Source organism: Dicentrarchus labrax, unplaced genomic scaffold (assembly GCF_905237075.1).
Source record: "Dicentrarchus labrax unplaced genomic scaffold, dlabrax2021, whole genome shotgun sequence".
Lineage (NCBI taxonomy): Eukaryota > Metazoa > Chordata > Actinopteri > Moronidae > Dicentrarchus > Dicentrarchus labrax.
In genome coordinates, this window is record NW_026136704.1 from 21,029,730 (window position 1) to 21,173,908 (window position 144,179).

Consider the following 144,179-nt stretch of genomic DNA (forward strand, 5'->3'; position numbering starts at 1 on the left):
ACCAGTCTGGAGGGGGGCAAATAAACATGCCTGCCTGGCTGGCTGTGAGCACTGAAAGGGCCAACAGGGAGGTTCACTACAAACCACAGCAGGACTACTTCACTTGTGTGTTTATGACCAGGAAACTGCCTGACAACTCATACACACAACTCTTACAAACTCACTGCTAGATGGAAAGATCCACAATCATGTGCATGCACTTGTAAGACAAATAAAAACATCATGTTGGTACAAATAATCATAAATTGTGAAGTGGGGGGGATAAATAAACTCAAGCCAATAACATTTTTAGGCAGTAAGACAACAGAGCAGCCACAAGCAACAAACTATCAGCTCACTCTGGGAAGAGGATTAAAAGCACTAAGCTCACCGTTTTGGCAGGAGACCCTGAGATGGTGTGCTAAGTGGGTTAAAGCACACCCCAAGTCTCATAATCGCTCCCGTCTCCCCCTCATCCTCCCTCCTTCTCCCTCCGTCTGCCAACACCAGCCGAGGGGAGCAATTTCAAGTCCCACAGAATACTTGGAGATGTCGAGGTAGCAGGAGTTAGATTAAAATCGCAAAGACGTGCACCAGAACGTGAACATGCAACTTCATCTGGACACAACTGGAATCACATGGAGGACAATGACTGAGTCTTCCTTGCCCTTGGGGGGTGGGGGGGTGTGCATCTTCCTTTTACAAGGGTCTGCTGCTCTTCCTCTCACACCTACTGTAATGTGTGACCTAGTGTTTCTACCTCTCTTCCCCTTCCCCTTCTCTTTATGTGAGGACATATTTTTACTGTGTGTAGAGCTAAAATGTTAAATCTGTGTGACTCTTTATTGATCTGTGTGTGCACTCTGTGTTTAGCTCTTCCAAAAAACAAAAACCTGCATCTAGAGTCCATACTGAATCCCTAGCCAACATTTGTAGACACACACACACACACACACACACACACACACACACACACACACACACACACAAAAACAACACATACACCCCCACTTCACACAACGTCACTAACCAGACACTGTGGTAACACGAGTCTATGGTGAAACTGTAGTACTGTAGCTTGGCGGTCCTGGCTCCACTTTAGCACAGTCCCAGGCCCCAGAGAGACCAGGCACTGTTTGCCTGCGGGACTTTGACTAGTGAGAGCAAACAGAGTACAGTAGGTCCATTGAGACTGAGCTGAAACACAGAACTGCAGAAAGTACTGTACAAACTGGTGCTGTGAGAAAAGAGTAACAAAGAATGCAGCCAGCAAGCCAGGGAGTTTAAAACAAATAGCACCAGAAGTAATTCTCAAAGGTAACTGTATACTGTATATTTGTTAAAATGTACACACAGGTATGAGGGGCGCCTATGTGCTAGGTGCAAAACTGAAACAGGGTCCCTTATCTAAACCTTGCCCTCCACTCCGAGTACTGGGAAGGCATTTTCAAAACCCCATCAAAAGGTTTGAGATCCTTTTCAACCCACTCCCTCCGACAGCACTAGCTGCTGGAGAAACTAATCTTCCACAATACAAATTAAACACTACTTTTATGTCTCTGATTCCCAGAAGACTGATCCTTCTAAAGCAAAAGGATGAAACGCCACCCACCTATACTCATCGGATAAACGGATCTAACACAGGTTAGAATCACTCTGGCAGACTTTCATCGCACATGTTGAGAATTGCAAGTTGGATATTGCACTCCGCATATAGTCTTGTGTAGATGTGAACCTATATAGTTATCACTTTTCTGACATTGAATTTGTTTATTTATCCACTTATTCCCCATGTAGTTGTGGTCGTAGGTCTCCTAAAAATGTATGCATGCACATGTAAGGGCTGCTTCTTTTTACAAAATAAGAAGCAGGTGGTGAGCACAGGTGAACAACACTGTCTATTCAGAAGTTATTATAAAGAGGGGTTTGTCTCTACGGAAAAAGGATTACAGGATAAAGGTGTGGCTCTATTTAACTCATATAGGAGCATTGTGTGTGTGTGTGTGTGTGTGTGTGTGTGTGTGTGTGTGTGTGTGTCCTTCACTAGCCCATATGAACACCCCATTATGGAAAGTTAAAAGGAGACACAGGATCTGACTGAGGTTCTGTTAACACCTCCCCTTCAGAATCTGGAGACGTCAACCTTGACTTACTTTAAAACCAGCTTCCCTCTAAACCTGCACATGGTTCTAATGTTGAAGTGGTGATAATTTATGTATGCTTGTTGGTTTCAGGTCGCAGTATCAATCACACATGGGAGGTGAGGGGGAGTTTTACACACTAATGGAGATCTCAGCCCCTCAAAACTATTCCAGGCATCTGGACTGACAGCAGCATCTCCGAAGTGGAATTTGGCCAGCAATAATAACAGCCGACTGGAAGGTGTGTCTGTTCCAACCAGCTTCAAATGAAACTCCAACAGAGGGACTGTACCACCGTATATCCATCATCACTTTGCTCCTCATACTTGGCTGCGGCAACAGGAGCAGCGATGGCTTGAAGGTCTGCACGGCTGTCACTTTGCTCCTTCCTCACCCCGCAATTCAGTCAACACCATCCTGGCCTAAACTAGTGCAGAGCGCTGTCACAACAAGCTAAATCCCTCCAGAAGTCGCCTTTCTTTCTCTCTGTTTGGTTTAAAGCGTGGCGTGAGTCCAGGGTGTGGTTCTACAGCCATGCACTCACGCATGCATGTGCGCACACACTCAACTGCACATGTGCTCACAAAAGCATATACTGGCCTACTTGTTTTCCAGACAGCCGTGGTGTGGGGTGAAAACATTTGACTAATGACAAAAAGTTAAGAGAGAAGGAAGGAGAGAAAGGGGAGGAAAGGGAGAGGGGAAGAGAGGGGAGTTTAAAAAGGTGTCATTTGACATTTGAGGGAAATTCACACTTTTGCCAAGAGTTTGATGAGAAATCAATGCCACTCTGCATCTATGCATTAAATTTGGAGCTAGAGCCCAGAGTGGATTAGCTTAGCTAAGCATAAAGACTGGAAACAGGGGGAAACAGCTAGCCTGTCTTAAAAAAGTCAGTACGCCTGGAATAAAATAAAACACATATAACACCATAAAACCACAACTTGTCGTTTTTATACATTAAACAAACGAGAAACGCTTTAGAGGTTATGGCAGGTTGAATTTCTTAACTTTAGACAGACTCAGGCTAGCTGTTTCCCCCTGCTACCAGTCTTTGTGCTAAGCTAAGCTAAGCGCCTGCTGGCTCCAGGTTGATATTTAACAGAAAGACATGAGAGTGGTATCGATCCTCTAATCTAAACTGCTGGCAAGAGAACAAATAAGCAGATTTCTGAAAATGTTGAACTACTGCTTGATAAAAATGTGAAGGCAGAAAAAACCCCACAGCCTTCGAGGCTCCCCACTGGGCTGCCAACATTCCTGCCAAATTCAGACGTGGGAACCACTGGAAAAAAACACAGCCCTCTGCAGACAACTGTGCATGTGAGTGTGAACATGCACATCAAGGGTGAGGGGGAACGTCTGCAGTAGTTGTATGGCAGAAATGTGCTTAATGGACGCAGCCATGTGTGTGCTGAGGTGTTAGGGCTGAGAGCAGTGAGAAAAAGTTCATGTCTTGGAGAGAGGTTGCCTAAGTGCATGTCTGAGGGGGAGGTTGGGGGGTGTTGTGCGTGTTTGAGCGCCTTTGGGCAACAAAGTGGGTCAAGCAAGTTTCATCCAGGGACAGGGTGATAGCAGTGACCTTCAGACAAAATGTCCACTGTCTTCTTCCTCTCTTGTTCTTAACAGGTTTTTTTTTGTGTGTTGCATCTCTTCATCGTACTCATCACAGCGAGAGGAGATCCGCTCCACATACACACCCTCTCCAGAGACAACCACACAACAGACTCTGCATTTTCTCTGCAGATTCACACACTCGTTCCCTCTCCAAGGCTCTCTAGGGGAGATTGTATCACATTCACACCAGGCTTTTTTTTTTTATCGCCACTCACTTCCACTGTGTTTTGTTCTCATTCTTTGTCTTTTGATGATCGTTATTATTTCTCAGGTACAGCCTCGCCTGACACACTGAACCAGACAGTTATCTAATCAGAGCTGGGCTGCAGAGGTCATGGGGAAAACAGAGAAAGAAAAGAGAGGACGAAGCAAGGAGGTGAAAGAGGAGAAGGAAGTGCATGAGCTGGCTTTCTTCTTGCAACAGGCCTCCCTTTTAGCCGCTCCCGCTGTCTGTCCTCCTCTCCCTCTAAGTTATCAGCTCATCCGTCTCCTCCTCTCCCACGATGATAACAGGCTCAACTGTTGTGTGGAGAAACACCCAAAACTTCTGTCACTTCCTTCTCCCCTTCACTGCTTTCTGGACTACTCCAGTGGGACAGTTAATAAGGCTGTCACTGCTGCACACACATGCAGAGACACTCATAAGCCGGTGGGGAAGATAGTAGTCTGTATTACTGTCTTAGGCTACAACAAATAATTACAGTGATAACTGATGAGAGTATTTACCATAAACAAAGTGTCACCCATCGCTTACAGCAGTGCTGATCTGAAAGCAGCTGGGCAGCAGCCAAGTGTTTAGAGAGGAATTACCTCAAACTGAAGACTAAAAACTGTCAGAGACACTTATAATGCAAGTGTTTCAACGGGTGGCATCAGCAGAGCTAATTACAGTACTACTAATTTAATCTGGCACTTAAATAAACAGCACTGGAAGGCATACAAGTTCTCACACGTAGTAGCTCAGGAAACATCTGTGCTCAGACTCAGCAAAAAAGCTTTAAAAAAAAAAGATATATGTGTATTGTGCTGGATAACCAGAGCCTTCATTTGGGGGAAATTGAGCAGTAGGAACCACACTATAGTTTCCCTCTCAACACCACCTCTCAGACATTATCCTCGGATAACTGTACAAAGTATGTGAAAAGCTTTTGGACTGTTTGAAAGATGTGACCACAGTTATTTCCACTACAGATGTCTCTTCCTTATAACTGCTTAGTGTGACTAAATACTGGATTGATTCGAGATGGATTTTATACAAGTATAGTCGATGTAATTATAAACGTATTGTCTCGGTATGCGACGCTGAAGGTATTCAATATTATGACATTGATCTTACAAGCACCAGTTGGTGCTCTGAGATGCTAAAGAGATTTTATTTGACTTGATGTGAAGATGCTCTTTATGTACATATGCTGGTAAATGAAACAACCAGAGTACAACCAGAGGATACTGGAGTTCATTTACTATAGTTTTTGTTTTTGTTACCTATCATTATTATTGCTTTTCTTGAGATGTTCCCACAGTCTGCTACACTTTTAGTCTTACTTTTGAAAGCTTGCCGTTTACATCGGCCATATTTTATGACATAATATAACTGAAGATTAAGGCCATGTTCTGACAGACATTGGTACTGCAGCAATAGTAGGGTAAATACACACATATTAGGGTCCATGTAGGTGGAACACAGTCAGGGTGCTGTTGGCTCACTGGAAAGGATCTGCTACACTAAATGGAACAGAGCCTTAATTAGTGTCGGTGGTAGGGCCTGTGTTTAACCCTATTTCATGTCAAAATGTCTGCTGTGAAAAAAGGTCTATTAGTTTGAATTCTGTGACGTCACTTTACAATGCATTGCATTGGCTATTCAACTATGTGCAAGTGCCGATCAATGACTGCGATGGAGGAGTAAGTGAGTGTTGCCGTGATACCTTTTCCAGAGTTGTAAAATCCTTCCTCGCAGTATTATAAATCACTGTGCAGCGTTTTGGCGTTAAGCCTTCAAATTCATGGATCCATAACTCAAACCTGCTCTCCCGGATCATATTTCATCCTCACACTTTACCTTAAGCAACACACAACCGTTCCTTCTGTTTTTTCGCTCTGAACGCCCTCTAAGAGAGGCAGTGAACTTGGTTATCTGATGACAAATTGACCATAGGAAACACCGATCAATGAATGATTCAAAAGTGTTGACTCTACTGAATAATCTCATATAGGCATAGTGTACACACTCAGTGGATTATATACTCAGCAAGATCTTTTTTAAGCCCCCAAACAAAACAGCTGTATGCTGTATGTTTCTCAGAAATCCCCTTATGTCGCACTCATAGAGCAGACTTAACACATTATCTGCACTGCCCTGCCTCAGTGACAGCATAAACACATTAGCATACCATGCCCTCTCTGTGCAGACTAGACCAAATGAACTTGTGAGGAAATAGCCCGCTAAATAGCCTCCATCCCAGTATCAAATCTGATTTGGAAATGAGAAGGGGGAAAAAATGCACATTTTGATACAGTACCATAAAAACGGAGCCAAGAGGCATTCATGGAATGACCACATGCTATACTCAATTAGCATTAAAACAATGGCTCCACAGTCAGCAGTCATAGCCTGAGATCTGAGCTATGAAGAGGAAGAGGGCGGGACAGACCATATGTATGTATGCATGCCTCTGTGAATAGCTGCATGTATGTATGAATGCCTCTCTGCACACACACCACAAAACGAGGGAAAAGAAAAAGACACTGACTTTTGATGAGGTTTCAGAAAACATCTTACATCTTATGAGACAGAAGAGAAAAAAAAATAACAAAAAACATCTTAAACTCACCCTTTCCCACCCAGACCACACACGTACATGAGGAGGTCTGTGTTGTGTGTTTTAATAAGGACATGCAGGTCACTAAAAGCAAAACATCCTGAGTGACAGAGGAAGGGAAAACATGCAAATCTATCTACAAGTTTCCTGATGTTGTCTGGTGTTACACCCTTTTCTCCAAATGTTTTTTCCACCAGCATTTGGACGCAGTGTGGTTGTTCTCCAGTGACACGATGGGCCAATCCTAAACTATCCCAACAATGAATCGGCAAAGAGAAAGTCCAGGATATGAGCTGCATGCCAGAGACAAATTGTGTTAACATTTTTCTGAGCTCTGATGGAATGTTTTTACTCATGTCCTGTGAACTGGTCATTCGTCACAGTGACTGATCTCTGCAGTGTAAGGCCGCTTCTTTTCCCCAGTGCCTATTGTCTGATTCATAGTAACACTCATAGCCCTCGCACACACTCGCATCCTCCTCAGCGCATACTCACTTCCTGTCCGACAGCTTGACATCCAACAGGCAGCACTGAGAGCCAGAAGGAGCAAAGAGGGCCGGCAAACACCTCCAAATAAAATACAGATGGAATTTCACATGAGGTGTCTGGGGGCTACAAATACATGCTTTTATTGCTCTACACAAGGAAAGAAAAATGTGGCCATAGACACATCTTTCATGATGAATAACTGACTTATTGTTCAGATATAGTGGGATGGGTCATTACAAACTTTAGTTGATCCAGATTGAGGTCATTGATTGAGATGTAGGGTTTTTAAGCTTCCTCATTCACATTCTTGATGAAGAATTTTTACGGTTTCTGCTGGGTGTGTTTCTCCCATCAATCTTTATCTTTTAAAGGTTGTGTTACAGTATGTGTGATTTAATATTCTCTGGTGTGATTTACTGCTTAAATCATTAGTTGATTATTGGTCAGTAGAAAACGAACTATACTTATTATGAGTAAAGTAATCATTTAAGAACGAATATCTAATATTCAATTGGTTTGAGGATCTCAAATGTGAGCATTTGCTGCTTTTCATTGTTTTATATTGTTATAGTTTTTGACTGTTGCTGGGACAAAACAATGTGAAGATGCCAACTTGGGGTCTGTGATGGGTATTCTTCACAATTTCCTTTCATTTAATACACTAAATGAAATAACAACAATAAATTAACCTGACAATTGTAGTTGTTGTTGTTGTTTTAATTAATCGTTGTTGTAAAATGTCATTAAATGTTCTGTCCAACCAGCTAAAACCCAAAGATATTCAGTTTACAGTAATATTAGACAAAAAAAATGCAAATCCCCACATGTGAGAAGCTGACTTGACAGGTGTGTGATGGTCAAGCTCATGTGTACATGGGCACACAAGGTTAATTTACTCCTCCTCACTCCATAAAAACAGATGGGGACCCAATCAGCTGTTTCTCTCTCCCGTCATGCAGGATTTCCTCTTTCCAGAACATTTCTGCTATGTTGGTGCATGACAGAGCTCTTTGTGCGCTCACACACACACACACACACACACACACACACACACACACACACACACACACACACACACACACACACACACACACAACACACACACCACCTGTCAACTCTATGCGTGAAGCCTCAGTTAGAGACAGATATGAAGCAGGTGTAACAACACGCTCTTCCCCTTAAAGAAGCAGACAAACTCAACTCCCATGAAACAAGATGTAGGAAGAATAAAAGGAAATGAAGACATTGCAGAGTGAAAGGTGGCTGCTGCCTCTCTCAGCTGTATGACAATTCATATTAATGGTTGTGTCTCTGAATTCTTTCGAAGCCTCTACGAGAACAAGGCCTGTTCCCCAGAGATCGAATGCATGATTTGTGCTTCTATCATCAACAGTCTCTTACAGCACAGCACTGAAACACCATTTGACATCATCAGTCCCTTTTGAAAGAGGAATATAGGCTGGAGAGAAACATTATAAAAGGAGGGAGAGTAACAGATAAGAGCCCTTAATGTTATGGAAATGAGCACATTCAGTATTATTCAGGGACTAAGCAGGCCTACAGCCAGTTATCGCAGCCTATCCCTCGTGGCCTTGGATTTAGTGTGAGAATTGAGAAATAACCCAAACAGTCCGATCTGGTTTTCTTGCTTCTTCCAGTTCTCCTCTATCTCAATAAACACAGATCTAAGTATTCAAGCCCAGTACAGAGTCCTTCTGAAGTGGACATCCATTTGTAAATCAGTAGGGTGGCCTCCACTTTAAATTGCTAAATGGACAGCCATGTACAAGCCTGCGTAAATCACTCTTTATGTACAGCACTTTGTCAGGCTGTCTAAATGCTTTGTAGCAAATGTATACATCTCCTATAACACTCAAAAAAAAGCTGAGTGTTAAGTCCAATAGCCCTGTTTAAGTGTGTTGTGGTTGGATGGAAAGGCATTCCCTCTCACTCTTTTCCTCTGCTACCGCCGCTGACCAGGGGGAGGACGCAGGCCGACCTGTGGCAAGAAAGGCCTCCTCAACATCTGTGTTTATCCTCGAGCTAAAACCAACAGGCTATATTTACCCCAGTCAAACATAGCCAGCACAGAGAGGAGACAAGAGGAGAAAGATGTAGCCTGGGACAGAGCCTATGCTACGCCTGTGAGATCTATTGAGGTCTTATATCTGAACTGAGAAGACCCTTACCTCTGTAAAAGACACTGTCGTCGCTATCTGTCGAAGGCGAGCACATTTTAGACATTTACACGCAATGCTGTGATTCTCTGATTCATCTTCTTCCCTGAGAAGACACAGATTGGTAAACAACACCTTGAGGGAATTTGACCTCTGAGGGAGTGAGAAGAGGAAGAAACGAGGAGGCAGGCTTGATAGATCAACTGCCTACCTAGCAAATGTTTTATGGCTACACAGTAGGCCATAAAACAGAGACTCATTTCAAGAAACATGGTGTGCTCCTCTTTCTGTAAATCTCTGACCTCTTGACACTGTCATGCATGATGATTAATGGATAAGACCCTCAAGGGAGGCAAATATATCAAAGAGAGTGGACAGGGGGGGCCTGCAATACTGTTGGTGGTCTAATGCTATTTCATCTTAAACTGTTCACCTGCACTCTGACTAATACACGTGGATGACGTAGGTCTGCTGAACGCACGCTCAACCTCAGTTTGACCTACATGAGACTGCTGTCTGAGGTTAATCCCTTGAATGCAAGTTAAAATAAAACATGCACACTGTCTCAGTTACTGCTGGTATTTTTATTTATGATCTTTAAACAAGCATCACCACAAATCCTTACTGTATGTATTCAGCAATGGTGAGGAAATTATCCCAATCATTCACCCAACATCTGTGTGTATATATATATATATATATATATAGGGAAGAACAGATTAGGATCCACTGTAATGCTTGCTCATATAATGAAGATTGCTTAGACTGAAATAATATTAAAGCAATACATAAACCAGCAGTAAGACAGACAGTTTGGAGGAGCTCTGGTCAAGTTTTGAAGCCCTCTGACACATCTGTCACACAGTCAAGTGTGCAGATTTATTTTTTCTGTTCACTCTTCATACAGACTCAACTCTTCCACTGTAGTGCCATACATCGCAGCTAAACCACAGAATTACACAGAACTACACTACATTACGTAATTATCAAATAAAATTTCATTTTCAGCTTCACTCCGCATCCACTCTGCCTCTCGCCCACACAAAGCGCTCAGTTTCTGTACTGCTTTCTCTTTCTTGTTAGACAATTCAATAGTAAACTCTGTTCAAATATCTACATATAATCGACTTATGTGAATGTTATAATTTGTATATATACTGTACTGTTTTTTTAATTTTATTTTTGATGTGTTTTTAAATGTTGTTCTAATGAATTTCTTTGCCGTATGTAAAGAACTCTGAATTGCTAAAAAAAAAAAAGGTGCTATACAAATAATAAACTTACCTTGCTTTGTCTGTTTTGTTTCAGTCTGTGTGTGTTCAAAAGGTGCTGTATGAACTAAGTGACTTTGATTACTGTGTCAATGTTGAATTAAATATATTAAGTAAGGAGATCTTGTGATCAGGGGGCAGTTTTGATCTCCTTTGTTATAAATGATTTTTACCTGAATGAAAAAATTATTAAAAGGCAACCTTAACATAAGTTGTCCGCCCAAATGGAAACACCCAACTGCATTCAAGGTGTGATGGCGTGTGATGGCCCACGCAGACATAGGTTGAACCTGTGTCACAGTATGATTAAAACTTAAATTAAGTATACTTCAATAAGAAATGAATGTCATTAGTTGATAGCAGACTACAAACTCTATGACTAGCATCTAAGACTATGCTACATGTTCATCCCCTTCAAACACACACACACACACACACACACACACACACACACACACACACACACACACACACCTTCACTGTACACCCTGACATAGACCAGATGGCATAAAGTAGCCTAAGGTGGCGTCCTCCCTCTCTGTGACCTATCAGGGTACCCCCAATGATTGAGATGGATGTTGTTTGAGGTACTTGAGTGTCACGGTGTGTGTTCTTCCGCACACTGTGAGAGCACACAATTGTTCATTTCTATTAACCTTTATTTAACTAAGACGCCTCCGAGGATTAAATAGAAACCTGGCAAGAGGATTTTCATTCTAAAATTACAAACAGCAGGAGGGCTGCCAAGGTGTCGCGGTTGGGAAAGGAGAACTTTAACCACTGCTGGTGCCAAAACAAAATCTTTGCCGTCTTAAAAACATCACAAAAGACCCTCTTGGACAAACGTATTATTCACCCAACAGATGACTGTGACTGCATTCCCGTGTGTGTCACTTCTTTAAGATCCTTGTCAAGAATAAAGAAACAGGGGGGAAATCAACTACTGATGAGTCACCTCTGCCAAGATAGGACGTGGTGATTCAATGTAATGTTTACAGGCGAAATAACTCAGGTGGCCCACATTCAGCTCTCTTTGAAGACAGGATCCTTTGTTCCTGCAGCTGTTTGCAATGAAACACCAGAATAAGTAGCACAAAATATGAGATGTGCCTCAAGATCACAGACTGTAAGCAATTGTTATCTGGTACCCAGTGGAGCCAACTACAACCTGACTGCTGGAGGTGCTTTACAACTATGTGACGTGGGTCCAAAGTTATGAAATGAGTGTAGATTAGCACGGATAATGTGATACTGTTGTAAAAATACCAGAGCAATCATGCTTGTACAGATATTAGGGAGCTGGCAGGACTACGCTAATTGTGTAAAATTGGCAGGAAAACATATTCTGGACAAAATCCAAAAGTTATGAAATATATTTATGAACTTTAGAGCAACTCTTGCTCTACAGTTTTAATTGGAAAGGTGAGGTTTAACCAGAGAAATTGGAGATACTAGATCTTTAAGAAAGAGATATTTGAAGAAGAATGATAATAATATTAAAAACAAACTTTTCATGTCAATGGAAATTTTTATATTGTTATATTGTAAGGGCTTTGTTATTGTTGGCCCCTTTCCTTTGCATGCTGTGACAAGTAAAAAGGGCCTATTACACTATGCCTACAGCAGCATCACACACCCCACTGTATAAAAGCTCCACACAATAGTGGATTTAAGGAGTTAAACTGAAGTTTAATAACATAATCATTGTATTTGATGATTCTACCTGCAACAATGTACCACCACCGGAGTCTGAACTACTACTTTCTGTAGGATTGCGCCGTCTCTTTTACTTAACAAGCTCCTGTTGTTGACAATACATCCATCAAACGCAGCTTGCAGGGACATGCAGCTGCACTCACTGGTGCAATAAGGCATGCTGAACTACAAGTGTACTGCAAATATTATTTTTTTCAACAATCAATTAATGGGATTTTAGCTTTGTCAGACAGGTAGAGAGTTTTAAAAGATAGGAAACTAAGAAGGTTTCACAAGAGCAGTGTGTCTGATTCACTTAACAAGTGTAACATGATTTAGATTTTCAGCTAAAAAGATACAACACTGGACGGGCAGAGGCCATAAATAGTAACTCTGCTCAGTTTCACAAACATCCGCTTTAAAGATGTGAATTTCTCCATGAAAACTAGAAAAATAAGAAAATGTTTTATCTAAATTCTGCTGTCTGGTGCACAGCCTCAGATCAAAGGAAACTGGGTTTACAATATGAAGAACCATGTAATTCTTATTCAGCATAAACTTTACGTTTCAGACCTGTATTAACTGCACTCAAATCTGATCTCCTCTCTCTCAAACTGAAGATTAAATGCCTCCATCGCACAGCAAACAGAGGGGCAGTGCTGTGCTCAACACATGTGCAGTTACAGGCTGGGTAAGCGGTAGCATAACCAGCGTAAGGACACTTAAAACATCACTCTCAGATCTTCCCTGGTAATAATTATTCCATTAGTTCCAGATGGGAAGGGAACCAGAGTAAATGATGCCCAGAATATATGCAATGCTGCCATGCTCTGCTGCTCTTGCACGGCAGATCCATCATCCTGATACTCGACGTGTCATTTCCTGAGGGCTGGGGAATACAGCAGCAACACGGGGTGGGTGGGGGGGACCTCTATGAAAGGGAGACGAGCCACCGAGGGGATCATCACCTCCCCATTCAGTATACACACTTGACCGCACAAACACACATGCAGGTATATATATACACACACACACACGGCTACTACGCACTTGCACATCCTTCCCACTGTGCACACACACACACACACACACACACACACACACACACACACACACACACACACACGCACACACACACACACACACACACCTACTGACAGCTGAACAAGAGTCCGCCTGTTCAACCACCAAAGCACGAGCAATCCCCTAATTTTTATGACCACATTTAAAACATGTTGCACAAACCCAGTGCCACTGACAACTACTGCAGCACTCATAGAAATAAATAAATAAATAAATACGTGTGTGCAACCGTACAGCCCATATTTCCCCCCATGCAGCTCATTCTGAAACAAAACATCCAGCCGAGGGAACTTCCGATTTGCAGCACAACTACTCTAAATTCAAAGCTCGTCCGGGCTAACTAGCTGGCTAGCTCCGCTCCCAAACAAAGCTCCCATTGTCTGGAACTTGTAGTCTTACCGTTTTTCTCTTGGCCCTCACAACTGTGATTAACTCAGGTACGAAAAACTACAAATCCGAAGTCGGCACGGCGCTGCGAGCATGCGCAGTGGAACCTTACTGATCGGGAAGGTTGTAGAATATTTTGCTCTTTAATGGCATTTTTTTTTTTTGCGGCTGGCGGCACATTTGAGGGTATGTATGTACTCTGCTGAGTGGCCGGAGGTCGAAGTGAAGCAGCGAGCCGGTGTGAACGGTTCCCGGCAGCCCAGAGCCCAACGGCTGAGCCGTAGTAAGGAGCCTGCTCTCGGCACTCACTGAAGTTGGTCGGCTCGGTTGCCTCTCGGTGTTTGCGCTAACGTTTACTTCACTCGTCACTTTTCAGCGCTTTTGAATCGCCCGCACTGCTCAACTAAAAACTGTTCAGAGAGAGAAGCGAGAAGAGCCCGAAGCAGCTTACCTGGCGCCGCTCCGGTGTTTCCGCTCGGCTCCTGTTATCCGTTAAAATAATTCTCCAGACATTGTGGAAACAGCCGTTGGCCGACGGTTGGCTGCCTGTTCACCGAGCGAGACGTTGCCAAGAATGCTCAACCGAAACCACGGCGAAGCTGCGCCCGCGCTCACTGCGCATGCGCAGCTTTGGTTGGCGCAAGCTACTGATAGTAACACACAGGGGGCAGCAGACTACTACTGCTGGGGCTGTTTTATTGCCCATCTGGTAGATGTGACAAGAGTTTAACTGTGACTATTAAAGGCATTTGGAAACTACATCTGAGTTCAAACTCTTTTAGGAATAACACTAGAGAAGTATTCTGTGTGTTTATTGTGTTGTATGGTCGAGTTGTGTTAATGCATCGCACATAAATTAGTCAATAGCACAACCTTGTGGTTGGTAAACATAATCAGCCGTACAGTGTATGTCAGCAATGAGTTTAAAAACTAAATATAATCAACATGCATAACTCCTTTCTAAAACCCAGTGTTGATTTGTTTGTTTTGTTTTTTATTCAGTCAATATTATCTTTGTCACTTTGATCAATTGTCTAATACCTCCCAGAAAAGACTAGAAAACATCAACAGCAAGAGCAACCACAATTAATTAAAAGATAAAGACAACAAACTACAGTCTTCATTTTTTAAATGAAGAAACATTACATTTAAATATAAACATATATTGGGGTCAAACAGTCAATAGATTCATAAAAAAGAATAACTGACTCTATCAGATAAGTGACAGGTCTTATCATGTAGATGTAATCAGACCATCTTCAGGAACAAGTTCATTGGTGACCTGTCTGATTAAATTAAATAAATGAAATAAAAATACAGTTAGTTACGTATTGACAAAGTAATACAACGTCACATTTCTACCTTTTCCCTCTATAATGTGTAATTAAAGTATTAAAGAGACGTCTTGTAGACAGTATATGGACAGTATATTCAGGCTTTTGTGTATATAATGGATTTACATTGCAAAATACTATAAGCTTTATTTATGGACCCATCACTCAGTGTATTGTAAGATGTGTATTTCTCTGCAAACCAAAACTATATTTCCTGCAAATATCTGCTCTCTGGTCTTTAGGCAACAATGTAGCAGCCAGAAAGAAAGAAAGTTTTCTGATCAGCTTTAATAACAAAACCTACAACCTGTCCAATGTACTCATCCTGGTTTCAGCTGTCTCTGAACTAGAGGACAATGTTGACAATGAGGTGGCAGAACTGTCCCACAACAGAGAGGTCACAGCCTTATTGACTTCCACCTCGGCCCTCTGGAGGGATCGGAGAGTGGAAGAATACAGGAAATCCGGATAGTTTGAAGGAAGTGGTTTCTCCAAACAAACAAACAAACAAACAAACAAAATTACAGAAAAAAGGTGGACTTGAAAAGTTGAAGTTGGTCCTGTTTAATGAAGAAAACAAAGTATGACTCAAATGATACTGAGTGAAATTACACCGTAAAAAATATTATGTTACAAGTAAAGTAAAAAGTACAAAAGTACTTAAATTATCTTAAATAAAAGTATTCATCAGGCAGCAGAGTCACCCTGTGGTGCTACCATAAACTATATTATCTGATTATCATTAACATACTATTAATGTCAATGTGGAACTAACTTTACCAATACCAATATTTATATGTAACAATTAGAAACTCATTATAGGTTTTCTGTGTAAAAGCTGTAAAAAAAAAAAAAGTCTTAATTGTATTTAAGTACGGTACTTAAGTAAATGTACTTAATTAGTACTAATTTCTAACATTGCATATTTCTGAAAAAAGACACTGACCCGCTACTAAATACTTTGTGTTTCACCTATTAGGCACCAGGGGGCAGTGTAGCTTAATCAATTGATGGGTGTGAATACTACCACTGACTGTATATTGTCTGAATAACCCATTGATTATTATTATTATTCCATATTATTATTTTTAGATGGGCATTATTTATGTATTCTCAGTTTTAATTATACTCACTGTGATCCAACAACTTACTGTGTCTGTGCACAAGACCCTCAACCATGCAATCTTATGCAATGTCAATAACAGTTATGACATTATTTCCCTTCACTTTATGCTCTTCTTGCATTCAAAAAACACCCCACATGTTTGCTAGGCAATTATTTCATTAATCTAATCTTGGATTCACTGTTCTTAAACTATATGAGCCTCAAAGTCTCCTTGAGCAACACTCTCCCAACAAAGCCCCGACTATGTGACGAGGAAACTATTCTTTCCAGTGAGAGTAAAGTTAGTATTACTCTATCACTGTATCACATTATCACAATGCTAAATGTTAGTCTTAAGGCAACAGGGCAATGCACTGTAGCAGAGAACAAATTAGGCCTAACTACATCTTTAATCCCCCTTCCTTATGATTATAATATTGCCAGTTGCTATCTAGTTATATGAGCTGTCAGAATGATGTAGGTCAGCAGGAGATTCCTCAGAAACTACATTACCCACAATGCAACGGCCCTCCCTCACACTCCAGCAGAGCAGTCTCGTTTCCAACAGAGTAGTGTCCTCCCCTCCGCCCCGCACGGCCGAGCTGCACGCATGTGATGGGCATAAGTGCGCACACAGGCTGCGCACTTCAACCATCCCTGTGTGTTACAGATCAGCGACAGAGGGAGCGCTTGTCCGCGGCGTATGCGAACAGCACCCCGGTGTATTTGGATGCAAAGTCAGCCCACAGACTGACAGCTCGCTGCTCGAAATGTCACGTCTGGGTTGTTTTTTTTTGTGGAGAGGAGAGTTAAAGCCTGTTTGAGTACGATGGTGCTGCGGACAGCTGGCTGAGCAGAACCAACAAGGACTCCCCGGAGGCGTTTTTCATTTGTCGCCAAAATTGGGTTACTGACCTGGATGGTCCCTCTTCCTCGGATGCAACCACACGCCCATGCGACGATGTCGGTGGATGTTGCTGCCCTCAGTGTCCAGGTTAGGTTACAGTAAACGCGAATTGTTTACGTATTGAAATTGCGCTGTTAGGGGCGGAAGACGCAACCAGGGACTGGATACCAACAACATTTAGCACGCATAATAATACGCGTATTGTTATTATAATATCAGTAGTAATTACTATTATTATTAAGACAGTTTGTCTCTATTGATGAAGGAAACATGGAGCCGAGGGAGATCTATTCATTGCCTTATTTCATCTCGTCCACTCGGATCAGAGATTGTGTAAAGCTGCAATGGCTCAGTGCAAACCTCCGCTGACAATATTTTCCACCTTGTTGCCACCGTGTGATGGTTTCTGTCTTTCCTGAAGAAATCGTGGACATTATTACTACTTGATTGATGATCTGAAACTAAACATGCGTGCTCTCGAGGCAGCAGGATAATGATATATGCTGGCATCCCTTTACTGTCTCCAGTGAGGAAGAGTTTCTCTTCTAACCGAGGACTCGTCTCCATCACAAATGTAGCCCAGCAGAGGCGACTGAACCAGGCCGCTGCACAGAGACGGAGGCGGGTTTGTTGTGCTCAGACTTGGCTGGATGCTGATCACGGTGCCACTTTACAGCTCTGTATTGAATACCTGCCGATCAGCCGTCTGTTTGTTTCTGTAATGCCCCAGCTGTCTTAAAATGGATGTGGTCTTTTTGAACAAGGCTATTCAGGGACGTTGAACCGGCTCATGAGTGGACATGCATGTAGGATTTAGCCTGGACCGGCTTGTCTGGATGTAGGGCGCATATTCGCGGATATTTTCCAAACACGGTTTAGAGAGAGAAAGATAACAGCCCGTGTTCATGGAGATGGCAGGCGGGGGAGGTGCATCTACACTGGGCTGGATGAGAAATAATGAGGACCCCTGCACAGAGGATTTCACTCAGCTTAAACACAGACTGCGGTTTCTATCGGCAGCCTAAATAGTCCATACTAAAAATTAATCAGTTGTGGTTTTATTATTGCCTATGAGTGTCTCTGGAGCTCCCAGAGTCAAGACACTGTTATCAATGGGCTGATATTTACTACTGAAGAGGTTATGTATTTATTAGGCCAGAGGATTCAAAACTATAAAGGCGCAACGAGCCCAGAGTTTGAAGCCTGTTTACATTTAACAGTAATGTAGAAAATAGTTTTTAAAAGTATGTAACTATTCACTGCTGGCAGCAACTGAGAGACCTGTTAGAGAAATAAAGTCTGCAATTAATTTCATAATTCACTCACTGATCAGGAAGTCATCAGACTGAAGGAATCTGAAGGATTTGATCAAACCTGCAGCTGCTGATAAACACACATCTCCTGTGAGAGTCTGTGGCAGCTTTATAAGGGAGCACATTGTGGAAACGGTCAATTAGGTTTGGGGGGTGGGGAGGGGGGGCTTACACATGGATCTGCTCTGCTGAGTGTCATTGTTTGACCTGATGTACATTGTCCTCGAATGAACTTGCCTTTGGGAATACATGTTACTTACACACTGCGTAGCAACAGCACAGCAGCAACCGGTGACAGGGTTTGGCACAGTTTCAACAACGAGATGTGGTGATGGGGGAGAGCAGTTGCAGCTCTCTGATCCTCTGATCCCCTCTCCCCCCTACTGGTGGTCGAGGACACCTCGACTCTGTCAATGGGCCCTGTATGGATTTTGTGCCTGAGTTGACAAAGGGCAGACCTACAGCATCAAACAGCCGTCAGGCTGCCATGAACCCATACGGCAGAGCGAGCGGCACAGCAGCCCCCCTGTCCTGCACCAGCTGTGGGGGCTGCTGCTCCCCGCCTCCCCCTTGCCTAATCCCGCCAGGGCCTCCCTCCTCTACTACCTCCTCCTCCATGCCCCCGAATATGACCCCTCCGCCACCGATGTTTCCAGCGCCAGTCGTGCAGGTGGAGAATGGTAGCAGCTGGAACTCCTCCACCATCTCCTTCTCTGGCTCCCCAGACTCCCACCCTGGTCACCGCTGTGGGGCCAACAACCCCAACCCCTACTGGACGGCAGTGTTCGACTATGAGGCCACCGCAGACGAGGAGCTAACCCTGCGGCGCGGGGACCTTCTCGAGGTTCTCTCCAAAGACTCCAAGGTGTCTGGGGACGAGGGTTGGTGGACGGGCAAGATCCAGGACAAGGTGGGTATCTTTCCAAGCAACTACGTCACAAAGGGGGACCCTGCCAACTACCAGCAGCTGGCTGCAGGAGGGCTGGTGGCAGGTGGGGTGGGTGATTGCCCCTTGGAGATAGACTTCTCAGAGCTGCTCCTGGAGGAGGTGATTGGAGCTGGTGGGTTTGGTAAGGTGTACAAAGGAGTATGGCGGGCAGAAGTAGTAGCAGTAAAGGCCGCCAGGCAGGACCCCGATGAGGATATTAGTGTGACAGCAGAGAGCGTACGACAGGAGGCCAGGCTGTTCTGGATGCTCCGTCATCCCAACATAATCGCCCTCCGCGGGGTCTGCCTGCGGGAGCCCAACCTGTGCTTGGTGATGGAGTACGCCAGAGGGGGGGCACTGAACCGAGCACTTGCTGGAAAAAAGGTTCCTCCGAGGGTTCTGGTGAACTGGGCGGTCCAGATTGCGACGGGGATGGACTACCTGCACAACCAGGCGTTCGTACCCATCATCCACAGAGACCTCAAGTCCAGCAATAGTAAGTACTGCAAACAAGTGAGACTTAAACTCTGTGTAAATAAGCAAATTATATAATGTCTGATTCAAGACTGGTGATAATATTATGAGAACTGAAGAGTTGTTTTTATTAACACATAAGCTAAATGGCTCGAAGGAACAAGGAGAAAACACAGAAAGAACAGAAACTCTCAACTCTCTTTTAATTTGTGCTACTATTGAATTATATTACGTTCCAGTGAAAGCTGCGTCTAGTCTACACTCAAATAGACAAAATACAACAATAGAAGCATGAAATGTTGAAAACACCAGAATATTATATTATAATATATTATATTATGTATTATATTGGACTTTTTGGTAAGTGTACCTGATAAACTAGTAACTAAGTGTATTTTTTCTCCACACTTATGTTTATGAACAAATTAGGGTAACAACTGTATTTTGTTCGGTTGCATAGTAGATCAGACAAAAGTGTACTGATGCGAATCTGATTAGGCTATATATAGGCTGTTGCCTATAGTAACAGTGGTATCAGTGATTTTTTTTTATAAATTCAACTCAAACACAGCCTGAAGGAAATTACATTAGGAGAAATATGTTCATTCACTTCCTTGTCAAGCGTTAGATACGAAGATTGATTGCATTTTTATGTCTGTCTGGTAAATATGAAGCTATATCCAGGAGACAGTCTTTTAGCTTAGCACAAAGACTGGAACCAGGTGGAAACTGCTAGCCTGGCTCTGTCCAAGTGTAACAGCATCAGCCTACTATCACTTCGCTCTTTAATTGAGTGCTGCAGGGAGGACATCCTTTTGTAAGCCAACCCAGAAGTTAGCATCGTCCTGGTTCCTTCAACACAAAGCCAGTGGGATATTTCCATTGGATCTTGGATTATTTAATCTCAAAATCTGTGAAGCATGTGTTAACCACAGACCTTAGTTCAGGCCTCTAACCAAAAACCCTTTGACTTCGAGGCGAGGGTACCAGAAGTGCTAAAATGCAAACTCATCTCCAGGTTTTAGGACTCATTCCTGTGTAAATGACATTGGCTGATGTACTAGACGATTTCTTGGCCGCTGTTTCCCCCCCTGAGTCTTTGTGCTGAGCTATAAACTAACTACGTCCTGGCTATTGCTTCATATTATTAACTATTTCTTTAAAATTCATTATTTTATAAAACTTGAAAACAGACCAGAGAACTCAAATAAGAGTAATATTAGTAACAAATATAAATGATAAACCTTTGCAGAAGAGCATATTGTGATTCGTTGCTGCATTGATTAATTGTCCCACTTCTGATATCGACATGTTTGCGGTCTAGATGTCCCCTATGTGGTCACATCTATTATTTTCTCTGGCAAACACGAAATCCACTGGGACATTTACAAATCTACAAACATTCTACCTTCTCCTCATCATTTAATGACATCACAGAAATGTGATTATCAAGTGTTGCCATTGAATACCAACATACAGAGCGTTTTCTGGGAGCTGACACTGGATGAGAAACTTAAATTGAGCCCAGCAGGGAGGCCTAAGTCTTGGAGAGCTGGTCTCCTTCTGCCATCTTTTCCCTGTCATCTCTCTCTGCACCTCCTCCTGCTCTTCATCCTCCTCCTCTTTCCTCCCCTCTTCAAGGAGAGCAGTTCTGCTCTGCAACTCACTGTGCTATTTTTGGTCCTTTGTGCTACTTGCTGTTTAAAGACGCAGTTGCAGTTGTTGGTGCATCAAAGAAATAACGCACAACGACCATCTAAGTGCATCTGTGTGTGTGTGTGTGTGTGTGTGTGTGTGTGTGTGTGTGTGTGTGTGTGTGTGTGTGTGTGTGTGTGTGTGTGTGCAGGTCAGACTGTGTGTGTTTATCCCAAGAGTCATGAGTGATGGGGGGAGGGAGTGTACAAATATGGGTGGAGTGTGCAGGATGCTGACTAAAGGCCTTTAAAGAGGGAGACAGCAGAAGTAAGTGTAGCTGCTGATCTGCCGAAATGTCTCCTAATCTTCAATCCCTCACTTCTTATTATTTTTGAGTCTCTCACTTTTCTACCATGTCTTAAACATGCATACCCTTTTCCCATCTCTCCCTCCTCCCGGCGCGGCTCTTACAGTAACGATGGGGGATCAGATGCGTATTGGACAGCAGAGCCTTGGCAACAACACCATAACGCTGCCTTCTCCATGGTGACATGGGCACTGCTTCTGTGTCACTGAGTCATACAGCTGCTAGCCGCTGTCAGCTGCTGCGCAAAATGTCAGTCCCCCAATTTAGAGGATTGTCTGTGCGAAAATAGCAACTGAATAGATGCCGGAATGTCTCAGAAAGGGCTTGGGACCGGTTTTCTCTTCTTACTGAAAATGTGTGGGTGCTAATCTTTAAGTATGTGATTAGACTGTGACTCACACCCATACTGAGGGATGTTTGCATTAGCCTGGTGATGCCCAGAAGGGTGAGACAGAGGCAGACGAGAGAGGTAGTGAGTCCAAAGATTGGGAGAATACAGTATTCAGATCTTTTACTTAAGTAAAAGTATCGGTAATATAAGCGGACTATAAGCCCTGCATTCAAAATCTGACTTAAGTACAAAAGTATTAGCATCAAAATATACCAAAAAGTTTCACTGTACAGAATGGCATATATTACTGGATACTGGATTACTTTAAAGCAACGTTATGTAAGATTTGGTATTTGTTGCGATTTAGTGCCCCCAGTTGCGATACTGTCGTAAATATAGACAGCTGACAGCTAGACATCAAGAAAGTGCAACAACACAAGACTTTGTGTTTTCTTAGCTTCCTCCGTCAATGTCCTCTTCGGTCTCTTTTCCTCTGCCAAGTCCGCAGATGCTTCTGAGCCCAGTTACAGTGCCTGCTCACCCAGCTCTGGTTCTGGCACGACACCCGCGCTGCTCCCCATCAGCCTTCCCCACTGAGCTCTGAGCTCCGGGCAGCACGGAATAAGATAACTAACTTACTTTTATCAACTAGTAAAGTTTTCTGTTTATCAGGAAATCTATAAATGTGCAAGAGTTGAGTTGAGGCGGAGCAGCCGGAGGACATCAGAGGGAAAACCAGAAAACCTTATCTTTATAAAATATGATCCAGTTTCACCAAAATCAGTTACGCACTCAACCCAACCCGAAACCAAAATTTACATAATGCAAGAACAGGCATATGGGTGTAGTAGTAATGACAGAAGCTGTTATTTTAAGGTAGAAAAGTTACATATTGGGGCTTTAATGTTGCAGCTGGTAAACGTGGAGCTAATTTCATATACTGCTGGGTAGAATACACTAATACATAATGATTTATAAGTTTATATCTGTATTCATAATCTAAATCTGCATTATATTAGGAGTAAATGTAGCACAGTAAAAAGTACCATCTGAAATGTAGTGGAGTAGAAGTATAAAGTTGCATTAAATGAAAATATCCAAGTAGAAGTACTGGTAGTGAAGAGCGACAGGGTGGAATAGATCAAGTTGAGGAGAGAGAATAAGCTCGAGGACCAGAGTGAGAGAGGAGACTGATGGGAAAGAGCAAGAGAAGGAGAACGCGGGGGATAAACAGCGGTTCATCTCAGTTTAGGGTTACACCTCAGCTCATTGTCCAGGTGCGCTGGTCTCAGGTGTCCTCTTCAAACCGCCGACCACTTGGCATCACTGCGGTTACAGAGCAGCTCAGGCCCTCGAGCTTCTCGTCTGTCTTCCATCAGCCGGCTTCTGCGCTCAGTAAACAATCTTCCTTTTTCTCCCACAGAAGAAGAAATCATCAAAAGCAAAACGTGACACTGCTCACAGAGTCAACGCGCGTTTGAAGCTTCACTAACATTTTACAACTCAGGGATTTTATTTCTGGCTCACTCACATGCTTTTCATCTAATTTTATCTGAGCCAAGTTACAGTTTTTGGGGTTTTTTTGTAAGGCGTGTCCTTGCGTGCGTGTGTGAGAGTGCGTTCTGTGTTTTAACCTGCTGAGTGTTGCTGGCCCTCGGTGGTGAGTCAGTCTGTGTGACGTGGATAATCTGATTACCGTGACCTCCTTAGAGTGATGTCACAGCATGTTTGTGGGTTGGCAGGTCATCGCCCCCCGTGGTCACGCCTTACCTGTCGCTCTGATCCTGGATCAGCCTCCAGTTTCTTGAAGCATAGGGCTCTGGTCCTCCTCGATTGGCTCGACTGACACATGGGATTAAAGTGGAAACAATGGAAAGATTCACAGGGCTCTTGATCACTCTAAGCATTGTGTATTGATACACGATCGGTATTATAGTGTGACACAAGGCCTGAAACTTCATTGATTAATCTGTTGATGAATTTTTTTATTATTTGTCCAAAACCCAAAGATATTCAGTTTACTATCGCAGAGGATTATTAAATCAGTTCACATTTGAGAAGCTGGAACCAGTGAGTTTTTGGCATTTCTGATTATAAAAATTACGTTAACGATAAATTGATTTAAAAAGTTGTTAGCAGATTAAGTTAGTTGACTCATCAATTATTCGACTGAGTCTACATTTTATCACAATACGCTGATTTAACCTAAATACCTTTTTAGAAATAATTTTAAAGCTGCATGACAATTAATTAATATGTCATGAGTAAGAAATTAAACCTATAACTAATAATGATTTCTTTGAAGACTGCTGTGTGTAAATGTCCTCTAAGAAGCACCAGTAGTCATCGTTATAGTTAGTCATTTCAAGGCCCAAAAAAATTAAACTTGACCATGAAAACAGTCCACGTCACACAGTCCTAATTTAAGTCTACTTAAATTTACATTTAATTCAACGTTGAACAAACTTAATCCACTGATGAATGCTGTGTAATTGAATAAAAGCTCCAGAACAACTGAGTGAGTGTGCCTTTAGTTGAGATTGTTTTGTTTCTTCGCCACTGACAGGATGTGAGACTGAGTCATGGTCCCTTTATTGATGAACGTGTACGTCACGGAGAGTTACTGACACTTTATATAGAGCTCTATACAGAGGCTGTGAGTCAGGTAAGACAATACAGGTGAGCTGACCACCTGTTGCTACCTGCAGCAACACACAGCCTGTGTACAGTAAATGTCATATAGTTGGACTCTGTTTCACTGTGGACATTTATATACATACAACATATATCTAATATTTGTTTTTCCACACCATAAGATGCCTCCGCCTTAATTCAACACTTCTTGAAACAAATGTTAATATAAGTGGTCTTTTTATGGTCCCAGATGAAGCTTCTGTGAGATTTAACTCTGAGTGCAGAGGCTAATAGAGACACACAATAAAGACAGAGTAAAGTTGACATTACCTGCTGTTTTGACTGCTGTAGCTTCAAATGGAAGCCATGTTTACACAGTAAACAATCGTCTGAACAGCGCACTCGAAGCAGGCTTGTCGAGTATGCTGTTTGCTCATGGAGTATTTCAAGTATAAAGCAAGAAAAGGCGAATTAATTCAATATAAATGCTATTTCTTTGAGCTTTTCCTTTTGAATTTTGGTTGACGCGTTCAACAACCACGACATCAACAACAGCACTACAAATAAGTGAGGTAATAGCTAGTTAACCGATTAGCAAAATCGAGATATGGCAAATAGCCGCCGTCATTGAAAAGCCTGCGTCTGGCTCTGTGTGTGTGTGTGTGTGTGTGTGTGTGTGTGTGTGTGTGTGTGTATAAGAGTGAGTCTGTTGAGGAAAGGATTAGAGTGGTGGCCAGTGCCGGCTGTTAATCCCTCTCAGAGACAGAGCGGTGGAGGCCGAGACTGTGACTAACTGGAGTGTGAGCTAGCAATGCGACAAAATACAGAGGACGAGACTGCTAAAGCTAACGTTAGCTTGTTAAGACGTTTGACACATCTGGTCTGAATTTAAATCGCATTGCACAAAGAAAGGCCAATAATGGTATTAAAAATAAATATAATTTAATATTTTCCGCTCATTCTAAACGGCGTGAATACTACAAACTCGGAAACACATTTCTCCGTGTATGGATATATGAATAATGCCAAAACAAAGTCTAACTACGCTTACAAAGGATTAGATGTTGCCAAATATTTACAGACTAACAGAGTTAATGCTTATCAAAAAAACTTCTAACTACATTTGCTGGATCATAAAACAAACTGATGGTCAATTGCAGACAAAAAGATGCTCACACTTTACTGTTAGCTTCCGGCTTATTGTATTTAATAAGTAGTGTTTAAATCTAACTGAGATCTTCATCAGGCTTTGTTAAATGTTTTGCTAAATGTTTACACCCACTAACTGTTGGTGGAGCCAAATGAACTGACTGACAGCTTGCTAAAATAGTAGTTACGGATTTAGAGGAAAATAAATAATGAGATATAGTCAACACATCTGATCAAAAGAATGTACAGGTAGTGGTTTTAAAATTACATTTCACAAAAATACGTAATAACATTTGTAGGCCACCTCAGCTTAGCCGCCAGTACTTCCTCTAAGGATGGTTATTGGTTTAACCACTTGTGCTTCGGACACCTTTAACCCTGGCAAGATGGATTCTGCCTTGCAAGGTCAGTCTTTACTAGCTAGATGTTTAAGGTTTAATGGTGCAACCAGATTTAGTAAATCAACAGTTTAAAAGAAGTCACTTGTTGCTAACTAAAACTTCTGCAACCCAATCCTGATCATTACATACCTGCATATTTACAGTATCACTTTCCTGTCTTATCTTTTATTGTTGTTCAATTTATGAACATTTTAAAGAGAAAACTAGGATTTGGACAAGTGAAGGGAACATGTTCACCTCATCCCAAGTGTAAATTAGGCTGCAGAATGATTACCGGCTGGTTTTAATTTCTGTGTTTTATTGAGTGTCTGCAAGCTCGGTGCGTGTGCAGTTGAGTATGTAGGGCTGTGTGCGTATGGAGGTCGGGCAGCAGGACATGCTGGCGCTAGGGCAGAGACACACACGTGTACGCACTCTCACTCATGTACACACTGCAACAGGGCAACAATGACCCCATTCTCACACACCAGTCCAAGACAGAGCGAGAGCAGGGCTCACAATGGCAGGAGTCACTGCAGGGGGGGGTGGAGGCGAAGGATGGGAGATAGTGGCAGCGAGGGGCAACTGTAGGGCATGAATGACAGAGCAGAGAGATGGATGGAGGCAAGGCAGGATGGGTAGAGGAGCAGAGCAGGAATGCAGTAGCTGTAGAGAAACCCCTGGAGGCTCGGTTGGGAGAGGGAATGGGGAGATGGATGGGGGGAGGGAGAGATAAAGGCAGGAGTATGGAGAAGTATAAGGCCAGTTTGAGAGGAGGTCAAACCATTCTTCTTTCTCTCAGTGAGCTGGCTACAGATTAAGGCTAACAGTCTTGATGGACTGTTGGCTGCAGTTTCCCCACTGTCAGTGTCTGTCTGTACTGTAGGCCTCATTATACCAATACACTTCAAGTTCAAGTCAAATGCACAAATTATGGAACAACTGCAACCATATGAGCACCAGCATGTGCAGGGTTTGTAAAACTGTCCACAGAAACTAATTATTTATAATAAATACACAACGTTTCCAAATTGCCTTTACTGAACATAAAGTGGTGATAACCTAACTTTCATACCATTAGGTCAAAGTTTTAATCCGTCCAATACTTTGGTTTGGGACCAAATATCTGCTGTACTTTGTGTTTAGTGGTTACACACAAATGTTGGCATGTTTTCACCCTGACCTAAAGGAGCTCATTGGTGCGACAGATTCTAGTATCACCAACTTAAGTGAGTTTTGGTCAAAAAGTCAATTTGTCCGACATCAAAAGAGCGCTGCTTTGAATGCCGATTCTTTCGTAAAATACATGTTTTTTGTGTATTTTGACGGCAGGAAAGGATGAAGTCAGACATTCAAACATTTGTTGTCATGGTAACAGTAATAAAGATGTGGCTAATGTTGTGTAATGGTCGCAGCTTGGTTAGATTTAGGCGTCAAGACCACTCGATTTAGGAAAAGATGTTAAAATAAGTAGGTTAGTTACATCAGTTAAATAACTTACAGAGTGTGTATTTTTGGAACAACAGAGGATGGCACCAAACTAAGATCTGAACACAATTAATATTTTATCTACTAAACATCAGCATGTTAGCATAGTCATTGTGAGCATTAGCTTTTGGCCTAAAGCACCATGAGTGTGGCTGTAAAACAAGATATTCACCCACAACGCAGTCGCTCCCAGAATCACTGAGCAGTGATTGTTTATGCTTTTCTGGGAGTGATCTCTTGTTGTGTTTGTCTTATGATGACGATATCAACTCAGACCAGACATCTATTTTAATGTTGAGCTTCAGTCCACAATAGGGTTAATTTTTCATCATCTCAGACGTCAAATGTGGGTAAAAATGTGTGTCAGCTCATGATCACTGAGGCAGCTGCAACAGCAGGAAGAAAAACCCAGAGAGAGATTGAGTTCTCCGCTGACAGTAGCCTCATCAGACCAGAATGCAATGCCACCTCAAGACATGACACACGTTGTATAAGGGGTTTATTTTTATTGCAGTAGTGGTGGACTGAAGATGGAGGTTGAGGGGAAATTATTGCACTTGATACCAAACTAAAAGTCAGGCTGACGGCCCAGTGAAGAGTATGAATGTGTGGATTGTTAGAAGGACTTTGGACTGTTTTCAGTTCTCTGGCATCATGTGAACTCAGCCACACTGCTAACAGATGTTTGTATCTCCTCGCTGTCAGAAGGGAACACTGCTGAGTTTCAGTCTGTCTCAGTGAGTGAGAGACAGAGGGAGAGCCACAGTGACACAACTAAACCAAACACTGACACCAGTCAATGGCTGCATGATTACAAATGAGAATACACATGCACGCACACACACACACACACACACACACACACACACACACACACACACACACAACAATTCTTCTTCCACTGGTCAATAAAAAGTTGATTTGAAGCCAGTTAACAATGATGACTTCCCAGAAAGCTCTCTTTTACTGCATTGCAGCTCAGGCTCTCTGTGGACCTGCCAAACACACTGACACACATTTACACAGGCTGTGTACTGTGTAATGTTGTTGTACGTCACGAATTACAGAACGCAGCCGAGTAAGTGTCAAGCAACACACTGCATTGATGTGGATACAACTAATACTGTACATATACTGTGTTTTGATTAGCTGCTTGTAGTCGCTGTTCAAATGTTCATTAAGATTTTGTCACATTTGGGGTCTTGAAACTGTATCCATCCATATACAAGCACACAATTACATGCAAACATACAACACCAGTGGATTATATACTTGCTGTGTATTTGCATAAGCAGACAAAAGGCTGGGTTTCTCAGTCCCTGTCTGAAAAAACAAGCCCAAAGAGTATTTTACTGTACTCTGCGTTAGGAGGCAAACAGTAGTGCAGTTAAATGCCATCACTGCCTCACATTCACCTCCACTCTTCAGCCGCACAAAGAGGAGTGTCTGAGGAGCAACGGCACGAGAGGTCGTCTGAAATTAAAGTCTAGATAACAAAGAACTGGAGGGAAAACATTTAATACACAACACATTTGTGTTTCTCTTGTTTTATTTGAGCTATCAGTTAAGTTACTTAAAGGACCAGTTTGCGACATTTAGGAGGATTTATTGGCAGAAGTGGAATATATTATTCATAAGTATGTTTTCACTTGAGTCTAATCACCTGAATATATGAACTGTTGTGTTATTGTTACCATATAATGAGCCGTTTATAAGGAGGCTATCTGCAACGACACTGATAGATGCCACTAAATCCAACACACTGGTCCTTTAAGTCAGATTTGCCTGTGGAATAAAGCTGCTGAATATAAGCACAATATGACTTTGTGTGGCAGCGCAGTACATTTCAGTATTACAGACAGTAATGTCCCACACTCACACTTACATTGGCACCTCCTGGGCTGTTGTATGTTCGCTGGTGTTAGAGGGTCATTGTTGTTTGCCAGCAGCCTGGCACGGAGAGTGGGCAGTGGGCAGAGAAGGCGCTGGGTGTCCTTCACCCACTTTCATAGTGGAGTCAAGTAGAGGACACTTCAGTTACATAACAGACAGTTCACTATATGATTGGACTGTATAGACCTGAGAGTCACCAAGAGATTGTTTTATTCAGCATTTATGTTCACTACTGGAGAGATTTTTATTGTCATGTTGTATTATTGTACACTTGACTTGATTCCTGGAGCTCAGGTCCTCCATAACTCATGAATGTTACATCAATTAAAATGACATGCAATGTAATATATAAAATATAAAATAGAGTAAAATTAACAATATAATCAGTGATGATTTTCCATGTTGTGTTTCAGAAAAATGAAACAATATAACTGATAGACAAGACTGCTCAGTCAGTGCTGAGTCTTAAACATCTTAAAACAAGTGTAAACGTGCATCAGGTGAGATTACTCACTTCAAATTTAAATTAAACTGTTTTGTCTTGGTTGTGGGTGGATGTTTTGCATCATAATTAATGAGAAGAACAGAAAACCAAAATAGACGGGCAACGCTCTCATCTCATATCTCGATCATTCTGCTGATTTTTATTGACAGGTTTTGTTGTGATGTCTTCGTCTGTGCTCGCTCATCAGCATCATGTTCTGATGAATGCTTCATGACAACATGTCTGCAGTTTTGTCTGTTAGTTACAATTAAAAATCACCAAAGTCAGTACAAGAGAAGCGCTCCAGTTTTCAATTCAGCATCAAATCTGAAGAGTAGATAAAGGAGCCATGAAGTTTGAAATCTGTCATGAGTCTCTCTCTAAATTCCCACACTGTAAGTACTCCCCTTTTTTCGTACCACACACACTCCACGCAAAAAGAGAAAGCCACCTCATTTAATACCTCAATCTCTTGAGAGTGAGGCTGCCTGGTCACACGAATCTGGCAGCTGCGTTTGTGTGGAGACAAAGTGAATGGCTGCAGGGTGAAACTGTGCCACTGCGCGGCTCAGGATTAGAGCCCTGATGGCCTGTGGTGGTACAAGTGGAGCCAAGCCAGGGTATCAATGACATGGGAGCATACTCACTACAAACTCCATAACAAAGCACGGGGGAACGGGGGAAGAGACCCAGTGATTCGCTGCACATCTTGCTCTGGTGTACATCGGTCATTTTCGCCTTAATTGAGGGGTTGTTTGTGTGCTGAGAGGCTCTAAATGCAGCAGATGTGGCTGCTTAAAGCCCTTTATAGATCAACTTTTAGATATCTAACTGAATGGTTTTTATGGAGAAATAATTGTCTTTCATCTGTAAATCTACTGTATGTTTTTACATTTATTGTATTTGAACAGACATGGATTTTAAGTTATGGGGAGGAGGATTTGAAGTTTTTTTTATGTGAGAGATGTTTTATGTCTTCCTGTGCTCGAAATCTCTTGAGAGACGAGATGTGCAAACGCCAAAGGAAAATGGAGAGACCTATTGAGATACAAAGACATCTGGTATGTGCTGCCAGGAAAATGACAAAAGCTCTCCCTCCAGTCATCTCTCTTTACCTCTAGCAGCCCGCATCTTTTCATCCACTCATTATTACCCTCTTTCTCCCCCATCTCGCTCTCTGTTTCTTGCCTTCTCTCACTCCCCCTGCACTGGCTCTTCATCCCTTTTCAGCTGCTTCTTCCCAATATTTCATTCTCCCTCTCTTGCCCTCATTTCTGCAGCTTTTCCCTCTTGTCATTTTTGTCCCTTTCTTGCCTCCTTCCTCCTCTCATCCTCCCATCCCCCATTCCTCATCTTCAAACCTCCACCCAGCTTTGCCTCCTCATCTTCTTACCCCCCCACACTCCCCACTCCCACCACCTCCCACATTATGCACACACAATCTACCTCTCAGTTACTCTGTTTTTTGACTCCCTCCACTCTTTTGCTTTCCCTGCGTCTCTTCTTCCACGTCTTCTCCCCGGTGTGTTGTGATCGTAGCCAGGCTGGCGACAGCTGCAACGGCAGACAGTCAGGCAGTGGGCAGAGGGAGGGAGGGAAAGAAGGGATGACGATGGGGGGAGAAAAGAGGGGATGCGAAGATGAAGAGACAGTCATACGTTGGTTGGGTTAGAGGGGGTGGTTATTTTTTTTGATCTTTGCCGAAGCAGAAACAGAGACGGAGACGTCGGGTCTGCGGGGGCGAGGGGCTTGCTGCTCAGCATCCCATCTCGTCTGTGTTGATGCACCGTCGGCTTGCTGCCACATCAGTCAAGTTGCCGTTGTTTGTCTCCCATGACATGCTCAGACACACCAGCAGAACCAGATGACTGGGACCTGCACTGCGGCGGCGGTGTTGTGTCTAAACAGCCAGCAGCTCAGGGCATGAAGGGCGATGAGTTAGGTGGGAGAAGGTGTGAAGATGTTGTGAGGTGTGGAGAGTTAGAGGGAGGTATCGGAGACACTGTCGGGGGGTTTGTTGGAACTTCGGACCGGATTTGCTGACTTGGCGCCATAGGAACAGCTGTTCCACCCTGCAGGCCACACCTGTTTCTGCATGAGAGGAGGAGGAGGGTGGGAAAGAGACTGATGAGGGGAAAAAGAAGAAGAACAGGCTTAGAAAGAGAAAAGGGAAAAGATCATGGATCTGTTATTTTCTGTGTCCTGGTTTCTCAAATATTGAGCTTTAAAGATCTGACATACCAGCTGGTAGGACTGTAAGGGGTCTTCAGCCATATTAAATATTTAAACCCTGAAAGGTTCTTCCAAAAGAGTCAACACCAAAGTGCAGAAATACAGAAGGCATTGCACTTTCTATGTATGTTTCTTCTTGATTATTAGTCTTATTAAATATTTAACCCCACAAAACATTCAGAAATCAACGTTTACCAATATGTATATATGATATCTATGATAAAAAATAAACCTACAACCATGCTAGCGACTCTGTGAGGCTGTATTTAGACACAGCTGTGCTTCAAACTAAATAAATAGTAGGGTAAACACAGGTGTAAACAATGATACTAATTAAGGCTCTGTTCCATTTAGTGTATCCGAGCCTTTCTAGTGAGCCAACATGCACAACAGCAGCACCCTGACTCTGTTTAACCTGAATGGAAGTGAACCTTACTTAGTCTCATTGGTAACACCTGTGTTTAAAAGGTCTGATGAAGCAGATAACGGTGCTAGAGGAAAGGTTAAGGGAATCACCATGATAGTCAACCATCAAACTGTAAACACATACATTTTTTGTTTTAATTCAATGAAACAATCACAAAAACTAACCCTAACACATACGGAGGAGGTTGTGGGGGTGGAGGGAGCTGCAGGGTTATAATGATATATATATATATATAATGGCTGCTGTGTACACCTGCATGAGTATGATTGGATGTCACACAGCTGTGAATGAGTCAGTGTGGGAGTGAGACTTGGGTTCCTGAACCATCACTACGCTTCATTAGTTGTTGAATATTTTGTGTCTATAGATGAATTTAAAGGGGTATTCCAACTAATAAGTGCCAGATTATAAAGGAAAAATCAGCGGAATGCACCTTTTTAAATAGAAAACGAAGCAAAAGCAAGCATCGTTATAGGGGCATGAGGGTGTTCTCCTCTTCGCCTCTTCTTTCCCAGCATCGTAGTCTCGGCCTGTGACCTCTGCCCTTGTTACCATAACAACAAGTTAATGACACAGCAGACCGAACAGATCCTCAGCCAAGACAACACGAAACAAACAATATGAGTTAAACCGGTCGAGCCTTGTGTGTCTTTCACTGTTTATGTAACTCTTGTTGTTGAGTGACATTAGTGACATTCATACAGAGAAGATTTGTATTTGTGAAGCACTTTGTGACTGCGGCTCATAGAAAGAAAGCAGGATGTACAGCTCTTTCATTCTTTCTGCGTGGTTTGATCTCTAATTTACTGTTTTTGAATTAAATTTCTTCATCTGTGTCAAAAACTGCAAAAACCTGCATCAAATACTGACAGATCTCCAACCTGTATCATATCCCAGTTGTGTATCTTAGTCATAAGCTCCAGTTTCTTTTCACCTGACAGATAAAAAAAAACAAAGAAAGCCGCTTTAGTTCTGACAGGTTGAACCACCTGCAGTCAGCTGATCAGACCAGATCTCTCAGCTGACGGCTCAGATGACCACGCCCAAACCTCTGGTGGCTGATTGGTCGCTCTCACATCACATTAGTTTATTTAAGGCGAGGCAGCGCAGAGAGACAATAACAGTTTGGATTAACCAGCCAATGTTCAGATAAAGTGTTTTGTAATTATTTTGTAGTTTAATACAAATTTTAAAATAATCATAGAAAGCAACTACAAATTGTTTCATTCTTTTGTACATTTTTTTTCTTTTGTGGCTATAAACTAAATAAAATAACAACTATTAAAAATCATGTACAGAGGGTTTTTAAATAGATTCATATTATTTGTGCTATCTTGACCTTAAAACACAATTTTATTAGTTTAGTTCGTATTAATCATATAAGGTTTTGTTTTGATTGGATGAAAAATTAAATATTTAATCCTTTAATTGGTGCTTACATTGCAATCCCAATCAATTGTTTACTCTATTAACGGTCTAATCTTTTATTTTAAGTGCTGACTTAACGTTATCTTCTGTTCTCTGCTGAAACCGGCAGGGAGTTTCCAGATTAGAGCCGAACACGTCGCACTGCTTGTTTAAGGTGTTGTGAACTTCGCTGTAAGTGTCTCTGACAGAAATACCATCACTCCGGTTGCATTCTTCAGTGGTGAAATATCTGAGTGGGCTGGAGGCTAATATGTCACCTGCACTTACTAACCTGTCTGGAGATCATTAGTCAGGTTAGAGCCGGGCTGGTTACTCCTCCGACGGTGTTTGAACAGTGACTCAGTGGCATTTCTCAACACTTAGCCAGGGTTCAGGGTCCAAGGATGGAGGAGAGAACGGCAGCAGTTTAAAGGTTAAATCAACACAGTAAGAAAAGTGCCGCTGCTGCTCTCTGTGGGATGAAAATTTGACACTCTGGCCACTCCTCAATCAGCAGGTGTTTTTGACAGCTTTTCACTAATGCTCGGCTGTAATGGCGGTTTCTGGGTTGTGTCCAGATCTGCAGCATGCTATAAAGTTTCACACTGTGTGTCCCATCTCAGTCCTCCTCCAAGTCTGCAACTCAAACTACTGCACACCCATAGTGTGCCAGACCTTTATAGGTTTATTATACAATATTGTTGCTCCTTCACAACAGACCAGGAGCCTTTTATACCTTTTTCTATGGGTTATCATGAATTTTGAGACATTTATTCTCCCCACAGGATGATAATAATGATTATCTGATGCTTTCTTTAGCCCCACCATGAGATCAAAGTTCAGTTTGTCCTATACTTTGGCTCAGAAGTTTATTTGATTTATAGGGATCCTTTGAATATTGATTGACGATGAAGACTTTATTATCTTTAAAACTAAAAAACCCCACAGAGGATCGAAAACAAATCCCCAAATGGGGCGGTCAATTGCATCTAATGGAGGGTCCTTGAAAAAAGTTTGTGAACCCCTGAGCTAGGTGACCTTATTGAGTGGCTCTCTGTAGGTTATAACACAGGTCATTGATAAGATAAAGATTGATATCGGCTTTACACAGAAAAGGATCTCACTGGAGGACATAGAAAGAAATTAGAAAAAAAAAGACGAAGGAGAAACCATACTGGATCCAGTTCAAGCTCACATTTTCTATTATAACAGACTGATATTTCCTATAATGCAGGTTGCTATGGGAGCCTTTGTAGTGAGCAGGGAGCTCGACAGCAGCATTTCTTGCTTTCTTCTCATTCGTACTCTATTTTGAGATAACATTTCCAGCAGCGCAATGTTTGTGTAAAAGCCACATTATCCTTGAGGACTTTTTTTTCTCCGCTGTGATAAAATGTGCTGTGATGCTTCTGACGCCCTTGCGGGTGTTATCTGTGTGTTGCTGCACTTCAGGTTTCTGTGCTGCCAGCCGAGTACAAACATGTTGATCTTTGTGTTTGACGTATGGATGAAACGCCGGCGGTAGTGAAAACCTGTGGCCAAATGAATGAACATGCGCAGGAGGTGCTAGCAAAGCTGCACTGAGACGTTCTCGAGGTGTGAAAGTAACACGACGATGGTATAATTACATGAGGAGGAGAACGGGAGCAGGTGGAAGTGCTGCTTCGCTCACACGTTCAGTTTCCGTTAACGTGCCTCCATTCAGTTTCTATCTCTCTTTTTCTGTCCTCTCTGTTTCCACTCCACCCTGCAGGCCTCATGTCCTTTTCCCCCTGTATAGATGTGCTCTATATTCATGCACACAAAACAAACCAGGAAAGGTGGACTGTGCAGAGGTCACACCCATCTAAGCATGCAAACACATCCAGTCCTCTCAATCTTTTCTGAGTCTGTCTCAGAGCAAAGCTTTTGCTTTTCAGAGACACAGAGAGAGAGAGCACGGTAGCCTGAGGAGACAGCTGTCCCTCACAGAGACGACAGTATCAGAATAGAAAAGACGTCTGGGGACAATGTTTGAAACACTTCTTCCCTTTAGTATTCTCATTTCATGCTACTTTATATTAATACTTCACTGCATTTTAAAGGAAAATCTGCTTTTTATCCTGCTACATTTATCTGATTAGCTTATAAAACAGGGGACTCGACCTGGCTTGGGTCCGTGGCTGGTTTTGTCATCTCATAGGAGGGCCACTTCAGCATTCAATTACAACAATAAAGCCCAATAGTCTGAAATGTATACATATATATATACGTATATATATAATATTTCCATTATTGACATCATACTTAACCAAAAAATGCAAACAGCAGTTTCTGTTCATTTTATATAATCTGCTCTTTTCTTTATATATAAAGTTTATATTTTTCTGTATATATTGTATATGAAGGGCTTTAAATTCATATGAAACAACTACAAAATATAATTTAAAAAAGATCTTGCAGGACTGAATATATTGATATACTGATCATTTTCTCTATGAATCAATTAATTGTTTGGTTTGTTGTCTGTTGAGAAGTTGACAAAGCGGCTTTTTTGTCTGATATTTTTTTGTCTAAAATTCAGAGATTTTAATTTACTTTAATAGAAGAAAGAAGAAAACCAGCAAATATTCAACATTTTCACTCAGTTTTTTTTCTGTTGCTCCACTAATTATTTTGATTATTAATTAATCTGCAGATTAATTATTAATAATCAAACAATTATTTGAATGAAACCAGTATCTCTCATAGACATCTCCAAGCCAATTAAGTTGGAAACCACTGGTTTAATATTTAACAATGTGATTATCACATTGTTTTTTATGTAAAATCCTAATATGTTAAATAACTATCAGATAAAAGTAGTGGCTAAAAAGGAGCCTGAAATAAGAGCACAATTATAAAGAAAATAGAAATACAACAACATGCATCAGTAATAACGTCCCTTATAACACTGAAAGAGAGTAAAAGTTTCAACACACTACCTTTACTTAGTAATAGAATATTTTAACGGTGTAGTGTTGCTACTTTTACTCGAGTACAGAATGTGAATACTTCTTTCTGACTGTGGAAATATCTACAGACTGGCCTGAGATCAATTCTTTATCTCTGAAACTGGTCTCCTAGCGAGCTTGTGGACAGAGCGGCGCACAGAGAGGCACACCTTTATCACGTGAAACCCTGTGTGTGTGTGTGTGTGTGCATGTGTGTAAACAAAGACGCCGCTGTGTGTGTGTGTGTGTGTGTGTGTGTGTGTGTGTGTGTGTGTGTGTAGCCTCTCTCCACCACCCTTTGCATACGCCTGTAGATAAGTGAGAAAGGGAGAAAGCAACCCCCACCTGCCTCCCAGTGCCTGTGAACTGTGTACACTCCAAATATTTCCATAGCCAGCCCTCACACGGAAATGAAGGAGGAAGTCGTAGCAGGGAGACATAGAGACGGGGTTGAATTCTAACATTTATGAGGATACTGTTTAAATTAAAATGTCTGTCACTGTATGGACGATATATATACACACACACACTGCAGACTGCTGGACCAGAGAAACCTTGAACAGCACACTGGTCCGACCACACCTGTATTGTAAACATGAGCTTGTTTCTGAACACCTGTACACCTTTTACATTTAGTATTTTACCTTGTGACACAGTTTTACATCTCTGTGGTATTAAACTGGATCAGAAACTGGACTAAAACAATTTTAAAAAATACTTAAAATTGACTAAAATCAACAAGATTATGAAGTCACATTTTGATGATTTATCCGAGTGTCAATGAATTCTCTTATATTGTGTATATATTGGTTTATTTTATTTATGTTCTGTGTTATTTTATGAATTTAATTATCTTTTTTTATGTGTGCAGCATGAAGGAACTCCAAACTTTCATTTCGTTATACAACATTGTGTATTTACTTGATTCATTAAGTACTTTCTCTATAAATTGATACATTTTTTGGTTCATAAAATAGTGAAAAATCATCCATCACATTTACAAATAACCAAGCCGAGGTCTTCAAACTGCCTGTTTTGTTCGACTAACCAAAGAAATTCAGTTTATTATCATAAAGAACAAAGAAAACCAGCAACTATTCACATGTAAGAAAGTGAAAACCAGTAAATATTTCATACTTTAGTTAACTTAAAAGTGAGAATACTTCAGTTTTATTGTATAAAACTAGCCACACATTCACAGTCACAACAGGATTTTTACAGTAATAACTCCTGACCCGTTGAGCTCTCTCTGCTGTTTGACCTCTTGTCACAGAGCATTTACAGATCTGAACGTCACAGAAGCAGTTTTTTGTTTTGAATGTTGCTGTCTGATGAGCGCTGTGTGTACAGCACTGTCATCTTTTAACTCAAACTGTTGTGTGTATCTCTGTCCTCAGTCCTCATCCTGGAGCCGGTGGAGCGGGACGATTTGTGCGGGAAAGTCCTGAAGATCACAGACTTCGGTCTGGCCAGAGAGTGGCACCAGACCACCAAGATGAGTGCAGCGGGGACGTACGCCTGGATGGCCCCGGAGGTTATCAAGCTCTCGCTCTTCTCCAAGAGCAGCGACGTGTGGAGGTACTGCACTCGTCTCCGTGTTTCACCTCATTCCCCAGATTTATACAGTAACAGACTTCTTCAGAACAACTGGAGGTATAGGAAGAGGAATATCAGACAGTTTTGTGAAATTGCTTTGAGTGACCTTCAGTTTAACTGAGGGGTTTTAAAAAGAGATTCAAGAATAAATGCATTAAAGGTTGTACAACTTGATTTTATAGTCCAGTAAAGTCAGATTAAATCTTATTATTCTGTTATTAAAAGTGTTTCCACCGCCTTGTTTAATTGATTTCAAGGGGAACCCGACTGAATCTGACCACTGATTGTCTCCTGTGTTTATCTAGATCATATAGACGCATCAGTATTAAATTGAGTGTTTCATGACCAGTCACCAAAAACTCCTTGTAGTAACAAAATCAACAAAACTGCAATATAAATATACTCAAAAACATTTGAAATCAGATTATTCATTCACTGATGCACTAATGTGTAAGCAGCATTTTTTACTCCTGTAGTTCGTCAAGATGGAGCCAGTTTTGAGTCAAGTTAGGTAATTTATTCTGTAATATCATATTTCATAAGCTCCTCATATTTTTTGTTTATAAAACTTTAATATGTTAAGTAACTACAGTTGTTAGATAAATGTAGTGGAATAACAAGTACAACATTTCACCCAGATACAGAAGTATTAAATATAAATACTTAAGTAAACTAAAAGCACCACACACGTGTACTTAAGTACAATACTTGAGTAAACTTACATATTTATTCTCCACCGCTGGCGTGTACATTTTGTTGTTTATTTTAACTTTGTATCCTGAATATGTTGCATCACAGACAAATAATTCAGTTTTCAGTCAGTGGAGATTTCCAGGGCCTTCATCAGCATCTTCTGTCCTTCATCAGGAGGTAGACTGTGCTTGGTTGTCATGGAGATGCTGCCCTGGTGTCCTTGCTGCAGCAGTCATGGGTTCAAGTCCCCCCCCCCCCCTTATCTTCAGTTGTCGTATCTAATAAAGACAAAAACAAAACCGGTAACATTTTCCCTGTCTGTCCTCTCTCTGTGTTTCTCTCTCTGTGTGTCACAGTTTCGGTGTGTTACTGTGGGAGCTGCTGACCGGTGAGGTTCCCTACCGGGAGATAGACGCTCTGGCAGTGGCTTACGGTGTTGCCATGAACAAGCTAACACTTCCTGTCCCCTCAACGTGCCCTGAACCTTTCGCTCAGCTGCTGGCAGGTAAGCAGCCCGAACACCTGGACACTTTGAGTGGTTATTAAATCCAAGAATACAGATTTGTGATTTTCAAGGAAGAAAAAACGTCTCACTGTGAAAACAGTTTGACAGATGTTTGTTTTTTTCATCGTACGACTTCCTCCTACGTCTCTGTTGTTGTATTCATTCATGGTTGGCAGGTTTAGTTTTATGTCTTTGGGCTTTTTCTTTTAGGACTGTACATCAGTTATCAAATACAAACTTAAACATGTCACTGATTGAAACTCACTTGTGGTTACTTTAAATGTACAATATGTAAGCGTGGGATCATGGGAGTTGTCATTCTTTCAGTGTTCATTAGGTTTTTACCAGGAGCTGAATTATCCACAGAGGTCTCCTTCTCTCCAGAACAAACAGATGTGGTGGCAAAACCAGTAAAAACACCAAATACAGCAATTTAAAAAACTTAAAAAAAGAGTGTTTCTCCGACACTGTTCAGTACACAGAAGACCGCCTTGGAGACGAGCTGCTTCTAACGTCAGCTCATCTTGTTTCTCTGATAACTTAAATGACTAAAATCCTTCATCCAGTTAACCTATATATAGTTAGAAATGCAGAAAATCTAAAAAGTGTATCATAAAAATGTCAATTTATGACACACACAACACATGCACCATTGACAGGTGACCGATTAAAGCGCACCTTTACCTGAATAAAATGAGAGATTTCTCTGGGTTTGAACATTGTTGGAAACATTTGGGATAATTTAAGAACACAACACAACAACATTTATAATACAGGTTTAGTGTTTATAGTCATTTTAATGTTACATGTTATGGGTTTGAGATTACTGGAGGTTTTGAGGTCACAGATGAGTAGTTTTTTATTCTCAGATGAACACTAAAGAGTTAAAATGGTTGAAGTCTGAACAGTTTCATTAAGTTGCTTTTTATACATCCGCGTGCAGTCCTGCGCCTGAGCTCCCCTGGGCCGGATTTCTCCTTTTCACCTTGCAAATAATCCAGGCAGCGCTCTGTTAACAGTGGTAGAGTATTAACCGGCTCTTGTTTCACAGTTCAGGTCATCTCTGTTTGAACACACGCACCTGCCATATATCCAAATTGCTTTAATGTGCTTATTCCCCAAGCTCCTTTCTTCGTGGATGGGTGAGCTGCAGGTCAGGTTTTTTACATCTAGTTAAAAAAAAAGCAAGAGGTAGTTGTTTCTTAAAACTGCCAGCCAATTTCAGTCACCTCCCTCCACTTCCCTCCCACTCTGCTCCTAAAGCTCTTCCTCCTCATCCCTCCTCTCACTCCACTTCTTCTTATCCATGTTCATCCGTTAATCTCTCCTTTTTCATGCCTCGCTGCTCTCTACACTCTGTTTACTCCTGTCATCATCTCACTTTCATCTCCTCTCCCTCCAACTTCATCCACATTCTTTTCATGCCAATTTTAGGTTACCTAATAAACAAACTGTACCTGCTATAAACTGAGAAACAGCTCTCTGGTTGTGCTCGACAAAATGTACTTTAGCATGAATTGTATTCTTTTTAGTAGATGGTTGGTTTAATCATGTTGTGGAGATCGTGCTGATCAGTGTGTGGCTCAGCAGATTATTGTAGGTGTGCACCATGTTTCTGCAACACTGTCAGTCAGGGTTTGGCTCATGACGGTTGCCATATGCTGTCCCATCTTGCTCGCTTCCACTTTCTCATGTTGCCTTCTCTACTGCCAGAAATGGGAAAAAAAGAATATATCTAGACCAAAAATTCATGGTTCAGTCTAACTACACAACAAGATGTTTGTACGCTTTGACCTGTGTTTTAGGAATGAATGTCGATGAAAGGAAAAGTCTTCTGCTAACGAAGCCTGCCGCAGCTCTCTTGTGCTATAGAGCTCCATTGTTGTCCAAAAAATATTAGAAACACATCAATGAGCCACATTGTTCCACTGGGTGATGTTCCTTCATTACCACGTACACACACGCTGTAGTTTATTTACAGTCGATCCCACGTACACTGCCCCTGCTGCCCTAAATATTCACTAGAGCACCAAATGTGTATCCATCCACCACAGAAAATAGTCCCCAACAAATCCACTATTTACTCCTGATTGAGTAACATTTACTAAAAACTACAGTGCCCAGGTTTTTAAGGAAATTATTTAGCCTTTATTTTAAATGAAACTACATGTTTGAAATTATCTATCTATAGAGTCTGTCTAGCTATTCATCTGCTAAATGTATATAAAGTAATGTAATGACCTCCATCATATGAACTCACAACTACAATGATGTTTCACCTAGCATCTGATTAGGACTATAAAATACACTATAAACACTAACCTCAGTAATAACTCTTGTCCCTCAGAGTGCTGGAGCCCGAACCCCCGCAGCAGACCCTCCTTCAGCAGCATCCTGAGGCGATTGCTGACCATTGAGCAATCGGCCATGTTTCAGATGCCTCTGGAGTCCTTTCACTCCTTACAGGAAGACTGGAGGCTGGAGATCCAGCAGATGTTTGACGAGCTGCGGGCCAAAGAGAAGGTGAGAAATCTGAAAACACAGATCCAGTCAGGTCAGCTTGGAGTGGCTAGGGATATTCAATAATATTAGCAAGAAATACAGATTTAAAAACGGACTTTGAGCAGTCAAGATAACGTAGAGTAGTTAAAGATGAAGAGATCAAAGAAAGATAAAGATAAAAGTGATCTTAACTGAGAAGGTTTTATTTGAGCTTTTTAGCAGAAAAACAATCTGATTTCATATTGAGGCTGGCAGTAATTTCACTCTTTCACTCTCTGAGGTGTTTCTCCAAGTTAGAATTATCTCAGCAACAAGCCTGTTATCACAAGAGGTGCTGCTATGCTAATAACCTCTCATCCTCCTCTTCCTCTTCCTCTTTTTCTCTCATGTCCCTTTTTTCTTCTCCTTTCCCCTTCTTCTCACCCTACTCTCTCCTCTACCTCTTTTCATCTCCTTTCCTCCTCTTCCTGTCCTCTTCTCTCCTCCTCATCCTCTCATCTCCTCTCCTCTTTTGGTCATCCTCTCTTCTTCCTTTTTTCCTTTCCTGTCCCTCTTTTCATCTCCTCTCCTTTCCTCTCCTCTCCTCTCCTCTCCTGTCCTGTCCTCTCCTATCCTTTCCTCTTCCTCTTCCTCTCCTCTCCTCTCCTCTCCTACTTCACCTCTTCCTCTCCTCTCCTCTCCTCGCCTCTCCTCTCCTACTTCACCTCTTCCTCTCCTCTCCTCTCCTCTCCTCTCCTCTCCTCTCCTCATAATCTCCCCTCTGCCCAGGAGCTGAGATCTTGGGAGGAGGCGTTGGCTCGAGCAGCCGAGGAGCAGAGGGAGCAGGAGGAGCAGCTGCGGAGGAGAGAGCAGGAGCTGGCGGAGAGGGAGATCGACATCGTGGAGCGAGAGCTGAACATCATCATCCACCAGGTGTACCAGGAGAAACCCAGCGTAAAGAAGAGAAAGGGCCACTTCAAGAAGAGCAGACTGCTGAAGCTGGGCCGAGACAGCAACTGCATCAGTCTGCCCTCTGGTGGGTTCAGGGAGGAACTGCAGTCAGGTTTTAATCTGATGAATCAGCTGCACAAAACTGGCGTAGCTCCCAGTTTGATGCCATTTCCTGTTACTTGGGGATTTTTTTCCAGGCTGGAAATTTAGGACATAGACTACAACGTCACACTGCAAAGTCACTTCAGTCTCTTTATTATTCTGAAGAGAGGAAAACCACACAACAGTTCAATTCACTGTATCGTGATGAATGATCGCAGCCTAGTGTGCAGTCATAGTTTCTTCAGAATATGTTACTGCCATGAGCAGAATTACATTTATTCTCTTTTAAAAGACTTTAGTTGACCAGTTTAGAAAAACAAATATTTGTGAAGCTCTAATCATCCAATATTTGGTTGTTTTAGTTGACAAATAAATTTAAAAGAAATGATGAAAAAGACCTTCATTAATGGACTAATTGTTTCAGCATCTTAAAGGGGTTTGAGGCCTCGGTTGTATTTTTACGTTTATACTTTATGTGTCTATAGAAAAATAGCAACAATAACCAAATGATTGGCTGAGATACATGTGGCTATAAGGCTGCACTGTCCGTAATACTGTAACAGAGGACGACAGACAGATAGAATATATCACTTAATTCAGTTTCTTCACCTGTTTGCTTTTCAGGGTTGTAAATAGAAGTTTGATTCCACTTCCTCACCCATTGTCGTAATCCACAGACAGAAGGGAAATGAGAGGGATGTGAAGAGAGATGACAAGAGGGATTTATTTAAAAGTAAATCTGCATTTTGCAACAGTTACAAACTACAATACAATCTTTTAGAGTAAAAAGTAGCCTTCATAATCCCACACATTCATCCAAATCCTCCATTTTAACACAATACTGTAACAAATAATTCTAATTAATAAACAATCACTTCTCTCTCCAGTATCCATCTTTCATACTGTAATAAATTTGTTAGTTTGCTTGACACCTTTGAAAATATTTATTCTGATTAATAAATGTAGACCTAGTCTTTGATTCTTTTCTTGTCTTATGTTGTTTTTATTTAGCTTTTCTGAAACTATTGCAATATGTTTTATTTTCTGAAACAAATTGTCCCCTCACAATTTTTAGTCACGTCATCCCGGCGCCGAACCTGATCAGAACTGTATGTAGGAATAATAGTAGCAGTGTATGTTATGTTGATGATTCTAGGTTTAGTGGGAATAGTTCTCTAATATATTGTGTACTTTATAATTGTTGCATGGTATATTTAGGAAGACTTCTTTTTTAAATTCAGTTTTTGGGGAATTGTATGCCTTTATTAGAGCGACGCTGACAGAAAAGTCATCTGGGCACCTCTGTGTGGCTTTTAATTCAATTCTCATTTAAGCTCATAGTGTGCACATTGCTGTGTGTGTGCCCAAAGTTTAAAACTGTATGCGAATGAAAAATTATTTATGTAAAAAAAACTTCTTCTCTTCTTGCTCACCTGTAGGCTTTGAGCATAAGATCACAGTTCAGGCGTCTCCCAGTGTGGACAAGAGGAAGACTCAGGGGAGCGAGAGCACCACCCCGCCTGCCAGCCCGGGCGTCATACCCCGACTGAGAGCCATAAGACGTGAGTGCAAACACCCAAAATAATGAAAAAGCGTCCTGTGTGAGAGGAAGTGAATGTCAGGTAGGGATGCATTGTGCTTAATGTTTATACTGTTTGTCCGTCAGTGACACCGAGCGATGGCAGTAAGACGTGGGGCCGCAGCGCTGTGTGTAAGAAGGAAGATCTGTCGACCAGCAAGAAGAAAGGACGTACGTGGGGACCAAGCTCGACCCACCAGAAAGAGAGGGTCGGCGGGGAGGATAAGTACGTGCATGATGAGTCAATAAGACAAACATTTATAACTCTTCAACACAAAGTCATTTGTTATTATATGTTAAATCTGCAGTGGTGGAAGAAGTATTAAGATTTTACTTTACTGAGGTTAAAGTATTAATACCACACTGTAAAAACACTCCAAGTTAAAGCCCTGCATTTAAAATGTTACTTAAGTAAAAGTATGTAAGTATAATCAGGAAAAAGGTAAAAGGTATTAAAAGTTAAAAGTACTCGATGCAGAAAAGTGTCCCCTCTGTCTGTTATACTATTATATGTTATATCATTAGATCATTGGTGACTGCAACTAATGATTATTTTCATTATCGATCAATCTGCTGATTAATTTCTCCATAAAGATTGATACTGATTGACTAAGTCCAAACCTAAAAACAAAGTTATTAAAATAATTAAAATGAAAAGCAGCAAGTCTTCACATTTGTTTAGTTTGTGAAGTGAATTAATTGTCTTTCAATATCATTCAATAATAATTAACTGACCTGGTTTCAGCTGTACTTGTATAAACTGTTGGATTGTTTAATTTATAACAAAACATCATATTTTATAATCTCTTTGTATGTTTTGTATGTAAAAATATTTAATCTTTAAAGTCACTAAAGTTGTCACATCTCGGTGTGAATAGATTGTAATCAATCAATGAATAAATTGTAATCAATCTACCAACAGGACAGTGTTTTTCTGCAAGGAGGTTAAACACAATGTACCTAATGAAACTGCAGAAAACTGGATCATGAGGATCGTTTTCTGCTCGCCCACTGAGATAACAGTTATCACAGGCGAGATGAAATGACATTTTCTCATATTGTTGTGGACAGATTATTGCTCATAACACACAGAAACAAAACCTTTCAATCAATATCTCATTACAGTCGGTGGACCAACCAGAAACAAAGCAATTATCTCTGGAAATTGTTGGAAATCGTTGTGTATGACGGCTGCCCTCATATGACGTGAACCTTCTTGTTTCTTATTCCTTTCTGTCTGTTTTCAGACTGAAGTCTTTGGGTGAGGGATCCAAAGTTTGGTCGTCCAGTGCACCAAATCTGGGCAAGTCCCCCAAACATGCACCTATGACCGCTGGCTTCTCCAGCCTCAATGAAATGGGTGAGTTTTGTTTTTTCATTGTGAGTCGTTCATCACTAACCTACGAGAATCAGCTCATATTTATTTGTTGAACTTCTTCTCTCTCAAACAGAGGAGTGCTGTGAGTTTGAGGAGTCACCAGGGTCCCTGCTGCCCTCAGAGACCAGCAGTAATGGGGCTGTGGAGGACCAGGGGTCCCTGTGGGGCAGCCTGGGGCCCAACGCGGTGTCGGTTGTCGGCGGCTGTCAGGGGCCCGGAGGCCTGGGGACGGGGGCGAGCTACCAGGACTCGCTCCGTCGCTGCAGCCAGAGGAAGAAGAGTGACATGTTGCTGTTGGGTTGCGCCTCTCTGCTCGCGTCTGTCGGCCTCGGACAAGACCTGCTGCAGCTTGGAAAACTACAGGTGAGAACACAGAACGGAGAGAACGGAGAGAGAGAAACATCCTGTGATCAAATAGAGCCATCACTCAGGTGTAGATGCTGCAAAGTCAGGTGATCCAGTGCAACACACAAAGGAGTCAGTAGCATTCCTGTTCAAACAAATTCAACCCATTAAGTATCAAAATGGTTTATTTCCTATTTTTTAGACTTGAGTATGAAATATAAAGTACAAAAAATAAGCTGTATGTTGGATTCATAAAAAAATAACTGAATAACAAATCAAAAAGAACAAATGATTGGTCAGTTTTTTGGTTTTCTGGGAGTTAAATGGGTCCGATTTTCAAATGGGACCTATGCTGCTCACAAACTCTACTACTGCTGATAATAATAAAAATACACATCTAGAGTAAATAAGCAAACAAAACAACCAGTATCACCAAACATAAGCAAACCAAACCCTATTACAAAATGTACTATAACTGACATACAAAACAGCAGCAAATAATCTTCATGTTCTAATTAATACAATCATTTTTTTCTTACAACATATTTAAGTATTTAGTTGATGTTTTAGGTTATAAATGTTACATTTATACAATGTTCCTCCCGTTACTGACTATATCTAACTGGGAGCTGATGTTATTTACACTCAACTCTTATGGCTCTGGATCTGGTCGGTATGTGAGGTTTTATCGATTTTAATTTGTTTTTATTGGGTCTTTTTTTTTACAACCCTTGCTTGCAAACAAAATATCCCCCACAGGATGATAAATCTTTAAATTGTTGTGTAAGTATCTGTTCATTCATACATTCCTTCCACCAGCCGCCGTGTCACAGAGCATGCGTGGTCTCATGATTGCACCAGAAACGTACAGTAACAGCGACTCTAAATCACCTGCGCAGTCTCCAGACCTCAGACTAATAGATCGCCTTTGGGATGAGATGAAACAGGATGAGCACGCTGCCAAAGTATCAGCAGGAAATGTGCGATGCTGTCGAGTCAGCGTGGTCCGAGGTCTGCATGGATGGCTTCCAGCACCTTGGGGATTCTGTGATTTGAGGATTTTCCGTCTGTTGTTGAAGCAAATGAGGCTCTTACCTAAGTAGATGCCGAGCGTACAGAGAGAGGATCAATGAAATGATTTGGGTGTGATCTTATTGCTGTAGTTGCTTTGATAGGGAGAGGAAGAGATTATAAAGAGTAACACATCTTTAAAGGAAGAAGGTGAAATTACCCCGGCTGTTGTTTTTAAGCTGATTTTCTGTTTATAAGACTACTGCTCAGCTTGTTGATGTGTCCTGGTGTTGTTGTCAGGTGCTTCAGGACGAGCACGACCTCAGAGAGGAGCAGCGTAAGAAGAAGGAGGGTCTCTTCCAGCGGACGGGACGTTTCCGTCGCAGCACCTCTCCGCCCAGCCGAAACCTCTCCCTCTCCCTCTCCAGACATCACGACTCAACACTCCCCTGCATGGACCCTTCTCCCTCAGTTACACTCCTCTCTTTGTCCTCCCTGTCTGACTGCAACTCCACCAAGTCCCTTCTTCCCTCCGACCCCGACGAGTACCCCCTGACCCCGGGGGTTAAAACACCTGTGGCCCCACCGGCTCCTGCCCTCAACCCACTCCTGGACCTGCGGGCGGAGAGCTTCAAGAAGGAGCCCAACCAGTCGCTCACGCCCACCCACGTGTCTGCAGCCATGGCCCTGAACAGAGGACACAGACGGACCCCTTCAGACGGGGCGATACGACCCAGAGCTCAAACTCTGGGACACCACAGGACGCCGTCAGATGGAAGCATGCCCATGCCTCCTCCACCGGGAGCACCACACAGAACTATCAACAAAGGTAAGAGTCTTCAGGCCTTTCTCACTTCCCAGTTTGTACATCCTCGCCTCGCCTCGCCTCGCCTCGCCTCCTCGCCTCGCATTTTAGTCCCTCCCACCCGAGAGAGGAGTTAAGGCGTCAGGCATTTAACAAAATTCTTCTTCAGACACTTAAAAAAGCGCTACACAAACAGTGAGGAGCAGAAAGTTTTGATCATCTTAAATAACTAGTACAACTTATCAATACATTTGTGTTTCTGCAATGCTTTCTACATTCCAGCTGTGTGTCACACCTCTTTTATACGTCACTGGTGCCAAAAACCATAGAAAAGACTACAGCAAAGGAAGTACACAAACACATCACCATAGCTCCTCTCTCCTCCAGATGCATTTTAAGATGGCATGCTGAGATTGATTGATGATTCATTCTTTCTTTACTCAGGTACCCAGGACACCCTGGACATCCCCCGCCTCCCCGACCCCTCTGCCATCTTCCCAGTCCCCCAGCGGCGTAAAGCCCCCGCTCCACCGATCCCCGACCCGGATCCTCTCTGCCTCATCAACCCCCTGGAGAGACCCAAAACACTGGAGTTTGCCCCCCGGCCACGGCCCACCCCAGCCAGGATGAGAGCCGACCCCTGGAAGCTGGGCTCTCTCTCCCGGACTCTCAGCTCGTCGCCGGGCAGCAGCTGCGACAGCCCCCTCGGTTCAGGGGACAGCAGCGCCAGCACCGCGCCAGCGCCCCGCAACCTGATGGACATGGACGTGGAGGGCCAGAGTTCGGACCCCACCGTTCCTCTGTGTGGACAGCGGAAACCGGCCACGCTCTGCGGACAACAATACTCGTAATGAAAAACAGCAAGTGGACATTTCCTGCTTTTTTTGAACCCGTTCCCAGGACATAAGAGCTTGGGCTGGATAAGGAACGCCTACTGATGTCTGAGCCGAGCAAAGTGCACTCACTGAAAGTTTGCAAAAACATCTCGTCATGTTTTAGGCACTTCCTGAAAGCCGTTCCTCTCATGTGTCCTTTTAGTGTCCTAATAAGGTGTGAAACCCTTAGAGCAAGCCTTTCCCTGATAGTGCTCTCTAACCTGCACGACACTTGGGGATCCTAGAGGCCTTTTTAAAAAGCCTTGTAGTGTGCTCACCCACCTACCTTACCCAACACTTTTATCCCTCCCAGGAAGCCATCTCTACCCGCTTCTTAGCGCCCCACGACCAGGTCACGACTCACAACCTTCAAAAGCCATTCAAGTACTTAAAAAGCCACTTTTTTGACTTTACTAACTGTTCATTTTGACCCATCTGCTTGTGCTTTAGCGTGTCTGTGTAGCTGTTCACTTTCTGCTTGCATCTCTCACTACACAAAGACCACAAGAAAAAAAATCACATTTCACCTAAACATACATCGCTACAAAAAAGGAGCTGGACTGTGTCTTTGTTCTTGTTTTGCACACCGTTTGTTCTGCCGGTGCACAAATATCTCCCATAAACCCCTCCTGCGTCAGCTCTGCCTTCATCCTCACGTGTCATTTCTCTGCACTGGGGGGTCGTCGTCACCTCTTCCCTGCAAGACTGAGACAGGAAAAAAGCCTTTTTTTCTCTCTCACTGCACTGGTGGACTGGTGATATCCTCAGCCTTGTACAAAAAAAAAAAACAGAGTTTATTTTCTCAGTGCATCCCTTCCGCAACCTGTTAGCAAAAATGTTTTTCTATCGGTTTGGCAGGCCAGGTGTGTTTCTCTTTGTGTGAATGTGTATATATATTACTGTACATGTGTGGAAGAACAACTTTTGCGTGCTGGTGCTTTTTCAGTGCATGTTATTTTACGTTTGAATGGTGCAGCAGTTCTTCAAAATAAGACCACTGGTTGCTACACACTTTCTCATCTGTTTGTCTTTCACACGTTTTTCTTTGTTTCTGATATAAACATTCCTCACTAGCGGTCAGTAGCACTCTGTATGGATCCCGTTCACGCCACTGAAATGGACACAAACAAAAGGAAGGTTCATGTTCTCCTCTGACGTATTCAACATCGGTCTCTCTGTGGACTCACGGCTGACAACTTTTATCTGCGGAGTTGTTTTCGCACCGTGGACATTTCCTCTGCAGGTGGTTATTTACTTGACAGTGCAAATTTCTCTAAATGAGTGTGTGAGTGTGAATATGCGTGTGTGTGTGTGTGTGTGTGTGTGTGTGTGTGTGTGTGTGTGTGTGTGTGTGTGTGTGTGTGTGTGTGTGTGTGTGTGTGTTGTTATTTGTATGGGATGATGACAATCCCATCGGTAGAAGAGTGAGCCCAAACTCATTCTCCTCGTGTGGTTAAGAACACTGAGTATTTATTAAATTTATTGTTATTATTGGAAAGGATTAATTATTATTACGATGCTCTTCCTGGGATATCTGTATATATTTGTTAATATAACAGGAAAAACCAAGGAAAACCTAGGAAACTGCTTACTGAAACGTCCATGTTGTCTCTAGTCTCAACCTGTGACATTTCTGGGTTCAGTGAGGAATAAGTGTGAAATGTGACGAATGAGAGACGAATAAAAAACAAAGAAAGATGTTTCAGTGTCAGTGCTACATGTATTTATTCATTCCATCCATTATATCCTCATTAGATCTATAATATCTGAGCAGTGATGGAGGAAGCAGTCAGATCTCTTAGTCTTGTACCAATAAGAAAGATAAAGTAAAAGAATCAGAAATGTCCCCCAGTGACTTTTATATTATATATATATATATTAACTATATGACATTAATAGATGCTCCTTCATGAATGTTTTAGTATTTAACTGTAAAGAAGCTGGTTGAGCTACTTTTAACTACTTCAGGTAGTCTACTGATACCTGAGCTAGGGGTTGGGGCCCCTACAGAGGGTCATAAGATAAATCTGAGGGCTTGTAAAGCTGGAGGGGACTTATGACTTTCTCCTCTTTTACTGGGATTTACATGTGAACACACAAAGTATTTATTACAAGAAAGAGGTTTTGCCTTGTTTGTCATTAGTTTTATCTGCTTAAAGTTAAAACAATTTGTGTAAAATGTTGTTAATAACAATTAAATAGGCTATAAATGATCCTGGCCATTCAAATTAATGCGAAAACTATGAATGTCATGCATTTAGCATTAAATATGACGTCATTATACGGAGAGATTTGACTCTAACTTCCAGCATCCCTGGATTTCTGTTTTCTTTAATGATTAATAATATTTTTTTCTTTTGCTTTAAACATGTATTTGACTGAAACTACTCTCTCTCACAAATGTGTCCAAAAATGTTGGAAACAACTATTTTAATCTTTCACAATGTGTTTTATTTCATTATTTTATTGGATGTTTTTAATGTCAAATCTTAATCTGACAAATAAGGACCAACTACCATTGTTGTAGTGAGTAAAAAGTGCAATATTTCCCTTTGAAATGTAGCAGAGTAGAGGCATAAAATAGCACAAAAGCAACACACTCCAGTAAATTACCTCAGGGTTGCACAATAACTCCATAAATGTGGTCGTCCTGATGGTTGTTTCACACTGTTTGCTTGTTCCAGCAGAGACAAAGGGCGACTGCAGTGACAGACAAAATCCTCTAGGTGTCACCACCGCAGCCTATGATGTCATATTATCTCCAAGTGTGCTGTTTTTCTCCTTGTAATGAATTCCTGTGCAGTTACCATAAAAGGCACATAAAGGTGCGCTCATGCATTCAACGCAGCGAACAAAGATGTTAAGGATTAAATTTGAGATCTTAGAGAGAGTGGAAAATAAATCTTCAAACACAATGTGCTATTTTAAAGTGATGACCTTTGTAATGTAAAGACGGATGCACATGCAGTGTATACAGATGATACACACACACACACACACACACACACACACACACACACACACACACACACACTGTGTTGTGTCTGTCAGTGTGACCGCCAATCAAACACCCTTCCAGACGCCAGCCAGTTACCTAGCAACCCCTCTTCACTTCCATGGTGATGCTATTAAAAGCAACAACAAAGAAAAACAGGGGAAAAAGGGATGATGGGCCTGAAAAAGAAGTGAGCAAGAGAAAGAGAGAGAGACAGAGAGGGGTGTTAAAGAGCCAGCAGAAAGGATAGGCTGAGCTTCGCCTGGCTGGTTCACAGTTCACACACAAGTGTTTTGTCTGGTAGGAAGACGGTGTGTGTGCTGCTCTCCTCGTCTTTTTTTAATAAGATCTGCTCTTTGAGAAGACTCTCTCACTTTCCCTTCTCCGTGCTTTCCTCACCATATTAACTGCTATCTGTCATTCTATCTTTCCTTTTAATCCTTTGTGTCGGGGGGGGGAACATACATGGCAAATTCAGGTGGTGACAGCGTTGGTGGAGGGATGAAAGGAGGAGAGGTGGATAGAGAGGGAGAGATACAAGAAACAGTAACTAACCAGATTGCCTGCCAGTTGGTGTGTCTTCAGATCTGCATAAGGACTCTCTTTGTGTTTAACTAAATCTTTATCGCATCATTAAACCGTGACAGGGAGAGTAAGTCGAGCCCAGAAAATGGTGGTAAAGACACAGAATAATGAAATCAGATCCGAGATTAAACCACTTAGAAACTAAAAGATGTTTAAATGGGAGCAGAAGATAAGTATGTTATTGGTTGCATCCAGATCCAGCTTTTTTTTTTAAACTTAGGGGGGGCTGTTAGGGGCTAAATGTCTCTGATATTCTCAGCTGCATCAGTGTTTCTGACACTTTCTGGCTCTGTTGTTGTTTGTCTTCTCTGGTTGTCTCTTCTCTTTTGTTCCAGGCAGTCAGAAGGTGGAGCTGATGCAGCATCTGTGCTCAACGAGACCTGCAAAATAATCTCCCTCTCTGCTTCCCTGTTGTTCATCTTTTTGTTTTAACTCTCTCGCTCCTTTGTCAAAAAAACACTCTGTTGAGTCGGGTTGTGAGGTGTTGAGAGACGGGTCTATTCAATAGCTATTCTTCATAGCTTTCAGTCATATCACATGGTCTTCTTCAGCAGATTGAATTCACTTTGGAGGTCAGCTTTCAGCATGGACAACAAGTCCTTGAAGTGTTTGTATCATGTGACATGATCGATAGCTCCAGAACAGCTTCTAAAGAAACCACATCAACTGTTGTTTTTAAGGACAAGAATGAACTTTGAAGACCACTGCCCGACTTTAGAAAAGGTCCCAGGCAACAGAAGACATGACACAACTTATTCTTCTTCGTCATGTGTAAAAAATGTAGTAGTGTACCTTTAAAAGAGTTTGTGGAATGTAGCTTAAAATGTTAGCATGCAGCAGAGTTGAGGTTACGAGGTCGCCTTCTTTCTAGATTTTTAAAATTTTCACCCTTCCTCTGCCCCAACCAACTCTGACTCAAGTGACATCACTCGAGGCTTTATAACTTTGTTTAGTAAACAGACTTTTTTTTCTGACCACACAACAACAACATTCCTCTTTGTTTGAAACTTTATTCATAATCTTCATTTACCAATCGATAGTGCATTCCCGGGCTAGAAGTTCAGTAAAACCAGTGATGGACGCCTGTGATGTTTGGATGTTGAATGGGGGGGGAGGCCTCTTGGGAGCGAGGCGAGAGACAAAAAGGCAGTCATAGCCTCGACGCCACCCCTCCCCCCCCCAGCTTCATGTCCTTATTTTTATTTTTTTCTCTCCATCACTGCAGAAACAAACAGGATGGAGATCTGTGGCTGTGAGGAGCAGCTCTGCGCTCCGGTACGAGTCCCTCAGAGTTCTCCTCCACTGCTGCGTTAACTGGTCGTCTTACTGTGCACAAACAGACGAGTCGGATGAAATGTCACTCGGACAGAAGGGGGGAGAGGGGTCAAAGGGCGTTGCACACACTCTGAGCCGGTTCTGGATCCCTCGATGATGAAGAGGGACGTCAACAGAAATACCAACAAATACAGACACAGTCACAAAGCAGCTCTGTGGAGGAGCTATAGTAAAATTCTGTTTTCTATCTCTTGCTTTTCTTTTCCGTTTCATAAAGTTATTCAGTAAATTAAAGCTTTTCACGACCATAAAACTTTTCATTTTTGTAATTTTTTTTGTACATTTGTATCATATATTCACAAAAACTACTCTGACATTTGACAAACATTTACCTCAAATGACATCAAAGCAAAAGAGAAAGAAATAACACAGCCAGTAGTTTTAATTTTTCCGTCTCTTTTTTGTTGTGCTTTTTGTTGTTTCTTTTCGAAGCTACACTGACGCGGAGACCAAGAATCTCTTTTTGCACAGACAGCGTGTTGTCAGATTATGCTCACGATTACAGCCTCGGAGTCAGCACTGCCATTATATCAAGAACTGATACAGCCAGAAATGAACCTGCTTTATGTGCAGCTAGTTATCCCCAAGGCGGCCGTAGCACGTGTTGAGCTAGAATGACTTAGCACAGCGAGACAAAAACAAGATGGCGGACTGGTGCCATGGAGAGAGGACCACGGGAGGAGACCGATCCCCGAGGGGGCCGTGGGTGAGTAGACTCAGCCCAGGCAGCCATGGAGACCGAGCCTGCAGGTGTTATTCCTCACTGTTTTGTTGATTTATTTCCTCTGGGACACCAGGGGAAGAGGGGAGAAGAGAGTACAGAGGAACATCAGGAGTGACGAAGGTTTCTGGACCTGATGTTTTAACCCCAGAGCTGAGCGATGTTGACAAACTCGAATGTTTCTCACTCTGTTCTTGAGAATTTTCACATTATTTTGGGGTCTGATAATTAGTGATTTACACCAGAGATTTGTCAGCTATCGGTCAAACAAGTGGCGGGATCGAATTAATTTCACTAAGCAAGAAAAAGTAAGATATCTTAAAGGGAAAGTTCAACATTTGTGTTCACTTTCTTGCTGAGAGATGAGCAGTGAATTCAACTGGTTGCCTGGCAACGTAACCCGACTTCACCAGATGGTTTGTTACACACAAACAATCTGGGAAGTCTTTGCTGGAAACTGTTTGGAAAAGAGGAGGCACTTTCAGAAAAATACTTGGCAGGTGACTTCAACCAATCAGATCAATCAAGCGTATAACGTAGTCGAACCAGCAGCATCTATGTTAACCTCTGTAGCAGCTGCCATTGTTGTTTTTGGGCAAACTGTCACTTTTCACACACATCTAGCATTGGACCTCGCCCGTAACTCACGCTGTAGCTGCCAGAAGTTCCTCAAACGACGCTGATTGGTCTGTGATTATCTACCAACTGGTCCCGGCCATAAAAATGTCAAATCGTTGTTTTTAGACATCAGTTTTTGTAAAGATTAAACAAAATATAAAATGTTAATTTGTGATCTTTAGAGGTGCTGGAAGGTGGGCCAGGCTAGCTGTTTTCCCCTGTTTCCAGTCATTGTGCTAAGCTAAGCTAACCGACTGCAGCTTCATGAGACTGGCATCTATTTTAAAATCTGACTCTCAGTGAAAAAGTGAATAAGAAGAGTTCCCAAAATGTCAAACCTTTCCTCTAAGAAAACATGATCATGTTCTGTGTACACTATATAACGATGTGGACTGGATAGGAGCCGATCTCTGCAGATGGAAATCCCTCTCAGAACAGTGGAGATTGTGGCAGGTTAATGCCTGATCATATATTACGTTCAGCCATATGATGTATGGTGATAAATCTCCCAACACTAAACCTTTGTGTTTGTGTCGCTCGGAGCTGCAGCTGCTTTACTGGGGCTGATGGTGGCCTACTTCTCCCTCCAATGGAGCCCTCTCTGTATCATGCCGGTCTCCTCAACGCATGGTGCCGTCTCTCCAGAGTCCCATTGACACACTTAGGTCCCTATTTACCTCCTAGCAGGTCACTGGAAGAAAAGGGGAGGGGAAATCTTTTACAGCATCGTTCTTTTATTTCCTCTTCCACCCTTTTTAAAAAAATTCTTAAGCAGTGAAATTACCTCTTATCTCTCACCTTGGCTGAGGCAGAAGGTGACCCTGATTTATTAAAGGCCTCTTTCTTTTTTCTGTCCAGATTTATTTGATACTTATTCTACTGCTGTGATCACAGTCTGTCCCAACCTTCTGTGTTTATTTATAAAGGGCAGAATGGATAAAATAGAGGTATGAGCAAACAGTGTGGCAGCATGCCATGACAGAAAGCAATAGAGCAGATATAATCCCTATCCCATACATCTGAAGTTACTCTTTGGAGCCGCACGTTACATGCAGGAGTTGTGCTTGCACACGGGAAAGAGTTTCATGGCATCAGAGACGAGGGAAATTCAGGTCATGCTTTCACAAATCATCAATCCAACCTTCTGCAGAACAGGGCAGGCAGATTTAAGCCCGTGGTAAAGCTATCATAAAAGCAACATTTGCATTATCAATGATTCGGCTTTCACAAGTCACAAGAGAAGCAAATAATCTTTATGTATCTTCTGACAGCTATGGCCATAGATATCTGCAGACAGTATCAGCAGTAGTGTTGTCTAATGCTTAATCTGCCCTTACAACTCCATGTTTGGAACAATACTCAAACACAGATAAACTGGAAGAGGAAGAAATCTCAAATGGCACACTCTTGTTGTTGAAGTGCACTAAGTGCTCCAGGACAGATGTGTGTGATTGTTTTCCCTGCACTAACGCTGCCCAGAGTGTCCTCAGCGTGTTATCGATGTCTGGGAAGCTTCGGCATTACCGATAAAAGGTTGGACCTCCGTTTAAAAATTTGAAAAGTGTTTCTCGCTGTGAAACTTTTTAAGTGGATCCCCATCTAGCCAACGCCGGGTTGATGGAACTCCGATCCCATTGGCTATTTTCCGTTGTGACATCATTAACGGGAGAACAGAGAGGGAGGGAGGGAGGGAGGGAGGGGCTTTGACAGTCTCAACAACATCAACAATGACACACAACCCAGGAGGGACTTTGGACAACAGATTCAAGACACACCAGTTTCCACAATAGTACACCTGATAACAGCAAGAACCGAGAATGTTGTCTGTTTGCTGCGCACACAGATGCTATTAACAACCGATTAACTACTACTGAGTATGATGAACACCGAAAGCAAATTAAAAACCCTAGTAACGGATTACAAACACTTGGATTAGCCCTTGAATTGAAAAAACAGTCCAAAAACTGAGATACATGGCATCCAGGAAAGAAAAGTGAGACAGAAGAGCGATAGATTAAGCTTTTTCCTCTACTTAATGAAAGATTTCTCGTGCTAGTCTGTCCCGTAGTCTGGGTAAGGGTCTGAGGGAGCCCTGTTGGGGTTGGATGTACAATCAAATTAAGCTACGGTCTTGATATGTGTCACACACATCTCTCACTATCCCCTGCTTATGCTCTGAACTGCCTCAACGCACACGCACATCCCCACCCTCCTCTCGGTGTAGTCGAGCTCCCCAACCCACCCCCCCACCACTGATATTCTCCGTTCGAAATAAGACGGAGAGAGAGAAGGCAGAGAGAAAAAGAGAGAGCAAGAGAGCAGAAACAAAATGCATTTTATGTTTTTAAAACATTTACTAAATCACGCAAATGTCCATTATTCATATGTATGTTTTGAAGCTCCTTTTTCATTCCACCACATTGACTGTTTCGTATGAGTATAATACAGCATTTTCCTTGTTTTTTGTTGTTTTTTTTTCATGTTTGCTCGACTGTCTGCGTCTGGGGAGAGGAACCACAGCACCTGAGGGAGAAAAAGGGGGGAGAGGAAGAGGGAAGAGAAGGAAAAGGAGGTCAGGTTGCAGACAGCATTTGATATGTCTCCCGTTTGTATCCATCTCTGGCGGGTGATTGGGTCTGTCTCTTCCGTCTGTGGGCTGTGCTGCTGTCAGGAGTCGATAGAGGAGGTGGAGAGAGGGAGGGTCGATGTGGGGACTGCTCGTAGGGTCAAAGGTTGAGGGGTCAGGAGGGTGAAAAGGTCGAGGGTTAGCCCTGGGTCTCTTTGCCGCTCTCTCGTTCCCGCTGTCCACTCTTGCTCATCTTCATCTCTGTCAGCTGGATGTACCGCAGCACGTTGGTGTCTGTGAGGGAGAGAGGAAATGTAGCGTCCGTGAGGCAGAAAGGTTGAAATAAAAAAGGAGGAGTCACATCTTTACTTCAATCAGTGCGATCTTATTTTTCTATGCAGTTAAATTTAGGCTTCTTTCATGTCAGAACAATAGAGGCACAGCATTGACTTTGGTTATGACAGAGCACAAATGTGGCCCAGGTTTCAAGAAGTAAACATGTCATTCACTTTCTCCAATAACATTACAGGAGATCTCTAAAAGAGACAGAACGCGACCTTATAAAAGTGTATACCGGAGGCAAAAATAACTTTGGAAAAAAAGGGCAAAGGCACATGGCTGAATACTTAATATTGTTAATTTTAAATCCCACGAAGCTCATGCAGAGGAAATTACCTGCATGTAGAGACACACTCTGATATTAAAACAGAGCTTGCAGTAGTTGAACGGCTCTGCTTTGTTTATTTAAAGCTTGTTGACTCATGTAGCTCATCAGAGACCTTGCTACCTGATAGGCACTACAGTATTATCATTATTATCATTACTTCTCCACCATTGTGGCTAACAATGTCCTGCCAGTGGTACCGTGATATTCCACTGTTGCAACAAATGTAGCAAAGCCTCAACAAGGGCAAGGAGGAAGAAGAAGACTAAATATGGATCGGTGGCGGTTTCAAGTTATTCCAAAAATCGGCTCTGCAAATATTTTATGAGGAAAGCATCCCAAGGTCTTGAGGACACAAACAGTGCTTTCTAAATGTTGAAAGCAAACTCACCCCTCACCACCAAATTACTAATTTTACTTTTTATCTTTTATTTATTCAGTTAATAATTTTATTACACTTTTACTTTCCAACTGATAAATGGCGTTTTAAAACCTTCTCCGTACTGTTAGGAATAACATTTGTGTGTGTGTGTGTGTGTGTGTGTGTGTGTGTGTGTGGGAGGGAGACAGTGAAACTTGTAATTATGCTAATTTTCTTTCCCTAATAAGTTGTAGAATTGAGGAATAACAAGTTAAACTTCATTATTTTACAAATAAATAAATAGAAAATATCAAGGACATGACGTCATTGTCTTCAATGCAACATGTTCAAATGCTTCACAATCTTGTAGCTCAGGTATTGAAGTTTATACTATATATATATTATATATTATTATTATATAGTTTTATATAATAACCTTAAAACTAAAGAGCTCTGCTTCAACCTGCAGTAATCTGTCACTTGTTATGTGAGTGACACTGAATGCACTGTTCACCCTCACCTGAGGGTTCGCGGTTCTTGGCGTCACGCAGGTAACGTAGGGCACATTCGTAGTCACCCAGGTGATAGAAGGCGATGCCAGCTCGGTACATGGCCTTGAAGTGGTCTCTCTGGTGGCTCAGCACCTTCAGACAGTACTCCTTCACTCTCTCGTAGTTTACCAGCTCCGACTGCAACAGACACGCTGCAGGAAGGAAGGAAGAGAGGGAACAAGTTAAAAATGCTTTTATAAAAAAGAATTGTAATAATGATTTTGTTCATGCAAACACTTTGAGTCTCGTTTAGTGAAGTTTAAACGACAAGTACGTCCCATGAGTGTAAAACAAAGACGGGGATATTTTGCTGACATCTCACTCTGTGTCTTTTAATAGAGCCACGGTGAAATCTAGCCTCCACAGTACTTCCTCAGGATGGCAGTGAGCTGACTATAAATAGCTAATACTAATGTCTCACAGTGTGGAGACACAAAACGTCGTGCAAGCAGTTTGAGCCCCAGGGCAGGAGAGTTGTGTCTCTACGTGCTGCTTTTGAGCTCGACATGCAAAACAGAGAAATGGGAGAAAATTCAGCTTTAGAATGATGGATTGAATACTGAGAGGATGCTTATTCCTCTGACTTAGCAGCTGTGTTGTTACCAGCGGGGGCAGCAGGAGGGACTAGGAGAAGGAGGGCAAGGATGCAGAGATCAAGTGAGCGACAGATACCGCAGAAGTCCGTTGGGATGAGAGAGTGAGTGGCGAAGAACAGAACTGAGGTCAGGACGTGTAAACATGAACCAACTGTAAAAACACCATAAAGTGCAATTGTATGTAGCTGCAGCCTATTCTCAGCAGCTCTGAGATCAGCTGAGGTCGTAATAACTTCATTAGTAAAGACACACACACACACACACACACACACACACACACACACACACACACACACACACACACACAGCTTTTAGTCCACTAAAGCTTTTAAATGCCTGCTGATGGCTCAGATATCTGATCACTCAAACACAATTCCTCTAGTGATCACAAGCACTCGAGGCTTTTCTTTCTTTATACAACACTCCAGTGTCTCTTTATCTATCTGATGATATATCAGAAGTAATTTTCTTTTATCCCTTCTTGTACTTCCACTGTCATATCTCCTCCAGTACTCCAATCCCACCCTTCCCCTCCCTGCTCTGACTCCTTCCTCACCCTCCCACCCTCCCACCCTCCATCCTCCCTCACTCTCCCCTCTGAGTCTGCCCTTGACACACAGACAGCTCTGAGAATAACATGAGTCAGGCACTATTAGCTGGGAGGCAGGGTGAGTCAGGAGTGAGAGACAGAAAGAGGGGAGAAGCAGGGAATGAGGGGCATGGCTGCAGTAGGAGGAGGAAGAGTACGAGACCGGTGGGAGACCAGGGTGAGGAGAAGGGGGAGTGTGTTAAAAGCAGTTACTGGTCCTCTACCTGTCATCTCGCCCTGAACCTCAGAGACTGTCGAAGGTCTGGCCTTGACCGTCAACAACACAAGAGCAAAACACTAAATAATTCATCATGGACGTCAGGGGACGGGCTAATTCAATAACAATCAATGTGTTTTGGTATTTAGTGGTTGAAGTTGTGTCTGTGTGTGTTGTATGTGTCTTTGTGTGTATTGTGTCACTGCCTCAAGCATCACAGCTGTAGACATGAACTTTGCTTTATAACATGCAATTAAAATGGGGATTGAGGGTCTCTGGAGATGCCATTTTAATTTGATCACAATTATATTTATTTAAAAAACATCTGTCCCCTTTTTTGAGTTCAGCAGGAAATCTATTTTATTTTATCTTTTAAATACTTTATTATTTTTATCCATAACATCAGTCCAAGTCAGAGTTATTATGATTGTGTATTTTTCGTCTTTTTGTTTTCAGTTCAGTTTAGTTTTAGTTTAGTTTTTTTATTAGTTTCAGTGTTATAAGGGAGGTATCTGTCAGGGGCAAGATTTAAGAAGTTCAGAATAGCTATTACAATACAAACAGATATCTCTGTCTGCCTCAATAAACATATGCACCAACGCCTTCTCATGGTGTTTGTACACAATATTGTTTCATTTACTTTTTGTTTTCTTTCTAAAATCTAGTTTTTATTTTTATTTCAGTTAACTTAAATGTTTTTTCACAGCTAGTTTTTAGTTTTTAGTTTTAGTTAACTGTAATAACCTTTGTTGGTCCAAGTATTCACATTATTATTCTCAAGAAAAACCTTTTTATCCACCATTTCTCTTGGCTTTCTCCTCTAAAAGTACAATAAATACAGAATGACTGATGTATTTCTTCACTTCACTGGGAATAGGCCTTTTTCACAGCAGATATTTTTACTTGTCGTAGTAGAAAACCACAGTTATTAATGACATGTTTAGAAATAGGTAATTATTCAATTAATTTATTAAGTATTCAGGTTTAGTGTTGCTCAAGTAAATATTATATTCTGGTTTTGAGAAACATGCATATGTCACCTGATCCATCTGTAGTTAGTCAGCAAATCTAAAAATATGATGGTTAATAATGATAATGATCCTCATGGACTGTATTGTTGCTCTTGCTTTTCATTAATTCAGTCAGCCTAAAATCACATTCTGCTAATTATCAACCACTGAGGTAACTCAGTCGGTACAGAAAGAAGTCAGTGGTAAGATCCATCAGGTACTGTAATGATCATGTATACAGGATTAACCGTGTTTCTCAGGTCAAATGTACACACTATATATCCTGAATATGATACTAATGTGCAGGTAAACACAATGTGACAGCCAGCAATCGTTTATTTTATTATTTAAACCTTTTGCTTTTTCTACAGTGACATGTCAAAATGTTGTCAGTGATAACCGCTTTTTACTAAAGGACACAGATTGTTGCTGAACTGGTGCACTTAAATCTGTATCTTCTCTGCATATTATCTCCATAAATTAGACATGTTTTTATGTTTTAACTATTCAACTATTTAGTTTTACAGAATAACTAACTAATTTATTTGGTTGTTTCCTCTTGTCAACGCTTTAAGTTGCCTTTCTTGCATGAAAGTTGTTATAAGGTGAATGCAGACACACCCTAACACTAAAGAAAGCCCGACAATCCTCTTATTCTAAACTTATGACTCAGCCGAGAGGAGAGTACCAAGGTCGGGGCTGTTTCCCGTCTTCTGTGATCGTAAGTGTGTTCAGCCTGGTACAGTGGGAATCACCTCAGATGCCCTCTACCTCTCCTGCACACCTCTCTACACACTCCTCTATTTGTTTTTACAACCGTCCAGCAACGACATGACTACTCTCATCCCTCCACACGCCCATCCATCATCGCCCTCCAGCAGTGGACGAGAGCAGAGCTTTCAGAGGATTCAGTTACAGTCCATAATGGCCTAATGGCTGACGCAGTTAGAGAGTTCACTGGCACTCACACACAAACATATGAGATAATATACACACACACATACACACAGCTACAGTGCATACAGAAGATAGACAGTAACCAATGACATGGACAGAGGCACAAACACAAATTGAATGAGTGGGTGTAAACAAGGGCTGGATATGACATGACAGAATCACAAATGGACAACTTTAAATCCACCTTTTGATGCAAACAATAGTTAAAAAGATAGGTGACGTACAAATACACACACACACACACACACACACACACACAAAAAGCAGTGTGCACAAGTGATGACTGGCCGGCCGCACCCTACTGGCCCATTAGGCAGATGGATGGCATGCCAGAGGAAATGTAGAGTGTGGTGAGATGCATTAAGGGTGTGATAATGACGGGATCATCGGAGCAGGATGGGCAGGGACATAAAAACAGCAGAACAATATCACTGGAGCCAAGGCGTCCCAGTTGCTGATAGAAAGAGACACGTGAGTCTGAGGGTTTCTGTTTGTGCCCTGTATTATCTATAAAAATAGACTGATTCGGCAGCGGTTCCAAACCTGGATGTCTGGACCCCCCTCAAGTGACTGCAAGATAAATCAGAGGATGTGAAATGATAACAAGGGAGGAAGACAGAAACACACATTGCTTCCCTCTATTCTTTTTTCGTTATAGGCTAAATATGAATAGTATTTGGTTGAACTGGTCACAAGCAGTGGACAAGCCCACGTCCATGTTAGATGATTCTGAACCTCATAGTTTACGCCCAATGTCAATGTTCAGTGCCAGTGCAGGAAGTGGTGTGCCCCTTTAATGCATGAAGCCAGGCAGATTGTAAGGATCACCACATCCTTACAATCTGCCTGGCTTCACGGGGAGGTGGGTGGACAGATAGCACCCATGTCACAAACCTGAAGTAAGTTAGTGTTTTTGTTGTCTAATCCTGACTATAATTTATCTGCTGTGACCACAATCTTTTCCTCACTACAAGGCGTTATTAACTGGTTATGAAATAGTTTCAATTTAATACTGATGCCTCTATACATGAGCACACAAGAGCATCGGCGAGAAGATTGGCTATTTCTATAAAGTTATTCTTAATGCCTGCCACACCAGAAAAAATTTTAAGTTTATTGTTATAACAAGATCTTTTTCACACCATCACATCATATTTCCAAGTTATTGCAACAAATTTATCACATTATCACAAGAAACTTTTCTTGTGATAACAACAAACTTGTTATTGTATAACTTGATATTGATCCATAGGCAGATGTGGTTTCGACTGTCATCTTTTTGCAGAATTGTCTGATATTGACATTCTTCTCTGGTCCTAAGTACACATTGCTTTGCATTGTTTTAACAGGTACAGTAGTAGAGTAGAAATTATAAGTTTTGATTAGTTCATCAATAAATTAGTCAATCAAGAGAAAATGTATCTTTTCAGTAATTTTCCAAGCAAAAATGTTAAAAATGGTCTACTCAAATTTTTCAGATTGAGGATTTGTTGTTTTTATTCATATTCATATATGAAAGTAAACTGAGTATTTCTGGGTTTGGAACTGATGGTAGGATAAAACATGGACTCCTCATTATATAAGATGGTCATAATGGTATATTTCACTATTTTCTCCACATTTTTTTTGCAGATGTGGTCAGAAGCCAAAAAGGTTGTGAGCCTGTAATTAGGGGACACACCACAATGCATGCTCCTCAAGTGTCCGTGAGCAAGTCTGTGAAACCCTGCCAGCTCCAGGCTTTCCAGCTGACCCTGAACTTTGACCTCTCTATAAAAAGGCAATTACTCTTCTGACATCAACAACACATCAGATATGGCTTGCTGATTTTTGTTCTGATTAAAAATGCAGTGTTCCCACAGCTTTTTTATTATTAGTACATGTGAGATGAGAGAGGAGGAATAATGAGATGTGACTGCATGAAACGAAATTAGTGGTCCAGACAGGATAGATTTGTCTTAATAAGGGAGCTGATGTGAGGACAGGGACAGAGAATGAGTTGAGGCTGGGACACTGGCCTTGTATGTGCTGATTTAGTGTCACTATGTATGTGTATGTATCTCTTTCTTATTCTGAGGTCTTACTGCCAGAAATAGGAAGCAGAAAAAGATATCTGAATGCCCCCAGAAACCAAGAAAAAAACCCAACAGATGCAAAGCAGCTGTCAAGTGTGAGTGTGTGAATATGTGTCTCTGCCTGCCTTCATGTGCCTGTATGTGTGTGCGTGTGTGAGTGTGTGTGTGTGTGTGTGTGTGTGTGTGTGTGTGTGTGTGTGTGTGTTGCTTGAATGTCGAATGAGAGGTGTGGTGAGTGGGAGTGGTTAACACATGCTCAGGAACCCCACTGGTTTGCTTGAAGCATCATGTCTGAAAAAAACAGAGCTTGCACAGAGACTCGCTTTCATTTAGCTGACAGAGTGCCAAAGCCTGGGAGGAATAAAAGAAAAGAGACATTTGAGAGAGAGTGAAAAAAGGCAGGAAATAAGAGAGACAAGGGGTAAGGGAGGACAGAGATAGAGACAGAGTGACAAAACAAAATCCAGACACAGCCGAGGGAAAATAATGACTGAATTTCTGTATGAAAGGTACAGAGGACAAGAGAGATAGAACGAAGGGGAAAAAGCAGATAGCAAGCCCTTTTCTCCTCCTCTGCTCTCCTACGATACACGTTCTAACTCCTCTTTCTCTCACCTCATCTTCCCTCTGGATCCCATGTTCCCCCCTCTCTCCTCCCTCCTCTCCTGTCCCTCTCCATCACACCACGATCCGGCTAATTTAAAGCCACTCGTGACCCTGGTGATTAGTCTGCTGTCCATCACCTTGTAATTAGTTCTGCGGGAAGATAATGGCAGATGGAGAGACCCATCACTCTCACTGATGCTCTCACACAGACACACAGCCCTCATTTCCTCACACATCCCTCCATCTTTGACCCTCGTCCTTCACCGCTCCTTCTCCTTCCCGGGTATGTGCCCGTCCCTGCCCTCCTCTCACCTTTCACTGCCTCTCCTTTACAAATGTCGTGGTCCTGCAACAGATTTATTTACAGAGACAAATGAACCGTGCGTGTTCATCATCATGAAAGTGCCTCACACATACGCTCTCTGAGCAAAATCCGATCCAACACGCTGACGTCACAGCTCTCGGACAGTGTAGCCGGTCTCTCCAGGCCCACTAAGAATAGCTCCACCCAAAGCGATTTGCGAATGCCTTTCTGTGTTATTGAGAGGGACAGGGCTACGGTTCCCAGCTCGCTTTATCACAAGGGCTTGTCTGCGCTGACATGACACAGCATTTACTGCACCTTCACCAGCCACCACCTGCATTATCATCTTGTTCTTGTGTCTCGATTTCTGAGAAGTTGCTGCTTTTCATCTTGTGTTTCTCTTCTTTTTTTTTTCTTTCACTCCCACAACGCAGCAGATGTTTGTTTTATTATCGCTCATATCACTCAAAACTTGACATAAGGAATATAAAGTAGGCTCTTTCCCTTAGAGGAAATATACATAATGACTGCTGTGATGTATCATTATAAAAGCTAATCTTCTCATCAAGTACATTTCACTTAAAACAAGCAGTGCAGATGATCTCTTTGATTGTGTGTCACTGTAGCGGAAGACTAATGCAGCTCCATATGGTGTCAAAAAAACCCTCATAATTACTCTCTGTTATTAGTCTTGTTTGACTGTGTGCGTCTCACAGGCCTCCGCAGGCTCCTCTGGGGTAGTCGGAAATGTAGAGAGCCGGGAACAGCCTTACAAATGAGTCAGTGACTATTTTCAATGAGCATGATATTCTGAGGAGGACAGGGTGAAAGCATATAGGGTGAGTATAGTAAAGGTTGAGAAGGGGATTTAGAAGATAAGGACTTGAAATCACCAGCATAAATACATAACTGTGTATATTTACAGATACACTGTGAATAATGCATGACTTCGGTTAAAGGAATAGTTCAACATGTTTGAAAATGTTCTTATTGGCTTTCTTGTCAATAGTTAGATGATCACTTTCATATATATCTGTTCAATAAAAGGCATTTCATCAGACCTTAAAGATCTCTTCCAGACACATATTAAGACAAATACAAATAATCTGCTTGGAACAATAACTTTTCAAACTATTTGTGATGTTACAAATCGTACTTGTAGGAACCAATTTGAATTAGCACTTTCCACTTTCAGCAGCATGAATGTGAAAACATCCTTCTAGTGTCAAGCTCTGCACATACATCAATCTGCACAGTGAAGATCAAACATCCAACGGTAGGAACAATATGAAGTTTGTATCTTTGAGTGCTACATGTTTAATTATGGGAAACTCAGTCAGAAAACATGTCCTGATATGTCACACTAACTGAAAATACGAAGCTAAATAGATTCAACTAATCAAATAGGAGCAATACACTGTAAAAAAACATGTCACACAAATTAACAGTTTATATCTCTTTTGTTTAATGTGTACAAAAACTGAAGTGTAAGAACAACTTGTGTTTTATGGTGGTGGTAAGTGTGCTTTAGAGGTGCTAGTATCCATATTTTGTTGCCTTTGGACAGAGCCAGGCTAGCTGCTCCCAGTCTTTATGCTAAGCTAAGCTTACTAGTGGCAAGATGTAACTTCATATTTAGTTAACAGTCCTCTCATCTAACTCTCAACAAGAAAGCAAATAAGCATAATGTCAAAAAATGTCAAAATATTCCTTTTATAAACTCAATCTGTCTCTCATTTATCCTCACATTTGCAATGCTAACCTCACAGCATTTGTCCTACCCCCCCCTCTCTTCCAAAAACCCCACGTTGGCATGTCGATTCCCTCATAACACTGACACTGCCTGTCATGCTTGGAAACTGCTGGTACATCAAACATATTTGCATGGATTACCCACAGTGCAACATTGATCCTGGGAGTGAATTATCAGATTATTCTGTTAGATCTTACAGAGAGCAAAGGGGCAGAGGGAGGCTTTTCTCAACTAGTCCACCTCCCTTGCTGTTTATTGTTTGCTGTATAGTCTGGCCCAGTAGGAGAACATATTGGTCCAGAGAGAGAGAGAGAGAGAGAGAGAGAGAGAGAGAAGAGAGAGAGAGAGAGAGAGAGAGAGAGAGAGAGAGAGAGAGGAGATTTCAATCTGTAAGGAGATTACCCACTTTACTTGTCTACTTGCTACACTTTTACCCCACATCTTCACAAAGAGCCTGGCTACTTTACTCTATCATTTGCACTCTCATACATGGCTCTGCTCTCCTTAAATAGTCGCTGACTCAGAATTAATGAACATCTACTTAAATATTTATACCAGTGAGGAGGCTATCTTCCCTATGACTTCACCAAAGATGAAATCATTTAATGCTCTCCACTGCAAACCACAGTTTCCAGGACATAAACCGTGCCGTAAGACCATGGTACTCACTGTGAGGTTCTTTAAGGCCTCTAAATAAGATGAAGAGCAGTTCATGTAGTTTGAGTTTTATTTAACTCATTACAACTGCTCTTATTTTATATCCTTACATGTCCAAGGGCCAAAGGAGGATCCAGGACTTGCTATATTACTTTTACTCTCATAAGTAAAAACAGGCATTCAAATAGTAGATAAGTGGAGTTTAATAAAGCATAAAAGAGAGTTTTATTGAGGTTATATCTTTATTCCCTGACAGAGACATAATTTTGTTTGGCCCTTAGCTAGCCCATTATCTGATGGCTGATGTCATCTGTGGACACTGGGCAGACCAGATCTTTTGCTACTGTCTTCTGTCAAACACACTGCTTCTACCAAGTCCAACCAGGCACCCTCAAGTCAAACATAAAAAAGTAAAAGTAAAGCTGTGTTTGCTAATATTGATCCACTTCCTGTATTTTTTCAGGCTTGCTTGGATAATCTATGCACATTAGCTAGTGAGAAACATGCTCTGTCCATTACACTGGCTACAAGATAGATGAAATCGTCTCTGGAAAGGTCAACTGAGAAAACTGCCAAATGGTTTGGCTCCGAATGTGATGGAGTCAGCCTCAATCTGTGAGGTAATAAAGCTTTCACACTAAGTACCTGATGTAAATAAATGGCTAATGCATGAGCTTTCATAATTTCCAAAAGTGATGCAGCCACGTGTTGGCAGTCTGTTGTGTTTAGAAAGCCGTCACAAAACACACAGTATGGCTAAATAGTACCAGTGTTAGAGAATTTGGATCACAGCTAACAACCTGTATCATCCTGGACCGAGCAGCCAAAAACATCAACCAAACAGCACGTAGACTTTACAACCTTTCGGTAACTTTGGCCACCTGGGGGTAGCTGGACAGCAAGCTGTAAACACAACAATGACTATCAATATAAACTGTTTACTTTTTTTTTACCTATTTACACATCCAGCAGACGATGGGTAAAATTAAGATTCATTTGGAGTTGTCCCTTCAGCTCTGTTTTTGGAGTTGATAAGGCTCTTTAGTCGCTAAATGCGCTGTGTTTACCACAGTCGGTAACTGTGTCTGTCTGCCGTTTGATGCTGTGCAGGTAGTGCACGCTTAGTTTTTTCCGGTTTTTAGTTTTTACTGAAATGGCTGCCTGCTGCAGCTGAAACCTACACCAACAAGAGCAGTGGGAGTGAACCAAAACAATAAAGATGTGGGCCATAAAACCAAAACAATAAGTGCTTTTCCATCCACCTGTTTTTGCAGTGCAGTACAGCAAAAAAGTCATGGTTTCTAACCCACCAGCCGGCTGGGGTCTTTATATGGCCGGGGGGTTTGTTCTCCCCGTGTCTAAGCAGGTTTCCTCTGGATGCTTCGGCTCCTTCCCACAGTTCAAATGCAGGTTTTTGGCGAATAAAATATGAGCGTGAAAGTTGTTTGTGATGAACTGGCGACCTGCCTCTAACCCAATGTCAGCAGACAAGGAGTTATAGATAATGGATGGAGGGATGTTTTTATCCACTATGGAAATGTGAAAATAAATTATTATGTTTGGCTGAGGTGGTAAATGTGATGTATCTACAAAATGCAACAAAGAGGAATCAAAACATCATGATGTACATGAAGCATGTGAACTAAACATCACACGTCACTGAGACGTCAAAGAGACAGAAAATGGCAACAGACAAAAACATCCAACCTGTACGGCGTGATGAAGAGACTGTAACGTTTATAATGTATTCCGCCAACCGTTCGATGGCCTCAGCTCCAATTACAACAGTATTGGATGGAAACTTTCTGGAAATTTACACTGGATGTAACCTGTATTATGCTGAATGTGTTATAAGGAGTTCGGTCTAGACCTGCTCTATTTGAAAAGTGTCCTTAGATAACTTCTGTTATGAATTGGCGCTATACAAATAAAATTGAATTGAATTGAATTGAATTGAATTGAATTGAAAGATGCTCTGAAGCTGAGGTGATAATTATCATCAATACAAGCAGCCCCTTTCACACACAAGTAGTCATTTGATCCATTTATGTTGATTATAGCAGCTTTAAACTTCATATTCTGACTCTATAATTGACCTTTTTTTAACGTTTGACCGCACTGGTGTGAAACTGCTGGTAAACCTGCTCTGCTGTGGATCACCCTCGGTGCTGGATCAGCAAAACGGACTCAACACAACCTTTACATTTCACTGCCACTGACAGGTTTTCAATGTCAACCCCCAGCAGTGCATGTAATGAAGCATTCAGTGTCAGGCCGGACCAGACCGTGTAGGGAAAGCTCAGATAGCGACCAACATGGCTTTTTATCAGCACGGAGCTCAGAGGATAAATATAAACAGCCAAATGGTTTATTCTGTACTGTCCACTGGAGCAGGGGGTGTTAGATATGCGCAAATAGGTTCAGCAAATTCCCATTACTGATGGCTTACAGAGGATGAATATTCTGCATTTCTACATCTATCTTCCTTTTGCACTTGCTCTCTCTCTCTCTCTCTCTCTCTCTCTCTCTCTCTCTCTCTCTCTCTCTGAGGGTGTCAGAACAGGGCATCTGTTTCAGTTTCCTCTCAGCTGATGCCATGACTTTCAACTATGGACTAAAAAAAGCTTTGACAGACAATTTCAGTTTATTCATTACTTCACAAAACTGTCAGTTGAAAAATGATCCAACAGACAAATCACACACAACGCATATCACAAACATACACGAACACACGGGCACAGGAAAAGCATTATAATAAATCCCTGAGGTGTCAGCACAATGAGATAAACTTAATATTGCTGAAGGTACTTCTTTAATTCACGTTCCTAGCTGGTTAACTACTGGGAGGACATTTTATTTTTTGTTATGCACAGGGATGCACTGATTGATAAATTATGGGTTGATACCGTTATTTAAAATAAGAATTTAGCTGATAGCCGATACCAATACCAATATTCTGTTGTTTTTATTTATTCACTCTTTTGTGAGACACAGAGCTCAACAGCCGCCCACTGTCCGTGCTAGTACATGGAGCACATACAGTACAAGTATTTGCATGCAATCTGTGCCAATGCTGGAACAAGGACGTGATTATTTCTCCAATATCTGAGCTGGAAATAACTACCAAAACATGTAGCAAAATTTATGTGACGCAACAGATAAACAGCGGCCATTGACATTGGTGAATGCCATATTATCTGCAGACGGGCCAATGTGAGTCAACAAGGCCAATACTGGCCGATACCGATGTTAAGCACATCACTGTAGTGCAACCAGACGCCACGCTGATCATTTTTGGCACATCAGAGACACTAACCACATTAAATGTGCCTTAAAGACTGTTAATTGCTCACAGCCTTCTTCTACTACAACACTGGAAAACAACTGAACCATACAGCATTGGCTAATTGATTTGTCAGAAAGAATCTCTGACATCTTTAAGTTTTTTTGTGAACAGAAGAGAGTGTACAGTACAGACGATCAATACTGCTGAGGAAGAATAACTCTGGTGATTATCTGATTTTTCCTTTAGTGAAATGTCTCAAATGTCTTGCTGATTCCATAACATTTGTACGTAGCATCATCAGGTCAGAATGTAGTTTATTTATTTCTCTATTAAAATATCTGTCTGCTTGTTGTTTTTTGTTCTTCCCAGTGTTAACTATCCTCACTATCTATTCTGTTTACTATTGAACTGGCTTTGTTTTGTGTGAAAGAATTTAAGTATTAAACTGTACCAACGTAGTGAACACTTAGAGAGCTTTAGTTAAAAATAGATTTTAAGAAAAAAAGCACAATACAAATATTGGCTTGTTGCCTTCATGTCCTCCTATTCTGTCTCCCTCTCCATCTCTCCCACTGAGCCCTTGCCTGTTCCCTCTCTTTCCTTTTCTTCCTGACAGATGACTGAATCTTATTTACTCTTTTGACAGGACTCATCTGGGCCTGTCAGGGCTCTGATATAAATCAGTTTGGTCTGGATTGAATTTCTCCGCGTCGTCTTCCTCACAATAAAAAAAACCTAAACAAATGCGTCTCTAAAAACCCTCCTTCACTACTTAGAGGTCATAGAGGCAAGCATTTTCCTCCTCTCTTTCCCTACTTGTCACTCTCCTTTACAGTCCTACCCTCCCTCCTCTGTCGTATAATCCCATCATATTTAAGAGTTCTGTCCAGTTTTCTCCCGCTCCCTTGGTTTTACTCCCTCCCCCATTTCAGCCTCTGCATCTTTTCTACTGATTCACCCCTTCCCCCATCCTCCAAATCTCTCTCTCTCTCTCTCTCTCGATCTCTCCTTGCGGTGAGGTAATAGAGTGGGCACTGTATAGTAAGAGAACGGTACAGTGTGAGTAGAGGGAGTGCCAGTCGTACCCCTGACAGCAATGCCACGCCATCTGCAGCCCTGGCACACGACGCTGCCACGGCTCTTGTTCTGCTCTGTCCACCCCTTCAATGGCAGACGTACACGCACGGAGGGAGGAAAAACACCAACCAAACCTCCCCCCATCCCCCTTCTCACCCTTGCATGGCATCTCTTTCCCTCCTCCATCCTCCTACGAGCACATTGTTGCTTACTTCTCTCCAAAGCAGCGGACATGGCCTTTTCCTCTCCCAACTGCTTATACAACCCGTCGTAACCTTAATCTCACATTTCTTCTTCCAATCTCCTTTCGTCCTCACTCTCTTCTTATGCCTTTATCTCGTGCACTCCACCAGGTCCCTCGGTGACAGAGTTGGCAGGAGATGAAAGGGAGGAGTTTTCTTTTCTGTTCTGCTTTTCTAAGCAAGCTTTGAGTGTTCACTAGCTGCTTGTTAGAGTGGACTAGTGAAATCAACCCGTCTGTGGTGTTATTCATCACTGACATTATTCTAATACAGCCCCCACCTGAAGCAAGACTGGGCTTAGAGGCTCTGATGTGGTAAGTCTTCAAGGTTGTTGAGGAAATGCAGCGATAGCACTAAAGCTCTGTGTCTTAGGATTGATGATCAAGGCAGCGTTTTTTTTTATCTTTGGTCCAGCAAGGAACAGATGTTGATGCCACCAACAGCCTCATTAAATCTTTAGTACAAGGCCTGTAATTGCATGTCATGGTTTAAAAGTTCATGGATGGCCTCAAGAAATGTCCCTCAGGCTCTGAAAGAGTGTGTTCTGGCTGAGCGATCCCAGTGCGTTTACACCTGGCTTTAACATGTGTTTTTCCTTATCCAGATAATGTATCTAGATACAGATCATATTTTAATGGGGTCACACATTCAGAAAAAGATGACTGTGGCACTTGTTCTAACCAGAAATAGATGTTCCTGGTTGGCTGCTCTAATCCATATTCTTATATTAACAATGGATCAAATGATGTCAAACCCTTAATAATCACCTGACTCTGCAGTCCCTTCATCTGTAAGGAGCATTTTAGGGGTTTTAAGGTAATTGTTTTGGTTTTCAAGCCCTCAACTTAACAGTTACTGTAATGACTTTAACTGCTCTCATGGTATTGTTTCTATCAAAAAATTAGCTCTAAAAGGTTTGCATGAGAGAGTGTTTTCATGAGTCATACCGTCACTTTGTGGTTATACCGTACTAATCACAGCTTGTGGCTGTATTAAACATATTTTATTTCCTTGTAAACAGAAAATTAAACTGAGTTTTTTGTAGATAAGGCAGCATGAGATGCGTATTATAAACTACAACAGCACAGTGACAGCACCAGTGTTTACTGTCAGTAAATGCCTCATTCAGGTTAAATTATCCAACTCCATAGCTGCTCCATAACAACATCATCAACTGGTTAATGTAAAATCTGAAAACCATGTTTGCTTCTTTCCCTGCAGAAAAAAATGTTTGTGTATTTATTTTCATTCCTCTAACTTTTTTTCTTTTAAATGTCGACGAGTGGGTGGACATTGCTGGATCATCATCATGGCAAGCAGTTGAATAAAAAGGTGGCTGGTGTTACAAAACAAACGATTTCACTCATCCCTTCCTGCTGCGCCTCTCCTAAGACTGTGACTTATGACTCATTCACAGATTGAGCCAGTCAGGAGGAACAAAGGGAGATTTCAGGGAGAGATGAGAGCGGGCAGGAGTTAATGAAAAGTCAGATTGATCGCTCTCACAACAGGATCACACCATAATGCTCCCTGTTTTATTCTCCGTTCTAATGTGCATTTCAGCCGATTAAAACTTACTATAGCCTCTGAACTGGTTGATACAAGTCTGTCTGCGCACTGTTTATGTAAACTCGAAGTAGCTGCTGTTGAAAGTGCTTCTTCGTGATCAATATTGGGAAAAAGAGCAAACAAACCTCAGTCACATCTGTTATTTCTGTATGTGCCTCCCAGTGTGTTTGTGGTGGGTGGATGGATGACTGAGGCGGGCAGGCAGGCAGTCTGCCTCTGGCCAACATGTTGGACCACTGTGAACTGCGACAGACACAGACGGTGGTGGTGGTGTAACCCATTTAGATACAGCCCTAGAGGGACACAGACTCAGGGTGTCTCCTTAACAAGGAGAATAGGACTTCATCATCCATCATCTTTCTGTTTGACAGAATCAGGTGACATGTTGTTGGTGTATTTATCTGTTTCTCTTCTCTTTAACCACATTCACTCCCCTATATATTGTTAGAAACTCATATTTTCTATCTATTTTCTAGCCAGCATCGGAATTTAACAATCTCCTGCATTCCTGAATTATTTCAGTTTTCTGAAAACCCTTTTACTTCCCATCTTGTGCTGAACTGGCAGCAGAGCCCCTCAGCATTCAGTAATAACGTCTCACTCATCAACATTTTAAAAAGATGCTGTGATTGACAAAGAAACCAATGGGAAGAAGTAAAAGTAGCAAAATCGCAGTGTAAAAACACAGGTACAGGTCTTGCACTGAAAATGTTAGGCTACTTGAGTATAAGTATGTCAATATTAACTAAGAACTATTGTTTAGATTATTTTCTTGATTAATTATTTGTCCAACAGAACGGAAAGCAACAAATCATTAATACTGAGATCTCTAAAATCAGAGAATACGTTTTCATTTAAATTTTTCATTAAAGAATTTATCCAAAGAATGATGCTTGGTTATCAAAATAGATTTTCTGCTAGTCAACTAATATATAAAAGACCAATTTTTTCATCTCTCTAAAAAGTAAAAGATGCAAAACATTATATTACTTTAATATAAATGTGTAAGTAGTATTTCACTGTTGTAGTTTAACTATCAACTAACATAAGATCATCATATGTCATAAATTGTAAATCTTAATTTATAAAGTAACTAGTGATTATAGTTATAGATTATAGTACAGATTATAATGTGGAGAAGTAGAAGTATAAAGCTGCCAAAAATGGAAACACTCCAATAAAGTACAATTACCTCAAAATTGTAGTTAAGTACAGCTCTTGAGTAAATGCACTGTGGTTACTTTTCACCAATGCGATGAGAGAAAAACCTGCCCTCATCACAACAAAGTCAAGAAGACGAGTAAAACACACACACACATCAACTCACAAACACACACGCACACCAATACACTTAAACAAAATCAGCAATGTCAGCAATGGAAAGAACGGCAGGACGAGCAGAGCTGAGAGCAACCCCTGCTTCACTCCTACCACACACACACACACACACACACACACACACACACTGCACATTCCCTTAGCTGCTGTTCCTCAGGCCTGTGAATGCTGACACAAACAAACAAACAAACAAACACAAGACTGTCCACACACATACAGTCACTCTCACATGTGTGACGGCTGCTTCTGTTGCTCTCCTATCATGCGTCAGAGCCAAAGACAGCCGCCCAATCAAATGGCAGCTGCTCGCTCATAACCACGGTGACCACCGTCTGCCCAGCAGCACTCTGGGTAACCAGGTGGAGCTGCACAACAAAGACCTGCAGCTGGATTACTACAGTATGCACCCAGTGAGTCACTGTTTAATTGGAGTTAGACTGAGAGACTACCTGTCATCTGTCTTACTGAATTAACTTCCATTTTGTTTTACACATAATCACAGACGAAGGCCAATAAGGACAAAAGATAGTTTATTATATTGTTTTCTAACATTCCTGAGGAACCTCATGATTGAAAGTATAACTGTGATATTCAGAGTTCGGTAAGAGCTGATCACAATATTATCTCTAAGTAACAGTATTCATCACAAATGACCATGTTCATCCCAAAGAGTCAAATGTTTTTTGCAGTTTGCAACTAACTGAATGCCGCTGACGACCTGGTAATGAGAGCTGTGAAGTCTGTAGAAGAAACTAGAGTGGCCGGGAAACTCTACCCCTGGCCCTACCTATAGACAGTGTTTGGTTTGTCCGTTCTGGGCTACTGTAGAAACATGACGGACTCCATGGAAGGTGACCCGCGCCATGCATGGATATAAAACCTCTCATTTTAAGGTAACAAAAAAACACAATGATTCATATATTCAGGTGATCATAAACTAATGAAAACACAGTTATGAATAATATATTCCATTTCTGTCAGTAAATCCTCCTAAATGTTACACACTGAACCTTTAAAGTAGATCAAACCAACCGGTATATATTGTGTTGTGATGCTGTATTGATTCATATCAGTTTTTGTGTTTAAACAACCGCTGACAGCAGTGTTGTAATCTATGATGTTGGATGTTACAGAAACTGTGATAAAGACAAATGCAGATCCTACTGTAAATCTAATTTTAAACTCACCTTTTATGAATATGATGGTATGTTCTTTATACTATTACTAGATTCAAAGATTGTAATATATATTGCTTTTGTTACAGGATCCCAATATATTGCAGCCATAACATTATGAGCACTGACAGGTGAAGTGAATACCACTGATTATCTGGTTATCATGGCTCCTGTCAGTGGGTGGGATACGTTAGGCAGCAAGTGAACATTTTGTCCTTAAAGTTGACGTGTCAGAAGCAGGAAAAATGGGCAGCGTGAGGATTAGAGCGAATTTGACAAGGAGCCACATTGTGATAGCTAGACGACTGGGTCAGAGCATCTCCAAACCTGCAGCTCAGTCTGCAGTGGTCAGTACCGATCAAAAGTGGTCCAAGGACGGAAAAGAACCGGAGACAGGTTCATGGCTCATTGACGCACGTGGGGAGTGAAGGCTGGCCCGTGTGGTCCGATCCAACAGACGAGCTACTGTAGCTCAAACTGCTGAAACAGTTAATGCTGGTTCTAATAGAAAGGTATCAGAACTCACAGTTTGTTGTGTATGGAGCTGTGTGAAGTGTTCAAAGTTAAGGTGCCTTATTAAAAGGTGAGGCTGGAATGTTCTCATAGTCAACAAACCAAACAATTAATTGATCCTACTAACAAGTATTTCCTCTGTATAGACTTATTTATCTGATTCCTCTGTGCCTTACAGCTTCGTGTTGTACAGAAACTATTAAATACAAAGTCCTGCAAAGGAAATACCCACTAGAGCACCAAATGTGCATTAATCCACGGCTTAAAATAGTCCAGAATAAATGCACTATTTCCTCTTGTTTAAGTAATGTTTGCTAAAATCCCAGAGCCCATCTGTTGGGCATATTAACTATATGTAAATCTGCAGTAGAAACAAATGGGCTGGGTTGTGAGACAGATAAGTTGGAAAGTACTGAGAGACAGACTAACACATTGTTGTTTTTAGTCTTACGAGGGATTTGTTGACAATAGCTCATGTAGTATTTAAGATAGCCACAAACATAAGCCATAACGTGACAGAGAGATAGTGGGGGTTCAAAGGACCAGTGTGCAGGATGAAACGATGAAAAAAAAAAAAGACCCAGTGTTTGGTTTGTCCATTTTGGGCTACTGTAGAAACATGGTGGTCTGTACATTAAAAACGTCTCATTCTAAGGTAACAAAAAGGTAATATTTCTTATTTTCAAGTGATTATACACTAATAAAAACATAATTATGCATATTATATTCCATTTCTGCCAATAGTGCCTCTTAAATGTTAGACACTGGACCTTTAAAGGAGTTTTCTGATGTGAAATAATGTGGAGCAGACATCTTCTGTCATACAAATGGCTCTATCAGCAGGAATATGAATGTAAAGATCCAATATATAAACATCTTAATCCATGTTAACACAATCATTGATGGCAAAGCAAGTGGAGCGAGGTTTCTTTGTGTGTGTGTGTGAGTGCGCATGTGCACTGTTTGAGGCAGCAGTGAGGGGAGGGCATGAGCCGTATTAATACAACAACAGGGGAAAGGCCCAGCGATGGTTGCCATGGTAAATATGGCCCCCTGTCGCGTGCTAGCAGTCCCTTCCTCCCCCTCGTCTCCCCTTTCTGTACCACTGCTCACTACTATTCCTCTCCACGCCTGTTCTTCCTCTTACTGACATCCCTTTAATCTCCTTCTGTCTCTTCCACCATATCTTCTGCTCCATCCTTCCCCAATTCTACCTTTTTTTTTAACTTCCTTATTACACTCTCTTTCTCTCTTCCTCGCTTCCTTCCCTCCCCCATCTTTCCTTCACGCCACACTGGTCTCCCTACTGGCTCCAGACAGGCCCTGAACGCTGCGCAGAACAAGGCGACCTTCAATGCATCATAGCAGGCTGACTGGGCAGCGCCTGGGACGGCCAACGAGACACAACATCATGCCACAACTTGTGACCCAAGATCACAACGTCGACATACATATGTAGCGATGTGATATTACTGCTGTAGTGAGCACCATTCATCATCTCCTCCTGGGTGTCAACATACGTCATGATATATTGAGCACATACTGTAGTCATAATTACATTATTTTCACAAAGGTGGCAATATATTCATGATTATAGCAGTTCTTATATTGCTGTAACCATATTGTGGGTATTTATTGATGCAGTAAATTGCGATACACTAGTTTGTTTTTAAATGAACACTAAACACTCTGAAAATCTAGCTTTAGTGCCGTATAAAACTGTATTAAATGTTAAATTCTGACAACAATGTTCAGTGTATTTCACAAAAAAATGATGAAAATAGAGACGAAAGGTGTAGTTGATTAATTTATTAGTGGATCAGCAGAAAATGAGTCCATTTTGATAATCGATAGCCACAAAAGCCTCAAACATTTCATAGATAAAGTTTATGAAATGTAAGTATTTGCAGATTTTCTTCTGCTTTATATCATTTTAAAGTGACTGTTGGTTGGACAAATCAAGAAATTAGAAGACGTCACTTCATAAACTACATTTTATAGACCAAATGATTCAGTGAGAGAATAATCGCTGATTGCAGCTATAGTTTAACGAGTTTACTGTAGCACACTCATATAACTTTATTAAAAGTTTGGTGCAGTTACTACAGCAATGAGTTGATCTTGTCTGTGCTCATTTAACCCTGCACAGTCACTGCATTAGACACCAGCCTTACATCACCCATTGGACGGTTCAGGGGAGGTCTTCTCACCTCAGACCCCCCCCCTCTTGTGAAATGTTACAACACAAACAGTGCGGAGCAACTTGTACTCATACATACATAATGAAAACATTATGTCCTTTGTTTATGTACTTGTCTTTTATTTGAACGCAGCAGGAATAATGTGCAGAAAGAAAATGGTTCACAAACAAAAGAGAAAAATTAGCAATGACAGTGTGTGTCCATTTAATTGTGACACTAAAGCACTAATTTGGTCGGACAGTGTTATAAATCCATTAAATCCACTAAAGCGGCACCATGTGGGCTACTATTGGTCAAATCAGTGTGCATCTGCTGTTTCACCTGCCTCTGCGCCAGAGAAAGACAGCACCTTGCAGAAATAACCACCGACTACCACCTTGTGTAAACCCGGTGAACCGGGACGAACAATGGTGTCAGCAGTGCTTACTTCAGGCGGGGGGTTGCGGGGTTGTGTGTGTGTGTGGGGGTGGGTGGGGAGTACCGGCTCACCTGTCAGGCTGTCGTAGCACTCGATCTCGGTGCTCTCCACGGCTCTCCGCTGCTCCTCGGTGAGCTTGGCCGCGGCTTGGTTGAGCAGGTTGACCTCGGAGCCCGTCGTCCCGTCGACCACATGCACCCCTTTGAGTTGCAGCAGCGCCCGGTGGTACTTGCCAATCGCTTCCCGAAATTTCTTCTCCTTGTAGCAGCGGTGACCCTCCACCTTGAAGTCGATGGCTTTCTGGATCTTCGACTCCATCTCCATTTCGGCGGAGCCGGCTCGGTACCCGCCGCCGTCGACTCCGGCGGCCGCTGCCAGGCTCCGGCCACCGGTCTCCGGGTAGCTTTTTAGGCTCTTTATCGGGTGTTGTTTGGCTTCCATGTCTCTCAGTGAAAGCGCCGGGAGCGGGCCATGGTGCTCGGACACGAATGTGTGTTTAGTTGGGGAGGACCGGAGCAGCGTGCTGTGCATAAAGGATGTGGGACGGAGCGGCAGAGGCGGCTGGGCAGGCGGCGGCACCGGAGAGACGACGAGCCTCGAAAAAACAACAGAAAACGGCTTCAGAAACCGGATCGTGAGCTTGTGCTTGAAGAATAAACGTAAAAACGTAAAATAGAAATGTAATAAATTAAATGTTTTGCGGCCACAAGCGGATAAACGAGGCTTGAACAACTGACAGGGACATCCTGGATTTTCTTCCCACCGTCGGAAAGGAAAAAACCTCCTACTGACTCCTCTCGCGGAAGGATGCTCGTGTGGATTTCTATGGTTGCAGCCTCCGAGGCACGCGCAGCTTCAGCACCACAAACAGCGCGCACACACTTTACACAGCCCCTTTACCGCACAGCATTGTGGGAAGGGAGAAAGAAAAGAGTAGAGTCGTGAGGCGTTGCTGCAGTCAAGATTTTAAATGACAGAAAAATAATAAAAAGGAAAAAACGTGCAGAAATATTCAGAAATGATCGATTAATTTAAAAACGATACTGTAGTTTGGTAAAATAAATCTATTAATGATAAAATAATTCTTATATCTGTTTATAAATAATAACTTATTTGCATATTTATTGGACTGTTAGGCAATGGGTACGCCCTGTTTACACTATCCACAGCCATAGTCCTCCCATATTTACAATATTTAAATTATTATTATTTAATAGCCTCATTAAAGATGGCAGATTACGTCACTCCCATAGTTTGGACGTGAGCAGGTGTCACAATGAAAACAGGCTGATGCATGCTAATTCAGCTTTTACTTTAGTGGCATCTCCCCTTTAGATTATAGTGAAACTGAGGATGACTTCAGTTGATAAGGTTTTTTTTTAAGGAGAAGGACAGCAGGAGGCTGCAGGGAGCAGAGGAGGAGGTGGAGGAGGAGGGAGACAGCGACCTCAAGGGGACATTGTGTCAATTACACTCCTTCTTTGACGTGATGTGTGGTTGAACCTGCAGCCCACCAGCCAATCATATCACACTCACACACACATATGTTACATTCTTCTCTTCAAGGTTGTGACCTAATTTCCATCAGATTTTTAAGCAACCTCGTATGTGTGAAGGTTGTGATTCATCTGGTTTATGAGCAGCAGAGGAAAGTCTCACATGAGGTTACCTCAGTCCAGGAGCAGGCCATCCTCTCAGTGTGACATGTAAACATCTGTAGTTTCACATCTGTATGGTGTATCAGCCCCTCCGGGTCATCTAGACTTCAATCAGCATAAAAATAAACACTCATGAATAATTGATTAACATACAGCATTCATACAGGTGTAAGAGTGCAATTAAACACTGGTATTGTCTCAGTGTTGTCATGAATAGAGATGAAAGTTGTGTCCATATAAAGGGTCGAAACAGCTACAGTGTCACATCAAAGTAACACCAATTACTGGCATCTGCATGGTGTAGATTAGAGGGATCACTGCCAACTATTTGTAGGACCTATGAGTTTTTAAAGTGCCATAAAGGAGGTGTTTATTTTAGTTTTCCTGCTTGACACCTTTTCTTTAATCTTTAATCACACTGCACTAAATAATGTCATCCAATCTTTCTCAAGTGGCATTAAAAACATACTGTTCAACTTCTGAAGCCAACAGGAAGTTATCTTTTATGGTGGTTTAACCCTAAATCCCTAAAACTGGAATTCAGCTTTAACGACACGAGATGGCTTTGACGGTATTTTTTTATGCTCTGTTTCATATATTTCAACACAGACTGCACCAGATGAGCACTTTGAAATGTTCCATATAAACATATAATACATTGTATATAACACACTATATAGTAGTTGGATAAAAACATGCTAAATGTTTATTAATGTACAGTATTTCTCTGTCTCTCTGTTTAGAATAAATTGTTACTTTTAGTATTTATAAGCACTATTTATTATTATATTATTTATTAAATGTTTATTACATATTATAATGTAGTTATAAGCACATATAATAACATTTTAAGTGTGCAGAATTTGTCAATAATTATAACTTCTCCTCCATACAACTTCAGGATATTGTCATTTTTGATCTTTTATTAACCAGCATCCACTTATACTGTGGCTGCCGAAAGTTATAGTTGTTGATTAACTAATAAACTCTTAAAACAGTTTACAACTAAATGATGCTGTGTTTTAAACAATTTAACTAAAGTGCTTATAATTGCTTAATGGGTGGTTAAAGTGTTGTCATATCAAGCTATTATGTTGTTCCTTATTATCATTTCAAGCACTGCATGATAAAAAAAACTAGCATACATTTCTGCTTAACTTTAAGTAGAGCTGCAATGATTAGTCAATAAATTGATTCGTTTTTGACTATTAAATTAATCAGCAAATATTTTGATAAATGGTTAGAGACATTCTCAAATGTGAATATTTCTTGGTTTCTTTAGGCCTTTATGACAGTAAACTGAATGTATTTTGGTTGTGGACGAAACATCTTGAGCTTTGGGAAACAGTGATTAACATTTTTCACCATTTTATGGACCAAACAACTAATTGATAATGAAAATAATGAAAATAATTGTTAATTGCAGCCCTAAAGTGCAAGTACTCTCAGATAAGTCTTAAATTAGGTGTTCAGTATCACACCAGTGAACAAATATGATGTTTGGGGATCACCGGAGTTCCTTTATACCTACAGTACCAACAGATAGTGTAAAAGAGGCGTAAGTAGTACCTCAAGATCATCATATCAGTAAAAAGAGGACATTTTCCTTTTCATTTAAAGGGAACATGATGTCTGATGCAGAACTACATCGGCCTCTACTTATCTGTAAACTATGTGGATGTAAATGTTTAAATAATCATAAAAATATGGATAAGATCTGGATGCCAGTTGTGTTTCCCCGGCTGCAGCTGTATAAAGACGCATCCTCTGATGAAACATCATTAACATAACTGACATTATGCAGCAGCAACCTCACTGAGAGAGGAGTGGGAGTTTAACAGGTTTATTGACAAATGATGAACTAAATGTTCCCAGGGGAATGTAAATATCGACTTTGCTGTCACGCCGATACTTAAAAGAGTTGGAAAGCACAGTTTGTTACAATGACATGCGATGTAAATGCCTGCTTCAAAGAGAAAAAAAAGAACAGCAAGTCGTTTGAACCCTTTTTCTCTTTTAATCAGTTTCCAAGCAGACTTTTTCTCCCTCAACATCATAAAAAAAATCATGACAGTTCGTGGTGTGTTTTTCTCTTCTTTGTTCTTTAAAATAAAATAAAAATAAAAATTCCGTAATGTGATTTTAAACATTTCAAATATTTACAGTGTAACAAAGTTCTGGTGTGAAGTCTGACAGACCAAAAAAGTACGTGGGTTGGTTAATGACCCATACTGGGTAAAAAGTGGACCTCCTACTGACACAGACAGTGGCCCCCCGACATCAGGTCTGATGGCATCTCTGAATTTCTTTACATGGATACATGATACAAGAATGCCCACATAGAAAAATATGCAGCAGAACAGATTCTGTGCTGTCTGAAATCAAGTCTAACAAATCTATACATTGCATTTCAAAATAAACAATATTCTACTGCTCCGGCCTTCAAGTAGGTGGTTTATAGAAAATGTTCAGTCCTATGGTAGAAAAGCTGACATGTTCATAGGTGAGAAATTCTACTCCACAAAGCCCAGAAGAAGAAGAAGAGGAGGAGGAGGAGGTGCGGTGCTTTTCCTTTATTCAAGTGTTCATAGAGGTCGTTCTGTGTAACCATATGAATTTACTTTTTCACTCACTGAAATTAAAAAGCCTTTCGTCGACACTTTTATGATAGAGGAGGTAATTTTAAGATGAAGGTAACAAGAAATAGAAAGACTTTACTATCGCTTCAAAGCTAGTCTCAAGTCCGACGGCTGTCTTGTGTTCTTTACTTCAAGAAATAACTTGAATTGCCTGAGGTGTGAAAACAAGCTTCTATCTGTACCTTTTCATCAGATCTTCTTTGAAAGAAATTATTCTTTTTTAGGCAAATATCAACAAAGTTACCACATACTTAATCCTGGAGGAACATTTTCAACTACTCGACTGCATCCATTGAGGAGGAATATCTAAAAAGGGAGTTTGGGCAGCAGCATCCTTATAAGTGGAGTTACAGGGTGAAATTAAAACCACCATTATGGCAGCCTGGTTGACGTCATGCTCATGCCTTAAGCTCACAAATACAGTTAAATATATATATTTTAAAAAAAATTATAAATGGCAGATATGACTGACACATGATAAATAGCTTTCTGGTTGCGCAAATAACACACAGAGAACTTTGAGTCCTCAAATTAAAAGCTTGGACACTAAACAAAGGTGATTTTCCAATGGCAGCTTGACTAATGTGTAAAAAAAAAAAAATCAATCATCTATTTCTATCTAAGAGTAACCCTAAAGCCAAAATGCAGCATTAAAATCGTCCATAAACGCAGGCCAGGGTGCAAAATTAACTCCCCGCCAAATGGCTAGTGAATGTTCAAATTTTACCAGCCACTCAATCGTTGATGCCATTTTTTTTGGCTGGGGACTGATGTGTATTGTATGTGTATTATACCAGCATGTGGCTGGTGGCTGGTGCTAATTTTGTGCCCTGACTCAGGCTGAACACAAAAAAACCCACTTTAATCTGCAGTCCTGCATGTTGCCAGGATAAATGCAAAGAGGTGGTGATACAAATTCTACAAAGGACATATAGAAAGAGTCTGAATAACTTTTTAGGGATTTACAGTGTGCGTTAGGTTTTCTTGTTGCCCAGTCTCTTAAAAACACTAATAGCCCTAACGTCCATCTGAGCACCCAGAGACTCTCCTCCTCCTGCGGCAGCCCCGGTGCTGCTGCTGACCTTGGGGCCTTCTACGGTCAGTCTCTCCTGAGCTCTGGGCCTGGTGCTGGTGGTCACCCTGTTGTCCTGTGTGTCAGCAGGTGTGGGCGTCACAGCCGTACCCTGGTGTGCTGCAGGGAGCTTGCCCAGTCTCTGAAGCACACTAATCTTGGCAGGGGGGAGGCCATTAGGAGTAGAGGAGGAGGTTGGAGTGTCAGAGGGAGGTAGTTTGAATTTGCCTCCCAGGCGCCGCAGGGTAGTCGGGGCTGGTTTTGTGGCTGGCTCTTTTTTCTGGGAGGGAGGCAGTCTCTTGAGGACACCAGCGTACTGGAGGACGGAGCCTTCTCCGTCACTGTCGTCTTCGTCGTCTACATCGTCTACATCCATGTTTGCAGCCATTTTGCCTGGCCTCAGCCTCTGATCCTCTTCCGCCCCTCTGTCCAGACGACTGAACACACCGGTGGGCTGCCAAACATGAGCGTTATGAGCACACTACTCATCTTTATGCCTGCATCCAATACAATACAATACAATACAATACAGACAGAGCTATCACAATATACTGGCTTGTCTCACCTTGTTATTGCTTGTTGTTGTGTCTGCCTTGGATTCAGCCCCAAGTCTCGCAAACACAGAGGTGCGTTTCAAACCTATTTAAGGAGAAGAGCAATATGCAATCAGAAAGATTTATTAGAAATGATTGTGACAGCTTGACTGTGAAAGGTTTGGTTCATGTTTTGATAACTCATTAGCTATAAAATAAAACAACGAAAATGCAAATGCTCTTGATGGAAACTGAAGAAAATCATATTACTTCTGTTGTGCAACCCATTGCATTTTAAGACAAAACCTAAACTGTTGCAATTAAAATGGGTTCTAAATCTATCTGCAACAGTTACCAGCTTAAATCATAAAAACCTAAACCTGTATCATTTATTGTACCAAACCTTTAGTTTTACAGCTTTTTGAATGATTATGTAGTAGCCATGTAATAAAATGTTTGTAGAGGGTCGTGGAACATATCAGACACCTGTAATTTATTATTATAAATACTCTATTCTTTATATTCAATACTGACATTGCACTATGTTGAAGCTTTTCCACAAGCAACTTCCACCCAGACGTCCTAGTTGTAACTCTGGCTGTCTGTGATCCAGGTCAGGAATACAAATGATTGTGTTTTCAGTTTCTGTTAGGAATAAACTTGAGATTTTCTAATGAAAGAAAATACTGACAGAAGCCAAAACCGTGACAGAGAGCAAGTTAAGTCTCAAAAATAAACATGAGCTGTTCTTTTCAGAGACAGAACCCACCGGAGAATTCATGCCATGGGAAAGAAAAAAGGCAAAGATTTCCAGGTGAAATGTAGATGGTGTGAGACAAAAGAAGAAACAAGTTTTGACAGAGGGATTAATTATTGGTGCAATGGAAAGTATTAGTAACGGGATTAAAATAATGACAGAAATGAATGAAGGTCAAACAGGCTCCGTTCATCAGCCCTGAGTCACCTGATTGAGTTTTAGTATGAAAGAAGTCCATAACAACGTTTAGTATTGATTAGCTTTGTGTTCGAGCGTGTTGTCGGCGAGGCCACTGGGTCAGGCCTACCTTTCTTGGCCTGCTGGGCCAGGATGCGGCGTGTACGAGGCGTGGTGCCTTTGGGCATGTTGATGATGTACTTGCCTTCCATCTCAGCTGTCACGCGTCGGCGCTTCACTGCTGGCAAACCGTTCCCCTCATCGGCTGGCTGACTCACAACTGACAAACAAAGTGGTGGGTACACGAGCATTAAACAGAGGTAAGAAAAATATATGACTCATGGCTCCAGGGGGACAGGAAATGCAGGATTGATGGGGTAAGAGGAATTTTCCATGATATCTACCTGCTTTGCCACTCTTATTTGCTTGCACATTGGACACTGTGACGGACAGGCGGTTGTCAGGTCGACGGGCTGGAGTGGCTGGCGGAGAGTCATTGCTCAAAGCGTTGGCAATCATACGAGTGGCAGCTGAGAAGAAGAAAAAAAAAAGAGAGAAAAGTAGTTGTGATTTAGCTTGTTTCAGGAACTCTTCATGTTCTGTCCCCAAGACGAGATCAGAGGACAGCTGGGCTTCACAGTTGTCTTCTGAAATGTGTGAGGCCTTTCTAGACACGCCAAAATTAAAAGCGTGTAACAGGAACACGCCGTGAAGGACTGAAGAAGGTCTTGTATAACCTGGCACTGAGGCCAACAAACTAAGAGATGCAGTTTGTTCTGTTAACATTAGACTAAGCTGATTTATTTTTATCTCCTAATGGAGACAATTACCCTTTATTATGCCCTATTACCTGACATAACTGTGACAAATACAGCCTTTGTACAGCTCTAGCCCCTTTTATGCTATCCTTCAAAATAAAATCAGGACAGAAAATCTCTCATGAGTCTTTCTAACAATAAAGCAGCAATAAAAGATAGCCTTTGCTTTATTGTTGGTTCAGAAACAAGCAACAGAACTTATAAAGTTTAAATGAAAGAAAATGCATAATTTACCACTGATCACTCTGTTATGACCCTGAACTTCAATTTGAAATGAAATCCCTCTAATGAAAATCTGTTTTAATGATGGTCAACGTAGGAAAGTAAAATGTAGATACTTACGAGTATTAGCAGTTCTTCTGAGCTCAGCTTTAACACTGGTCTGTCCTGAGGAGATGGCGTCTGTGGCCATTTTGCACATGTCCTGAAGAGGGAGTGCATAATACAGAGGTTATATAAACTCAGTCTACTGTGATTCACTGACCAGACAGCAGTGACTTTCAAAGACATCCATTCCCCATGACTGAATTCACAGTGGAGACATTGCAGCAGTATTTTGGTTGCTAATGCCTGCACCAATGACAACGCAACATCCGTTTTCAACATTTAAATTTAATCAAAACATGAAACTCTGATCTCACCTGCCTATAGACCTGCTTGGCATGTTTAAGAATGGCAATGATGTCGCCAATGACTGTAATGCCGAGGTCCATCATGATGTCTTTACTCAGGTCCATCAGCATGTTCTTGTGAATTCTGCATTGACATGAAAATTAAAATATTGTATGTACTCATGTTCCTTTGGTCTGGATCAAAGAAAAACAACACATGGACAGGTAAATTGACAGCTGTGATAGCTGCTATAATTACCAAATGAATCAAACAAGCTGATTTAGCTTTTGAATTTATACAATCTCACATTATCAAAAAACAACACATAAAACATGGTTAACTAAACCAGAGCTTACTTGGAAGCAGACTGAGACACGCCTTGTTAAATGGTCTCTGTGTGGTTGTCTGGAGTTTGACTGATGGATACAGGACTTAATGTATGTTTACACATTTTATTTGTTGGTAAAAAGTCAGTCAGAATTGTAGATGAACTACAATAAACAATAAACAAACATTTTCTCTTTAGTATCACCATAGTAAAAGAGAACACAGTTAAATTTACAGAAAATAACATATTTAAATAGCAGCTTTAACATTGGTTGTGTTATTTTCCTTAAACTGTTCATCCATAGTTATTTTGGCCATTATGGATGAATGCACTTTGATTTGTGGCTTCATAGACAACACTACGCTGCCTACTGGATTTAGTTTCTGCATCTCAGAGGAGGGATAATAATCCAAACTCATCCACCATGTTTCTGGTGTCATGTTTTCACTTGTAGGTCATGATTATGTTGTTTATCATCACATATTGTATCTTTATGATCGACTGAAACCAATTAGTTGAACCAGTGAGTTGATTACAATGACACTGCTTGGTTAATGAAAGAGACTGTCCTCTGCTCCTTAGCAGGACAATAAACTGAGTTTCAGCTACAGTCTGATGTGAGGGTGCAAAGGAAAATTCATGTGATCACAACAAAATACAGTGTGGCTAACGTTTGCAATACAAAGCTTATTTAAAAGAGGCAATAGATTACCTGTTGTCCACGAAGGAGACCGCGTAAGTGACTGCGAGGCCGGCTGGGATCCCAGCATCCTTAAAAAACTGAATCCACTCTGAGGTGGCTTAATAAATAAAAATAAAGAGACTGTTAGCAAACATACAGAAACAAACACGTTTACAATTAATTTAATTAATTACAAAACCTCTCAATTTATTAGATGGATCTTTCCTTGCTGAGTGAATACAGTGTCTAAACATGCCCATAGCAATCCCCAAAACCCAGTTACATCTTCAATGTACTTGTTTAGTCTGACCCACAGTCCTAACACCAAAAGTATTTAATTTATATATATATATATATATATATATATATATATATATATATAAACGGAAAATCCACACAGGTAAGAAGCTACGACCAGTTTATACTTTTCAGTTTTAGTCCTGACACTGAGCAATGATCAGAACTGTTTAATCATTTTCTGATGGCAGTCTAATTAATGAATGGATTACTTTAGCAGTCATTTGGCCGGTTCAAAGTAAATCAAACATATACTGTTGTGACTGTAAATCAAACATATACTGTTGTGGCTGTAAATCAAACATATACTGTTGTGACTGTAAATCAAACATATACTGTTGTGACTGTAAATCAAACATATACTGTTGTGACTGTAAATCAAACATATACTGTTGTGGCTGTAAATCAAACATATACTGTTGTGACTGTAAATCAAACATATACTGTTGTGGCTGTAAATCAAACATATACTGTTGTGGCTGTAAATCAAACATATACCCTTGTGGCTGTAAATCAAACATATACTGTTGTGGCTGTATGTGACTGTAGACTACAGTAAGAGCGAGGCATGGCAAAGAAACCCCCAGTGGGAGACGTAAACCTGAGGAGACAGCAGCATGCAGAGGTCCAACACATGCTGACCAGGGCCAGCTGGAGGTTATTTATAACACCAATTATGAGACGTGTAGTGGTTGGAGTTATAGATACAGAGTGATGGGTGCACAACAGCTGCTACAACAATGGCTCTGTTTAACAAGCAGCGACTGATAGTGATGAACTCACAGACACACTGAGACCAAACTCACACTGTGTCTACAATCTCATTTAGCACTTTGGCGCCTGAACAAGGCAGAACCACAAATTACATACGTGTTAAAATAAAAAGGTATTGTAAGATAATAAAGCTAGATTAAAGGGGAAATATACTAAATTAGGTGTGAAACTGAATTTATAATCTGGTGTAGATTCAGAGCCGGTTAGCTCATGTTAGCTCAAGTTAGCACCTGGTCGATGTAGACAACTCAAACATTAAAACAAGCAACCACTCAGTTCACAGTTCTTCCTTTTACGTGTGTTTGAATCAGTGAAAGTGGAATCACATAAATCCCAGAGCGGCTCATATTAGCATCCAGCATTAGCATTGTGTTAGCGGCCCTCAGCGACATCCACTCGGAACAAACCCGGTTCTAACCCGGTTCTAACCCGGTTCTAACCTGGTTCTAACCCGGTGTGCAGTGCCGAACGTCTAACATACACCGAAATACAGAAATATTTCAACTGTTGCTCAGCGCTAACGCCGGCTAACCGGGCCTTTGTGCTCTCACCTGTTGTCACGGACGCCATGTTTACAACAAATGTGTGGTGACGTCAACGACATCCGGACAGCTCGCGCTGGTCCTGTGACGCAACTTCCGCCAAGAAGCGTTAAAAAAAAAAAAAAAAAAAAAAAAAGTCTCGTTGAATTTGAGCTGAGCTGTGGACGCTAGAGAGCAACAGAGACTGCAAACTCACACACACACTACAGCAGACGGTCAGTAGCACTTGTATAGGTGGTTTTCAGTGTCTGTAGTTCATTAAAATACGACAGTTACACATTTTAAACCTGATATTTATCATTTAACAGTCGTCTGTTTACACATCCGGCAGATACAGAGACACATTCATTCATCTGGAGGGAGGTTTCTGACCACCTGGGGAATGTAAGTCCACTATTCACTCTCCTTTTAACCCCACCAACCCCTCAGGGAAATATCTGGTTGGTTAGCCGCTAAATGCTCCAGTATGTCAGTATGATAGTTAGCTGGAAACATCTGCTTAGGCCGAAAACGACATTATGGGAGCAGTTTGAGTGACTCAGACCAGTAGTGGGCCTGTAAAACCAACACAATGAGGCTATAAAAACTCTGTAGGGCCAAGGGGAAGGATAGAGTGAAGCCATAAATATCTGTAATTTCATCCATGTGAAATACAAGCAGTGATAAAAGCATTTGTTAAAATAGAAAATATTGATTATAGTCATTTTATAATATAAATTATGTGTTATTATAAGGGTGCTGCTAATAATATAACATTATTTTGAATTGAACAATGAAATGAGAATTGTGATGGGCATTTTCACTTCCATGCTCATTGTCACAGTCTCAATTCGTGTAACAAAGATGGTAACTGACTTTATAAAAGAAAATACATGCAGGGTTGAGCTGTAAGTCATTACTAGTAATAATATTAAAGTAAAAGACTACTTTCCCCAGTTTCTATTAATGTTACTAATATATTTCAGTAATCAGAAATAATACTACAGTTGATTTTAACAAACAATACTGGATTGTAATCGTCATAAGTCAGAATTTTGGGCAGACACAATTACCAAACAGAAAAGTAATATAACTAGTAGTTAACTAATTACTGATGACAGGGAGTAATAAGTAAAGTAGAAATACTACTTCTGACAAGTAACAAGTCATAAATCATTTTTTTTGAGTAACTAGCCCAACACTCAAGACACATACAAGAAAAATTTAATCAATGAAGGTCAAACATTTAAAAGTTAAAGTTATAATATGTTGTTTATTTATGTAATTTCTTCACAAATTGGAAATGAATGGCATTTGGTCAAACCATCATTAAAGGAGACAGCTCACCCAGCTTTTGCAGTCTAGAAACCGAGAAAAAAGCTTTTTTATCATGTAAACCTTGAAAGGATAACGAAAGGGGCCAGAAGCTGAAATATGGACACAGACATGGGGTTGCAAAAGTGGCAAATTTGTCGTACACTTTGGTCCTCTTCATGAGTCAAAGCAAATAAAAGTTATAAAAATGAGTAAACAATACATTCTATCAATGTGCAGAAAACTAGTTATCTTAAATTATAATCACAGAAATAAACAGATAATTTGATATCAGAGCACCTTCATGAGTTAGTTATGTAATTATCCATGTGCTCTAAGTGACATCTGTCTGACATTGTCACATCTAGCACAAAGTTTCTTTGGGCCTTTCACTGCTGTAACCTCAAAATGTATCAAATCATCTGTTTTTAAATGTGACAAAATTGCAACCTTTGCTCCCAGAAAAAATAAATACAGAGTAACATGTTACAAAAAGTGATAAAACATTGATAAACATCATGGATTAGAAAATAAGCAATGACTTATTGAAGTGGAGGAACCTTCAACAAATGAAAAAGAGATTTTTTTAGATATTGTTTCACAATTTCTTCATGAAGATTGTCTCAAAATTAAATGTTATGATAATTATTTAGGATAACTTTTAATATTGTAAGAAAAAAAATGATGATTAAAGCAATACATCATCACACTTGACATATAGTAGCAGTCAGTTTGAGCACTGTGTGATTTGCTACATTATGTGTATCCAAGAGGATAATAAGTATTGCATTTCATACCAGGGAAAATATGATATCAGAGTGTATATGAGACTTGTGGAAAAATAGAAATACATAGCAACATTCATCTCATAGAAAAATAGGAAAGCTCTTGTTCAGTTCACGATAACGTAGCCACTGTACAGTATAGGTGGGTGCAGACAGCTTGTCTGTCTCATAGCTGGTAGCTAAATAGTTCTCCTTTTTCCTTCCGTGTCACCTATTCCAATTCATTAGCAAACCATTTATGATTGCAAAAACAAAATATTTAAAGTTAATTCAGACAGCTCCAATTAAATCCAAGGCGAAGAAATTAGATGAAAGAATGAGTCTGTTATGTTGTGTGGTGATCAGGGGCGTACGTGTGGAGTGCAGGTACAGTACGAGGACCCTCTGAGATCTGTTTATCACACTTAAAGATGTATCAGGCAATTGATATTAAATCATGATGTAATCATAGAGTGATTACTGGGCTCTCAGAGCTTCAGCTGCTGGGAATTCACTGTTATTGGCTGCCACTCTAAACGTGTGTTCATTTGTCTGGAGCCTCAGCAACAGCAATGTAAAACCTTCCACCATACAATGTGAAACTGCCACGTCATTATAGTACACTAGAAGTAGCACCACAAAAACCTATATACATGAGAACTCGTGAATATGTTTTATGCTTAATCTCACACCAGAACATATTCTCATCACATTTGCATTTGGAGAAAAATCAAAAGGCATCTCCAACATCTGTACAAACACAGTCCTTATTCAACATTTAAAAAATGAGGTCTGCCCATTTTCTGACCACCGAGAGCCACGTTTGAGCAAAACATTCTATCATTAATCTAGCCATTGTTTTGAATAAACATGTTTTATTTATTGAAAATAAAGCTTCTTATCCAGCAAATACAATCGCAAGATGTTTTTTTATGTCAGTTAGACAACATATTTGCTTGACTACAAGAACGGGTAAACTTTAACATGATAATGTTCATAACAAGGCTAAAACTGTGGTTATCCTTCAAACACACATTGCAGTTAGGAAATAACAATGTTATTGAGTGATATGTTTATACTGGACATAAAGGCATACTACGTATGAAATACTTTGTCCTTAAATGAATCAGTTTAGTCATTATGTTGTAGTCTGAACACTTTTAATATGTGTATTGACATTCAATCACACTAGTTTTTTTTTCCTCATTTTGCGTCTGCTAAGGATCAAGTGGCATTAAGGTGTCAGTAGCATTGGGACAGACCTCACAGAGAAAAAACAAACAAACAAAACAAAGGCCTTACCACAACCTTCTAACATCATAATTATAAACATACATTGAATGTAACTTGGATAGTGCTTTATATTGTTTATAAAACATAAATACACATTGATAGAGGCAGTGACATCGTGCTTCATGTTTAGGGACAGGGCAGTACTTTAAATTTATTATAGTTTTTTTTTTGTTCCTTTAGAAAAATATTCATTTTAAAACTAAACCTCAGTAACATTTTATCTTGTTCTTCATTGACAAAAATATCCCATTTAGATCTGCAGACATTCATACTTTACAATCATGGTACATACACTTATATATACATGTTACCTGTATATATGTATATGCATAAAGACTTATAATTAGATTTTTTTTGTAGTGCACAACATGCCTCCAAAGTTGCCAAATGAAAATACAATAAAATAATGAAACAATTGTTACAATGCAATAATAATAGTAACAGTTATAAGGAAATCTCCCCATTAAAAATAAAAAACAAAACAAACAAAACCAAGAAACGGCAACAGTACAAATGAAAGCAGAGGTCAATGCAAAACAATCAAACACACAAACAAACATAGACATTAAAATATATAACAATTCTCACTCAAACTTACAGGAAAAACAAATTGTACAAATTCACAGGCAAAGAAGGGACGCTGACTCCACAACATCAGCCCACATGTTCTCCCCTTTTGTTTCCAGGTCTTGCTTTGTGCTCACTCGCCACGTCAACCTCAATAAAGAAAGAAATAAACGGGCCAGGTGCCTCAGAGTGGACGCACTCACAATAAACGCACCCCCGCCTTGTCTCCGCTGAGAGAACAGGGGAGGTACAGAGACCACTGAGCCCAACGTTTAGAGGTTGTCTGAATCACTACAAAAAAAGGAAACGTCTCTCCTCTAAATAAAGGCATCGGTTCACATCTGATTGATTCTGAGCAAAACACGGAGCTGCTGCGCTGCAACAATACGTCTGTATCTTCAGTTCAGAGACTTCAAAGCAATGGTGTGGATGTGCGCATGTAGGCCCAGGGTGATGAGGCTCTGTGGTATGGAGGTGTTTTTACTGAGGTCACCCTTCCACACAGTTGGCAAGAGTAGGATTTTTCTTTCTTTCGCTCTTTTTGCTTTATACTTTGTTTTTAATATTTAGCTCTTTCTTTGTTTTCAACTTTTGGTTCCAAGAATTGACGGCCAGGATGGGAGTCATCCTTTTTATCCATCGTCTCTCCATCTGAGTCTGTCAAGCTCGGTTGCACTTCCTTCCTCCCTTCCTGCTTAAAATCTCTCTCCATCCTCACTTTTAACCGGCCTCACAATATAAGGTGTGTTTAATCGTTGTGTGAACATTGAAAAATGGCTCAGCAGAAGACAGTGGCATCCGTCTTGCATTTTGCGTTCATCAATTATGCGTCTATGTGCGTGTATATAAGTATTTAGCTGCTGTTCACTGTAAGGCTCCTCTTTGAGCAATGAGCTCCAAGAAAAAGGTTCTTCTGTATTTGGGAGGGGGAAGGGGAGGGGGGGTTGCATCCATGTCCTTGTATGAGAGGGTGCAAAAGGGCGTGTTAGTTGGGCCGTCATTCACTCAAGGTCCCAGGGGCTCTCGGGGGTCTTCGGGCTCTCGGGGGTCGAAGACTTCAGAGGGAGAAACACAGAGACAGAAGAGGAGAAAAAGAGATGGGCAGAGATGGGTCGCATGGCAGGTAGACGGCAGAAGAATTTTTGTTTTTAAAACGAGAGAAGACAAGCACAAGATTTAGTGGAGGCTGTGTTACTCAGATCCCCAACTTGTCAAGTCCGAGAAGCAAATGAGGAAGCAGAGGGAAGTCGAGCAGATGAAGGGTTAGAGGTGAGTGAGAAATCAGCTGTCTGTCTCCCACAAGAAAAGACCCTGAACAAAGCGTCCTTCGTCCCTATTTCAGACTTGCACAAATACATTCAGCGAGAGGAAGAAGGGAGAAAAGGATGGAAAAGGATGAGAGCAAGAGCACTGGAAAAGGGGCAACCGCCAGAGGGAACAAGGTGGGGGCACTGGTGCTTGTCGGAGTGTAAAGTGAGCTTGTGGTATCTCACTCAATGTACTGTACATGTTGAATATCTTCGATCAAGATCAAGATTGGCAACTTGGACTTTTTTTTTTGTTGTTTTGTGACTCAAGTTTCTATTCACTTGCGTTGTCCAGTTGCAGATATTCCAATAATACAAAACAAGAAATGATTTATTATGTTAAAGGTTAGATCTAATGTAATTCATGTGCAACTATTTATATGGCTCTTAATTGGAATGCATTTCAGAATGTGTAAACTTTAAGCCAATCCGAAACAAATGATTGGTCGTTGGTTTGTTTTTTGTTTTTTTCCTCAAACTGTGAGACTGATAGGTACTGTGCATGTACTTGCTTCAGCCTCTACTTCCAGCGAGCATATTGTGTGTGTGTGTTGATATGTGTGCACGTGTGTCTGTCGGTCAGTCAGAGTGCCAGCAGCGAAGGCGAGTTCAGGGAATCAGATGACTGCTCGCTACTGCTGTTCCGCTGGTTGGCACTGACCCCGCAGGCTCCCTCTGGGTAGGTGAACACAAATGAAGATGTGTATGAGGTGTTGTAGCTGCCAATGGCCGCATCGTCATGGTTACCACCACCACCACCACTGTCGCTGGCCATAAGGCATGGCCCGCCTGGTGCTGGCTCGCTTGAGCCATAGAAAGAACTAGAAAACTCTACCTCCTGCATTATCCCTGGCTGAGGCTGCTGGACTTGCTGCTGCTGAACCGGAGGCTGGGACTGTGTGGAGGCTGGATGGGCTGTGTAGGCAGGAGGCAGATAGAAAGAGTCCTCCTTCACAGCCAAGCCCACAATGGAGACAGGAGGTTGTAAGGTCTGGGGAGGGAGCTGGGACTGGACTGGAGGGAGCTGCGATGAGCCCTGCTGCGGTTGGTCCTGGTATGGGATCTTACAGTTCGGCTGGTGGGCCACCAGGACAAACTCCAGGCGCTCCTTCTCCTTCTGCAGCTCAGAGATCTCAGCTTCCAGCTCTGCCTTCTCCTCCTCCAGTATGTCCGTCTCCTGCAGGAAGGTACAGAGAATGAAAGAAACAAGGGAGCAAGACAAAGGTGGGTGAGATGGGTAGAGGAGGAAAGAAGATGAGCAGCGAGAGAGAGAGAGAGAGAGAGAGAGTGTTAGCAACATCAAACCTCTGCTTCAGTGTTTGTGGAGGTGGATGAATCCATCCCAGCAGAAATACTTCCTCACCTGCAGTTGGATACGTAATCTGGCTTATATGAGAGTCCATTAATTGGGCTATAAATGCTGTAGGTACAATAGTCTGTCTTGAGGGCTATAATTGTGTTCACTAAATACCCCATTACCATAATCTTCTCTGACATGCACACATTTATTAACACACTCCTCAATGCTATGGGAGGTAACATAAAGTATGTAATTATGATCATTACTCATTCCGGCAACTATAACAGGGCCACGCTCACCGACTGCAGTCTGTCTGTGAGTTCTCGTCTGCGGTTTCTGCACTTGGCGGCAGCCATCTTGTTTCTCTCTCGTCGAATACGCCTCTTCTCCTCCTCCTCGGGTGTTAGCTGGGATGAAGAAGAAAAAACAATTTAACAGATTAGGATAAAGGTTTTGTCCTTGTTTATGAAATAGTGTGATTGTGTTGTTCAGACAGCAGTGGTGGGCACTGGATGGGCAGTCAGATGTGTTGTGTTGAGTCTTTCTAGGTAATGTTTTCTTTATGTTGGTGGTATCTTAGATCTTGTTTATGCCCTCCTCCCACACAGTGCTGAGCTGCCCCCATTTCCTTTAGTAGGTCTGTGTAAATGGAAAGGTCCTACAGTAGAGAGAGGTGCCCTTTTTTGTTGATTACCCACAACCCTGAATGTGTTTTTGCACACCAGTGCACAAGAGCACAGTACATAGGAGTTGGATCTTGTTCTTTTGACGCCCATGTAAACAATATACCTACACTGCATATGTAACATGCGAGGGTCAACAAACAAACCGTTCAAGCACACACACTTACTAACACACTAACATCTCCATCTTCACTCACAGACTCTTCTCTTGCACGGCGGCTACGGGTTCTGGACTGGCGCATAGGGCCCGGTGCTGGGCCCGGAGTTTCTGAACTTGGAGGAGTAAATGCAGCCCCCGAGGAATAACTGGGGCCTGGCATATCATATGGGTCAACCAGTGACACTGGCTGGGTCATGGTTGTGGTGCCAGTGGACCCACTCTGTCCAGAGGCCTGGGAAGAGATGAGGGTCGGCTGTACCATCCACTGCAGGTCCTGACTAGTGGTGATGGCGGTAACGGTTGGCACAAATGAACCGGGCATCTCCCCTATGACACTAGCCCCTGGCCCGCTGTCCACAATGCTCAAGCCAGCTCCCGCTGACACACACTCCTGAGAAGGGCACAAGAACAAGGTTTACACACCATGTAAAGCCACGACAGGGTAGTATACACATTTTAGGCAAACAGATGCAGAAATACAGGCAGCAACAAGCTTGTTTATATCGCATATTTAATAAGAATTATTAAATTAAAGTGCTGTCATTGAGGATCCATTATTAAAAATTCACCGTATTGAATTGTATTAAATGGTTAAATATTTCAAATTCTAGTAAAGATACATGGCATTATATAATTAATATGTAAAAGTGTTTTTATAAACTATGAACAACAGCATTTCAATATAGTTAGTAATGTACAGCTATAGAAATGGTATTTTAACTCAAGTTAAGTGCTGGATATAAAATGTGATTTCAAACAGTGTGGATGTATCTACCATCTAACACCAGGAAAACATTAGAAACATAACAATTAGAGGTTTAAGAGCAAAGGGAAAAAAATCAACAGTTGTTAATCTCTGTTGCTATCCCAACTTTTTCTTTGCATCAGTTTAAGTTTAAAATACCCACAGAAATCTCAAGTCTGTCGCTTGTCTTTTTTTTGTTTTGTTGTTGTTTTATTTTAGACCGGAGGAGGACAGAATCGACTGCCATTAATATTCATTTAAAAGCGTGTAAAGACATTGGGACAGGCGGTTTTGAAAGCGGCCGCCTCGACCAATCGCTGCTCTCGTAGAGCGTCTCCCCCCCCCTTCTTTCTTCCTCCTCCCCCGTCACACCCCCGGTGTTCCCCTTGGCAACGCGACGTAGCGCTCCAAAATAGAACCAGCATTTACGTCACGGCGAGGCCTGTGAGAGGAGAGCGGAGCGCGTGGAAGGAGAGAAGCGGGCGGCGGGGCGGGGCCACCGCGCTTACGTAGAGAGAGTTCCAGGACTCTGTCATCCGTTCTGCGGCGTGCTGTAAACGGAGCACGCTGTCCTGAAAGACCGGTGGGTCTACCGCAAGGGCTACAGATAGAGGGAGGGAGGGGGGGGGACGGACATCTGTGTTGAGTTGTTGATTTACTTTGGGAGACTGTTTTTAGTGTGCGACTGCAGGAACGAAGTGCTACAAAGTCAGCGGATTCCGCCATTACGGATCAGTCTCCGATAAAACAATAAAAGCTAAGAAGCACCGTTAAAAAAGTCTATAAGAGTCTGAGTCTTATATATATATATTGTACAATGTATAGATTACACGTTTAAATGCTTTGTTATTTTATGTTATATGATTATAGCTTATTTCGCGCAGACGTAAAGGATGGCCCACTAATTATCCTAATATGATGGCACATCCTATAGGCCTATATATAACCTATATATTAGCTGTTTTTTCCTATTGGATACGACATAGGCTATCACATGCTAAACTACCACATACAAAACATATAGTGTCAAAATGTGCCATATATAGGCTAATCTATGTAATAATTGCCTATGAAACTGAATATTTAAAAATAAAGGAACTATATTAGGCAAAGTATAGACTAGCTATATATTGCTAATTTGACAACATGCAGTTTATTTATCCGGAAACATGTTTGCAAAATCACATATTTAACCTATAGATATACAGTAAGCACAGGTCTATAGGCCCATGTGTAGTATATAGGACCATGCATCAGACCTGTTGCATTTATATACAAAAACAGCTGTAACATTTGCAGATTTTGTTTTTTAAACTTCATCTTAATTCAGAATATGATCCCCATAGGCTTTTGTAGTCTATAATAACTCACCTGCGGAGCGCTGGTGGTCGGCGGGCTCCCGAAGGAGTCCACGGAGGAAAGGTATTGGGACTCTATGGATGGAGACGAGCTTCCACGGGATCCGTTGTCTGGGTCGCCGGGGAACCCTTGGTACATTTCCCCGGAGGGACCGAGAGAGAACGAGACACCTGCAGTTACCGGAGAGAGCGCGATGTCACCTGCAGCGACAGGGCAGCGGCACGCACAAGAAGATTACTAAAGAAGAGGTAGCCTACTGTAAAGAGAGAACGACTGATGTTATAGACAGTGCAGATGACCAGGAGTTATCGCTTTTTAAAAGAATATTAGCTGATACAAGTTGGATAAACCCCGCCGCAAGCGAGGCTGATCACTTTAGTTTGCATAAATCATTGATCACTTAAGGAAAAACTACTGTAACAATGTTTTACACACTCGTTATTCACGAGAAAGCATTATAAACAGAGACATGTATCTTAAGGGATATTAAGCAGAGTTGACAAGCAGCGGTGAGCCGATGTTTCCGACCCACTCTAAAGCGCTGATCTCTATAAACACTATAAACCATCCACATAAAGTCAATACTGGCTCACCGTTGCTGATCTTTTTGTAATTCCCCGGTGAGATGCTCCTGGTTTCTTTCCAAAAAAGTTGCATGAAGAAGCTTAATCCAGTTCCCCGCGTTTAGGGGGAAAAGTGTCCCAATTCAATCGGTTAAGAGGTCCTCTCGTTCAGCTTTAAATCCTCGGAGCGCTCTCCTTTATCCGCTCGTCAAAACGTGCGATTATAAATCCATAAAGTCCGTCCGCGGTACGCCGGAGGACGTTGTCTTGTATTACGGTGCACAGTAGCAGATCTGGTCTTATGAATGAATCCATCCTGATCGACTACAACCAAGGCATTTCTACCGTACAAGTCCCGCCTCTGTCGGAGTTCCGCTGACGTACATGCCCATATTTGTGCCGCGTGTTGTGTGTTTGGTCTCCTTGGTGACGTTTAGGGATTCCCTCTGCCACTGAAATGGACCAGAAGCTCACCTCGCCGACGGATAATAATAGATGTTTTTTTTTTATACTATCACAGGCACGAGATATTTCTCACCGTCTGACAATTTCTGAGAGGAAATTTTAAGAAACTTGAGTGATAAATATGGAAAGTATCTATTTAGGACTACCTATGCGTCTATCTGGATTGGAACATTTCTTTGGTTCATCATGGCTACGTCAAGAGAAGACATTGTATAATATTCCTTTAATGTCTGTGATATTTATAAGCATTTCTGGAGCGTTGTTGCGTCCATTTCTATGAAATCAGCGGCACATATATATGGACATCATGATTTTTAGTTATGATAAAGATAAGACATTATATTCTATACACACTCTGGGGAGTTTAAATACCGTGTAAGGCTTGAGTTTAACCTAGGGAAACATCAGAAACCACACAATGGCCCTTATTTATGCAACACCCGAGGTGTAGCCTAGCTGTGTCACTACAGGACGGAATCCCGCCCGGCATGCAAGGGAAATCCTGCTGTAAAGTTTCTCAGGACACGCCCTCGGGAGTCCTCTGAGCTCAAGAGCTTAATGTCTAATGGGAGGAAAGACTCCTTTTCATCTGTGTCTGAGCACTCCCTTAAAACCTGAAGTCAGCCACGGTGCCATTTGTGGATTTACTGCAGGTTGAGAAATACCCTCCAACTGTGTACAATACATTGCCAATTAGATTTATTCATAAAAGCAGCAGCCTGTTGAATTTAATAAAGGTACATCTTATCTTATCTTATCTTATCTCATCTCATTCAGCCCAATAATGACATTAAAAAAACAACATAAATTGATAAACAGCAGTGTAATTCTGTCCTGGACAGTGGGCAGCAGTGACGGAAATCAGCGCCTGTCATTGCAAACATCACCCGGATGAGCACAAAGTGATTCATTATTATAGCCTACATGAGGACACCAGTGGGAATGTGGCAGGTGGGAGGCTGGCTTTTGGCTTGGGGGGGTTGCTCCACGGGCTAAATGCGGGAAAGACGGGGTGGCAAATCATGAATGAAAGTCTAAAATACAAGGCCTACGTTGTTTGGCTGTGATGTCAGACAATGTCACTGGGGCAGGCATGCTGCTGTGTAAGGGCCGATGTGTGAAAAGGCGTGAGCAAGAGAGAAAAGAAAAAAAGAAGAGTTGGGGATAACAAGTTATTAGTCAGCGCTACAAAAACGTCAGAGACGAGGATTCACGGAGGACGCTGTGTCCCATCCGGGCTGCCGGTACCGGTGCTGTGCAGATGAACCGGGATGACTAACTCCTTCGATGTAAGTTGTTCATGATGGGGAATTATTGAGGTGAATGGCTGATAACGCAGGCGAGCAGCCCACACTCACGGGGAAATAAACGATAATGGCAGGACTTGACTTGGCGAGGGTAAAGACATCGCGGAGATGTCTGCTGACTAACACTGCCATTTTATCTACGTGTGCTGATAAACACACAGCAGTGACAGCACAGGACTGATTGTTTTCCGTCTGAACAATGTAGAAAGTACCACAAATAGTCGACTTAACCACGTAAAAAGAACATATATAGGCTTAAAACAAGCGGCCGGGGCCATGTGCTATCCACGGGTCTGCTGCATGTGTGTAGCGTTCTGTCGCCATGGATACGCCGTTGCCTCTGACGCAAGGACGTATAAATTTGGTCTTTTTTGTTATGCCGCCTAGCAACGGGTTTCCGTGGTAACCGGCTCCGGGTGACAGTCAGCACAGCAGCACACAATATGGCTTCCGGATTCTTTCTGTGCAGGGAACAGCGGCGAATCTGTGCACACTGCAGCGATCTTTGTTGTTGTTATTGTTGTTGTTGTTGTTGTTGTTGTTTTAGCACCGTTTTAACCGCCGGTTGTTGTTGTTTTTCACTCGCCGTACCGTGTGGCAGTTACAGGGGAAGGTTGAGTTGACGTTGTTTGTGTAGGCTGTTTGTTAGCTTTGTATCCGTGTTCCAGTCGCAGGCTGTAAAATGCAAACGGGAAACACGCACAGTACACACATTCATGCATCTGGTTGTTTATCATTGTATTGTGAGCGTGTTGGTAAGAAGCGGATCACCAGATCAACACAATGCGGCTGTTTTAAGTTTAATGTAACAGACTCAGCGTCTAAATGAGTCACTAAAAAAAAGAATAGGCAATTGCTCACAGCAGCTTATATCATGTGGATAAGGTGGGCAGTAAAGATCTTTTATTGGGGTAGTTCTGCACACTTCTTTAGCCACCTTCTGTTGCATTTAATTGACTTCCATTAAAGTGACTTTATATCATAAGGATTATCCACTCAGCATCTTACTGCTTTCAGGGGATCATCAATACACATAGTTAATATAACAACAAACAAACAGTGACACTGTATCAAAGAGTAGTTGGTTTCAGTTTTATATCTGCAAGCTTGTAAAGTTTTGGTTGAGGGTATCACAACATCATACAGTTCCCAGAGAGACAGATGTGTCTTTATAGGCTGTGTATGCCTAAGTCACTGCAGTAGTCATGGCTACTATTAGAGCGAGGAGTTAATTATGTAGTTTAACTGAGACTGCAGTATGCTAAACTATTTAGTTCCTTGAGAGTTTGTTTGTTTACAACTTGTGGTGGTCTAGACTCCAGGCTAGCCAGGTAAAAAATAGACGCAGTGTTGTCTAACGCTCCTGATGTGCTTTGTTTTGCTTGCCCCTGTCTCTTAGCGTATTTTCGGGAAGCCACTAGCTTGTGCTGTGCTCAGAGGCCAGCCCCTATTTCCTTTTGGAAGGCGGGCCGTGTTTGCCTTGTCTTCCTGCCCAAAATATTTGTTACCAGGCAACGGCCTGTCCCAGTTCAGAGTGGTATTGTTTACACCCCTTCTGGCTCCATATCCCAACAACATTACATAACTCTCACAGGCTTTCCCCACCTCACTGAGAGAAATATGATCGGTCTTTTCTCTTCAGCCAACCAAAATGTCTCATACTCTCATACCACAGCTTTTCTCTCAGCCACTCGACTATTTCCTTTGGTTTTCGTCTGCTGTAAATAATCACCCAGAGCTGTTCTCATTCACCTAGCTGTATTCAAAGCTACAAAACTGAAACTGAGGCTCAGATTGTTTATGAAAAAGCTGTGCTTGACTTGACTTTCAGCTCAGCCTTTGGCTTAAAATCCCTGAAGCTTATTATTACAAGATCTGTCAGGTGGGGGTTCGGGTCTGCTCCTGTAACCGTTTAATAACACATCTATTCTCGTCTAAATCCAGTAATTCTTTCTTGGCTAAGTTGAAGACCTTCGTGCAAGCCTGTGTAAACATGACTTGTGTGTTCTGCATTTAACTGAAGTTCTTGAGTTGGAGACCTGCATTTATTAATTTTTTATTTCAGATTAAATTATAAACTTTTGAACTTGGGACATTTCCATTTTTTATTTCTGCAAAGCTGAAACTTCAATATTATTAGATATTGTCATTATTGCGATTCAATTTGAATTACAAGTCAAACCTGCCTATATATATGCTAAATATATGCTAAATATATACATCAGGGTAACATCCCCTTTATAATGAACTACAACAGCTCTGCAGTTTGAGAATATTCACTTTTTTTGGCGTTACCTCAACTAGAATATTTAAGTTTGAAGCCACATTGAATTGTATCATATTGTAAGGTGCTCATGTTATTTCCCCACCAGTGTATTTGGCTCATGTTCTTACCTGTACAGTCTACAGACAGATGGCAGGAAAAGAAAAATACATGTTTCAGCTGCCCTCAGTCTCCTTCTTCCTATGAGCGATAAATGAAAACCTTTCATTAGAGGCAGAGTGCAGTTTCTCCAATTTTCTGTCTTACAGCTAGTTGTGCCACAGAGCAGGAGGGGAGCTGAGAATCTGTCTTCCTTATCTTTTCTTTTTGTGTGTGTGAGAGAGCCAAATAACAAGCCTGGATACTAACCTCCACCTTCTCCCGATTCCCTGCAGTGTTCATAGTGCTGTTCAGACAGAATACTGTCTGATTTGTGCTACTTTCAGGGTAAAGTAGTTTCAGTTAAAATTTCCCTTTATGTCATTGGAAATTATAAGACATGAAATGTCTCTTAGCTGGGAGGACTCTGGTGCCTATCCGACTACATTGAGCCTTTTTCACAGCGACCATTTTGACATGGAATAGTAGACTAATTACGGTTCTGTTCCATTCAGGTCAGTCGGACTCAGGGAGCTGCTGTCGGCTCACTGGAGAGGCTCTGCTACACTAAATGGAACGTAACCTTAATTAGTATCATTGGTAACACCTGAGTTTAATATCTGAGGTTAAAGGGACATTGTGTAGGAATTTCTCCCATCTAGCGGTGAAACTGTATTTTGCATTCAAACGAATAGTGCTCTCTAGTGCCTCGCGTTTTCAAATGCGTATTGCAACTACGGTAGCCGTCATGTACCAAAAAGCCTACCTGTGGAGGAGAAAGCAGGCAACTTCAGCGTCCCTTTGAAAGTCTTTCTCCTTCATTAGCTCTTTCCACCTGGGAAAAGCTACCCTGATGTTTACCCTCGTTTTTTGAATTCTCCGGTCACGTTGCCTTTTTAATTCCCTTTTTCCCTTTTTTGGCGACGAGGATTCCTTCTCCTGTCGCTCGGCATAAGTATGATCCTCCATTATGAACTAAAGTGCAGTGCAGACTTTCAAATGTGCCGGGGCAGTGGCATTGATTTTAGCTTATAAAATACTTAAAACACTACACAATGTCCCTTTAAGTAGATTTCTTTCATGACATAGTTACAAGATTTAAATGAAAGAAGGTAGTGTGGAAGCTTTAACAAGAGCTTGCATCCACCACTGCCCAAAACATGTGACCATAAGTTAGCAGTGAAACACATAAATTGGTAAATCAAGTCTCATCTTTAGCCCTGGCTTCCTTTTCTCCATGACGGTCCAGTACAACATCTGCTTTACTCAGGCTGCTACAGGGAGCTTCTTCTTGTCGAGATAGCCGAACTCCCTCACATAGGCAGCAACTTAAAAGCCTGACTTTCTGCTGAGGATGCAGAGACAGCTTTTGCTTCGGTTATACAAGGATTAGATGCGCTGGAGCAACAGCCCTGGCACCACATACTCCCACAGACTCTACAGGACCTCAATGGACGGTCGAGACCACATTGATAGAAAAACTCTGACTGAAAGGGAAAATTCCCATGACCCTCTCTGTATCTGTGTGAAGAGCCGGTTTCATTATTTACACTTGTGACTTTCCAGTTTTTCCCGTTCCCTGCTTCAGCACACGGCTCCCTCGCCGCTCACTTTTGTCCTGTTTATGTTAATGTACTTGTGTTTATACGGTGTAATCCTTGTGGCTTTCCAGTTAAATAACGAGCTTGTGTGTTTACAGGATCCCACACAGCACACACGCACAGCGATAATTTATAGTGATCTGTAGAGAAGGTAAAACATTCAATTGTGCATGCGTCACAGCCTCGGCTGTGGGCTCTTATGAGGCAAAAATGTTCTCACGTCATCTTAGTTCACCCTGCAAAGAGTAGCATCGGGCCTCTTGCACTCATTTCCATCAGTGTTAACCAGGTGAGTGACCGTGGCATGCCTGACCTACTGTAAAAAGGCTCTTGACAGTACTTGATGATGAAGCACAAATTAAAAACGATGCTTGACCGCTTTGCGTGAGAGAGATGTTATCATACAATGGCAGAAAATTAAGATGATGTACTTCATTTTTTTTGCATTTCACCCCTCATTATTCACCTCATTTGGTATCATCCTAAACCCACTGGCGTGGCACCACAAGTAGGATGATCAAATTTGAGTTTGTGCTGTAATACAGTATGTGGTAAATGAGATCATTACTTAATCTGTCTCTAAATAACCATCTTTACAATTGTTCACAGCGTCAGAACAATTGGCGTCGCTTTTTTTTCCTTATTTTTTTCTGCTTTAAATGCAGCCATAAACGTCAGCATCGAGGTGCAGAAAGCAGAGCGGATGGCTCTATTGTATCATGCTCTGCATGGGAGTCGGATGCCTAAAGTTAAATGCAATCAGTGGGTTTCAGTATTCCACAGCTCTCTGTGACTCAGACACAAGCAGCGCGTCAATCCTAGCCTACTTTCAACAGGCTGGCTGCCAGTCAGAGAGGCAAAGTGCCAAAGAGAGGGAGGGACAAGAGCAAGAGGGTGAGCGAGAATGAGGATGAGATCAGAGGGGAGAGTAACTCAGAATATTTGGTCAAATACTTTCGTTAAATACAGTGATGAGGCATTGATTTAAGAGTTTTTTCATTTCAAGGATTTACACATGAAACTTCCTACGTTTTGAACATATGCGTCCACTTCCTTTTTCACAGCAGTGTTGAAGAAACGGATGTTAATGATCACAGTAATGATGGATCTGTTCTATTAGGTTGTGACACGATACTCTCAAACTGAAGCAGCTAAACTGAATTCAGCCACTGAATTTTATTATTTACACCTCTACCACCTTTCATGTTACAGCTGATTCTGATTTTTACATGTAAATGTTATATTAGGACCATTTTTGTTTTGGCTCTTTACTCCAACACATTCAATTTGAAATGAAACAATAGTAATGAGCTGACTGCTTTGATTTGATGTATAGAAATTGTTCTCCTTTTACATAATAACCCTGAACAGTAAAAAACGCCTACATTTCCTCCACTTCCCACTGAATACAGATGCACTAAAGGAAGTATTTAGATTTTTGTACTTAAATAAAAGTGGAAATACTGAAATAATAAAACACTTCTGCATTGAACATTTAATTTAATTAAAAGTATGTACGTATTATTGGCATAATCTAAAGCAACAGTACTCATAAATATACTGTGAGTGTTATACTGTTGGATTGCTATTACTTATGCCTTAATATTAATGTAGGATTTTATTGTTGTTGGTTGAGATAGAGACAATTTTACTATTTTACATAGTTAAATCTACAATAGTGCATTAAATAAAAAGAGCTGCTTTGTATCTAACTGCAAAGTAACCATAGCTGTAAAATGTATGTAGTGGAATAAAAAGTACACCATTTCCCTTCAGATGTAGAGGTAGAAGTATAAAGTACCATGACATGGAAATGCTCAGGTAAAAAACAAGTATAACTCAAAATTGTACTTGAGCGCAATAAAGTACTCCATTACTTTCCAACACTGGCAGTCTTTATGTATTAGGTTTTGTTTTCATGCCATATTCCTCTCCTGCACATAAGATTTGACATTAAACAGTGACTGTGAGGTTAAAGTGATGACTGGTTTTTATAATTAAACCTGATGTAGAACATTTTTGCACATACCCCCCAAGGGTAAAAGAGCTACAGTGTGTACTATAAACCCTACATGATTGCAAATATCTGAAACACCCTTAAAGTCTGCATTTAAACATCATAGTCACTGTTTTTAATCTCAAGTGCAGATATTGTTGTTCTAATACATTACAGCCTGCACAATAAGCTGATAAAATACAGTGCATTGGTGTAATTTCAACAACGAAAACCGTTGGAGGTAATTAGACCTGACAGTACCTGGACCACAATACTAATTCACTGCTTAGAAATGAATAATTTAACACTCTAACAGGGAATTGGTACTTTTTTACCGTACCATTTTGAAAGCAGGATATACTTGTTTTTGCAGTGTTTTTCACAATGCAGAGAATAACACTGCATAATTTATTTAAGACTTTTTCTACCTGGATGTGGAGAGTGGATGCCAACTTCATTATTCCCCCCACTCATCCTCTCTTTGCTTGTCTCTATCCAGGAGGCTTTGTTTCAACCTTCTTTTCCTCATCGCACAGCCCCCCCTCCCCACTTCTTCTCTCTTCCTTACATAAGGACTGCCCTATTTTTCAGGGACCAGTAAGAGGTAGGAATAAAGGGAGTGAGTGGGTGATGAAGAGGGACTGATGGAGAATTGTATCCAATGAAGAAGGAGAGAGAAAAATTATATGGGGTAGAAGAGAGGACTGTGTACACTGCACATGTCAGGAGGACACAAACCTGCATGTGTCCCCGTCATCCCCCTCACCTCGCTGGCCTTCTGTGCCCACACACTGCTCCCACCCCTCACCCTCTGCTCCTCACTCTTTCCTTTTTGTCCTCATCTTATCCCTCTCTTCATCTCTGCACGCTCCCTCTCCCTCTAACACCGCATTGAATTCATTGTTGGCAGTTTGATCCAATTTCTGTCGCAGCATCTATCTATCTATCTATCTATCTATCTATCTATCTATCTATCTATCTATCTATCTATCTATCTATCTATCTATCTATCTATCTATCTACAGTAAGTACATTTACTGAAGTACTATATTGAAGTACACTTTTACTACCTGTACTTTCCATTTACATGTATTGATCTCTTGGTGTAATTCACAAGCTACCTGGAAGTATAAATATCCTTTACCTGCTGCAAGATTAAGGGACCCAGTGTGTACGATGTACTGGCACAGAGCGGTGTAGTCTCCCTCGCTTCACCCTCCCCTTCCAAGTGCGAAGGAGAAACATACAACAAATGGCCCTATCTAGAGACAGTGTTTGGTTTGTCCATTTTGTGTTCCGATCCACAGTGTATGTAGATATAAAAGGCTCATTTTAAGGTAACAAAAGCATGAATAATTCTTATTTTCACGTGATAATACACTAATGAAACATAGTTCTGAAAATGATATTACATTTATGCCAATAGATCACTGGACCTTTAAGTGTTGCTCATATTAATCAATAATTCTTAATTCAATAATATATTATTCATTATTTTGAAATGGACTACTCTGCACAATTAGTACTTTCATGTTTTGTACTTTAAGTACATTTTAATGTTATTAATTGTGTACTTATAACAGAGTATTTAGTCCTTGCTACTTTTACTTAATTAAAGATCTGAGTACTTCTTCAACCAATGAAAGCATACGGTCAACTTTTAGAAATGCTGCGTACACAGTCAGTGGGAATATTTAAGTTTTAACACATCTGTCAACTGGCCAGCAATTTCTATGTAAGCTGTGTAAATAATTATGAGGTGCTTGAAAACCACATTTGCGTACAAAGTATACAAACAAGTTGAGCACAACACTCAGTGGTGACATGGTATTTGAGTCATGAGTGGAATTTAAAATAGTGTTTGCTGGGAGGCATTTGAGTAACGCAAGCATGACGACTGACGGCAGCAGTTAGATGTTTAGGTTTGCACATTCCTCCCTCTGTGCACACATGGACAGGTTTTCAGCATTTTATACTCTATTATTATGAATTTGACTTGATTTTGCACCTGGGAAAGGATAGTGTATTGTATAAACAATGTTTTACCACAGTTTTTCTAATTGTATTAAACTTCACATGATCATGATACACACTGTACTATGAGTATATTTTTATACTCCCCTACTTCCATAAGCTTGTAATTTGGATTGTAACAAACTATCATGTCTATTGTGTTGCATGGATTTCTATAAATACCCCCACCGGGTATTATTTTCTATGGCTGCTGTGATTTTTAGGAGAGCTTCCAGTCTTAGCTGCTATCATTGTCCTCATCGTTGTGATAATTATCATCATCATTGTATGTCAGTGTCTTTATGCTTGACACGGGGGCCTGAGACAGGCAGGGGTTGTCAGGGGTGATGTAACCACATTGGTACATGTTGGTGAAACATCACGGTGGCATGATGCAGCTCTCTTTCCATCTGTTTGAGACGTCAGATGAGATTTGCCACCATAATGGCACAAAGCACAGAAAGGCATGCTGCTGATGGAGGTTGTCAGTTAAAGCATGAGCTTTTCATCAGCTGCCCAAGTCTTCATACACAAGGCATCAGTCTCTTGAAACTTCATCTTCTTCAATAAGACAACAAAGTCATGTTACGGGGTGGTTTTCTAAAATGATGGCAGCTAGTTTCCAGGTGGTTAAAATAACCGACTGCTGCTGTGTGCTCTTGTATATTCAACCAGACAGCCAACATTCCTGTGTGAGAGGTTTACTGTAAGTGAACTGTGTGTTTAAAGTGACTGCTGAGATCAGTGTGGAGTGTCGACTGTGAGCTTTTACTCTGTCGACAGGCAGAGAGTCTGAAAAGATGACATGCTGCCGAGAAAAATGCAAGGCAGCAGAATATCCAAAAAGACATGACATTTGATGTACACATTTAAACTAGTGCTTCTTACATGTTCTATTACAGAGCATTCAACATGCAGTCGGCACTAAACTTACTGTAAGATGAATAGCCCTGGTTAACCACACCAGATTTTAATAGTTATTATTTAAAACAACTGTTTAATTGAGGACAAATTAATGAAATATGTGTACAGAGTGATGGAAGGTCCCTTCAAGCACCTTATCCCTAACCCACCCCCTCTCTCAGTCCCAGTCAATCAAACATACACAGCATTCCTGGTATATAAAGAACTAAAACAAAAAGTGGATACGCATGCGCCAGTATGGAGAAAGAAGATAGATAAATACATTTTTTAAAAAACTCTCCCATTAAAACTGTATAATTTATAGCTTAAAGCACCCCATGTCTCACATTCCCAGATTTAGATCTTGTCAGATGACAGAACTCTTAAAAAGGAGATTATGGCTTGCCAGTGGGAGAAGAAGTTAGCTGAGGATCCTCTTAATCCAAATGAAACATTTTCAAGTTTTAGGAATAACAAGAGATCAGGCAGGAATTGCAGGAATTGCAGGAATTGCAGGAATTGCAGGAATTGCAGGAATTGCATGGAGGTGGAGCTGGTGATTTCCACTGAAGCCGTATTCTCCTGTGAATAGTAACAACATTGGTCTGAGTGGTTGTCAAACTGTTGTTTTCAAGTATTTGATGTTATTTCAATTAAGAAACAACAAAAAACCTCACTCTGTTGCATTACAGACAATATTTGATTTGTCTCTGCGTTTTACTGTTACGGAGTTTTGGGTTAACCTTTCGAGATTGCTGGTCACATAGTTTATAGGGATACACCGATCCAAAGTGCCCCTTTGAGTGATAGATAGTATAGATGGTATTATATTAGTATAGATAGTGATGACTGTCAGTGACCAGACTGTGGTATAACCTCCTCTATTGCCATCCCCTGAGATTGTATCGTCGGCCGACATCGCTGCAGCAGCCTGGCAGGAGAGATGCTCCATGTTGTTCTTATAACAGAACTAACACTTTTACTTTCTCTGACTGAGTAGAAATCTGAGAACTCTCATCACAGATGATGAACAAAGGCAATGAAAATGTGAGCCGCATTTCCACCACAGGAACTTCTGATCTATTGTAGAGCAATTTTTATATAATTGTACATTGTGGAGATTCGTTTGTCGCTGAACTGTAAAAAACAGCCAAATCCGACTTGACTGTCAAAATTCGTCATGACTGTTGAGATGTTTCTACTGTATAAAATCACTCAAAACAGACATCTACACATCCAAACAGACAGAAGAGAGGACACAAGTGAAAAATAGATAAAATCAATGAATTAACATGAAAGATCTCTTGTTGCTGTCCACGTTTATTGATGTCATAAAGTTGAACAAGAAGTAAAAGTTGCTGTTAAAAAGGAGTTTCAGTGAGATGTTACATCAGTGTAGTATTTCTGTGGCACAGTCGGAGACTATGACAAGCCTGGTCAACACCATCTACAACAAACTGCCATTAATAAAACAAATAGCAACAACAGGATGAGGAACAGAGCAGAGTGAAGGGGAGAGGTGCTGTACTGTAGATGCAAATGCTGCAATTGCATCTCAAATTAGCCACCATCAGTCTTCACGACTTGTAAATAAACACGCACGATAAATACACCCTACGTCCCATGCCAACACACACTCACATCTTTAAATACCCCAGCTCTGACGACTGAGATAGCACTGCTCATCAAATTTATGCGTGAGCGAGTCCAGGCTAAATTTGTAGCCAGGGAGCCAACTTACGCAATCCTCCCTGGTCTCCCTCCTGTCTATACAATGCCTTAAAATCTCACAGTTCTCAAACCATCCCAGCCCTCCCCAGATCTTCACTCCCACACTATACACTACAACTCCGGCACTATTCCTGTACCAGCCCCCGCCGCTGTGCCACAAAAATACCAGCACCTCCAAGAACAGACGCCAAGCCTGTCAGAGCATCATCACATCCCACAGGACAGCTGGGGGGAGGAGGGAGGGAGGGAGGGAGAGAAGAGAAGAGAAGAGGAGCAGGTGGAGGGATGAGCACAGCCGCTGTCGAGAGAAACAAATCAACAGAGAGAGAAAAGACAAAATAAATACTCTCTCTATGAGGGAGGGGACACAGTTTACAGTTATATCCTTGTGGATCAGCCACAAACTGTTTCTCTTACTTCATCTGATGGGGCTATTATGTGGAAATCTGTGGTGTTGTTAATATTATATTATTATAAGATTTGTGAGGAAGACTTTATTTTAACTCCATCCCCCTGTATACAGTATTTATAAGCAATTTGTTGCTTATAACACACTATTATATGGTAATAATAAACACAGTTTTACAGTAAAGTGTAAAGTAAAGTGTTACCTGGATCTGTTAAGAAAAATTAGACTTACACTATCTGCAACTTTAAGGAACCATTGTTCACAACCTTTCAGGAAATACCAGACTCCCAATGCGATATTCTGTATGTTTTGTAATGGTTTATGAATGAATATACACAGCTCCTACAAACAGGAGATTTAATTATTTATATGACTTGTACAAACCAACTGGCTGCAGCGGTGATGATTTAGGTCTGCCCTGTTAAAGGCGGTGAATACTTAGGAGTATAAAGTATTTTAATTTGAATTTTATATTTGTAGTTAATTTATATTGCTTTGTAGAGATCTATTTTCACTTTGACATTAAAGGGTGATTTTTGTATTGTATTGTATTGTAAAAAGCACATTAAGTCTTCTTCATTCAAGCTCTACATGCCAGTTATAATCTATTACCTGATTGTAAATTCATTAAGTTTGTAGGCAGATGACAATAATTTACGCAGTCTTAATGTTTTAGTGTTGAGTTTGGTCAAGATTAGAGATAACGAAGAGTTTAATGTTTATTGATTGATTTTTAGCCATGCTAGCAGAACGATTCAACTCAGCAACTATTTAGTGGATTGCTGACAATTTGTATAAATATTCATGAGGTTGACGCCTTCTGACTCTTAGTGATCCACTGACTTTTCCTCTAGCGCCAGCATGAGGTCCACATTCGTGGTTTTTAGTGAAATATCTCAACTATTGGAGGAAACCTTCTGCACACAATCACGCCCCCTTCAGGATGAATTGGAATTACTTTGGTGATCTCTTGACTTTTCATCAGGTGCCATCATCAGGTAAAAGTTTTAATTTGTCCAATAATAAACCTGCAGATCTAATGACTTCTTCATCACCTGTACTTTGTGTTTAGTAGAAATTAGTTTAGCATGCTAACATTAGCATTTAGCTCAAAGAACCACTGTGCCAAAGTGCAGCCTCACAGAGACGCTAACATGGCTGTAAAAGCACATCTATACTGAGTCCTGTAGATAGTGGGGATGCACGATAGTTATCAGGGCAAATGTATTATTATTATCGGCCGATACATTTATATTATTATGAATTATCTGGATAATCAAATTACAGCCAAGAAATTATCGGTCTATCATTTATTTGAATTTTTATGCAAAACAATTCATAGGCTTTATGTTCTATTAAAACCAAAGAATGGTTGGGAAGTTTTTTGATGAACTTTAGGTTTAATGAACATTTGAAGAGTCAGAACTGTTATTTGATCTGTTAACAATAGTGATAGTTGGATCTGGTTAATAAATATTAAATCATCCATCTTTTCTCACTACATCTTTATGACCATCAGGTGTGTAAAAACTGCAGGTTATCAACTTATTTTGAAAAGTTATCTGTTATCTTCACGATCAGCCAATAACATTATGACCACCTGAACACCCCGGTGGTCATAATGTTATGCACCGTGTGTTCTGACACCTTTCTTTCAGAACCAGCATTAACTTTTTCAGCAGTTTGAGCTACAGTAGCTCGTCTGTTGGATCTGACCACACGGGCCAGCCTTCACTCCTCATGTGCATCAATGAGCCATGACCCTGTCTCCAGTTCTTTTCTTTCCTTGGACCACTTACTGACCACTGCAGACTGGGAACTCCCCACAAGAGCTGTAGGTTTGGAGATGCTCTGACCCAGTCGTCTAGCCATCACAATGTGGCCCTTGTCAAAGTCGCTCTAATCCTCACGCTGCCAATTTTTCCTGCTTATAACGCATCAACTTTAAGGACAAAATGTTCACTTGCTGCTTGATATATCCCACCCACTGACAGGAACCATCATAACCAGATAATCCGTGTTATTCACTTAAACCCTCAACACAATGTTATGGCTGATCGTTGTATATCGGCCAAGAGAAGTCAGTAATTGAACTGAAAATTAATATCATATATCTCTACTGGATACCTCATTTTACTGGCCTTGTTGATGCCACAGCTGTCACATTGGCTGACCTCCTGCACAGCTGAACACAGAGACACAAGAAGAGGAAAAATGAAAACAAAATAATAAAACAGGTAGAGCTGATAGAGAGGCCAGACACTAAGAAGAATCTATGGACTGTTTCTCTCTTTCTCTCCTCCACTCTCCTCCATCACAATGTAGATGGACGGTTGCCGAGGACAACCTGTGTGTACTCACCTAACGATGAACAGGAAGTGGTGTGTGAAAAAAGGTGCTATTAATAGCTACATGTGTAGAAAGGACATTTGCTCACGTATGTGTGTGTCTGTGTGTGTGTCTGTGTTTGTGTGTGTGCATGTGAGCACCTGTGTGCAGCCAGCGTGTAGCAGGGAGGAGGAGGAGGAGGATGTAGATTGTGAGACTCAGACAGTTACTAGAGAGAACAGGAGGAGGGGAGAAAGAGTGAGGGATGGATGGAGGGAGTGAGGGAACGTAGTGGAGGAGGGGGCGAGTGTGTGTTGACGCTGTACGTGGCGTCAGTGCGATAAGAATAGAGATGGTGCGTGTAGCGCTGCTGAGACATCACCCTCACACCCTCAGTGGGGCAGGCAGTACTCACTCTGACTGTGTGTGTGCACAGATATTACCCAGGGTATGCTCATGTGTGCATGGATGACTAAACTGTTGGGGTTGCTGTGATTTATTTTCTTTCAGTTGTGTAATAACAGTTATGTGTACCATTTCAGTTTAATTTTTTCTTTTTCATCATTACCCAATTTTTGAAAGAGCAACTAGAGAATATGGGAATTACTTTGAGAAAAAAAGGGTAATAATGTGGGCTATATCTGGGTTTTGGGACAGTTTTCTTGTTATAATGCGTAAGAAAAGACAAAAGGAACACATTCAAACACACATCTGTAGTTATGAAATCAATTTTATTAAATTGGGGAGTAATATAACAGTGTTACATTGTTATTAAATGATGGCGCTGCATACAGAGGTATCATTATATGCACTTATTGTACATATTTTGTGTGTGTATATGGGTACCCTGTGTGTATACAGGGTTGGGGAGTTACCTTAAAAATGTAAACTGATACCATTACTAAATGGCTGTGAAAAAATGTACAGAGTTTATATACTACAGAAAGTAATTAAACTGGACCCCTGAATATCTATTTTGGGTAATGTATAAATGCTCAAAGAGATTAATATTGATGAGAAGAAACTAATACTATTAATAATGAGAGCAGCAAAAAAGTGGAAATCCAAGCATCCATTTGGTGGAGAGAATTATTGTTACATTGCACCCCAGAAAAATCATGTATAAACCAATGACATTTGACAGGACATGGATCAAACATGTTCACAATATACAAAACATAAACTGTTACCTTTATAGATTCAATACTCTTCTGTATGAACTGAGGCTGATGATGGATTGTTGGTATTAATGATAAGTTTAGAGGATGCTGAATATGTATGTGTTTGTTGAGGTGAAGAGATGGGGAAAGAGATTGTGCAAATGTTTTAATGACTATATCAATTAAAATAATAAAGAGATCTATTAAAAACAAATGTAGTCAGTAACCTAATCCAAGTATCACAATATTAAAGTAACGTAACTTGATTAGTTTCAGTTACTTTTGGATTACCACATCACCAAATAGGAAAATAAAGACAAGAGGAAAGAAATATCAATGAGATGACTTTTACATATTTCTATAAGACAAAAGAACAATGTAACTTTATAAAAGAAAATGAAGATTTTTTAGCATAAAAATGTGCTCTCTGCTCAGTATATATATATATATATATATATATATATATATATGTAATATTAAATATATATATATACACACACACATGGGGTGACATACAGCAAAGGGCCACAGGTCGGAGTCAAACACATGGCCCCTTGTTCTTTATTTTAAAATATATTTTAATCCTGCTAATAATCCCCATTTTACTTAAATTTAACTGTAATCTAATTACATATTTTTTCTGTAACTGTAAAACATCACAGTTATGTATCCTGATTACATTACTCAGTTGTGTGTAATCCGTTACTCCCCATTTATATACTTATATACTTTATTCTAGTTCATTGTCCATTTTATCCTATTGTAATTTAAATATGTGAATATCTGTTTATACTCTGTGTGGAGGGGGCAACCACTGCATTTAACTTTGCAATCTTGTATTATAAACTGACTATAAAACTGAACCTTGAACCAACATCAAGGCTATAGCCAGAAATATGAGAATGGTACGAGATGAAGCAACAAGCTGTTGCTTTGGAATAAAGCTCACGTGAAAGAACAGTTTTAAAATACAGTTCTTATAATGTTGTCTATGTTTTGGAATCAACAGCAGACTGTGGCTCAGGTCTAACGGAGAGACCCTGTTTGTTCATAAAGCCTCTTCACATTGTCAGGAACTGAAGCAGCCACTGTGGACGGACGGAGAGCAGAAACAGAGAGTCAAAAACTACAGTTCAGGTGCAGGTCAGTGTGAACACATAACAGAGCACATTTGATGAGGTACTCACAGAGTTGATCCCTCTGTCTTTCACCTCTTGACTGGTCTCTGATTCATACAGAGCTGAGGAGCAGAGGAGAGGAAATGACTACCATGCAGTATCTTTTGCAAAGGCTCAACATTCAGGAACTTCTGCATCGAGTTTAGAGTTTGTTTTCAAAAACTGAGATCCAGAGATAAGAGTTTATTTAGTCATAGTGCAAATATGCATGAAACCTGTTAACATGTAAACAAACTGAGCGCATCAGTCGTCTAAAAGCAAACTGCAGAACGTCACACACCATGATCATATCACGGGATATATGATGTTATATTAGTTTGTTGTTGTTGAAACAGTAAAATCATAGAAACAGTTTCCTGTATTCAGCAGTGGAAGATGTACTCTACTCGATCCTTTACTTGAGTAAAAGTACCAATACAAAAATGTAAAAAATACTCCATTACAAGTAAAAGAACTTCATCCTACTAAAAGTGGATAGAGAGGATTTTGCTGATAATTCTATATTAGCTAAATATATTTAAAGTTTCAAAAGTAAAAGTACCCGTTCTGCAGTGTCCACTGTGAGATATTTATTATATTGTGTTATATTATTAGATTGTTAACCCTGATGCAACACTGGGAAAGCAGCATTTTACTGTTGCAGACGGAGCTAGTTTAGTTTAACTACTTTATTTACAGTTTGGTAGTTTTGTGCAGTGATTCCCAACCTAGAGATCAGTTCCCTCCAAAGGGCCACAAGATAAATCTGAGGGGTCATGTGTTGATCAAGTTCTGTTGCCCAAATCTGAAGTAGTTTTCTAATATTTGCTTTTTTTTTGTTAAACATTGTATAATTTTACAGTTGTGAGGAATTTAAAGGGTACATTTTCTTTATCTGGAACTGCTAACAACTCATAGACATCTGAAACACACAAACAAACCCAATAACTAGTTATTAGCAGTTAGATAAATGTAGTGGAGTTTAAGAACGTGTGTGTCTATATTTTACAACTTTTGGGCAAAGTTCATTGATTAATAAATTGATCTTACACAACCAATTAGCTGGTACATTCAACATTAAGTGCCTGTAAATCTGTAGTATGTGGCAGATTTAGTGCAGATGGGTCAAAAAGATACAGAGCTTACTGAAAACAATGATTAATCTGAGTTGACCAGCTGGTGTCAGCTCATGGATCCATTTCTTCATTATTAATATTTTACAATACAAATATAGGTTACTATTCTAATCCCTGTAGTGTTTTTATGGTTCTTTCTTTTTCTGTAAAGCACTTTGTAACATTGTTAGGAAAGGTGCTGTATAAATAGAGTTTATAATGTGTGGCACAGATGCATTGATGGATGTGTGTGTGAATCTGTGTGCGTGTGTGTGTTACCAAAGAGTTTGTGCAGCCTGGTGACACATGACACAAAGCCATGAAAGGGCATGTGAAGATCTCCAGATGCAAACCGCACAGACAGCAGTTGAGTTACCTTGTTATCACACTGCATACCTGGGGATCAGAGGAGTGGACAAAGGTGTGAAACCAAATGACAGCAACCATCTGTGTGCATATAGTGGTGTAGCGTGAGCATACCAACAGCCTGCAGCGCTGTACTGAGCTCAAAGGGGCTCATGGTCCCGGAAGAGTCCTCGTCAAACTGAAAAAAGATGGACTGAAAAAAAGGAAGCAGCATCAGAATAAGTAATTATGACACAACCGTCTGTCTGTTCCTGTCTGTAACACACACTGAGCTGTACCTGCAGATTGCGCAGACTGGACAGCAGGGTTTCTGTTTGTTTACGGCTGAGACTGGAGAGCCCTTTAGTCTGTCAGCAGAGTTAAGGACATCTCAACAGGACAGGAGATGAAGTTATGAGGAACAGTTGGGTGGCTTGATGACTCAGCCGGAGGACCCGGGGTTTTAAACTCTTTCGTCAGCGAGCATCTGCCCCAATGAAGTGTAAAGCGAGCAGAAGTCAATAAACAGCAGAAGTTATAATGTTAACTCATAAATAATAACTTGAATACACCATATCTGTACTGTAGTCGACTGCAGGGACTCTGTGATATTGAAGAATATACTGAGGACAAAAGGATACATCCTCTCCAAAGATGAGCTGCCTGCATGTCTCCAGTGGCAGATGGTAATCTTTGACAAGAGCTGCGATTAGGGAAGAAAGCCACAGATTCATGCAGAGAAAGAAAAAATAAGCATTTAAATTGGATTAAGTTGAGGAAAGGTGAAGGTGAGGACAAGTTTAGTCTTTTAACCAGCTCAACTGTACTTTATCTGACTGCAGCTATGAGCCTCCGTCTAGACTGGTGACCTCTGCAGCTCCACTGTTCCAACTTTTGAGGGAACATGTCACTACTTTGCTCCCACCTAGTGGCCATTATAGGTATTATACAGGCAAAGATCACTTGAGGTGAAGGTTTGTGAAGCTTTGTGTCATTTTCAGATGCTGCTATTAAAAGAAAAACATGATACTGGAACCTGAATTGAACAGCGTCATGAGCTCCTTGGCATTCAGTCTGTCATCCTGCAGGGGAAGACAGATGAAACAGGTTTGAATTGTTTAACCAAAGGCCCCCGAAGTTACACATTTATTATGTAAAGTGCAGTGATGAGTAATTCTTACTGGGCCAGCCTCCTCATCAAAAGTCTTCTGAACTCTCACGTGATCGTCCAGGGAGATGGGAGCTGCCATAACCTGTTCGGCACAAACATGTCAAACATACATGATATTCTTCTGGTTAGCTGCTATTGGCTGGTGCTTTACTGTACACAGACTCACCGGGAGGTAGCCGGAGGAGCAGGTAAAGTCCTCAGTCCTGAAACACACAAGATCACATTGTCAGTGTTGCTCTCTTAAATTATACTTTATAACTGTTTGAACACTCATTCAGGTCCTTTACTTAAGTAAAAGTAGCAACAATAGAAAATACCTTTTAAAGAAAAAAAAAAGGAGTAAAATCACATAATTATTCAAATAAACTAATAAACTATTACTATTGAAGTAAAAATGATTCATTATGCATAATGGCACCTTTTAGAGTGTTAAAAAAAGGTCCTGAAAAACAAGTTACAGCTTTGTCCTTCTTATAGTAGGTGACAACATGTAAACCCAAACAGAATTTTGCATAACTCCAAGCTGAGCAGGTTTTATCAGCCTCACAACATCTATGACGAGATATTTTGTTTAATATGTAAAATCAAAGTAACTATAGCTGTTAAATAAGAGAAGTGTTTCAATATTTCCCTCTTAAATGTAGTGTAGTAGAAATATAAAGTGTAAATATTCAAGTTACAAGTACAAGTGCCTCAAAACTGTACTTAAGTACAGCACCTGAGTAATTTTCCACCACTGGAAAATAAAGATGATTATTATAGTCAAAGTCAAACTACAACTGCTCTCTGCTGTATAATTGACTGTTGTCGCTAACAGAAGCCATGAGAGGTGGTTTTAATAGCCGGGTGTTGTTGAGACTAATTGCAATTTTCGAAATTACACATTAGTACAATGTTGGGAACACGAGCTAAGTTTGAGTGTGGGTGACTATGACTCTGCTGTTGAAAGTGAATGAGGTAGGAGGTGATTCAGGGATGCTGTGGAAGCCCTCAGGAAGTGTTTGTCTATGATTTTAAAGAATATCTATGATGGAAGGAGATGCACACACTCAACATTTACAGGAGGTGGTTCATAAAAGGAGCTGTTTTTCTGACACCAGGCTATTGGTATTATGGTGAAAAATGTCATTCAGCTACAGTAAGTATTTTCTGTTCCTTTCCTTACCCCAGAGTGTTTCCAGTCTTGGAGAAAATGCGAACAAAGAACTCTCCGGTCTGGTTGGGTCTATAGGTGGACGCCACGAGGATGTAGTTACCCGGGTACAGATGCAGCTTCCTCCACACACCCCTGAGGGACAAAGTTAATGAGTTATATTCACTGACTTCCAAAAAGTTATCAGCTAAACTTGGACAATTCTATATTAAAACAATACACGTTTTATAGAGATAGATGTATGTTGTATTGTCTTTTTTATATGTTTTTGCCACCCCTGGCCAAATGAATCTTCTTCTTTTGGTTAATAAAGCAACATTTTATTTGATCATATTTAAATTTTCTCACCAGATAAAGAAACATACTTTAACTTCTTCAGGTGAGTATGCAACATAAAATAGTGACTTGAATTATATCTCAATTTTCAAGGACTCTGGGACTAAAAGCATTAGTCATTCATTCTCCTCTTCAAGCTTTTGCATTCAGTTGGAGAATTATTTCTTGGTTTTGTGTGGAAGCAAATTAGAGGCACACAAAAGAACTGGGATTACACTTGATTAGCACAGTATATAAACAGTCCCTAAAGGTACCAAGTAAAAGCATCAGCACCAAATGTTCAGCTTTTATAAACATATTAATTAAATAATTACTAATAAGCACTTATTTTGTCCTTTTACCTCTGGGCCTTATATTTCCCAGAGCGACCCACTGGACGATTCTTCATGAAGAAGCTGCGGCTCAGACACACACCCTGGAGCTGTATGAAGAAGATATTTACTTTAGTTACAAAGAACATACATTGTTCTGATATTAATTTGAATCCAAGAATGGAAATGGATTCATCTGCAGCCCACGAGACACTCACCTCAGAAGGAACCTACAAAGAAGAGCAAACACAAAGACAAGTGTGAGTGAAACAGAATATAAAGTAGGCAATGAATAAAGGGGAAAGTTCACTTCCATCATGAAAAAACCCCCAGTGGACAACTACCTACAACTACTGACAATGTTTCATAAAGCATTAAAGTGGCATGAGTCATGATCTCGGGTAAATAATAATGGTTTTAAGAACCTTAGGATGATATGGGGGGGGGAATGGTTGTACCTCTAACGAAGATGGAGAATACATTAGAGAAGCCAGAGGCAAATTTATTCAATACAATATAAACCAAGGTTGTGTCTCCTTGGGGACAAAACTAGCGCAGCTGAGTATTAACAACCGGATTAATAACCTGTGCTCGGCTGATTCTAAGATGTTGGAAAGAGCCTCAGACTGAAAATGTGGAGGGAAGAAATTATGGAAATAGCTGCTTGTGAAAAGATGCTGGAAAGACTGAGCTAGAAGAAATGAGATGGTCAAGAGACAACGCTTTAGTGGATATATGTCCAGAGGGAGCAGCCTAACTTGAAAAGAATATAATGGTTTTATACAGTAGCTATGTAATTGTTGCCATGTACTAATAACCACCATGTTAATGTAACCAAATCCACTTTTCTTGTGTCAGTGTTGTTTCGTTTTTGTCTTTTCTTTTTGCTGCTGGATATTCTTGTTAGACCACTCAATAAAACTAATAATATAAGAGCTGATGTTCAAACTATCTAATAATCAATAAGTAAATCGGGAGTGGAGTGGTAGAGATTTGACCTTGTAGATGTGGAAAGCTATGTAGAGGAAGTGGATTTTATCCTTCTGCCTGCGGTTTTTCTGCAGCAGCTCCACCAGCACGGTGCACTGTTTGGCTTTCTCCTTCTGCCTCTCTTCTCTCTTCTTCTCCTCAGGAGTCATCGCCTCATCCTCATCATCATCATCGACGTTACCATCCTCATCCTCATCATCCTCATCATCCTCATCATCGTCGTTACTTTCCTCATCCTCGTTGTCCTGCTCTGTGAGAACCAGCTGGAACTGAGGATTCTTCCAGAATGACTCTGTGGAAATAAACAAAGGAGAGTATGATCACTTAAAGATATGTAACATTTCTGCATTAAAATGTCTATAAATACTACCTTTTGTTGTATATTTTGTCGAGTTGTGTACTAAAGTTATACCAGATGTTTCCAACAATGTTCACACACCCAATCGGTCATTCTTTTATGGTAGCTTTCGGTCAATGGCCTCATTCACTGTTGAGCAAGCGGATGTCTACAAGAAGCTGTCATAAATTTATTTTCTATCCAGTTTTCGGCCACATTTTTACAATATGCTTTTTAAAATCTTGGTAGTTTTTTACTCAATATTTTAACCATATAAAGGATTGAAGTCATCAGGATCTTAAGTGATCAGAGAAGCAAGCAGAGATAACGTAAGCAGCAGCTCAGCTACTACAGGACGTCCTTTGTCTGCTAAACAGTGATGGACAAACACTGTTTTTTTAAGATGAAACTGCTTTAGTCAGTGTTTTTACTGGTTTTAATCATCCGTCTGTTTTTTTTGGAGAGGAAAAAACCTCTGCAGATAATTTGGCTTCCAGTAGAAACCTCCGGTTTACATTAGCAGTGGCTCAACTAGCAGGCGTCCGGGATGTTGTTTCGCAGCCGAACAGCGTCAGAGAAACTGATTTGTATTCATTGTTTTTACCAATTTTATCCACAGGTCTGGACTTTTTTTTGTTGAGGAGGAGATAATAGGATAATTTTACTTCCAGTAAAAACCTCCTGAGCGACGTCTTTTGGACTGAACAGAAATGACATACTTTACATTTAAATGATCTCTAGGCAAGGCTTACTTGAATACATAATATAAAGTCATAAACATACTGTTGTATCTACGGCTTCCACCAGCAGAGCTCCCCGATACCCAGAATCCCGCATGTTCACTGAGGGTCCAGGTGGACTGAGAGTCAGGTGTGTTTCCCTCCTCAATAGTGTCAGGATTCACACTGCAGAGCTCCACGATATCAAACAGTTTGGAGAAGTCCTCAGCGCTGATCCTGAAGGAGAGGAGGATTTACGTCAGAGATCTTATTGTGTTCGGTTCATTGGTCGTGTTTCATCAGCTGCCACATACCAGAAGTCTCCATCTTCTTCCTTATTCAACTGGATCCTTTCCTTCTCTGCTTTGTCCACGTCCTCCCACTCTTTACCCCTGCGGTCACACACATACAAAGAGATATTAACATCTGTGGATGGTCTGAAATCGGTGAGCGAGTGAATGCTTTCTCTCACAAACATGCACAAACAGGAGACTTCCTCACTTGTCACTCCATGGTCCACAATATTCGACAAAACCCCAGGGGTTCCTCAGTCTCAGCAACAAAACCTCCTCTGACTCTTTCTTCACCTGAAACATGAAGAGAGAAGAATTTAACATGAGAAAAGTCAAATCTGATTTACAAAAAGGGTGGTTTTCTAAGATTGTTTTGTCTGTTTTATCCCTTTTTTTATTTATTTTAAGATGAGATGAGATTAGATACAATTAGATTAGATTAAATGTATTGACCTAAGATTAGTTGTTCTGTATTAAATAAATAGATTTGACATGAGGTGAGATGAATAATAAATAAATAACTTTAGATTACAGGGGTCTTTGTATAGAAACTAATCACTGCAGAGAACAAGAACATAAGTCAGAGACACTAAAGAAACAACACACTGCTACACAGCCTGCAGCGTCATCTCTGTGTGATACTCGCCTTGTCGGTGTCTGTGATGGCGTAAGCGTGGCCCTTTATCAGCCCGTTTCCCGTCACTTTACCAACCTCACTACAGCTGCTGGCCTGCGGAGACAAAGAGAGAAACTCAAGTGGATCTAAATTAGCATCCACCCGTGCAGTGTGAACATTATTGAGGTGTGTATGTACCTGGATGAAGCAGCTGAGCAGGCTTCCTCGAGACAGGGCAGCTGTCAGAGACCTCCAGAGGACTCGAGGGGTATGAGAGGAGACCTGCACAGAGCGTGCGATGCCTCCTGTGAAATCCTCCATCCCCTCGGATATGTTGCCCCCCTTCAGGCTTCCGTAGCATCCAATCAACCTACATATGAGAGGTGAGAAAGTTATCTCCAGGTGGTATTTTTTGTCAAATCACTGTAACGACACACACACACACACACACACACACACACACACACACACACACACACACACACACACAGTAAAAGAGTGGGTGATCTCAGACATTACAACCCAGAAACATATGCTGGTAGTGGCAACTGACTTGGCATAGGCCTTCTCCACCAGGGCGCTCCAGTACTCGTTGCGGGTGTGAGAGTAGCTGAAGAGCAGACGGCCTTCGCGTACTGGCAGCCTGTCATCCACAACCACCTCCACCCACTCACCATACTGCCAGAACTGCACAGGCACACACAGGGAGAGAGAGACAGGAAGAGGAGGAAGGGATGTAATGAATCAGGAGGGAAGTTTATGTATCACTGACTGAAAAATCCAAAGAGGCAAATCCTTTAACCAGCAACAGCTGATTTTTTTTAGCCACCTGGGGGCAGCAGAAACAAACTGTAAACAGTGAAGTTGATGTATACTATTCACAATCATATGAAGTCGTGTTTCTGCCTTTCTGCCAATATTCGCTCTCTTTTGTCTTTTCTTTTGCTCCACTATATGTTCACCAGCTAGTTGCTAATTGTTGTCTGTCTGCTGTTTGCTGCTGAGCATGTAGTGTACGGCGGCTATTTAGAGCTTTTATGCTGAAATAAGCTAAATGCGACGCTATGAGAGTAAACCACAACAGCAAAGTCGTAACCTTGAATGGCAGTTAGATTCACGGGCTCACAAAATCACAAGATTGTACGAGAATCCATCCATTCATCCAGGCTATAAATATATATGCACTGGCAGCTACGGGGGTGGGAGCACATTTATGCGTAGATTAATGATGGGAATTACAGCTGCTTTTAGTGGGCCAGATCATTTGGCTCAGCAATAAGAGCTGGTTCTTCATTTACTACTTCTGGCTTTAGCTGTTGTTGAGAACAATAAAAAAGAAATAAACATACTGTTCTCTCGTCTGAATAAATCTATTAAAGCGCTTCTGAAGGCAGGTACTGGTCATGACTATGGGCGTGTACTGTACTGCTGTGTGTACACAACAGCGGCAAAGAGCAGGCCTGCACTGGCCTTTCATACCTACAGCTGTGTGTGTGTGTGTGTGTGTGTGTGTGTGTGTGTGTGTGTGTGTGTGTGTGTGTGTGTGTGTGTGTGTGTTTGTGTGTGTGTCCCAGGGGTAGTCACTACCTGCATGTCTGGACTGCTCTCCCATAACCCTAACAGGGCAAAGCTAGTTTCCAGTCCTTCCGTGCTGCTTGTTAAGTCATGTCACATTCCCCCTAACAGTCTCTAAAGGTCCAAAGCTCCAGGGACAAATAACCACCGTAAAAGTGATCTATATCTAACTAGTGTGTTTGCTTGACAAGATTTATGTGTCTTTTACGGTGATATTGATATTGATCTGTGCATGTCAAAGCCAGTAAATAATGAACTCCCTAGATTGGAATCACCACTTCTAATGAGGCGATAAAGATTAGGTTTTATGGGTTGTCTCCTATTATTTGTGAGACCACCGTGCAATGATGACTCCAGGATGAGTTGATACCTGTTTGATCCATTAATTAAATTCCAGAGCGACAGCTATAAAGAAATAGGCATCCCTCTGAAAATAGGCAAAGTCTAAAAGAATAAAGCCAGATCAGATAAAGTCAAACTATTACATGAAATTACATGAGACGAGCCAGTGTGACTATAACAAGTATAAATCAAATGTAATCTTTTATGCTTTTATTGTCCTCTGATCTCAGATATAGTATTTAACAAACACAACACAAACTGTGTGTCATATTTGGCCTGTGATCAACAATAACTGAGCCTCACGGTAGTTCAGGAAAACACTGAACGAACACTGTTGGACGCCCAATAACGCTGTATTTCTCCCCCTCTATGTTGGAATATGGAACATGTAACTTTAATATCAGCTAAAAAAATAAATGACTTGAAACTAGACTAGGACCCACCTTCAAGAGTAACTAATACATTGCATCTAGTGATGTCACTTGAGTCAGCATCAGTCAGGGCTGAAGACTTGAGTACAGTGAGTGTAAGTTGAAGTTGGGATGTTAGGGATGCACCGATATCAGTGTCGGGTATTGGGTCCGATACTGAGCTCATGGCAGCGAAGCAACAGCGTTAGTAACATTTAGTCATTGTTAGAACTGTAATGGTATAAATAAGAACTTGTATCGGTCAGTATCAGCAAGTACCCAAATGTAAATACTTGTTTTTGGTCTGAACAAAGTGGTTTCTGTGCATCCCTAGTACTTGATAATGTATTTTTGTAGTGCATATTCTCAGACAAACTTACATATTACCACAAAATCAATTGCCACAGTGGAACCCTTTGGGGAGTTTTTGGGGACCAGTGTTGCCTTCTGCATAGAGTGAGGCTCATTCTGTGTCAGCATTTAGATTTATATGAATTTCGGATGGAAAAGTATTGATAATTTGATACCACATGTTTAAAACAATCCAATACTAATGTTTAATACTATAAAAAACAGATAAACAGATAGATTTTGCCTGCACAGATGAAACATGGGGATGAAAATCAACTGGTTCTCAAACTTTAAACTTAATCATTATTACAAATGTGTTTTTAAGTTACTTTTTCTGTACCGTCACAGCTTATTTTAAGTATTTGCTTTTGTAAAGAATATCAGGTGACATGTCCAGGCAGAGATGGGGCTTGTGGTTCAGGGAGTCAAGGGTTCTCTGTTGTGCATGAAATCTAACTACACTTACCCTGAAATAGAAGATCCCTGCATAAGGCTTGGACAGGGTTTGGTTGGGTGGCACCACCTTCACAAAGAGCGTGGGGTGCATGGTCAGACAGGAGAGCGCCGCCAGCAGCCAACAGTTACCTGATACACAAAAGAAACACATGAAACTGAAAAAATGGTTTCAGTGATAATTCTTGTTTTTTTTAATTATAGTATGGGGGGGTTAATTGTCAGGGGCTAAATTTAAGAAGTTCAGAATAGATATTACAATACAAACACACTGATTCACAGTCATTAGAGATCCCTGTCTCAATAAACACCAACGCCTCCTCATGCTTGTTGTGTTGATTGACTAAAGACTAAAACTAAAGACATTTCCTTTATTTTTTATTTCTATTTCACTAAAATCTTTTTCAGTTTAGTTTTAGTGAACAATAATAAACTTGTTTTGGAATGAATCATTCTTTGTTATATATCAGATAACTTAAGGGCCCAGAGGGCACTGGGCTCCCGTTAAGCGTGATTCATGTTTCCTCAATGCTTTTCAAGCAGGTTAAGCTCTGTCATACACACACAAACACACACACACACACACACACACACACACACACACACACACACACACACACACACAGAGAGAGAGAGAGAGAGAGAGAGAGAGAGAGAGAGAGAGAGAGGTAACGTAATAAGTCAAATTCCTCTCTAACAGCAAACATCTGTTTCATGTTGTTTCTCTGGAGATGTCGAAGTAACTGTTTGTTATCTGCGTAAATCATGGAAAACCCATCCTGGGATACAATTTAACTGACAACATAAAACTCGGGTATGGACGAAGAAGGGCGGAGAAGGGGGGATGTTGGTATTGATCTGTGCTATTGACACATCTGTATCCAGAAATCCCAGAGAGGGAAGGAGTTGCTGTTGTGCAAAAAAAAAAAAAAACAATCTTCTAGTTCACCACAAAATAAGAAACAGACTGAACAACACAGATTTCTTTGTAGGATCTGCAGGCTGTTAAAGACGGGGCTATGGTGGGGTATGGACCCCCTGCGGGTTGAGGTTTTGGGAACACGGAGTGTCAGTCCTCTTTCCCCCTCGCTGTGTGTTTGAAGTTGGGTCCCTGGGGGCTCTGTGGTGCAGACATTGAGTTCTGAAGTCACAGCATTTTATTGTCGTCAGAAAAATAGGAACAAACTACGTAAAGGAGTGTTTCAGATTTTGGTTTTATGGATGTTGCGCAACTTAGCATGACATCTTCCAGTTTTAACCTTCGTTCCTCGGGGAGGCTAGATGAGCTGTGGGCAGGAGAAGCAGATTTTTAATGTGCGTGGAAGCTGAAGTTTTTCCTGATTTACTCACCCAGTTGGCCCTGGCAGATGTCAGTGGTCCCAGTCGTGCCCTCCACAAACACAGCGTTCTTGCTGATCTCCTGCAGAGCGAGAGGAGGACAATGTGAGCACAAGATGATGTCACACCGCAAATGGTTTTTCATGTCCGAGTGTGGGGTGTCAACATTCTGGACTATATGAGATAAGAGAGGATGAAAAAAGTTTTAATTTGAATAATTGTTGAAATCCTTTTTTAAGCAACCAAAGCCAAAATATCGCTGGTTCCAGCTGCTCATGTGTGAATAATTGCTGGTTTTCTTTATCATCTGTCATTTTAAACTTAATATATTTGGTTTGTGGCCATCAGTCAGACACTTGAAGACATTTGATGAACTCTGATGGGCAATGTTTCTATTTTCTGACATTGTATTGACTAAACAAGCAGATAAATCAATAATAATCTAATTATTAGTTGCAGCCCTACATGTTCCATACTTAGCATAACCATTCATGGTACCGCCTATGTATAGTCCACACTTTTCTTCCTGTAGTTTATACACTTTGTCAGTTTATAATCCTATATTTAGTCTATAAAACATGACGGAACATTTCATTTCTGATGTACTGATTTACTCTCAATAATCTACCTTCCAGGAAATTACTTTATCTTTTCAGTATATTTGTGTTACTTTATCAGTTACTTTCTTCCTGTCTTGAGGAAGCTGCTGCAGTTTATAAGCTCCTCAGATCCAAGCCACACCTGGTTGAATAACTATCAGCTAAACATCTGTCTACAGCTGCTGATAGAGCTCCTGTGAAGAAGCAATGCCAAGAAATATATTGAGAAATACATTTCACATTAGGCTACTTGCTTGGGTGTACAAGTGGCTAATAACAACAATAACATGTAGACAACTTTCATTTATATCAAACTTTGTGCACCCAAAATAAAATGTTGGTATTGCTGCAGAATACGTTCCAGATGTTGATTTCTCATTGTCAGATATGTATGTAAGTGAGGACACAAACCACTAACAATAATAACGCCCAGCAACATCTGGATAACAACTGGCACTTAACACACAACGGGACTGGTCTACCTTGGGTCGCTGCCACTTGATCGCCTTTTTTGGGTCCGGATCTTCCGGCATACCGATGGACTTCTGTTCAGCTGGAAAGGCTGAATCAGCAAACAGCTTCCCGGACTTCAGACACTCTTCCAGGAGAGTCTTGAAGTCCTGATCTTTAAACTTTATCGGGTTCTCGATGGAGCCCAGGGGTGCCTTCTTGTCACTCGCCATGCTGCTGTCAGTGAATGTAAAACTTTTCTTTCGCGATGCAAAATGTGTGAGCAGCCGGTGCTTAAATACAGATAAAGGCGCACACCCACCACCACCACCACCACCTCCGCCAGTGAGGGCCACTTGGAGCGCCTCCCCGGCTCTGCCCAGCCCGGAAAGGTATGCAGAGCGCCGGGGGCCGCGGAGAGCTGGAGTCGGAGTAATGACACGGTGCCAACAGCCTCTTTGATCTCCCTAATTTATTGTCCATCATCACCATCTGAGCGGGCAGATAGAGGCAACAAGCTTCTGTCAGTGATCTCCTTTAAGTCTCTTATTCATCCTCGCAGACATTGTCCTGGTTTTACTTGAACTTGTTTAATCTGGTTGAACTTTTATTTGTGTTTCATTTTTTTGTAAAGCAGTTTATAACGTGTAAATGCGCTATAAATAAAGATTATTATTATATTGTTATTGTTGTAATAACATAATGTACGAATAACTGGACAGCTGTGCAGGAACTGGCCCCCACCACTACAGGTATCCTCCAAAAAACCCAAAATGTTTTAATTTGTACTTCTTTATGTATTCACCCTGCTGGAGGAAAAGTCTTAGAAAACTATCAGGGAATTAGAGACACATAAAAAAAGGCGTGGCCGTTTCACTACCGGACGTCTTAATCAACCAAATACCCAGAAAAGGAAACCTGTTTTTACATGCAGGACATGAAATGTGTCCATGTTGATTATGTGATGTGTGTCCGAGTTTGAGAAGAGAAACAGAAATTCACAAACTGTAACAGTTTAATTGTCTTATAAGGAAAAGTCACAGATCAATTAATCGAGAATATTTACTGACATATTGATCTGATACGGTTCTGTTGGGGAGGCTGATTATACATCCGAGTGGAGAGACAGTTCTCTCAAACTACCGCTAGGTGTCAGTGTACTCCACATAAAGGCACCAGACCACAAATCACCACATATCTGTGTGTGTGTGTGTGTGTGTGTGTGTGTGTGTGTGTGTGTGTGTGTGTGTGTGTGTGTGTGTGTGTGTGTGTTATGGGGGTTTACTGTAAATTGTGACCATGATGATGATGATAAATAAGGCGATGAAGAGAAAGACGTCTGCTGGGTGAACTCCAGGTCTACAGTAAAGAAAATCACATTGTAAAATCCCCTCATGAGATGTAGACGCAAGCTCACAACAACAGAAAATGCCTTTTATTCTGAAGTAATTTAGTCAAAATCACCAGTCTGGGAGGTTTCTGTCAGACTGAATGGCAATTTTGAGTATTTGAGAAAGCCCGAAGAGCTTTTTTCTCCACAACAGACACAAACTTTAAATTGTTTGTGCTTATAGCAAATATAAAATGATAAATCTGTCCAACTCTTACATTTTCAGTTTTGATTTACTCAGTAGAAGAGGAGCTGATAAAAATGTAGATGTGTACGTCCACAGTATTGGTTTCAGTTACTGAACATATGTTCTTGTTCAATATTCTCCTAAAAGAGATGCTGCTGAACATCATTCAAACATAAGGCAGATTACTAGCAGACTAAAGACAGTGATCTTTGTCTGAGCTCTCTAATAACATAAAACATGTGATTTAAATTGGCATTAATAATAGTACGGCAATGAACATCATTTGCTAGATAGACATAAATAAAGAGAATATCAGTAAGTTTGTTTGTTTATTTGTGTTTTTGGGAGAACTTCTGACCTTGACTTTGTCTACTGTATGTGATGGGGAACAGATTATAAAATCATGACAGCATGCTAAATACAAATTGAGGAAGAGTGCCTGAGATGGCATTGCACAGCAGAAATGTGACGCTGATATTGGCACTCATTCTGCTTTATAGTGTCCAAAGATTCAGTTCTCTTTCTCTTTGTCTACAGCCTGAATGTTGTGGTTAACAGTCGACTGATTTTGGTACCGTTTGATAAAGGAAGTAGTAGTTAATGAAAGTTTTAGTAATGTTATTAAATAATTTACAAATGCTTTATAGATCAGTCAAACTTTTGGTCTCCTCCAGTGGGACATTTGTTCTTTTTAGGTCTGATGTAGTCATAACAACTTAATAACATATATAACTGCAGAGTTGATGTCTGTTAGAAAGTAATACTCACAACTTTTAGAATCTGGCAACCTAGTTGTTATAATTAAGGGCTTATTTCTAAATTAAGAAAACACAAGTTACCAAGTAACCATTATTAAAGCCATTAGGCATACTTTATAAACATTTGATTATATATTCCGATTTTTAATACCTCCCATCACTTAAATAAGTATGTTCAGTAAAAAAAAATCTTATAAAACAAGCCAAAAACATATTACCAATGTAGAAACATTATATTCCCAACACAAACAGTCTCAACATGCCTTCCTTACACTTTTACAATTAATCCTAAAATAAAATAATCTCACATAATTTATATATTGTTTTCAGTATATTGATTGTCCGTGCTTCAATATAAGACTACATGTGTTAAGGCGGATGTCCTTTGCACAATACCGGTGTAATAGATTATTCTCAAGGACTTGTTGTTTTGCTGTGATACCTATATTTACCAAACGAGGTGCTCTGGCGTCCTCCTGTGTAGACCACTTGTGAACTTTGGTCTGGACTCTATAATAATCTGAAGTGGACATCCAATTACCGCCCCCCTTCCTCCCCTTCCTCCCCTTCTCTCTCTGCCCTCTTGTGTCGTGTCATTCATTAAATTTAGGTGGATATCCATCTCCAATAAACTGTTGTCCTGTGGCGCTCACTCCCGGCCTCTCCAGGCCTCTCCAGGCGTCTCCAGCCGTCCCTCCATCACACGCCTGATTACACTGAAAACGTGAGAGTGACCGGGACTAAACAAACAAGAAGAATAGCGACACAGATCCGCCTAATGGTCACCATTTAACTCCATTCATGGGCTCTCCATTATGTCCGTATGGTCTTTGAGGACAGGATTATAGGAAGCCCCAGTGACAAAGGTCAGAGGGCCGAGCAGACACTCCCACACCTCCATGACCTGCTCTGATCCCACGACCCCGGCACCAGCAGCCCCTGGGCCCCTCTCACTCTCCCCGCTGGTTAACCGGCTTTGTCCCGGCCCGTTTTCTGCCGCATCACTCACACACACATCACACCAGACAGAGCGGGTCAGGAGATGGAGAGGGGGAACTTAATTATCCCCCAGTAGGAGACGTTACTGCAATATACCCACTGGCCTGTATATGACACATAAATATTGGTCTGTATTTTATATCGGTTGTTTTGTTTTTATTGTGAAGAACTTTAACTTGCTGCTCTTGAAAGTGGCTTTAAATAAACTAACTTGTGTTGTCTGTTTACTTAAGTCCTTAATCTTCACTCAAGTCTTGCTGGTACTGAGGCACATACATCTTTTATTGTTTCCTCTGTAATTTATTGGTAAACTAATATCAAAATAGAGTCAGAGTATTGAAAGATACATCATTACTCTGCTGGTTTTTAAATGTAGGGCAGTAAAAACTCATTATGTACTGATTCTAACTAATGTGGTAACATTTTTATTTAACTCTAATATTATCATACATCACTACTGAGAACATGGTATTTCTTCCTCATTTTATTAATCCTCTATTAGGATGGAAAGTACATTTATTTAAGTACTTTTGAGGTACTTTACTTGAGTATTTGGGTACGTTATATAAATATTATGCTGCATTAATTTGACAGCAGTTATTATGCAGATGAAGATCTTTCACACAACACTTATGATTGTTGTTATAGGCAAAACAACCCAACAGTATTTAAAGTAGAATCAGCTCCTCCTAAACCAAATACTGCTTGTGCAATCTGCTAGATGTAAATCAGACAGTGAAAATATATCACAGTATTGAGATCATCTCATTTAGCTGATGATAGTTCTCTACTTTTGCTTCAGTAAGATTTTAAATGAGGATTTTTACTTGCAACAGAGTATTATTAGACATGTTATTTTGTCAGTTCTGATGTGATATTTGTAAATGATCTAAATCTTCTGCTGTTAACGGGAAACATCCACTCAGTTGTTGTTGTGTTTATGTTTCTATAGGTGGAAATAATAATGTCTAATATGAAGTTTATGTGTGTGTAGCTCACAGTGGACTTTATAGAGAACAAGCATCTCAACATCTTAGTTAGGATAGTGATGGTACTGATACTGAAACGTAGCGTGCAAGAAAATGAAAAGGAAACTAGACACAGTATGTGAAACATAAAGCGTGTTTGGGGGGGGGGACAGTGGACCTGTGGAGAGTCTGGTCGAGGCGGTTAGAAGCTGCAGTTCACCTGCCCTCAGGCCTGCAGGGAACAAACACATGAAAGCATTTTCACCTGTCAAAGGACTGAACTCTACCTCCTAACCTTACTATGCATGCTATCCAGGCAGCACCTCTGACCCCAGCCCTGTGTGTGTGTGTGTGTGTGTGTGTGTGTGTGTGTGTGTGTGTACGGAGGGAGTGGGCAAAGAGTCGTGTATGGTCAAATCCAGTTTTTCCGGTGGTTAGGGACAGACTGACCTGAATATGTGTTTGTGTGTGCATGTGTGTGTAATTACCTGAGCAACTGAATAACTGTGTGTGTGTGTCAGGTTCACAAGGAGGGTCACCAGGTGCAGCAAGAACAGTAATATATGTGTGATGTGTGTGTGTGTGTGTTTATGAAAAACAGGGTCAGAGACGTTTGAGGAACAGTTTGTCAGAGTGTTTGAGTGGGCAGATGTTTGATTATATTATCTCTTCCATCTTCTTTAGGTTGTCGTTTGGTTGAAGCTCTATACATGAACAGTATAGCGTAGGCGTACAGACACATCTGCCAGTAAACAGGATATGATGTAAAAATCACCTTTTGCCAATATTCAGTCAAAAAACCATTTGAGAAGCCCAGTTCAGACACCAAAACAAAGAGGCTGTAAGTGCACAGGCAGATACTTTTGACCAAGTACACCAGTATTGATAATGTGTACACACTTTGGGTACCACCATTGGTGCTTGGTTATCATATTTAATCTAAACTAAATGAAAACATACAGTATTGATGACATTTTACAGTCCCTCCAGAAGGTTGATCAAAATAATTAAGGCAAATTCAACCCTGTGAATTCTGTGCAATCTTGCAATTTTGTCCAGTCACTGCAACTTTTCCACAAATTTGGCCAATAATTGTAGTTTCATCATTAATCATAGCAGCCCCTTTGGCAAAACGTTGAGCCATACGCTACCAAACTACTAGTAGTCTTATTCTTGCAGGAACAAGTTGCCTTTGATTTTTAATGAAATGATACTACATCGTGTTGGATGTGATGCCATGTTGAGCTGAACTTAAATGTGTCTGATTTTGAGAGTAAGTCATTCAGTATGGATTTACACTGTTTAACATACATTTTTGGGCCAATGCAGTAGTTCCCCCGCGCAGACGTTGAGCCATACGTCACCAAACAACTTAAACTACACTGGAACAAGTTGCCTTTGCTTTTCAATGAATTGCAACTATTTGTGCACTTTCTCCCACAATTTCATTGCAAACAAATGCCTGAAAAAATCACAATATTTCAGAAAATCTGCAGTGAAATCAGACATTTTAGGCCACAACAATCCCCCAAAAAGCCTGAGAAATCCTGGGGGGACAGCAGGAGGAACTGGTTTAGAAAGGTGGGATACACTCAAATATGAGATAAGTTATATCAGATAACAGCAATTCTGATACTATGTTGGCATATTTTCTACCTACAACATTTGTCATTATTAAAGCTGAAAATATGAATTCAAAAGAGACTAAACTTCTTTCTTTCTGTACATAAAGTCTTTGTTGATTTCAGACACATTCACAGAGGCAGTTTACATCTAATGTGCACACAGGTTTGTTACTTTACACTTAGAAGAGAATAAAGAAATAATAAGATTTCAGTTACATTCAGTAAAAATGTGGATTATTATCAGGAGTGCAATTTAAAAAAAACATCACATTTCTTTGTGAGCAGAAACATTTTTGATGTTACCATGTTACATTGTTGTCTTATAGAAAACATATCATCTTTTCTCTCATATCAAAATTAAGGAAAAGTAACATTACTTTAATATTGTGATACTTGGATTGGGTTACAAACAAAATTTTTTAACAGGTAATTGTATTTTTAAAGTAACCCTCCCAACCCTGTGTGTATGTAAAGAAGAGTTGTATTGTGCATGTTTTTGTCTGTTTGTCTGCCTGCATCACGCTGGCTCTGCCATCTGTGAGAAAACAACTTCAGCTGATCACCAGGAAGGAAAATGAGCCTGTGGCCTTCGCTCAGCCTTATTTAGGTTAGTTTTGAAATGTATTTTCACCATCATTATCTTGCAACAATCTCTGCCTGTTTGATGTAACAGTCCGTATCACGCTGGGAAAAAAGAGAAATCAGTGAACTTCCTCCCTTTTGTTTTTTAAATCAACCTGTCTCCAGTCTCAACAGTACTTCCTCGTACTCAAACTGAACTGGCACTACTCCCACTGAGCTCGTCCTCAGTGATCAGTGACATTATATAACCCCTTATAAGAATGAACCCTCCTTGTCTTTCCATCCTCTCATTATCTGAAGGTGTTGAATGGCAAAAAGAGAGGCACTGGATTGACGGATGGCTGACTGGGATGGTGTCCCCTCTCACCCAGTCCTCTCACACTCTCACTGTTGGAGGTTAGGAGGGTGGGAGGAGGTTGAGGGAGGAGGAGGAGGAGGGTGAGGGAGGAGAGGTGAAGCGGGTGTAATTCCAGGGTTCAGGTTTCACTCTGCGGCCATTGCGGGAGGAGGGACGGGCGAGAGAAGGTGGGGATTGTGGGAACTGTGCAAGGATAAAGAGAAGAGAGGGAGTCCTGTGGTTTGTCTGATCACTCCCGAATGCATCTTTCGCTTTCTTGTTATCCCCGTCTCAGTCTGATGATTTAATCCTCAGCCTCCTCCTCCTCCTCCTCCTCCTCCTCGTCTTCAACTATTATGGAGAGGAAGAGGACAACAGGACAGGGACTGCAGAGATGATTGGAGGCTTCACACGGCACACCATGAGAAATGTAATTAAAAACTCCCAGTTAATTGGCTTTTTCCATGATAAAGCACAATCTTCTCATACATAAGTGAGAGCCTCTCATGGCCACAGGCCTGCCCTATAGAGAAGCAAACACAGAGCTCATACATTCCCTTTGTTGTGGGCATTTTTCAGAGATAATCATCTTAAGTTTAATCTGAATTTCTGATTATGCCACCGCTGCCAGAAAACTGCACTATGTCTATAAAGACCATAAAGAGGTCGAGCTGTTGGCATTTCATTGTTATGTTTGAAAATGATGCAGGTGAATGCTCTTTTTATGTGCAGCTGAATCTGTTTTTTTTACACCATATTATGACTTAAAACGTGGAGGTTGTGTCTGGAGTGGTTCTCCTCCTGATGGGAGTTTCCCAGTTGTTGGTGGTGGAGTACCACAAGGTTCTGTCCTGGGTCCCAGTCTGTTTTCCTTGTATATGTTTCCCCTTGGACAGATAATAAGTGCATTTAAATACATGGTATTCAGTTGTCCACTACACATAAATGACCAAAAAAATTAGATGGTGCCTAATTTCTTACAAGTCTTCTACAGCACAGACAAACTCATTGCTTCACCTGATCTAATTCTTATTCATTATACAGATTATAAAATGTTAATTGAGTCTACCACGGACTGTACCTATAACTAGAATTAGATCTGTGTGAAGTGTAAATTTTTAAGGTTGACTCGGCCTTCATCCCACATTGTTGTGCTAAATGTATCTATTATCAATCTGATGCCCTTGTTTTCACTGTTCCATCTTTTATGTGCATGTTTGTAAGTTAAAGATTGTCTTATTTTTTGCTTGTATTGTCTTTATAAAAAGGGCGCCTGTGCAAAATATAGTAAACTGCTCTCGTTAAAGGAATGAATGAATGAAAACACAACAGACAAAATTACAACATTTCTTTATCAGTAAGTTGATAACGACGATAATGATATTTGTTGTATAATATTGTTGCTGGCTGTAGCTACCATTGAGGACACTGAGTTAATCACCTCTGTCATTTAGGGGTTTTAGTAACCTTGAGGGAGTTTACATTTTTTTGTATTTAATTTCAGATTCAGTATTTCAGAGTTTTGTCCCTTAAAGTGTGGAGATGACTGTGAAAAACATCTTGGTCTTCATGTATAGATGCCAGAATTCAAATGAATCAGTATTTCTAACATCTTGGCTATGGCCTCGAGGATATGGACAAACAGATTGCTGCATTCAGTGTTTTTTCTTTTTATTCACAAACAACCCAATAAGTTCAGAAAACAGAATCATTTAACAGTAATGAAGCCCTTTAGATGCTGGAAGCACAACATTTAAACTGTGTCACAATGGTACAATAACCAAAATCCCAGATGCTTTTCCTTACATCAATACATTGTCCTATTATAGCAAGTGAAGAGTGTTTAGAAAAAGTGTGTTTAGCATATTAAAGTTGTGTGTGCGTGTGTGTGTGTGTGTGTGTGTGTGTGTGTGTGTGTGTGTGTGTGTGTGTGTGTGTGTATGTATGTGTGTGTCTGTCCTGCAGCGACCTCTCCCAACTTCCAGACCAACAAAAGCTTCTCTGTGGAGCTGAGACACAACTATTAGATCTCAAAGTCCACATAACTTCCGCCCAGGGGCAGTCACTGGTCAGAAAACACACTCATAGCCTCACTCTCCTATTGGCAGACGCTATAAACTCTTCATGTTGTGATTGGCTGGTTTCAGTGCTGACATTGGGCTGTGCAGGGTTTGACAGCAGCTCAGAGAGGTGTGGACTGCTGGAAGACAAAGGGCACTCGGGGACGTGGAAAAGATATCCACTTGCTGTAGGGGCTACTGTGCTGTGTTCTGCAGTGTATCACCTTACCTTACATAATTGGGTCCATACGAGCACCAAATGGCGCTCGCTGTGGCGCCCAACAGAAAGGGAGGGCAGAGTTTACCAGAGGGAGAGACGGAGGATGTTACTTGTCACCTGTACTGTCCTCCCTCCTTGTTTTTTTTCTGTCTCTGTGGAGAGAAACGGACAAACTGACTCATCTGGGTCCGAGGGGCTTCTGTCTTCACTTCCTCCTTATTCTCTATAACACAATGGTAATTGGTAGGAGTGGGCGTGTGTGCATCTGGTGCAATAACTCCCCCCCCCCCACCACCATCAAACCCCACTCCTCCTCTTCATCTACCCAGCCCCCACCCTGTTGAAAGCTCATTAAAAGACCTGCTGTTAATGAGCTAGAGGGATCATAGAACATCATTTTCATTGGGGGTGGGGTTAAGGCCAGAGATGCTGGTGCAGAGGTTTTTATGCCCTTAAAATGGAGTCAGCAATTATCCCAACCCCTTGACACTCCCCACCCACCCCACTCTGCCTCCTAACATGCCCACAAACAATAACCCAACTGCCCCCCCCTTCCTTAATTTTGTATCCTGAGAAACCCTTGTCGCCCATGTCCCATCACAGCTCGCTGCACTCATCCCACAACCTGCAGGATGACTGACACCAGCTCAAATATATCTACATAAACACATAAAAGTACACACACTCACATACACACCATACTGGAATTACATTACACTGTTTCTAGACAAAGCCAGAAACATCACAAGGATGTAAACAAGGAGTGAGGGTCCCTATCCAAACACTCACATTAAAAATTAATAACTCAGCGCTGACTGTGGTCCTCAGAGAAACGACCCACACTGACTAAGATAGCATCCTGGTGAGAAAAGATACTTTAAAATAGTTTCAAAAGCTTTGTTGTGGGTACCAGAATAAGAACAAAAAAAAAAAAGATAAAACATGTATGAAAAGACACGGGTGGGTGGGAAAAAAAAACACATATACAAAATGTTTCACCTCAATTCTTTATTGAGGCTCCTCAATTACAAAATGGTGTCGAGTTTACAAAGACAGCGGATCGGTATAGCTTCACAATAGCCAGTGTTCAGCGTAAAGGAGACGATGCTAGGAAAAGTGGAGGCAGTTAATATTAATAATAATAATAATAATAATAACAATAATAAGTAGAGCAACAGCAAGAATGTCAATCTATGTACAAAATATTATCCCTGAACAGTTACACTGCACTCATTCATGATCATTTATTACACAACACACATTTGTTTTCCCTGACATGAATGCAAGTAGAAGTCAGATATGGTAACACAGTAGTCACGACAGAGATGGCAGCACTCTACTTGACAACTTTGTCCTGTATCTTTGTTAAATGAACAGATTTTTTCTCGTGCTCGAGTTGTATTTCTGAACTTAAATCCTCATTGTTGACACATGACGACCCTTCAGAAGCACGACACGACAATTACGACCAGCCGAGTCATGCTGTGGACACAAGATCACAGGACAGAGGTCAAGTAGAGGCGTCACCTGAGGATGTTTTCCCAATATATTTACAGACAAAAACATTCACATACACACACACACACACACACACACACACACACACACACACACACACACACAAACTCACTCACCCAAGTGCTCGCTTCCCACAAAACTCCACCAATCAACTAGCTACTCCTGCACCCTCTCAACCTCATAGTTCAGCAGTGGAACAGACTTTTTCACAACCACCAACATGCAACATTCATAAATTAGGAATAATTCAAACACAAGCAACAAAGAAAAAGAAAAAAAAAAGAACAGTTTCAGATGGCTGGAGAACATGCACAGGCTTCAAGCAGTCCGGCACTTTACAAATGTAAACAGTGAAAGAGAGAAATTACCATCACAATAAGTACAAATAGAGAAAAATAATACACACCCGTTTCACATGTAGGTAAAATTGCAGTTTTTTTATGCATAGAAACTAATCATGAAAAAAAAACATCAGTAGAAGAAACTTGAAAGTCTCCTTATTCACATTTATAAAATTAGAACAAAAAAAAAAAAAAAAAATCCATACATATGGTCACAAAGTCAAGAGCACAACCTTGCCAGGCCCTGTGAGCCCTGTAAACATTATGTTAAGTGACAACTGTTGTGACAACCAAGCGCCTTTAAAAAGAGGAGTCTGAGAAACTGCAGGCAGACCAGTGTTTGGATTTATTTCACCCCTGTGTCTGTTCAAACATCTTTAGTCTTTAAAAGGTCTTCTCAAAACCAGCAACAGCTAGGTAGCACTATATGACCTCTCTCCATCTGCTGATGCTGAAAATATATTAACATCATTCTATTGCTATGCTTTTTAAAAAAAAAAAAAAAAAAAAAAAAAATCAATATAATCCCTTCTCTATATTATCTGACAGTTAATATCTGTCTCCACTGGTCCAGTGGGTCACCAGAGAGATAAATCACTCGTCTTTTGCATCCTGCACTGCAACATGGTGATCAGTTTCCTGTGTCGGTGTGGACTGTGGCGGGTTCACTTCCTGTTCAAGAGCTCTGGTAATCTCCCTGTTGAATGTCATGGCCTTGTTTTTGCTCTGTGGTCTAAAGAACTGTAGGCACTTAGTTTCAACCAGCAGCTTTGCATACAATCATGAACAACGTGGCTGATGGCTGCCTTCGTGCTGGCAGAGAGGACAGGGACTGCCTACTGATTTCTAGAGTCTTCTTTAAACTAGATTCCAGTTTTTACTTGACTGTCAGTTCAATGATGGGTTTATTTTAATTTGAATGAGGGGGTTAAATCCTATACAGTGCTATTTTAATGTCAATTAGTGAATGAGAACAGCTCTCATGGCGCAGAAGTCAAAGCTAAGCTCACTTCTGCGTTGCTCTCAGGTGGGCGATCACCCACTATGGCTGGACTCCGGATGTTCTCCACATACTCCACTTGGCTTTGCCCCTCCTCCACCTCCATGCTTTTCACCACATCGCTCTGAATTCTGCTCTCCATTTCTATCTGATCCAAACTGGCTTCGTCCTCCTCAATTTTCACCACCACTGCTTCTTCTTCAGCTTTTATAGCAGCCAAAGTGTCTGCAGCGCTGGCCTGTGCGTAGGCTCCTACGCTGGCGTGGCTCAGGCCGTGAACTTTCTTCAGGTGTTTCTCCAGAGTGGCGTAGACGGTGAAGGGCACTGCGCACAGCTGGCACAGAAAGGAAGCCTTTGCTCCCTGGGCACCGTGGGTCTTCATGTGACGTGTTAACTTTGAACTCTGAGCGCAGGCATAGTTGCAGAGGCCACAGCGGTAGGGTCGCTCACCTGTGTGGCTGCGGCGGTGCACAGTCAGGTTGCTGCTGTTTCTGAATTGTTTACCACAGAACTC

General features: G+C 41.1%; 7 protein-coding genes across 16 annotated transcripts in view; 1 reads left to right on the top strand and 6 right to left on the bottom strand.

Annotated features, from left to right (window-relative positions):
* The window catches only part of sipa1l3 (signal-induced proliferation-associated 1 like 3), a 69,735-nt gene extending 55,478 nt beyond the window's left edge, over positions 1-14,257 (bottom strand). For both annotated transcript variants that reach the window (XM_051396976.1, XM_051396974.1), the window contains exon 1: positions 14,113-14,257. The gene's annotated coding sequence lies outside the window, so the exon portion shown is untranslated. The remainder of the gene's footprint in view (positions 1-14,112) is intronic.
* A 2,498-nt stretch (positions 14,258-16,755) lies between these two features.
* Positions 16,756-51,142, top strand: map3k10 (mitogen-activated protein kinase kinase kinase 10). The gene is made up of 11 exons (XM_051397077.1): positions 16,756-19,744; positions 38,519-38,699; positions 39,767-39,915; positions 42,263-42,438; positions 43,186-43,432; positions 44,889-45,011; positions 45,116-45,254; positions 46,276-46,388; positions 46,480-46,769; positions 48,063-48,591; positions 49,012-51,142. The coding sequence occupies exons 1-11, from the start codon at positions 18,745-18,747 to the stop codon at positions 49,416-49,418; spliced, it is 3,354 nt and encodes a 1,117-aa protein (XP_051253037.1). The 5' UTR covers positions 16,756-18,744; the 3' UTR covers positions 49,419-51,142.
* Positions 51,143-54,012: 2,870 nt separating this feature from the next.
* ttc9b (tetratricopeptide repeat domain 9B) lies at positions 54,013-81,298 on the bottom strand. The gene is made up of 3 exons (XM_051397078.1): positions 80,493-81,298; positions 59,808-59,990; positions 54,013-58,556 (listed from the first exon to the last, which is right to left on the bottom strand). Exons 1-3 carry the CDS (start codon positions 80,950-80,952, stop codon positions 58,462-58,464), a joined length of 738 nt encoding a protein of 245 aa, XP_051253038.1. The 5' UTR covers positions 80,953-81,298; the 3' UTR covers positions 54,013-58,461.
* Positions 81,299-84,073: 2,775 nt separating this feature from the next.
* On the bottom strand, positions 84,074-91,404 carry cunh19orf47 (chromosome unknown C19orf47 homolog). Of its 3 annotated transcripts, none has more exons than XM_051397882.1 (8): positions 91,320-91,404; positions 89,728-89,815; positions 88,717-88,831; positions 88,418-88,499; positions 87,662-87,787; positions 87,463-87,537; positions 86,356-86,429; positions 84,074-86,244 (listed from the first exon to the last, which is right to left on the bottom strand). In XM_051397882.1, the coding sequence occupies exons 1-8, from the start codon at positions 91,336-91,338 to the stop codon at positions 85,693-85,695; spliced, it is 1,131 nt and encodes a 376-aa protein (XP_051253842.1). In that variant the 5' UTR covers positions 91,339-91,404; the 3' UTR covers positions 84,074-85,692. The 3 variants fall into 3 exon arrangements, with proteins under 3 accessions (XP_051253842.1, XP_051253841.1, XP_051253843.1); XM_051397881.1 differs by having other exon boundaries at positions 87,388-87,537; XM_051397883.1 differs by lacking the exon at positions 91,320-91,404 and adding an exon at positions 89,044-89,103 and having other exon boundaries at positions 87,388-87,537.
* Positions 91,405-92,542: 1,138 nt separating this feature from the next.
* fosb (FBJ murine osteosarcoma viral oncogene homolog B) lies at positions 92,543-101,711 on the bottom strand. 7 transcript variants are annotated; one of them, XM_051397741.1, is made up of 6 exons: positions 101,375-101,703; positions 100,794-100,981; positions 98,685-99,068; positions 98,134-98,241; positions 97,370-97,711; positions 92,543-96,282 (listed from the first exon to the last, which is right to left on the bottom strand). In XM_051397741.1, exons 1-6 carry the CDS (start codon positions 101,436-101,438, stop codon positions 96,229-96,231), a joined length of 1,140 nt encoding a protein of 379 aa, XP_051253701.1. In that variant the 5' UTR covers positions 101,439-101,703; the 3' UTR covers positions 92,543-96,228. The 7 variants fall into 7 exon arrangements, with proteins under 7 accessions (XP_051253701.1, XP_051253700.1, XP_051253697.1 ...); XM_051397740.1 differs by having other exon boundaries at positions 92,543-97,209; positions 101,375-101,698; XM_051397737.1 differs by having other exon boundaries at positions 92,543-97,711; positions 100,794-100,951; positions 101,375-101,711.
* A 16,385-nt stretch (positions 101,712-118,096) lies between these two features.
* On the bottom strand, positions 118,097-132,023 carry capn12 (calpain 12). The gene is made up of 22 exons (XM_051398182.1): positions 131,713-132,023; positions 130,644-130,713; positions 129,307-129,425; positions 126,716-126,849; positions 126,361-126,532; positions 126,193-126,276; positions 125,755-125,840; positions 125,568-125,645; positions 125,318-125,490; positions 124,206-124,489; positions 123,426-123,437; positions 123,238-123,317; positions 122,573-122,695; positions 121,574-121,610; positions 121,418-121,489; positions 121,273-121,318; positions 120,878-120,939; positions 120,536-120,604; positions 120,372-120,450; positions 120,171-120,287; positions 118,807-118,859; positions 118,097-118,707 (listed from the first exon to the last, which is right to left on the bottom strand). Exons 1-22 carry the CDS (start codon positions 131,911-131,913, stop codon positions 118,681-118,683), a joined length of 2,178 nt encoding a protein of 725 aa, XP_051254142.1. The 5' UTR covers positions 131,914-132,023; the 3' UTR covers positions 118,097-118,680.
* Positions 132,024-141,799: 9,776 nt separating this feature from the next.
* The window catches only part of znf296 (zinc finger protein 296), a 10,389-nt gene continuing 8,009 nt past the window's right edge, over positions 141,800-144,179 (bottom strand). The window contains exon 3 of the mRNA XM_051397624.1: positions 141,800-144,179. This exon is cut by the window's right edge and continues 1,256 nt beyond it. Within this exon, the coding sequence (XP_051253584.1) occupies positions 143,646-144,179 (534 nt within the window). The 3' untranslated portion in view covers positions 141,800-143,645.

Excerpts from the sequence above, each read along its gene's own strand:
- map3k10 (XM_051397077.1), top strand. The coding sequence starts at position 18,745 with ATGGATTTTGTGCCTGAGTTGACAAAGGGCAGACCTACAGCATCAAAC. Across the intron at positions 45,255-46,275 it reads AGGGTCGGCGGGGAGGATAA|ACTGAAGTCTTTGGGTGAGG; the intron begins GTACGTGCATGA and ends GTCTGTTTTCAG. Across the intron at positions 46,389-46,479 it reads CTCCAGCCTCAATGAAATGG|AGGAGTGCTGTGAGTTTGAG; the intron begins GTGAGTTTTGTT and ends TCTCTCAAACAG.
- ttc9b (XM_051397078.1), bottom strand. The coding sequence starts at position 80,952 with ATGCACAGCACGCTGCTCCGGTCCTCCCCAACTAAACACACATTCGTG. Across the intron at positions 59,991-80,492 it reads GTGCTACGACAGCCTGACAG|CGTGTCTGTTGCAGTCGGAG; the intron begins GTGAGCCGGTAC and ends TCCTTCCTGCAG. Across the intron at positions 58,557-59,807 it reads CAAGAACCGCGAACCCTCAG|ACACCAACGTGCTGCGGTAC; the intron begins GTGAGGGTGAAC and ends TCTCCCTCACAG.
- cunh19orf47 (XM_051397881.1), bottom strand. Across the intron at positions 88,832-89,727 it reads GTCTCCTTCGTGGACAACAG|AATTCACAAGAACATGCTGA; the intron begins GTAATCTATTGC and ends ATGTCAATGCAG. Across the intron at positions 86,430-87,387 it reads GGCCCAGCAGGCCAAGAAAG|GTTTGAAACGCACCTCTGTG; the intron begins GTAGGCCTGACC and ends CTCCTTAAATAG.
- fosb (XM_051397734.1), bottom strand. The coding sequence starts at position 101,438 with ATGCAACTTTTTTGGAAAGAAACCAGGAGCATCTCACCGGGGAATTAC. Across the intron at positions 100,982-101,374 it reads TTACAAAAAGATCAGCAACG|GTGACATCGCGCTCTCTCCG; the intron begins GTGAGCCAGTAT and ends CTGTCGCTGCAG. Across the intron at positions 98,242-98,684 it reads ATGGAGATGTTAGTGTGTTA|CTAACACCCGAGGAGGAGGA; the intron begins GTAAGTGTGTGT and ends TCTTCATCCCAG.
- capn12 (XM_051398182.1), bottom strand. The coding sequence starts at position 131,913 with ATGGCGAGTGACAAGAAGGCACCCCTGGGCTCCATCGAGAACCCGATA. Across the intron at positions 126,277-126,360 it reads TGCTCAGCTGCTTCATCCAG|GCCAGCAGCTGTAGTGAGGT; the intron begins GTACATACACAC and ends TTGTCTCCGCAG. Across the intron at positions 125,491-125,567 it reads GAAGAAGATGGAGACTTCTG|GATCAGCGCTGAGGACTTCT; the intron begins GTATGTGGCAGC and ends CCTCTCCTTCAG.